Below are 143,291 nucleotides of genomic sequence, written 5' to 3' on the forward strand. Positions count from 1 at the left end.
AGATTTTAAACTTAAAGTAACCAGACAAGGTAGTCATATTTACAGCCTGGTGTTAAATGAGATGTGGATTCAATTCAAATTTCAAATTCATTTGACACCTGACATCATTTAGGTTAAGATAAGATAAGATGTACCTTTATTAATCCCCGTGGGGAAATCCGAGTGTTTATGCAGCAACAGAGAAGAGGAAAAACAGTACAGGTGCACACAGGGATATGAAACACAAAATTAAAATAAAAAAGGAAAAATTCTAAAATTCTAAAAACAAAAAAATATATATACAGATAAGTAACGAAAGTAGTGTTAAAAATGTACACAGTGTGTGTGCAGAAAGAGATTGCAGGTCAAAGTTATTGTGCAAAAGTGCAAGAGTGCAGGCTTTATTTTTTAACTACTGTCAAGTGTCAAGACTATGATCCTTCTACACTACACATCCCAGAGATGAACTGTACATCAAACAGAGAAGAAGAGTTTTACCGTCTGCATATAGATTGATTTCATGTTGTAACACAGAGTGATGATTTATTTGATTTTATGTTAGAATACACCACCTGATCGTATACTTGCAAATTAGATATGCATGCATTTCTTAAGGCTGAATGGTAATACCAAAACAATTATTACTTTGCAATTATCAAAATGATTTGATACTGCTGGTTTGACAGCTATGGCTTCACACTCAAAAACCATGAGTACAGGAAAAGTCTAATCCTCTTTAATATATTGTAGATTTTAAATTATAAGACAAAGCTTATAACATAGACATTCTATGCATTTAGCTTAAACTATAAATAGACAATTTAACGAATGCGCAGTTACATAATCCTATTCAACAAGTAATAGGAGCAAACCTTTTTTTTTCTTCTTATAAACAGTAAGAACATTTATCCTTGGCCATTATGTCATATATGCACAAATCACTTTCTGTTGCTAAGAATCCTTATATACCGTAGCACGCAGAGTGCCATTGTTCGGAATCAGATGCACAGCTTGTCCTTTTTTTTCTCTATTGCACACGAACACTCCTCCTTTTCACTCTCTCGCTACATTTAGCTTCTCTCTCATACATATGCAGTTATAATTGTCTAGCATTTTTGCTCTCCCTTACAAACACTAACTGCATCTGTAACCCCCTGCAGCTGGATCTACACCTCTTTTTTTATCCTCTCTCCCTCCCTAGATCATTCGCTTCATCCCTTATCCGTTTTGTGACCTGCGGGTCTGTCTTTGCTTCTTCATTCAGCCGGACTCACCATTTATTTACTGCAGTCCTGCTCTTGCCTGTGCTTCTGGGTCTGTCGACACACTGGCGTTCTGCGACTTAGACCTTAGTCTGTGCAGGATTTTGGGAAAACCTTAATGTGTAAGAAAAGAAAAGACCTTCCTACTGGGCTATTTCACTGTGCCTACTTTTTCAGCCTCAAAAACGGATGTGTCTGAATTCCACATTAATAATGTAAAGTACTTGTAGTTATAGCTGTGTAGTATAGTTTTGCACATTATATTATTAGGCCTGATTGTTATATCGAACCCTAACATTTTAAACACAAAAGAGGTATATCTACTATATCTTATGGTTTATTGTCTTCTACAGACATTAATATAAGCTTATTCGTCATGCTCACATCATCTGCACTTTACACAAGTTCAACCATACTAGCCTTGTGTTTCGTCAAAACCTGACACTCTATAGAATATTATATTCCGGTACAACAATACTGTATGTTATCAATTCCTGAGAGCAAAAATGTTCCAATCATGTTGAGTTCTTAAGAGGAAAGAGGCCATTAACTGGAGCGATGCACTTCAAATCCATAATGTTTCCAATGGCCCACAGTCTAGGAAATGTTTTTTTCCGAAGAATTAATAGATTTTCCAGAAGATTAATTGTGTTTCCCAGGTGAAATTGCAGTTCAAAAGAGCCTCTTTGCTCCACTTTAGACTTCAAACCCATGTTGCATTAAAAATATCCTCAACATGTTTATAGTATTAATCCTCAAGATTCTTTATTTGATTTAGACAATATCTTGGTTGATAGTTTTTACATGGCACTCTGACAAATCCTTATCTGCTATCTTTTATTGTTGTCCTTTTAATCCAAAATGTCAGCAGGATTCAATTATTAGGCATGTAAACAGCAAGATTATAGACTAACAGGAAGTGCGAGTCAGAAGCGGTAAATACAGGTTTGGTGTATGTACATTTATTTGTACATTGTTAATCGGATACTAAAAGGTTTCATATGTTTAAATAATATGATTTACAGAGAAAAAGGCTGTGACTCTCATGTTGTGTTTGGAGAAGAAAAGTGACAGCATTATTTTGAATACTCCTCTCCTCTTTCCCTCCTCTCCAGGGTCTCCTCTCCTCATCAGGTGAAGCACTGTGAGCCACTGACACTCCCCCCCCCACCTCCCCTCCTCTCCTCCCTCCCTTTTCCCCAAAGACGTCACCCACTACCCCCAAATCCCTAAATCTCTCCTGGCCTCACCTGCCAAACCCCATCCGACAGCTGCCACTGGCCCTCCCCTTACCCCATGGTGGCCCCAAGGCCCGCCCTCTCACTGCTGTTGGCTGTCCTGGCCTGCACGGGGCCTGTGCGCCCCTCGCCCCCCCTACTGCTGCGGCCCCGGGAGAGAGAGAGGGACTCGGGTGGGGTCAACATAGCTGTGGTCCACTCGGGCTCCTCCCTGCTCCCGGAGACGGTGGTGGTGGGAGGCGCGGGGGTCGGCGAGCCGGGGACGGGGCAGGGGCAGGGCCAAGGGCAAGGGCAGGGTCAGGGGCAGGGGCCCGGTTTGGGAAACGGTCCAGGAGGAGGTGGAGGAGGAGGAGGAGGAGGAGGAGGAGGAAGGGGAGTAACGGATACAGCTACGATGGAAGGAGCAGCTGCGATGGCCTCGTTCTCCTCCTCCTTCTCATCATCCCTGTCGCTGGCGGCGCTCGTGGGGGAGACGGTGATGACGCCTTCGGGTCAGGCCAACGTCATCTACCTGGCTGTGAACGAGAGCAGCCCGGGCAGCCTGCTGCTGCAGCTGTGTGAGCTGCTGGCCACCACACCACTGCAGGTATATATCATATCCCACCTTGCACTCAACTTTCCCATGAATTCACGAGTACAAATCAACAAAGTTTTTGACAGAGCGAAAATATGTCAAAAGCATCTCAAAACTGCTGCTACGACATAACACCCCAAAAATGTGTGGAACTTTAAGAAAGGCTAATGAATAGTAAATAATGAACATAAATGGCATAAAATAACATACACAATACATAGCTGCAATTGCGCCAAACTAAATGGTTTGACCACAGATACCAACTTGATTTCTCATCAATATATGTATTGATTTCCGTTGTACCATTTGGTGGAAGCAATCCATTACATTATCTATAGTCAGTGTCGGGAAAGATACTTTCAAAACGTATTCCGTTATAGAATACAGATTAGATGCCCAAAAATGTAATCTGTAACGTATTCCGTTACATTACCCAATCTGAGTAACTTATTCTGAATGAGTTCTCTGAGTGTGTTCTTCTGTTCCAACTGGCTGAATGTGTTAGGCCCAATTCTGCATTCTACAAACATCTAAGCAGTCTAAGCTAACACGATCTAATTTTAGCTAATGTTAGCTAGCATGTCAAACAGTGCTAGTCAGAGTCTTTCAACGGCTCCGGGGCTAGTAAATCTGCCCATAGGATACAGATACTGATACAACTATAAAAAAGCAAGGTGACCGGTAAAACTACAGCAGATGACTAACCCTGGCTAATTAAAAAAAATAACTTACTTAGGCTTCTTCAGGTTGGAGGTGGAGTTATTGGACGCAGAAAGGAGGTTGGTTGCAGGCAAGCAGAGGTTGCACTGCACAGTTATATTTCGTTCTCCCTTCTCTTTCTTTAATGTGAAATGCTGTTTGAATTTCCAAGATAGAAACGCATTCCTGCTCTGGCTCTGTTGTGCTGGCTCGGATTCCATTGTAGGCATCTGATCACACAATTCAAATAGCTCATTTTCATTCGTTTTCATGTTGTGGCTTCTTGGAAATGCTTGAATAAACTCATGAAACAGAAGTACCGTCATTTAATCCATTGATTTCAACAATGTAACTGTATTCTGAATACCATCTATTTAAATTGTAACTGTGGGAATACAGTTACACATAATTTGTATTCTAAATAAGTAACGCTGGTACATGCATTCCGTTACTCCCCAACACTGTCTATAGTACAGTTCTAAATGCCAAAAGTGTTTCAAAACTCAACTCTGATTATTAAATGTTATTGTAAATGTTGCTGTTTAACATCTAAATCCAAGGTATGTACGTTACCTTTGCATGCAGGACAGTCATAGCATTGAGTTGGCATGAGTGACCGATGGACTGAGTCACACTACTTGCCAGACAAACGTTTGAAAGGTGTGTGGACAGGGTTTCAGACCTTTTATAAAAACCTGAAAAGCACTTTCTCTGACTCTAAAGATTAGAGCCTGTCTGAGAAAAGCTTTACTCTGTCAGACCATTCACACGCTGTTGCCATTGGTTGCTTGTTTGTTTTCATTCAACTGTTTTTATTTTTAATTTTTTTTAACAACTGCAATCATTCAGTCATGTTCATTTTCATTGTACAGTTTGTTTATCTCTTCATTCGTTCATTCACAGTATCACAATTGTGGATGGGAGTCAATACCTCGACTCTGAGCTGCAAAGGTAACAAATATTGATGCCATACTATTGATTCATGTAATCATTCATGTATTCATTCATTCATTCTTTCTCTGTGTCTTCATGTCATAACACTGGAAAAGTTTTGTTTTAAACATCCTAGATCAAATATGGTATTAACTCTTTTAAGTCACACTCGTAGTCGTATTTTCCAGATCCTGTCCATAGCCTATTTGCTTATCAAATACTTCCCTGTGCGAATTGAGCTGTCAGCTTCTATTAGCTTTAATTTGCTCCCCTGAATCGCTACATAAAAACAAGAGTAAAGTCATCAAGCCAGCCACAAAATCACTATTGCTCCTCCTCATTACATTAGGGAAAGAGATGGCAATTTCCACAACTTGATGCATTTATCCTCAATTCATTACCACTGCTGACAGTTCTTTCATGAGAGGTAATCAAAGCAAAACCACAGCTACCAGAGCCTCCTTATAAAAGCAGCAGTATTTTTGCAGACGTAATTATGCAACAGCCCCGTCTGTTAGTAAGCCCTGTTGGAGGCGAGGTGGCCTATAATCCAGGAGTTTATCTGTTGTGTTTGTGTTGTGAAGCAGCTTAAGTTGTGCAGGTACAACCGCACTCTTCTCCTGACAGGATGCTAGTCCACTGCAGAGACTTTTCTCAGATTTTATCTCTGTGAACATTGATTGCCAATCAGAGAAGCACAGAAGTCCCATTTTTGTAAAAGCCTCAACAGCTGTAACAATACTTTATTAAACCAGAAAATGTTTCTTCAGCAGTGCACATGTGCTAGCCTTGTAAGAACTTTAAAAAGCAGATATTATGCTCATTTTCAGATTCCTATTTGTATTTAGTGCCTCTAATGTGACATGCTTTAAATATCTCCAATTATACTATATTTTAACAATATATTGGTGATCCATATCTATACAAAACATGTCTGTGAAGTGTGTTGCTCAAAAAACCAAAGAGATCATCTATTGTAGCAGCCATTCCCCTCTATTTCAGCCCTGTTCCTGAAGTGCTGATTCGGTGGATGTCGCTTTAAATTTGAGCTGACCTGAAGCTGGCCACGCCCCTTTGCAGCATCATGCAGCTCCCTCTCCTCTGTGGAACCTCTACCAGGAGAGGATACTCAGCTAAACGCTGTCGTGATTAAACGCCATATTGTGTCCCAAACCACATCCAGCATTATTTCTGAAACACTTCTCAGTGTTTACCACTACAACAGAGACATTATATGTATTATATAAACAACAACTCTAAGTCCCTCCTGCAGACATCCTGCTGAATACACAGACACACAGAGGTGCTGCGGAGGGGATTCAGCTTGCGACTGCATGTTGTGGACGATAGGTTGGGACGTGTCACCTGGGCGGGACGTTGCCAGGAGTTCAATGTAAAGCCAGCCCTCATTTTCGATATGAGGTCATAACCGAAGCAAATCTGGATAAGCTCATTTGTAGCCCCGTTTTTAGAGATGTGGAAGGAAAAGAGAGAGGGTTGTATTTTTTTCTGACACTTTGTGAGTCTCCTTACACACCGACAAAACATATTTATGTACAAAAGACAACAACAAGTGCATTTTGCATAATAGGGGACCTTTAATGTTCAAAAATAGCTTATGTTTCTCATACTATCAGTGCTAAAGAACATTTTTCCACCCCATGTCTGAAAGGAGAGCCCATTCTGCTCTGATTGGTTAGCTGGCCGACTGTTGTGATTGGTCAACTGCCTAGAGATTCTTTAGCCCTTGCAGACCATTTACATGCTCAAAAACCTATATAACTCAGTGCAAGAGAGGGAAAACTGCAAAAAGCATAAAAGGGCCCCTTTAAATGTTTATTAGAGATAGACTTTTTTCTGTGGAAAGTTTATGAACATACACATATTTCAGTGGTGTAAAGTAACTAATAACCTTTACTCAAGTACTGTATGGCCAACCTGCATAATGCATACTTGTAGTTGTACGTATACTTTGATACTTGTACTTTTTAAGTACAATTTTGAATGTCAGACTCATACTTGTAATAGAGTATCTCTACACTGTGGTATTAAAACGTTTTAAGTTAAATTGTGAATTACTTCTTACAATGTTCTGGTATATTTAGCTCTCTTGTTCATCCTTTAATATATTCTCAAACGTTGGTGCATACGAATAAAAGAAACGGTAGCTTAATGAAGTGTGATGAGAAGCTTATGAAATTCCCTCTCAATGAGACTGATGTAATACATTTTGTGTGATGTGCTTTGTCTCACTGTGCAACCTTTACTTGACTTCCAGGGTTTGGTGTTTGAGGAGGAGAGACCGCCACCGCCGAACCGCGCCCCTCTAGCCCCCATGCTGGAGTTTGTCTCCGCCCAGACGGGGGTTCCCGTGGTTGCCGTAGGGGGAGGGGCCAGCCTGGGACGAGAGCAACAGGTAGAAATGGATTTCTTTACGTTGCATCATCAACACTGTTGATTTCTTTTGGACTAATTTTATGACTGTCTGTATAAGATGAAACAAATACTGTATTTAATAATGAGGGAGGTGTTTGAAAAAAATAGCTGTCGAACACCACTGACCTTATGAGGCGGGATTTCTGTGTTTAAAATGAAGGTAACGGACTAGAGGACTTTACTGTATGGTTAAAGGATACATGGTTCCCAGGTGTCTTTCAAAAACAATAGTCAGGTGAGCACTTAACATTTTAACAGTTTTTCTGTAGGCTCATCATTCCTTCTGTTCATTCTGACAATAAAATCATCTCAGATCCAAAATCATTTTGTATGTAAATGATGGAGGACAACATTCACAGTTGTTTAAAAATGTAGTCCAAAGAGCATCTTAGGATAATATAATGCTTCTTTTAAGTGAAATTTCCTCTCTTTGTTCAAATATTTCCACTGTAGCTAAATGGGGAAATACAAAAAGTTAATAACCTTATAAATTATAAAGCTATCCTTTGATTTAAATGGTGCTTAGAGTTTAGTTATGGTTGGTGCCAGCCATTATGGGCCCCCAGTTTATATATGTTATCAGTAAATGACTGTCCAGAAATGTAGTGAGTGAGATGGCAGTCATTCCCTGGAAGGCAACTTTTCTTTTTATGACTAGTTTTTTAATGTGAAACTGGAGATGGATAGGAAAAAGAAGAATAGAGGATTGAGATGGAGCAAACAGGTTGGCCACAGAACTTGATGCCTTTGTTGTATAAACCCTAATCATTCTTCTATTGGATCACCCAACAACTGTTTCCTAATTGACTATTTTCTCACGAGTATTACATTATTGACTTAGCTAGGTAGATTTGAATTATAAGTAATACATCAGTCATGTTTGCATATGTGCATCAGAAAAATGATTTGTCCGGCCGCCTGGGAGCAGTGGAAAAAGATGTTACACATTGACATATTATGACATTTTACAGTAGATATGGTGCACTTGGGAGGAAGCAATTGTCTATTACACATCCAGCAGACATCGAGCCACACTCAAATGTATTTGTAGTTGCATTTTTGGCCACTGGATGTCCAATGTTAACCCTCCTTTCAGTTCAGTTTTGGTCTCACATTATTCCTAAATAGTCTGTTTGTTCCCGAGTTGCTAACTTTGCCTGCATGCTGTTTGGTGCTGGGCCATTATGAGAGCTGAAAATATCCGCATGTTGCTGCTAGAAACTGGTTCTTTGAGATCTGAGGGACTCAAGCAGAAATGACTTAGCAACAATTTTTACATCGTCTGTATCATGACATTTAATCCATTGTCAATAATTAGCATAGTTGTTTTAACACCAGCACTTTTATTAATACAGGCACATTTCCCTTAAGGTTGTGTTGGTAAATGTGCCAATATTAGAGAACAGGCAGAAGATATTCCCTCACCTCTTTACACCATTAGGTTTTCATAACAGCCGGAGCTGGCACAGACTGGCAGACAAGCTCCTTTTATTTAGACGTTACTCTTCATACAATCGTACATTTCAGCTCTGCATGTGACAAATGCTCCTGGCCTGAGAATAATATTGATGTATAACAGTCACTACCTGTAAAACAGGGATGTACCTCAGCGTGTTGGTACCGGAAAGTGGAGCTGAGTTAAGTATCTGTAGTGTCATTCAGGCTGAAGTACATTTTCAGGCTATATTTATTTTCTGAATTATAAACATATCAGGAAATATGCTGCTCTAGCCTCCTCACTAAGCGGTAATGAAGAAGAGGAAATGTAATATTTGTCAGAATTGCTCTAGTTCTGTCACTGCCGCTAAGCCCGTCAGTATCAGAACTGCTTTTCATCACCGAGTTGAGAACATCTGTTAATAATTTGAAATGATCTAGCTTCACACTTTTTGAATTTTGCAGTAGTCCAGATGACTACTGAGAAAATATGTATTAGCATTTGAAATCAATATATGTTTTATTCGTTCCAACACTAGAATTCTTGCTACAAAATTAACCATCCAGTGTATCAAGATGACAACCGTTTGCCCTTGTTTTGAATTATCCTTGCTTGCTTATGATTGCTGCCCATTGTTGCAGACTAATAAATTGGTGTCAGCTCTCCAAATGGCATTAGTGCTAACTCTATCAACCTAACAAAACAGTTTATCATGACAGGTGGGATTCTTTTATAACCGGGCCAATTTGTTTTAAGTGGATCTCTTTGACAGTAACATGCGGTCATTGGTATTTCTACAAAAGAGTAGAGTCAGCTTCGGATTTGATGAGTAACACACTCAGCTTCAGACTGATCTGTCAGCATCTGAAAATATTCATTATCAAAAGCGGCTGTGATTAAGGTCGGAGGTGAGTTTGCTTTGAAGTCGCACGAGGTGCAGAACTACTTTTTCTCTTTGTAGAATCAGTCCTTTTGATTATAATTCTACTCCTCTAAAGGGCTCTATATTTGAAATACTAATGCTAGATGTTAACCCTTAATATTCTAATATATAAGCTCACTGAGCTTTATGATCATGCTTTCAAAGGATAAGCTGCTCATAGACACTCAGATAAGATATAAGAAGAGATAAAGCCTATGGCACCCCAGTCAAACATTCTCCAACCAAACACAATGGTTTGGTTGGAGTGCCATTGATGTCAGATATGTCTAATCTGTGTTTTTCCATATTTGATGAGGTTTGGTCTTTTCGCAGTGTTTTGAAACTGATTGTAAAAGGTCTATCTTTAATTCACAAAAGATATCCTCTTCACTTAATGTTGACGTAGTTACTGTAATCACTTGTTTGACCTGTTGAGTGTTTTGTTTGGAATGTTCACTTTTCCCTGATGAGAAAGGGTTAGAGCGGTAGAGTAAAACATCAAATGGCTTGTTGCAGTGGGTTACCTGACAGCTTGTCTAGCAAAAAAAAAGAAAACAAAATGGATATACAGCATATTTTCTTTTTTCTATCACAAAGACATTTGTTTTCTTGGAAATTTAACTAGTTCATATAAGGGCTACAGCTTAGTTGGAACTATAGAACGTTTCCTTTCAAGTAGCTAATTAAGTGTAATGTGATTAGCCAATTTCTAGCAGATAACACATTTTTTTTGCCAGATTCTATCCAAAATGTTACTTAGCTTGAAAAACTACTTTTCTGTGACCTTGCCTTTGGGCTTTAGCACAACAAATGGGCATATATGCCTCCAGAGTAGCTCTGCATTTGAGAGATGTTTGTTTCACTAAACTCTAATCAGTTCTTAATTACCTTTGGGACGCTGAGTCATGCCTTTTTCCTGATACACACTGAGAATCATTCAACCTTGTGTCAACAGTGCTGCGGAAGCTGTGACTTGGGACAGAATGTCAGTCATCCGTTGTATCTGTTAATGTGTGCTTGTAGTGTATTTTAGCTCCATCTTCCAATGGGATATTCAAATTGTCTTTCAATGATTCAGACTACACTCATGCCACTCACCCAGCACATTACTTGTAGACTCCACTGCACTGCAGAGATGCTTACAGTATACCAGAAATCAGGCTGATTCTAGTTTGGTATTTGACCTACTTCATTGCAGCGTAACATGAGGTTACCCCAGTTGACATCTGAGTTCTCCTTTGATCCTCTACATGTAGATAAAAATACATGCGGGCTGCCTCTTTAATTAATGTATGGGAAGAGCAAAACTAATGATTTGTGAATAACCCTGCTGAAAGCTTAGGTCTAAGTCCAAAGAAAGTGCTTGGATATATCACACTGTCATTCGGGGACCTCTGCTTTATTTCACTGTCCAAGTTCAGATTCATTCTAACTCTCAACCAATATGGATTCTACCTTTGTTCTAGTTTAAGAACAATACAATAAAGAAAAGGATGAAATCAATCCCGTCTTGCAACCAGTGAGCAGCTCATCAATGTTCATTAAATGTGACTGGAAAATGAAAAAGCTATCACTGTTTTTGAAAGCCTTATTCATAAGCAAATGACTCTTTTTTGACAGGCAGGCTGTGTTATTCCCTTGAGTATTCACCTCACAGTGAAACTGAAGTCAGTCAGCCACAAGGCAAAGAAAAGAGACAATCAGGATGAGAAAAGTAAGAACTACCTTAGACTGCCTCTGTCTGAATACACTCTTAACAATTTGGAGACTTGCAGGATGAGTCCAACAGTCCCTGAATTACCTTACTGACAGTGAAGCAGGAAGTGAGCCATTATCAAGGCGCTCTTTTTTTGTTAGCTTGTCTGTCTTTATTAGAGATAAACGTTTAATAAGCCAGTTCTATTCAGAAATCTCATGTCATGAAATAAATGTACAACTTTATGACATTCAAGCAATCGTCAGCTAGTAGTACACATGCTTGCAGGTTAGCTTGTTAGCGGTAGTGCTAACTGTGTTTCTTCAAATAAATGTGTTCATAACTGCAAAGGCTTTCATTATTTTACACATTATTATGCATTTAATACTAAAAAAGACATATTTTTGCAATACCAGCTTGAAGTAAAATCTCAGAGTTGGTTTTATTTCACTGCAGGCTAATCTTTGATGCTAGAGTTTGACTGCAACCTTTGTCCAGTTTTCATTCTAACCTGAAAAAGAAACCATGGTGTAGTACAGCTTGAGAATTATTTTCAGAGTTCCAGTTATTGGTTTTGATTACTTTAAACAAACCAAAGCAACTCCTGAAATATCAAAATGGGTCAAGCTTGCCGGAAATTGGACCAACATACCAGAAAGCTTACTTTTGATATAATATCAGATATTCTTGTGGTTTACTTTTGTTCATAGGTTACAAACTGTAACTTATATCTTATTGCAATATTATTGTGTTCCCTAAAACCAATAATTGTAATTGTTTACGGTATGAAAAGATTGGATACAGGAATTTCCATAATTGCAAGAACACCAGTCATCCAATACAATCCCTATACAGTCACATGTATGTTGCATTGCCTTGCATCATTCCCTTATTGACTTTGATCTGCTCTCTGCACAGTGAGTCTCCTAATATATTAATATAGGTTATAGTATCACACTACACTGCTCTCTGAAGCAGTGATTGTTCTGGGGTGATCACGTTTTTCCAGTTCTTGGAAACGCAGCAGTGTTTTCAAAGTACACAATGCTCAACACCATTCAGATACAAGACATACATTCGTATACTATAATACCTACCTGATTGCCCAAATTTAATCATGGGTTCATATTCTCTCTATCTCTCATTGCGTTCAGGAGAGTGGCTCCATCTATCTCCAGTTCACCTGCTCCACCGCCCTCCAGCTGGAGGTCATATTCGAGGTGCTTGAAGAGTATGACTGGACCTCCTTCTCTGTGGTGACCACCCGTCACCATGGCTATGAGGACTTCCTGGCCATGGTGGAGGGTATGACAGACGGTTCATTCATCGGCTGGGAAAAGAAGAGTGTGGTTATTCTCAATGTGACGGAAGACCCTGGCGGAGCCCGAATTAAAAGACTCCTCAAAGACAACGAAGCCCAGGTGAGTCAAATGTCATTTTCCTCCTAATTTCCTGCTCGACACAAATATGAAAAGGGGTAACCATGTAAGTCATTTTTTCCAAAAGCTGCAATATTCCATTTCAAACCTGAGAAAACCACAATGCCTGTCCCTTATCGTGATAAGCTGTCTACCTTGAAATGACTTCCTCTGTAGCCTGAGGCTAAGTCACATCTGTGAACGTTCCACAAGCATTACAGAAGCAGATGGTGAACGCAGTCAATTTTTAGTTTAAAAATACCTTTTTCTCCATTAGCACTGTTACCTACTGATTTCAGCTGCTAAGTTCACCTTGAAAGTCACTATTTCTTTAATGTTTTTTTTCCATAAAAGAGGATACACAATGTAAAGGTGAAAGTTTCCCAACATTTTAAAAAGTACATTTTGTGGATTTGTGTTTTAAGTAACACACAACAAGAGTGAGATAAAAGCATAAAAGATCTTGTTCAAACGTTATTCCATGCCAATTTATGAATCATTGTTTTTGGAACTTACTATAAGAACAGTACTCGTTTGCATTTCCTGCTGTATGCTCTTACAGAGAAGTAAATGATACAATTTAAATTGGGCTCCCAAAACTCAATGCCAGGTTAATCAACTTTGTCATATCGATATATTTGCAGTGCTGCACTCTCAGCTGAAACATATTAAGTGACTTCTTCAGGCATTCTAGTCGGAAGAGAGGTTCAGAGGAAAGCAATAACAAATCACCATTCAAAATTGGCTTACAGTAAAAGCCTTATTTAGGGGAGGTTGACGGAGGACACAGTATTAATTTACGCTGGCATCCTGGGGGACCACTTACACACACCCACACACACTATTGCACACACCTGGGAGCTTTTTAGTGTAACAGCATAGGCACCGCGGCACATTGTTTACAAACGGATGCATGATGTTGTATTTTTTAAGAATTATAGCCTCTGTCATGCAGTTACACAATGTTTTTCCACACAGTGAAAGCATATTGATGTTTCATTTTTAAAGACATCTCAATAGCTGTATGGCAAAAATATATTTTCCATATGTTTAGTCTGGTTATTTGAAATTAATATTTGATTTATATTTAGCCATAAATGCTTATTATCAGGGGTGTCAAATGCGGCCCAGCCAAGTGTAAAGTGTAATGTAATTGAAAGATTGCCCACACCTGAAACTTGTGCTTTTCTTATATTGTACGTCTTAAATACATATGTAAACAGATATTACTCAGTAGTATTCATGTGTTAATAAGCCAACTTTTCGAATAAATTCAGTCAATTAAAGTTGGAAACTATTTCTAACAAATCTTAGTTGATAAAGAAACCTTTTTGCATAACAATCTTGAAGTATACCCTTCATATTTACCCTCATTATAAAGCATCTGAGGCTTCTGTTTTAAGAAATGAGAGACCAACACTTTTTTTAACAAAATAAATAAAATCCATATTCTTTAAAATATTCAAGTCTGAAGCACAATGTAGCCTACCTACATTTGATTGATTTATCTAAGGTATAACTTAACATATAAGGTGATATATCTCACCTTGAGTGAGGGGTCCAGCCTTCTGCATGTTTTTCTGAATTTGGCCCTTGGTGAAAAAAGTTTAGACATCAATGCTTTATAGCATATTATACACATAGCTTACGTATTCCACCCTTTTGTATCATTCAGCTGTTAACCTTGATTGCTTCATAGATTTAAATATTATTTTAATGAGCCATTTTTGGCTAAGATGAATGACATAATATGCTTGCTATGACATATTAACTCGTACATCGCAGAGGTATTTATTAAAAACAAGATGTTTTCCATCTTATGCAGTTGTGTTACTTGTGGAGGACATGTTCAAAAGGTAACGCAAGACACTAAAGCAACACAACCAAACCACACTCAGGTGTTCCCAGTTGCTCTGATGATCACCTGCAGAGTGCACACAGGTGAATCACATCACACAAGATGACACTGCTAGGACCCTCTTACTTTTTCTTTGGCATGATTGCTGTGAAACACAACAGCTGCAGACAAACAACCTGGTGGAAAAGAAATGAACATTATCAGCAGAATAGACATCATCAGAGGTGATAAGTAGGAAAGCGTTTATGGGTGGTGTGGGATCTTTGTACAAGAGCAATATCTCCTTTCTAGCTCTCTTACAAATCTCACAGAGTATCCTTGTTATTCATTTTCATTCCTTGCTCCGATCATTTTTACTATTGTAAGTGTAAATGACCTTTGTCAAAATGAAGTCCATGAAAGGGAGAAAGGAAGAAAGAAAAGGGGAATGGACCCAAAGAAAAAGGGCCGGATTGAACATGACGTTATGTAAAGGAAGTGATTTGAAATGTTGAATAGGGAGTGAGTGAACGGAATCTGAGCTGGTCTTTAGACGACGAGAGATGTACATTTGGATGTCTTCTTTTCATGAAAAATGTTTAGCTGATGAGGTTATGCAGGTTTTGCCATGAAGGCTGCATTGCATTGCATTTTGGTGGGAAAGTTGCAGTTTGTTATTGTATTGACATGACTTACTGTGACATTTAAAAGAATGAAACCATCACCTGTACTTTAGTGGAAATTAGTTCATCTTGGGATGACGCATAACGCACAGGTTGTGATCATGGTGAAGATCAATTAAAATGAGCATGTTGGCATTGAAATTGTAATTATGCTTGTGTAAAGTTGTGGTTAGCATGCTCAAGTTAGCATTTGCTCCATAACTCATGGCTGTTCAAAATTTCTCTACGAAGCAAGGAGTCCAGACAAAGTGGTGAGGTTATAATAAAGCTGATTTATTTTCAGTTGTGATGAAGATTAACATACTCAATATTGAGGTTTCTGGGTTTAGTGAGCCACAGACTGCAAGCAGGTGAAAGACAGCACTGTCTTTCATTTCCACCCAGAGCCTCGACATGTGACATCACACAATATTTATACTTTGCGAAAGAGAAAAGGGGAAGTCCTTTATGACATATGAAATGTATATTTTTGAGTGTGGTGCGTGTTGGTTTTCTTGTTGGAGGACAGGCAGAGTCCTTGCCTCTTGGATCCACGAGTTCCGGGTCTGCAGCCTATCATCTAATCCTTCTCTACACTTTTATTACCTGACACGTGCAGCACCCAAGTGCCTGCCACCATTGTCTCTTTCTATTCCCCTCTCAGGCCTCTTCTTCCTGATCCCACACTTATGGAGTGTAAAGTTAGTGCTTACGGTGAATAGAATAGCAGAATGCAGTTCCTTTCTTATGTTTCAGCCCACCATAAACCCTGTTATGAAGCTCACTTCTCTTCATCGTTTAAAACCCTCTCTGGCAGCATTTGTACATAAACATATCTTTATGAGCAAGGAATAATAATTCAATAATATCCTTCAAGACTCAGAGGAGCCAATAAGTGTAAACAGACAAATGTAGCTTTTCTTTGCAAATGGATCAGATTGCAGTCCATTTCCCAAAGAGTAGCGCTGACTGCCACCATCAGTTATAGTAACATGGGAAAGGAGAGTTGGTGGCATTTATAAAAGGTGTCCGCTCAAACTCATTTATTTTTGGATACAGTGACAGGATGCAATGACAGTTGTCTCATGAAAAATAGATGAATAAAGCTCCCCTACTTGTCACTTTTCAACAAAAAAAAAATGAAAAAAATTGATGAAAATATGGTTGTGAAAGAACAAACAAAGTAGAAACTCACTCTCGCTCTTGGCTTACGCTCTACATTTACCATCTACTAATTGCCCATGGGAGGTTTGAAAGGAGGTGGCACTCTGGCGAACACCTCCTGACAAATCCTCCAGCTCAGGCTGACTCTCACCCCTAGCAACTGAAAAATTGGCCACAACCACATTTATACTCTGCCACATGTATAATTGCAATTGGATGCAAGAAAAAAAAAAAGGTAGATTGCACTCAGTTGGTTATCTCTGTACAATTGTATATCATTAGCACAATATATGTTTTTAACCGGACAAAGACAAGGCAGATATGGGGTCAAATGATTTGCAACCTATGGTGCAATCACCGTCTACAATCTACAAAGTTTTAAATTAGGTTACCTTTTAACGATGTTGAAGTCAAATTAAATCACAATGCCATAGCTATTTTAATGGCAAGTACTGAAGGACTAAAAATCTTTCCTTAAAATTGATATTTCTGCCTTTTGGATTTAAAGGTTGTTTTAAAGCATGCTGCAGGCTTACAGATTTCATGATTTAAACACATTTATTGTTACCAAAGGTCCAACATGAACAGGAAATGTCAGGTGGTTCTCCAAACTACCTTAAAATGCTGGTGTGCTTGCTGCACTTTAATTAAATGTCCCCCTCTAAAAAGGTTCACATTTTGCTTTGATACTGGGTTGCTTCTGCAATAACAACAGTAAAGAATGGACAGTCATGCACAGGGAACGTTTCTGGAAATTCTCCAAAGACGTGTTTTTTTTAAATGTATCTTTGTCACAGGAATGTTACCATCTGGGTATTGTGTTCTTCAAATGGAGGGTAAACATCCTCCATCTAAATTTGGTATTTTTAACAAACGATATAGGAGCAAATGCCTTTGTAAATAATATCATATTGCATCTGTGTTGGCCTTCCTGCCTTAAGCAGCAGTGTGCTTTGGGAGCAGCATTAGTAAGTATATGGATATGTCTCATTTGCTTCATTTTTTCCTCCTCACTCGATTCTTGGGTGGCCTGGACAGTGATCTGAACAGCTACTGTATCATAAAGTACGTTTTAAAACTTCTATATCTAGTGTCGGAAGAACAGTTTAATAAAGTAGCAAGCCTGAGTTATGACATTTTAGAGCATCGTATGCATAAGTCTGTTATTGGATCCACAAAACCCTTAAATGTGGGCAATCGGACCAAACGGCTGATCGGAGTACATTACATCTGCATCACACCAGCAGTGCCGTTTGGACAGTCAAATATTTTTTCCTAATTACTTTTTTTCTATTGGCTAAGACATTGCCATTATGCTACGATAGATACGTAACTTATATAAATAACACTTTGCCTGTACACACAGTCTAAACAAAATAGTTTGTGTTTCTCTCGGGGAACTCAATTTGTTAGTGTTAAGGGACACCATGTCCAGACTATATTTCAATTTTATTATTAGGACAGTGAAAATCAATCTCTGTGTTATTCGAAACTAGTGTAGAACCTGCCAAACTTCATCTGATTTAAAGCTCTACAAAAGCTACCAAATGGACCCTGAGGTAATTTTTGTCAAATTGTTTAGCGTCATTAACTTTTAGTCCAATAGAATTGAAGATACAGCGCTGTTAAAGTGACAGATGATTTGGCTGTGACACCATCTGTAATGTTGGCGCCGCAGATGGCTCTTTTTCTTTCCATGATTTCTCTTTCTTCACTTGTCTTTTGTTGCTTTGGCATGATGTAAAATGGCTAAAAAGAAGGACTTAAAAATGTATAAGAAAACAGACTGGAGGTTGCATGCTAATTTCTGCATAATCCTCCCATGAAAGCTCTTGGAAGCTCCAAATGTATCTATAGTAGCAATATAGTGCAGTTTAAGTGCTGCATTGTACAAACCCTGTACTGAGTGTCTGCTGAAAACCCTCTTCACACACTCACGTACAGTACACACTCATGATCATTGATTACATTTGCTGCAGCCTTCGCTGTGCTGTGATGTGAATATAATTCAGACATTGAGAACTGTTCCCCGCTGAGACTTTTCTGAGCTCTCTATCTCCCTCAGTAGGTTTCTCTTCTCCCCCCTCTCATCTTATATTAACATGTCAGATGGGCGATATCTGCACACAAACAATCTGTGTTTCATTTACACCTGAGATTTAAATTAGCCTCCGGTGCCCCTGTAGAATTCCTCTGCTGCTCGCGAAACATTAATATGCTTCGCCAACCCTGTTGCAGCTAATGCAAAATTATTAATCTTATGTGTCTTTTAGCATTAATCTCGAAGGCATTGGGGAGGCTGTACTGCTGCGTGGGCCATTTATTTTACTTCAAAGCTTGCTTTTGCAAATTAGCATACCGCAGGCATCAGCTGATGATTCCCAACTCTATGTTGTGACTGGTAAGCGAGGTAGCAGGCGTGTTTGTTTTACCTCTGCATGTCTTATTCATTAAAGGACAACAAATGCATGACAAGTACTGTAAGCAGTGAGTGAGCAAAAGGAACAATATACGTGATGTTTTTTTTCCTCTTGTTTTTTCACACTTTTAAAATAAAGTGTAACTAAAGTGTTGTTGTTTCCTATAGATAGTTTCAGCAATACATTCGAATTATATTGGTGCATTTTTTAGTCCTTACTGCAATAATACTTGTTAAATATAAAATTGGGCTGTTGATACTGTAAAAAACATGTCTAAGTTAATTAAGGAAATTACGCTGTTTTGAAACAATGTTAAGATTAAAAATGTAATTGCTCCATTGGGTTATTAAATATATACTTTCTGAAATGCAACAAAGTGCAAGAAAAAAATCAGCAACCTATTATGGCTATTTTCAGGTACACATTAGTATTTTGTGCCTCTACTTAAATGTTTAGAAAGGTCTTTATTTTCTCATACTGCCTGTGCTGCAGCAGCTCTTTTCACCCCCTGTCTGAAACTCGAGTCCAGTCTGCTCTGATTGTTTAGCTGGCCTGTTGTGATGATAGGTCTTGTGCTTAGAGATGCCCCATCCCTTAGCCTATAACATACAATTTGTTGGATGGCTGGCCAATAGTAGACAAGGCGTTTCGGGCAGGGGGGAGTTTTGTAAGAGAGAAACTCCCTCTGAAGAGAACTCAGGGATTTTAGCATTTGGAAACCATTTACATGCGCACAAATCTATATAACACACTGCAAGTAAGGAAATATCCCCACAAACCTAATATGCCTCCTTTTTTAAATCAAATTTCTCTGATAAAATATTATGTTGTGCCAACATTCACCATTTTTGAAGGAGGCTCCTTTCATTTCAGCCCGGATGCTGATGCGATTAAGTTCTGTCACGATAAAATATGAAGAACCACAGGGCTCTAAATGAAGTGTTTCTTCCAAAATGAGATGTCCAACATTTGAAAAATGGATGCCCGCACTAACAAATTGATTGATGGCATGGAATTTTAACAAATTACGCGTCATCCTGAGGGATGGCAGAAAGCAGTGAACGCGGCTCCCTCTGAGAAGGAGTGCACCTTGACAGAATGGATCCGCTTTATTCCATACATATAGATGACAAACTTGAAATTCAAGAAGTGCCATCGCCATATGTAAAGAGGTCTTATAACCTCACTGCTGAGTGGACGTGATTGACAGGAACTGGAGCTTGAGCTTGGCACTCATGCTGACCTTCATTCCATTTGCTGTCGGCTGAGTGGGAGGGATCGAAACCATCTCGCTGTACTCTGACGCGAGGAACAGCGGTGAATGTGAAGCATGTGACAGGATCCACACACCACCCGCCTGCTGTCACCACAGTGCGTTAGTAAAGCTTTGAGATTTTGCCTAATTTCAGTTTTATGCGCTCTCCAATTGTCTTAGAAATCTGTGGCGCACATTTTCCTCTAGTGCTTCCTCTGAGTAATCATCTGAAGCACCCTCAGAATGAACCACACACACACACACACACACACACACACACACACACACACACACACACACACACACACACACACACACACACACACACACACACACACACACACACACACACATACTACAGTGTACTTCTCACCCTCTTGTAGTTTCACGTTTTTTACTCTCGCTCCCCACATTTCCCCTCTTTACTAATGTATGAGAGGGAAATGCAGGCAGTCCAAAAGGAACCATTTTCAAGTGCAGCTCACTGTGTTAAAAACATAAACAGGAGAAGCATTTTTTTAATAAGTGCACCAAGTGTACTGATGTATAAATGAATATAATCCATAATTGTAAAGGACACAACAAAGGACATTGTGGGACCAAGCAATAGAACAGGAGAACATGACAAATGGTATGGAAATTAACCTTTTGCCTCTTGTTTTTTCTTGTTCTTTGTGGTTCATCCATACTTTTCACCACTTTTTGCCTCTCCTTACCCCTTTCTTTTACACTCCTCTTTCTTCTCTTTATTGTTCTTACTTTCTCCCATTATCCACCTTATTTTTTCATTGTTTCCTTTCTACTAATTACTTCCCACTCTGTCCCTCCCACATTCAATGTGTTAACCCTTTCCCTTTTTCTCTTCTTCCTTCAGGTCCGTCTGCTGTACTGCTCCCTTGAGGAGGCTGAGCAGATTTTCCGGGCAGCCTGGGCGGCGGGTCAGGCGGGGCCCAGTCACATGTGGTTTGCTGTGGGACCGGCCCTGTCTGGTTTGGGCCTGGAGGGACTGCCGAAGGCTTTATTTGCCATCCGACCGCAGGGCTGGAGGGATGAGCCTAGAAGGTAAGAGCAAAGCAGAAGGGCTCTAAGGGTTCACCGGCTGTAAGCTACCACAGGTCCAGAGGACATGATTTAGGATATTTTATTTGTTAACTGTTTCACTTAACATTAATGGACTTTTGGAGCTAGATTCAAAAGAACCTATTATAATCATTTTCAGGTTCATATTTGCATTGTGTCCTTCTACTGTGACATGTTACCATGTTTTATGTAAAAACAAAAAAAAAAGTGCCTTATTTTTTCTCATTCTGCCTGTGCAGCAGCTCCTATTTTCACCCTCTGTCTGAAATCAGAGCGCAGTCTGCTCTGATTGGTTAGCTGGCCAGCTCTGTCGTGATTGATCAACCACATAGAGATGTCCCACCCCTAAGTCCGTCACCTACAATGTGTTGGAGTGCTAGCCAATAAAAGTGCAAGTGTTACATAGTTATGTCTCTTTGTGATGAAGTAAAAACAAAGAAGTCCGATGGAGAAGTTTCAGGCAGTGGGGGAGTTTGTCTCCATCTGGAGAGCAATTTCGGATTCTAGCCTTTGCAGACTATTTACATTCACAAAGACCTACAGTTTTTACAACCCCAAAAAGCACAATAGTATTCTTTAATACCCAACTATGTTAGACTAATGAACATCTGTTCATAGGATCTAAGGGATTTTCATTAAAGCGAGCCTCACACAACATCTGTATTCCTCGTGCAAACTGTAAACTCAAGGCATCCAGTGGTAATCCATGACCTTCTGGAATATCTAAGTAAGTCAACTTTGGAATCCGTATTTTGATGACATTCATGTGTTCCCGTGATCGTGAATGAACCACACGCTCGCTTGCCAAACATCCCCTTACATTAAAGACTCTGTAGTCTCTGTAGCAACAAAATCCCAGCCTGCACAGAACATGTCAAGGGTGTGTTCTGTAGACAAAACACTTTTTTATTCGTGAAAGTGTGTGGTAAAGTAGTTGTTCCTTCAAAACAATAACCTCGCTTTTAAAGTTAATGTCCTTTTCACTTTACACCACCTATTTTCTAAACAATAATTACTGTGTTTATTTTTTATTTGAATGGCATTATGTCAATGTGTCCCTCTGAAACCTGAAACCTTAAACCAAATTAGTGAACCTTTGATCTTTCTCGGATTCAATTTGAAAAATCCAAAGTAAAGTAACCCGATGATTCCAAAACTTGAATGCTGCCCCCTTGATATGGTACAGGTGCGTCTATGTTTCTCACAGCAGTCGGGATCCCTTAATTTTCATGCTTCATAAATTGAACACTACGTTGTGCTGTACTGTTGCTGATCATCTATGCAGTTCAGAAATAGTTTTTTCTCTCGCAGCTGGATTGAGGATTTACTTGTAATAAGTGAGATCTGCAATCGAGAGCCTTAAAGCTTCTGAAAACCAAACCATATTATTTTAAAAATGCATGCGGATCAGTGTGAAAGTAAACTCGATTGTGCACCTCTATGAATTTTCTGAAGCAAAACACAGGGGTATACAGTAACATTTGACGACCACCTGCTCTGTACATGATGTATTCCCCACTGCAGAGATGACTTGATTTAACCCCGGGCATCATTACATTTTCATCTGATGTAATCTAAATAGACTCACAAAGTGAGTCCAGGTGAAAGGTGGAATCCTTTATTGATTTCAACTATTAAATCCGCCTCAGTCATGATGGGAAGCAGAAGGCAGGTTAGAAAGGATTTCTAAACTTTGTAAAGACAGTTCAGTAATGCAAGGCACAGATAACCATTTTCTTTCAGGGGATCAAATCCTTTTGTCGAACTTTATTGCAGAAATCCAATCCAGGTTAATGATTACAAACTGTGAAATAAGTGTGTACACTTAATACACTGAATACACAAACTGCTTCAATTCTTAAACTTGGCTAGTCATGCTATATTTGGAGACATGAAATGCCCATTTCGCTCCAGGATCTGACTCTTTTTGCATCATCCCATGTGGGTATTGCTACATCAGTTTTTGACTACCAGTCATCTTGAATCCATTGCTAAACAGGATTCCTTCCAGCATAGCAATGGACTTTGAATCCATCTGATTTCTGGGATTGTGAAATTGTCATGCCCAAAAGAGAAGCACACCTTCACTATCAGGCTGAACGTCACGGCTCATTGTGGAACACTGATGTTCTGTCCGAATACCAGGAATAGAAAGTTGGAGGGATGTAAGCGACACAGATGAGTCTTTCTGAGGAGAAATGTTATCCTGAAAATTGCAACTCTGTAAATTGTCAAACCCTGCCTTCACAGTACATAATTAAGTGCAGTACAATTTTACTTTTCTTATGTTGGGGTTTATGCCTGATCTACCATTATGAGCACCATGCCAATAATACAAAACAGTTTAGTTTTGAGATGTTTTGCTATTAAAACCCAAATGAGGGTGTTTAATCCTACTCTTCATCTGAATGAGCTTGTCACCACTCTGTCTGACAGCAGTTAGTTGATAGAAGGACGATACAATTCACACACTCATCAGCAAAATTCATGCTCAAACCAGACAATCTGCTCCAATCAACACGCATTTGGTCTTAGATATGAAAGTATCCATTTGACACAGACAGCCAAAAAACAAGCTTTTCATCAGATTTTTTATGTGACGTCATTGCCACTTTTCTGAAAAGTAAAACACAATTCAACTCTTAGCACTAGGCAGCCACATGCGAGGACATGTGCGCTGTTCTTATTGGAGTCTATTGTAATCTATTTACTCGCTCCTGAGCCCAAATATCTTGAAAAACAATACTTGGTTTACTAAATATTTAATGACTTATCAGGTTGATAAGCATCGCCTAACACAACATCACAATGCACAATGGATTATTAAATACAGTCGGGTGCAAATGATACACCAAGTGTGTCGTCCAGATTCCTACAAATAAGAAATATGTCAAATGAATCTGACACATTAATCCCTGCCTCCCCTCCGTGGTATATTACAGTAAGTCTGATCTCTGCTGCAGTGTTTATGACTGCTACTGCTGACAGATCCTCCAGAGAGCCTTTCTAGGCACTAAAGAAATTATGCTTATGATTTGGAACAATAGTTTTTGTGAACACATTAAATAAACGATACGCTTGCTACGATGGGAGCAAGGTCTTACCCCACTGCACCACTTACTACTCTTTCAGGTCACATGTGAAATTAGATTTAACTTTGATAACTGACTCATCCCATCGTAACACAAGAAGTTATGTTTGGACCAGAAAATGTACTGTACCAGCACCATTTTTCATGTGACGGTAGAAACATAATACAACTGTGAACCCCCTGCTTCGTTTCTGAGGACACCATGTCTGTGAATGAATTCCCTTTGAAGAGGACAGAATTTGTGTTACCTCAAATGTATGCACAGCGCACTTTTGAACTCTCTTCCACTGTCCTTCCCCACTTCATGTCCTACCCCACCTGACCGTTTGAAGTGGAAATGCAGTACATTTTGGAAGTATTGCAATGCTTTATAAATTTGGGATCATTACAACTCGGGGTCATTGGACCTTGCTATCATTTGTCCCTGCTGTAATTCTTATAGGGACTTAAGCAGTATTATACATTATACATGTCTATCATAAGATGTAAGACGTGCCTGGTGTTGTTTTTTTCTGCAGCGGTTTTCAAATCAGAGCTGATTTTACAGCCATAGTAAAAGGCAGTGGCTGTTAAATTGTCTCTTTCTGTGTGAAAGCTTTCCTGCAGATCAACGTCTGATCTATTATTAAATTGTGCTGAGACAGACAGCATGAGAGTGTGCCAATAATTATTTATTAGTTTGAGGCAAACTTGAAACATAAATACATTTAGAGAAATTGGGTGTTCAGGGTTGTTGTGAACTCCTGCTTATATTAGTTAATTGGCCCAATATGCTAAATGTATGTTTCACTATCAGTTACTCATTTATAAATCACTATAAACAGATTCCGTAGGGCAGTATTTTGGTATCGGAATCGTCTTGCATTTTTAGTTCGAGTAGCATTGACCACTCGTCTTTGAGACAGTTTTGGCATCTGGAAACACATATTCTGACAATGATTCAGCAAGTTTGATTTAAACTGACTTTTGAAACATTCATTGTCTCTCATCTCTTCTCCATTCTCTGTCTCAAGTTGCTCATTAGACTGTTAACAATGAGCAGCGCATGTAAATAAAATAATTGGAACAGATATCTGCTGGCTACATTGAGACCCTACTAATATTGTCTTTTCCCCCCAGAGGGTTTATTGTCATCAGCCTGAAGCTGCATTAATGATGTGCAGTAAAGCGGCTTTGCACTGATGCTGCCGTTGGATTTCTATGGAGACCAACTTGGCAAAGGTGTCCTCGGCTTTGCACACTGCTCAAAATTCTCTCCGATGCTGTCCTTAAAGTTCAAACTATTTTCACTTTAAGTTTGTTAAACATCTCGTTAAATGCCAAACCAATCAGATGACAGCTGTATATGGCACTGCAAGTGGTGAACAAAGAACAAAAGCTGAATCATGGGATTGTAAATTGATGGGCCTCATTTATCTGCTGTTCAGGAACCAGCTGACTAGTAATTAAAATATAATACAGGTTTAAAAGACAACTTTTATAACTTGAAACTTTTCACTGACTACCCAGCTAGGTGCCAATCACATCAAGATGTGTCACCAGCAGCAGGCTGATTGCGAAATCATTTTTTTCTGTCTTTTCTACGGTACAGTGCACATGGATATGCATGTATCTCTATCAGGCTTAAGAGGTGCATGCAGTACTCTCAACTTTTTAGCACATTGTCAAACTTAAGACAACCAATCAAATAAAACAGGCAGGCTTTTCTACTTTACCGCATTCTTTTCGTGTTAGTACTGGTAAATGTGGTGGTTGCTAGCTAGCTCGTTAGCTGTTGCTAATGCACTTTGCTGTTTTTCCAATAAGCTTTGCAAGCCAAGGGGCATTTGAAGTAGCCTATCATGGCTAGCCTGTTAATTAGCAGGATGTAAATAAAATCAATTTAGAGCTTTTGGAAGGAATGCATTTTTTCCTTTAATGTTATCAATATTGTTCATGTTCTTTAACTACTAGCATGACAGCAACACATGTACAGTATTTCCCTAATGGAACAGTATCTTAGTAACACCAAGCAATCGTGACAGCACACTTATCTTTCTCAGTTCCCTCATGATTTGTTCAAAAGCTAAACAGAGAGAAACCGATATAATGCTGATGAGTCAAGTTTTGAGATGAGAATACAGTTTGGGTTGAACTCTTTAATCATGATTCATTACTTTCGGTGTGATCAAGTGCACATCTCTTACCCCAGGACCTCATTTGTAGAAATGGTCTAATTACACTGTGTCTATATCACTGGACATGTAACTACTTTTCATTTTATTAAAGTCACACCCTTTAAACTGCAGTGTTCTTCTTTTTCCCATCAGCATTAAACTCTAGAGCAGAGGGGTCTACTCATTTTCCCCCATATGTTCAGTACTATAAAGTTTAAGCCTTGTTAAATTTCCAATGTTACTGCCCTCATTCAAGCAGTGATGACTGTCTTCCAGCCAGACTGTCTGTCTGCTTTATTTCCCTGGACCTCAGCACTGTCAAAAAAAGACCTTCGAAAATGTCCCAGTGTTTTTGTCTTACATTGTTCTCTCTCCCATCCTGCAGGCGCATTGCCAAAGGCGTCTCTGTGCTCACCCACGGGGCGATGGCTCTGCGGAGGGACCAGGGGAGCAACAGCCGGGCGCAGTACGCTGGCAACTGCCAGACTGACGGCAACCAGACCCACAGAGTGCCAGACAGAATCAGGTGCGAGGGATAGAGAGGGGAGGACAGAGGGTGACTTTGAATTTCGTTGTCATTCGCACCGGCTCCTGACATACTGCAGAGTGAGAGAGTAAACAGCTGAACAGCACGGAAAAGCAAATAGTGGCAGACAGCTTCAGTGGAGGTTTCACATTCAGAGAGCTGAGTCATTCTGGCCTAGAAACAGCTGTTTTGTTTCTATAGTGATGTTTTACAGGTGGAGTTCCACATGGTGGCTACAAAGGGAAACATAGATTTTTGTGTTTCTGTTCTTGTACCTGCTAATGCAAAGATTAAGGTTAATCCTCGAAATGAAACTGAATTTCACAGCCAACTTGTCAGAAAAGGCTAATTGGATATTGACCCAATGCCTCATACTGTCACGCTCTTGGTACCTTTATAGCGTCATTTATTTGTTTTTAAAGGAAGTTTACGTTTGGCAACACAACACAACAACACTATGGATTATGTTTGAGATAAACTTGATTGATGAATGAATGACTTTCACAAAGCACACGGACACTGAAGAAAATATTTCAGTTGTTAGATCCATTCACATCAATTTCTGCCCCCCCAACACAGATGTTCACACACATAACATTAGTAACTCTGTGCATCTAACAATTACTACATGTGGAACTAGTTGAAAGCCTGTTGCGTTACATAGAGATGCTAAAGGTTGCCTGTATCCGATGTTAAGGGCCACTGACCAAAATGCAGTGTTTGATAGTAACATGAACATGCTGTTTGTTCCTTTACCACATATGCACAACGGCAAAACGATCTTTAATCCTAGTTGCCTGAGAAGCTGTTTCCAAAATTCAGAGGCTGTTTTATTTTAAGGATGCGGTCCATAGCTGTGTGTCCTTCAGAGGCTCAAGCCCAGGCTGAGCCAGCTCCCTGCCTCCAATTTGTTGGGACTTTGTCCTCTGCTCATTTTCCCCAACACATATTTAAAGTCCCTCTGGGTAAAAGGGACTTTAAATATGTGCAGGAAAATGAGCAGAGGAGTGAATACTAACTGAAGACTTGATTGACAGGTTCTGCTTTTCACACAATCCCCTCTTGTGATTGACTGGAGGAGTCAGGTGTTACTCTCTTTTTTTCAACTGCAAAGGGTTACAGGAGCAGACTGTTACCTGCTGCTAGACTGGCTCTGGAGATTTGTATTCATGTTTACTTTTACGGTCAGACTATATAATTCTTGCATGAACATTTCTGCAGGAGAGACGCAGTGTTTACATGTATGCAGTTGCAGGACCACTGGACTCAACAAATAGTGTTAAAAAAGCCCTGGAGCAAGTCACTTGGTCCTTCGCTGCTTCATATGAACATCTAAGAGAGTATGGTAAATATGTACTGGCTGTTAGACCTCGCATTTCATGGTAATTGAAGAGGCGTTCGGAAAACAAAAACCTTGCAAGATAAGTAGGTGTAAAAGCAAAAGCAGGGCATTATGTGGGACTTTAATTTTCATATTTAAAGACGCAACTGAATCAGAAATAGTTTTTCGATTACAGCATAAGAGGTGATCTGGGTTCATATTTCTGACGTTGTTTTAACTTACAATGGTTGCAATGCCTTGCCATGGCCATTGCAACTGTAAATATCACACATTATACAGTTAACAATAATTTCATAATTATTTTAGTCTGTGTGGATTTTCTACAATTAGCAAATACCTTTTCATTATTTTAATGGTTAAAAATGTTTCCATTTTTGTGATGACTTAGATTCATACCTCTAAGAATCTATTTTAATTAATTCAGTTATAAATGCTTTGCTCAAGCTGTTTGGTCAATGCACATCATATGAATGTATTTGAGTCCAAAAATGCTTGCTTGTGCAATTTTTGCAATTATGTTCCAAATTGTTTCAAGTTGAGTCCTAAAGATTGCTTTGCAACACAACAAAAAGTTTTGAGGTTAACCTATTTTCTTCCAGTTAAAGTTCTTTTTGGACAGCACAGTTTAAACAAACACAGGACTTTCACCGAGGGGGTCCTCATTTTTTGTTCTGTGAAAAATCTGTTGAAAAAAGTATTGAAGGTTTTTATCTAAAGATTGACTGGTAGCTCAGATGGTAAAGCAATGTTGCCCTTATTGTGGGCCTAAACAGCAGCTACTCTTTACAACTGGCTTAAACAGGTTAAAAGTAAAGTCATACATTCAGTGTACTAGTTCAGTTATGTCAGTTTTACAGAGATACCTAACCAATGTTTGCTAACAGGTGCGAACATAAGCTAGTAGTCATGTAACAGGCCGTAACAGTCATTCAAAAATGCCATAGCCCGAACTTTGTCCCTGCATTAGTATTTGATTCCTGTGTGTCTCCTTCTGTTGATTATCTGACATCCAGCACTCTGTCTTTTGATGTATTTCCTCCATCACTCTTTTCCGAAGTTTCGTAACAACCCCTGAAATGTCCAAATTGACCAATCAGAGTTAAGTATTCAATTAACCCGGATAATTATTTGTATTAATACACCATTTAATTAAAACTAAGTTGTATATTTACCTTATAAAACCAGATGTTCACGCCTCTTCTCTCCAATGGTATAGATTTAAAAGAAACTTGAAATGAGCTGCCTGAAATAGAGACAGGTAGGCAGTTTAAGGAGGGACAGCCACAACAAAAAGCTCAATTACCCCAGCCAACACAAAAAAACAAACAGATTGGCGATATGACACAATTGATGACAGCCTTCGAGAAATCTCCTCTGCACAGACAACAAGTTGGACTGCAGATGGATGGTTACCACAAGTTGCATGCCTGCACTGTTTAATGAAGTGTCAAGGTTCATTTTAAACTCGGCAAAACATTTTGGGCCCTTCAGAATCTGGCTTTTGAAATCTATCAATCAGTGGCAGGGCTGTCTGTCATGCTGACAGGCGTCGGGACTCGTGGGACTCATCGAGTGGCAGTGATAGACCTCGCTACAGCAGCATGAATGACACCTGTAACACGTGAAGGGGTTTTACTCTCGAGGGAGATGAACAACTTACTAAAAATAGCTATACTCATACTGAAAGGTTGCTGACACAGAAAGAAAACTCAACCTGTTGGTGTTTGAACAATTGTGTAGCCTTGTTCTCATGTAAACAACATCAATTTCTTTATGATTTAGAATTCCCAATTGCAAAAATCTATGTTTAGAGTTTTAAATACCCCTCTTGGCATGTTAACTATAAAAGTCTTATGCATAGATACAATTGATTTCAGTGCATCCTTTACCACAGATATATATTTTTATGTGCTGGATACAGATCAAGGAGTGAAGCTGTAAAGCGAGGTAAGTGCTAGAAGAAGAATAAACGCACCAACAGCTTGTTACACCTTCCCCTGTATTTGGCTGGTGTTAAAATAACAGGAACTGCTTCCTTGATGTGTGGAACACAGCAAGATGTTAGGTTCAATTGCATTTAATTCACCATTATCACCAGAGCAAGACCCTGTAAGTGGCTACTGCTAGATGCTGTGTACCCGAGAGGAGTAAAGATGCAACTTGAAAAGATGTTAGCATTCAAATATTTTTCAACATCAGACTTTAGTGGCAATAGGGCAAGAAGTGGTACAGTGTAAATATGTTCCAATGAAAAGAATGGTTGTGCTTCTGCTCCACTGTATATGATACTCATAGCTCCTCCAATACATTACTTGTGTGTCCTAGTATGAGTGTTGTAGAATAATTTGCATATTTAGCATGTTATTGGGGAATCATTAGTTTGAAACTGATCAACATCAAAAAAGTGACTTGCACAAGTTAGTTTTTATAGTTGTGTTTTGCAGTGACTCTAAATTACAATCCACATACCCTACATAGGATTAAGATAAACACCTTAAGATCTTGTATATAAACTTAGAGTAAGAATTGTACATAATTGTATACCTTTTGTTTGGTTATCCTATTACTGTTGGCATTGAGTTTTGTTCCCAATCCATATTTTCCATCTCTATCGCCAGAGGAAAAATGTCTATATAGGATGGCTTTATGTCTGAGACGATGTGAAGTTAGATACCACGCATTTGACGTCCGCACACTTGCTACTTAAAGGGTCCTACTTCTTCCTGCACTGGAACTGAAAGAAGTATTATGTGGAACAGTACAATTTAGGACTTACTCTTGGAGTGAGAGTAGAGAAGTGCATTTTGCTCCAGGAGTCATTAGAGACGTTAATGTTTTGGCTCGTTTGTGCCGTGACTCTGGAGTACGATTGGAAATCATTGTATCTGCTCTGAATCCAAGCTCGCTGCAGCTACTGTCCTCCAGGAAGAAGAATGAACACACTTTACAGGCAGATCACGTTCAACGCTAAAAGAGATAGACTTGCAGCAGTTCATTCCTTTAAGACAATGTTGGCAAAGCGTTTTGTTCCACATTCAGATTTTAGCCTCGTTCTGATTCTGAGCGCACACAAAAAGCTTCTTATGGTGGGAATAAAACTCCCCACACTATTGATGTTATCACCTATTGTCAAGCTCCTGCTATAAAAAAATGGCTTCCATGCAGCTCTATTGGTTCTCTGAAGAAATGGAGGTTTTGAATAAAAGGTAATGTTCCAATAGTTATGTCTTTCAAAACCATGACTTCATCTTTTATATCGAAAGAAACCTGAAAATGGTGTTGATTAATGGAGCTGCACACTTGCCAACAATACTCCTGTTTGAATGAACAGAACTGAATGAATGGAAAGCACAGTGAATGCATGCTTGGCAAAAGTCTTCTTGATAATTATTCATTAAACTAATGAGATTGGAATATGAGATGATGCTCTACACCACTTGATTTCCACAACATTTGAAACACTATCCATGGGCAGAAAATGCTGACACAATACACGTTTTTTTGGATTCCGAACAATTTCCATTATCCAGACATTTTGCTCTTTGTGTGCTCTTAAACAGCTGAAACAGATGTGTGTTGAACAAAAAAATACATAAAACACCGGCAAAGCTGTATGACTGTATTCACCAAAATGCCCAAAATCCACTGAACAACCAGCTGCTAACACATTCAGACCCTGGCAACACAAATATCAGGATGCACAGACAGAAGAAAAGGAGGGAGCGCGTGTGAGGACTGAGAAGACAGGAAGTGTGTGAGATGTAAGTTTGGCAGGCAGAGCTGGAGGAGAGTTGAGAGGATGGAAAGAGTGAGTGCAAGATGGAGATGACAGGAGACAGGGGCAGAGATAACGATGATGATGATGGCAGTGATTTGGCTGTCTGCTTGGAAATCATTTTGGAGCTTGCAGCCATCAGATTACACACAACAGCAGCAGAGCGCACTGTGAGCCGGTCTATTGAAACAAATGAACGCATGCGTCAAAACTGAAAAGATTTGAGCTCATAATAATGACATTCATGAGGTGCAGCTCACAGTGCAAAATTCATCTAGAAAAGTGACAGATTGCACTCAAGATTATACTCAAAGATGTACTAGATGCAGGCCTGTTCTTTGGCTACTTGTACAACAACCCAACAAAAACAACAATCTTGCATACCTTACATCTTGAAAATGGTCATCGTATATATTTGATAATGATAAGATGCCATTGCTAGAACAAAGCCACCATATTCTAAATAAACAGACGAGACATTTCACCTCTACAGCGGGGTTCATTACTTCTAAATTTAGCAACAAAAGATATTTAAAAAGCCTATTATACCTCGTTATCCTATGTATGTATTGTTATAGTAGGTATACTTAAAGTGTAATTAAATGTAATCGTTATGTTGTGTATCTAAATAAGATCCATCCATCCGTCCACCTACTTACCCACCTTCTATCCATCTATCCATCCATCCATACAACAACAACTCTGAGAGCCCTAACCCAACATCACTCTGCCATCTTGTAATCCTAACATAACATATGTATAGTTTATGTTGGCCATCTGTGTGTTTACCCTACATATAAATGGTTTATCTCCATGGTGTTCACTGTGGCAGTAACATTATGTTTTAGAGTTGGGTTATTGGCTCCCAGGTTGCATAAGTTAACTGCTGGTACTTACTTGTGTAATGACAGCTAACAGCTAACAGTTGTTGGTATGTCTCTTTGAAGACCTTTTAAAAAACACCCAGCCATTGGTAAACCATCATCCATTGTTGAAAGATGACTTTAGTCTTTGCCATGTGTTGCCGAGATGCAGGTGACATGAGGCAACGAGTTAGTCTGCCTCCATCCCAGCTAATTTTTTCATGTCGGCTTGGCTTGTCTGGGCCTTTAAACGTACTAATCAGGTGAATTCAGGTAAAATCCACAGTCTAATTCTGCTCTGAATGACTACACTGATCAGACATGCAGAGTACGGTGGGGACAAGGATTTAAAGAGGACTTAATCCCTTCAGACAACTGAGACATGAAGTGCATTGTAACCTAATAAGTAAAACACACAAGTGAGAAGTGACGGAGAGGATGTCAGGAAAACAGAACAACCACAGGACAACTAAAACATGTTATTTAAAGGATTCAGAAAGAAATGACAAATATTTACTATAGGCCTGTTATTTTTTGTGCAATTACTGTAATTCTCTCTGGATTGAAGCATGAGTTCAAATATAGTAACACAATGTAGGACAGAATATGCAGGCAAGAAGGAAGATAATATTGTTAGCTGTTAATTAAAATACTGCATATTTTTTTCCCTCAGATGATAAAGCTTTATGCAAATTCCTACAAGAAAAAAACTGAGCATAAAGAGATGGTGAGGCGGAAAAAATAGAGGCAGAGGAAGAGGAAGGGACAAATAAGTAGCAGAAATGGGAAACGGGAGAACAGGTATAAGATAAGAGAGGGAAGGGGAGACAGTGGAAAAGCTCAGACAGTCACCTCCCACCCTCAGGGGGACTGACTGCTCATCTGGAGTGGAGGAGTGGAGGAGTGTCGGAGTGTCTCACAGCCTGCTCTCTCTCTCACACACTTTTTTAATAACAACTCCACGGTGAACTTCGAAAGCCAAGCACACTCAGGACAACCAGAAAACCTTTCCTACTTCTCCTTCTGCGCTCTCAAGAGCTTTGGTCACCATGGATCTGTTTTCTTTATTGTTGGTTAAATATCAAAACTCTCTTTTCTCATACTTTCTGATGATTCCACTCCATAGAAGGGTAGCATTTGCCTACAGGGGGTACACACTTTAAGGGTATATAAAAAAAAAGGAGACTATATAGAAAAATAGCATTTTCAGTTGGAGCTACATTAATTATTCATGCAACACTTAACCAACAGCGCTAACAGCCAAAAGGAACATTTATACATTTATCAAGTTTCAACTGGGAAAATATAGGTTGCTTCCCGGTTTGCAAATGTATTACTTAGAACAGATTAAAACACTTCATCATTCAGGGACCTTGAGACCTCAGATTGTATTAAAAGAAAGAAATGAGTTATAAAAACTGATAGTAAATGTCAAATCAACCAGATTGTATTGATAAATGCTTATTTTTAGCCTCTTTTATTATGTAGGATTTTGTTCCAGTTACCCTATAACTGAAGAACTATATGACATGAACGTTGGGACGAATGATAAGGGTCTGTCAGGACTCCACGTCCGGTCATGATATTTTTTATTGTCGGTCTCTTTCCTCCTCTCTCTTCTTTTTACACCTTCCCTCATTGCTCATCAACACGTCGGCTTGTCAGCCTCCCATCTGTCGCATCTCCTGGCCTGGTACTAGCCAGTTTTATCCCTCTCTGTCTCCCTATCTATCTCTGTTTTGCCCACACATACATTTCCTTGATTTGTTTTCATACATTTTTCACCTCTTTCTATATGTCATGCTTTTTACCTTGGAATCAAGTTGAATCTGATATTTAATTTCTTTCTTTCATGTTTTAACTTTGTCCTCTGATGCAATACGTAGATCCATCAGTGCAATAAGAAATGAAGTTTGGGGAAACCTTAATTTCAGACATAAAGGGGACTGAAAGTAGGATCATAGTGGACCTGTGAAAACATCCACCCCATTAGCGTTGACACCTCTAGTTATACTTGTAGTGCTTGTGCCACTAGTAGAACTAGCAGAACAAGTGGCTCTTGTAATACTAGTGAATTGAAGAAAATGTCTTCTTCTCTACTTTATTAGTAAAATGGCATTTTGACTTCACTAGTTGACATATTTGCTTTAGTATTAGTCAACTAGTGAACTAATTAATGCCTAACTGTTGGTCAATAGTGTGCACAAAGTGCTAATTAGGAGGTTGGAAGAGATATGCATTCTTATTGGTTCACCATTTAAAAAAATAAAAACATTTGACTAGGGGGAGTTATTGTTAGAGAGCCAAAAGGAAGTCTTGCACACTTTCCCCCCATTTGTGCAAATAGTGTGATTAGTATCCATAATGGCATTCAGTAGTTAACTAGGAAACATTTTGGATCTAGTCAACAATTTTTGGATCTTACTAGGTAAATAAACTGTTGGTCTCTAGTGAGCTGAATCTATTTTTGTCTACTAACATGGTAGAGTTGTTTGACTTTCAGGGTCACTAGTTCAGTCCAGAGGGCCAGTAGGTGTCTTAAAGTTAACTAGATGGCACTACTAGTGTGGCACCATCACTGGTCGAGCTTATATTGAAACTATTGGGACAAAAGTCCCAGTAGTTGATGAAAAAGATTGACGAGTACAGGCTTTTATTCCATTTGTAAGACAGAATGCCAAACTAGTGTGGTCAAATGTACAACTGGTTCTGACAATGAGCCAATTAGTTGAGGAAACTCCTGTCTGATATCAGGGATGTGGAATCAATATTAAAATGGTTTGCCATATGGGTCTGCAGCTTGTCCCAAAACCACCAAAACACTTATCGTATTAGAGAGCCTGGCTCTTAACCATGCTCTGTGGTTGGGTGCTGTCACAGCAAGAGACTAACAGGGTCTCCATTGTTCGGTCCTTACCTCACTTCAGCATGTTTTCAGGCTGCAGAGTTTCCTGTTCTCCTGAGGCAACTGCTGCTTCTCTGACAATCTGTTGTTGTCTTTCCAGAATCTTGTCGGTATAATTGGTTAATGTTACAAAATGTATGATAACCTGACATGAAAACCTGACGTTTACATTTGATGTAAGGATAGACTGACTACACTGCAGGCAATGATGTATATCTGTCTCTCCCCCACTTCTCACCGGTCCCTTGTGCTGTCTCTTCCAGGCTGTTAACACTGACCTGTTAAGCCTTCCGCTTTAGACATACACAAGTTGTGTCCCCGGGTCTCAAATTAAAATGACATGTCGCGTGTCCTCAACAATCAGGGTCATTTATTGAGGTGGTCAGTTTGTTAAGGCCAGGGATTAGTTTTGGTAGAATTTAATGGATGGATGGTAATAAAAAGAGGGTGTACTTTACTGCCTAATTAAACCAAGGCTTTGGTAATGGTTCTGCCTGGGGTAATGGCACTGGTAATGGTACTGATCCTTTTTTTCCCAGGAAAATGTGACAAGCTTCTAAAATACATGCCGTTTAGTCTTCCTGCGGCGCCTGTTCTTCTGAAAACACCTTTGATAACTAACCATTTTGTTGTAATGGGAATTATTGCTGTATTTTTATGAACTTTCAAGGGTATTTTTTGAGTGAAGTGTTTTTAAATTATACACAAATGATGCCTTTGAGTAACACATAAAAGCACAACATTGTCCTGCCTTGATTTGGTAGAGTTGCCTGATCTTTTACATTGGATCTGAACTTTTCATAAAATATTTCCCCATTGTTAGAAAAATCTAACCTCACTCCTGTCTGAAATCATCATTGTTCTCCATGCCCTCTATAAGGACAGGATTTAAGCATGGCAGCCAAGGATGTGGAACAAAATCCTTCCTTCATGCATAACGGTATTTTAAAGTTCAGCTGAGGCTTATTTAAGGCTTCAGGAGTCCAAGGTAGCTAAATAAAATGGATTTCTCCCAAAGTTGACCATTTGTGTAGTAAAAGTATCTCTCTTAGATTCCCTGGAAAGTATTTCCGAGTTGGTCTACAGTGAATGGATAACATTAAGAGAGAATTTTGAACATAAGAGAGCTCCTCATAAGAAACTCTGGTGTGCAGTTTTTGCGCTGTGAAGAGGACTGCAGATTTTGTTCCACATCTCTTTCATTCTTGGAAATGCTATTTCAAGTCCAATATGAAAAGAAGGAATGAATGTAGCCTTAATTACCTTTTTAATTCTACATACAGTATTGGAAAGTGAATGTCTTACAAAAAACATAGTTCTGCTAAATCTGAACACATCCTTCAATGAGTAGTAGTAGTTTTTTCAGATCTTCTAAACCACCCTTTCATTTAAGGTAAAATTGAAAGTCATAGTGTTCCTGAAATGTTGATTAATAATCGCACAGAATTTTATGTTTTACCAGTAAGTTGATCGGTGCACTGTGATTGCAACAGACAGTTATAGGGCAACTAAAATACGCTTAACCTTTTTCTATTTGATATGTTCGAGTAATGGAATCTGTGGTATTGTTTAAAATCAAGGACTGTCCGACCCCATTTCCACACCTCTAAAATAACCTTGGAGTAAATAAAATGCCATTACTGACACGAATGATGGCCAAAAAGTCCTACATGTATGAAGCTGCACATTCCTGTTGATTGGTGGATTTGTCCAGGGGTTTTCAAAGTCTTAGACCATTAGCCTCCCTTCAGAGGAAGCTTAGTTTTAATCAATAGCTGGATTCCTATGGGATCAGGATTATCTCGTTTGATCCAATGGACCCTCAACAATTGAGCCAAGAAGGCTTATTACTGCTGTTTGACATGACTAGAGATATCTAAAGACGTTAGCATAGAACATTGTTATTTTATTACAATTTATTTTGATAATTTATTTGATATTAGTTTTCAGTTCCATTCATTGAAATTCCTTTGTTTAAAAGCCCCTTGTCGAGGACGCCTCCCAATTTGTAGCCCACAGGTTTATTCAATAAACTGATTGATTTTTTGATTAGTTGATTGATTCATTTTACCATCCATTAGCTGAACCGGTTAACTGGTTATTCGTCTTTCAGTCGCCATTCAGTCAGTGATTCATTCATCAAGCAGTCATCTCCATCAATTTACCTCCATCGCTACCCCGTCCATCTACCCCATTCATATACATAGCTGTCCCCCCCTCCTCCCTTTTATTTCTTCATCTCCCTCATTTTTCACCCAGCCCCTTCACGCTCATTGAATCAATCCCCCTCCCCCCTTCACTTGATCGAGTGAACCTTCCATCAATCTACCTATCTGCTCTGCTCTCCTGCCCATCTTTGTCTCTCATCTCGGCTCCTCCGGGGACTGTGGTCACAAAGGCATCTGATGCACCTTTTTGCATGTAAAATGGATAATTGGATTCAGGTGCATAATGCATGTTGGCAGGCAGGAAGAAAGCTGCAGCATCCCTGGAGAAAGAATTTCTTTACTTTATTCGTCCACGGAGACTCAGCAGCCTTCCAAAGCTGACATTTGATGGATGTATTAGGAAAAGTGAATCACAAAAACTAAAAATATAACCAGTTGAAGTTTAACATAGTTAACTTAACTTTGCCTAGGTTCAGGTTTAGTCATACAACATTAAAACCTGTTTTTAACCTACACTGTACACCTCACTTTTTTTTATCCATTGTAAGTATCTACAAACCGCAGATTTCATAAAGTGGCGTATTACAATTTGTTCCACTATTATGATTTTTCGTCTAACTAACCTAATACAGTTATTTGTTGACATTATACATTTAAATAATGTGTTAACAACTAAAACAAGTGCTAACATAAGCTCTGTCTCTTGCATGTGGCTTTTATCATGGCACGGAAACACCGTTGGCTTTTTTCAGTCATGCTCACTTCACGATATTACCATGACCTCCCGCTGCGTGCAGCCGACTCTGACCTGCCTGCTGAGAAAGGAGAACAAGAAGGCTGCTTCACAGTGAGGAGCCGCGAAAATATCACATTACATGAGACCTTATTTAATCAGCGATGGATGGCGGCGCTCTCTCTAGTAGTCACCTGCTCGCTGCCACTAAAGAGCACAGGTGATCGTGATGTGCAGTCGACTCTGTGCATTTGCCGCCTGCTACATTACCGGTTGACAGTAAACGGCAAGCGGATGTCCTTAGGCTGCGTGACTTCCGCTGCCATCAAAAGCTGTCAACTCACACTCACAGGCTCACACATGCACACACTCCCCCGGTATCCTTGGTGCGACCTGTCCTATCAGTGCTAATGAAGGCAGTCACATCAGCGTGATGAGTGAAGTGCTAATACAAGTGTGTGTGTGTGTGTGTGTGTGTGTGTGTGTGTGTGTGTGTGTGTGTGTGTGTGTGTGTGTGTGTGTGTGTGTGTGTGTGTGTGTGTGTGTGTGTGTGTGCGTGTGTGTTTCAAGAGCTGACTTCTGATTATAAACATGCAAATGGAGCTGTAAATGGAACATTAAATTCCTCTCCTTGCTTTTTTCAAAATTGCTACTCCTCTCCCTTTCCTTGTTCTTTTCCCCCTCACAGTCCTCCTCCTGCCTCTCCATCACTCGTTGTTAGCTCTGTCCGTCCCTCATCTTGTTTTTCTGCTTCCTCTCAAGCTTTCTATTTCCTTGCCTCACGCTCAACACATCTTGCCTTTTACCTTCGTTTTTTAAAATTCCTTCTCACCTCATGGTCCTCCTTCCTTTTTCTCTACTCTTCCCAGTACTTCGCTAACATTTACATGTCATGTTTCTCCCATTGTTCTTCCAACTCCTTCCCCCTTTTCGCTTTCTTGACCTGATGTGTTAAGCCCTTAAATGGGCCTATAAATATTATGAAAAACTGATTTATTGCTATTTTTTTAATTACGCACATATATCACTGGTATTAGAACCCATATTCCACATTAATATACCCCCCTATTAAAGCTCTAATACATTGTAAATACATTTGTATTACACACAAAAATATTCCGTTATAACACCCATGTTACACCTTTATACAACCGGAGGATCCCAAGGATATAGAAACAATTTAAGCGTTAGGCATGATGAGTTTTTTTATTTAACCGTGAAATACATATGTTTACATGTTTAGGGTGCTTTTATATTCTACACTATAGTTTGAACCTTTGTCAATTTACAAATATTGAATTTATTTATTTTTGAATCCAAGTCACTATTCTTTCTTTCTACTCTTTATTTCTGCGCGTCCAAGAATGGATGGCGCCGTATTCAAACATCCTGCCTCTGCTGCCTTGTTGTGGTTCAGTCCCTGACATGTACAGAGCTAATGAAAACACATGTAATGCCAAGCTGCACACATCTCCATGACAACACCGCTGGGACGAGGGAGAGACAGAACGAAAGACAGGGAGAATTGAAAGGGTGATTGATGGACTCGGATACAGAAAAGATGGAAGGCAAGAGAGAAATCACAAGATTCAAAGAGGAGGGAATAGAGTGAAAATAGAAGATGGTGTTCCTGGGAGAAAAAGGGTAGAGTAATCTCAGGAATACGGTGTGTGGAGATAGACTAAAGGGGAGCAATCCAAAGGAGAATTGGTGGTATAACAGAACATTGTGTTTATCTATTGATACGCTGCAGATTTTCATTTTATTTGCTTTGGACTGAGGAATCAAAGCTGTGGCTGGATGAATCATTACTTATTTGTCAGCACTATTCAATTTGTATTTCCCATCTTCTCAAATCCAGAGCTTATTACCAAAGATCGAGGGCAGATACATTTGATTAAAATTCAATTTTTATTTATATATTTTTTTACATTCTTTCTTCTCTTTTTGATTATTTTTCAGTGCCCAATCCTTGTGTGCTCATTAGATACGTCCATGCACGATGGAGAATATTCTCTCCACAAATCTCCTTTCAAAAACACATCCAGACACATATAACATACATATATTGGCCACAATATAAATTAGAACATAAACAACCACCAAGAAGCATTGCTATCCAATATTTAAAACAAAAAAACACATTTGACCACTGATATAGTTTAGTGTAGTCTTCTCAAAGGAACCTTAAATTCACTCATAGGAGTTTACAGAAGCAACTCATCAAAAAGCTTACACTGGCTTTGTCAAAAATGGCCAATAAGGGATTTATTATCAGTGCAGCCAACATGTTTGTTTTAATGTTCTTCGTCTTTGAATTCTCGGCAGAAAATGGGCCGGAAGCTTTTTTGCAGAACAGAAATGATCGGTTAAGTAATATCCACACTAAAAGAGTTCTCCCAATTTCCTCCCTGCTATTGTAGCATGGCCTTCTCACTTTTGTGCTAATGTTAATTCTAATTCTTTGTATGCACTTTCAAAGTCCAAAGGTTCCCACATAGTCGGTCAATAAAGCTGATTCTGATTCTGAACTCAAAAACATCCTGTAACACATCCATTGTGCTGTGAAGCCTAGCACAGCTCTTGGAAAGCCTTGAACGTTTATGGATATTGGAAAATGAATGGGTAGCATTGAAAGCTAGGTTTATTTTCTCATCATGCGTCACAACTCGATGTTCAATATAACCGCTTGGTGTCGTAAGATAAGACTTTGTGATGGAGGTTGGTGGTGACAGAGCAGCAGCTGACAGTCAAATGACTAGACTTTTCTAATAAGGGTGTGAGGTTCATTAATTGACTAGTACATCACTGTGGTTACCAATACATTCTCAAATATGTCTGAACCCAAATTAGCCTGGGTGTCTAGCATTGCAACTGAGCATTTTGTAGAAAACTAGACATTTTATTGAGTACATGACAACATTAAATGCTTCAAGTGGCTTTGGAAATCATGATTCCCAATTAGGTACTTTATTATTTTGGACTGATGTCTTAGTTATTATTTTTGGCCAAGCAATGACTCGACAATAACTAACTTCATGTCAAGACTCTTCAACCTATTTATTGATCACTGCTGTCAACAAACTGTACATCATTTTCACAATCACATACCATTATTTATTTCATCTGTTTTTACTCATTTTTGGGATAAAAGAGACAATCAGGGACATGCTCAAGATGAGCAAAGGTGTACAAATCGAATGTTGAAAGAAAAACAACTAAACTAAATGTGTTTTTTGTGACATTATTATTTTGAGAAAAAGAAAAGAAAACAAGAGAAAACTTCATAAATAGCAAGAAGTTTATAATTGTACAAACTGAAGGAAAGAGATGGACACATTTAAATAAAAGACAGGTGTAAAGTAAACACTGAAAGGAACAAAGTATGAGAAATGTTAATGTTTAAAGATTAGATCAATTAAAACTAATTGGGCACAAACTCTGACAGTTACGTAAACTAAAAGAAGTGTTCTGTTTGTCAAAAACTTAAAAGCACAACAAATATTGCTCTTTCATGCAATCGTCTTAAATCACTGTTTCTCTTTTCCATCTTCAGGGGATTACATTCAGTTTGTATTGCCAAAGAAAGAAGTCGTAAACGTTGAACATATTTTTAAAAAGGCTTGAACTCCAAATTGATCCCAATATGAGACATCACGCCGATCCCCAAAAATTGATAACCCTCCGGGGGTTAAGAAGTGCATTTTCATTACATTTTTGGTCATGTATGCCTGGTAAGAAACATATTTAAAAGTCTCATGACGGATCTTTCAAAGCTATGCTAATATAAAAGAGTCACATGTAGCTCGGTTTAATTACATATAACACATTATTTGCTTCTCTACTCTCCTTCACCGCAGAATCTATGAGTCACACAGGAGTCGTGATGGCCTTTACGGCTCTATCAGTCTACCCCTTCCCTTTGGTGGTCATGGGCACAAGCCTTTCATTAGCGTTGGGGGATTCACCCCTGGCGTATTTTCTCACTAACGTTGTATATGTGTGTGTGTGCATTTGCAATAACATGAGATACAATGGTTCTCCGCAATGTAAGAGCACTCACGGCTCCTCTGGTGACTTCAGTTCTCAAGGATGGTACTCACAGCGGTTGTGTCATCAAAAGTGATGAACTATGAATCACCTCAGTCAATATGAGGAGGCGAGAGGGAGAGAAGCAGGGAGAGCAGAGGGGGAGGGAGGCATGCTGACAAAAAAAAACCATTAAGTTTTTGCTGCAGCAGGCTTTTAGCCATTTTTCTTTTTCATTCATCTATGTATTTACTTAACTCTTAAATGAATCAGTGTGGTTGTAAAAACACACAAGTTAAACTGTCTGTTTCTGCTTCTTCAGAGAGGGAGATAGTGAGTGCAATGCATTGTAATTACTCCCTTTACACCTGCAAGCATCACAAAATGTCACACACAAACTAAACCGAAACAACGTGACCTATTGGATGAAAATGATCTGATTACAACACAAACTTGGATACGGGAAGTTCGCAACACTGGCAGCTGGCTGATGTTGACTTTGTTGAGGGTGCAAGGACTCTGGGCTTCTGCTTACGCACAAGCAATGTTCTTGTGTGGTTTTGTGCATACGTTTTGATGTCAAATGTAGAAGACAAGAAATTGTGGCTGGTTCTGTCCAACCGACAGTCCTTTATCGACATTCAGGTTTAGAAATGGGCTTGGCATTTGACATGAAGGTTGGTCCTACTTGCTATTGATGAACCTGGTATGCACAAATAACTGACATTTTCATAGTTTTTTGTTTTGTTTCCAGATTTTTATTTTATTTTATTGTACACAGTTTTTTTCTACTCGGGTTTCTGCTCACTAACCAGCACATCTTGACACTACCTAGAAATCCACTGCCACGTCATGGTTGCTCAAAACATGTTGAACAGTAGACAGGACATAGAACTGTTTGCTGTGTCCATTTGAAAAGTCCAAAAGAATATGGCAAGTATCGTTCGTCGATTTGGTATTTATTTATTTAGTATTTACGGTGGCATCTCGCTGGAAAGAGAGTGGACACAGCTCAAGAGCACATCGCTGCCCATGTAGCTTTCTGCCGTTCCATTCTGCTATGTTTATTTACCTGCAATTGTTCGTAGATTTTTCTGACCTATTCCTATATTTCTAAACCTGTAGCATCTCTATCTTTCATATGTAACAGTCATTTGCATTTGAACGTTTTCTGGCTTCGGAGATAATGATGGTCTTTATTTTCATACATTCCTTAGATCTTACTTGATGAAATTTAAAATATTAAACATATATGAATGGAAATATATACAGTTCAATGACCTACAGTACTATACAGTACGCGCTGTTCTAAAGGACTGAACTGTTTGCGCCGTCATCTTGTGATTATGTATTTTTTTCGATTTATTTAGTATTTCATAAAATAATAAATGTTATTCAATCATATATAACTGTACCTTAATGTGACATTTACATTCCTTTGAAGTGTATTGACAGTGACTAGTAAGAGAATATAAAGAGGAGCAGGGATGGAGAATAAGTGCTGACAAATCCGACATTTCTTCATATGAAGCATGAAATGGTTCTTGATCATTCAGGCTAACATGCCCTCGCTCTCTCACTCTCTATCACTCTTTTTCTTTTCATTTTGTTCTCTCTAACCCCCCTGTCTCTGTCTCTCACTTTACTTTTGAAGACGTTGTCATGGTTACAAAGAAAGCTTTCCCAGAACAGCCAGGGAAAGTGGTTGCAGAGGCGGCAAGATCTTTTTGAAGAAGAACTTTAAACCATTAGCACGCACTCGATAACAGACAGACATGCATTCACATATATCTTCTCCAGTCGCCCTGAGGGATCCTTTCATCCTTATGTCTGTACTGGACCTTAAAGCTTCTGCATGGACTGATAAATCTATATAAAAGGACTAAAACCAGAGAATTTTTGTTAATTTTAATATAATTCTTTAGAAATCATGAATGGGAATAGAAAACATATTTCTATTTATAATAGTGTTGTACAAACCAGTTGCCTAGGGTAGATTTTCAAAGCTCTTAGAATTCATGAACATTTCAACTTGTGACAAAATGATAGAAATGCTTTCTTTTTACGATGGCCAACACCCAGGTGTAAATGTGCTTCACTTTAAAAAATGATGCAAATGAAGAAACATCTTCACCAACTTCACAACTAATGCAAAGTAGAGGTGAGAAATGAGGTACATTTCCATTGACAGTGACTGTTGTACAATCCCGAAGCGTGAGCAAGCGCTCCAGCCCCAGATGTGTCAATTACTTTTTGGTCTCCTCATCCGTCCGTTCGTCCGTGGTTTTATTTGCAGCGTTTAGTTCATGCAGCACTTTTAGTGAAAGCTGCGCCAAGTTGGTTAAGATGATTCTTTATTTGCATGTGTTTGGGCACATCGTTTTTGAAAGGGCAGCACGTTTGGCCAAATAGAAATGTTTTTGGTCGCTGTAATGCATATGCAACTGTCGGCCAGTGTAGTCTTTCAATGTAAAACATAATTTGATGTTTGCAGCAAGAGATGCAGCCCTTTCCAAACTCTATATATTTAGGAATGAACTCCAAATCTTGTTAAAATAAATCCATCATTCACATGTTAAATATCATTGCAAGAAATTCATTCAGCCAGTAGATCTTTTTGTTTATATTTGTTTCTGTTTATCCTAAAAATGTATGAGACCTAATAGAATCCAAGTCACAGATTTTGCCAACATGCAGCCTCAGTGTTGCTGGCTCTCACCGTTAGGCATCAACATGAGTTTAAATGAATAAATCCAAATACCCAGCTCAATTTGTGAGCAAATTAAACCGGATTTATTCATCTTTTTCATCACCAGAAATCAGCACTCATGACACATACTTTTAGTTGCCAGGCTCAGATGGCATTCTCAGTGATAAATTATAAAAAAAAACACAAAAACAGAGGAAATCTGGCCAATGGCAGACGAGTGAATTTAAGTAACAGACTGATCATCACTGTGAGATTATGCTAGGTGAGAAACTCTGAAGCATGAGACTCACCAACCAACCAGCTGGCCCATGTTAGTGTCCAGCAGGTCATCCCTCTTAAGAGTGAAACAAAAGTTATTTAAATCCTTCTCAAAGAAGTCCCTTGTCGTGACAAACCTTGCTTTATCTCTTCATCTTGACCTGTAATTCACTTCACATTTAGTTTTCCTTCGGTTCTTCTTTTTTTTTTTTGTTTGTCGGCCATATGAAACAGTTGATTATTCCACTGGGAAGCTTTTTGTTCCCCCTTTGGTTTGATACGCACCAGTCACATGTCCCAGTAATGACTTCATTGATTAAATCAGACTCTGTCTCAGCTCTGCTGATGTGCACGTACAATACAGATGGAGAGCAACATCTCCTACTGAGGCAGGTCAACCTCCTAGTTTCATTATTTCAATTTCTATTTCTTCTCCTTTATTACTCATCCCTCCAGCTGCTCTTTGTTCTACCTCATGGGTTTCAGCTAAAATTCAAAGCAGTTATCTGTGACATAAATTAATGCCAGTTGTTGTTAATGACTGCTGTAAATGTATTTGACCTAGCTGATAGCAGCCTTTCAATTTTTCACACATATGCTATACATTGTATCAGGGTTCTTGAAAGTTTTTCATGCCAAGGACCACCAAGCTGAATGAGAAATGGAGCGCCTACTACATACTTAATCGAGTTACATATTGGATAAACTGGAATACAGCATTGTGTACTGTACATTGGACTACTTGTATCTATAATATGGTTGGACGTTAAAATATACCTTTTTATGGCGCTTACAATATTAATTTATTATCATTTCATGAGGATCAGTGCTGCACAGAGGTTTGGCTTGTGTTCGCTAGCTCACTTGAGTGCATTAGGAGCAATGGGTAACATTTAGTGAATAATATATGTGTGTATGAGACATATTGGAAAACAGATATGGGGCACGGACGGCATGTTGAAGACCTATTACTTTTATACAATATTTTGATTTGTCTTGTAGGGTTAGGGTTAGGGTTATATACTGTATGTGAAGACTATAATGAAGTAATTTAAAAATGTTGGCCAAAATACATCACCTCATTATCACTTTCAGTCCATGAGCTGAATGTGTAATGAGCTGCTCCTTTAGTAAATCAGATAGTGGATACATAGCTGCAAAGAGTGGGTTGTGCCACAAAGCAATACAGATGATTTTGTAAAAGTTTCTTAAAATATGTGCTGGTTTTTGCACTCATTATTTAGATGAATATGGTAATATTGTTTGCTGTTCCAGTGATATACCAACCACTGACACTCTCTTACATGTACTATTTGTGTTTTTCCTTTATGTTCAAGAGGCAGCTGTTGGATTCTGCCGGTAGCGAACATGTTTGTCGATCCTCACACACTCTGCCTCTCTTGTTCTCTCCATTGCACACTCTCCCTGTCTGTGCCCGTCTCCCCCTTAACTTAAATTGTTTCTCGTTTCTGTCTCTCTTATTCTGTTGCCAGCTGTCTCTTTCTTCTTTTTCATCTTCTCTTTTGCTCCTAGCACCTTCTACCCTCTCCTGCTGTCTCTTCCCACTTGCTAGGTGCTGTCACCTCTGCTTCGCTGCTCCTCTGCACTGTACTGTACTCACTGCATGAGAAATTTCACATGGTAGGGAATAATGAGGAAGCACAGGTGGAAAGACAGGATGAGGAATAAAGGATAGAGGAGGTGAGAGGAAAAGAAGGGAGGATTATAGTAGCCGCTCCCGGCAGAGGTGATGGAGATACCTCTGACACTCTGAGCCTCAAGGCTGGTGTTTTTCCACTGTTTGCTGAGGTAAAACTAGGTGAAAGAGAAATGCTAGAGTCCTCAGGGACTCCAGATGTCAGTTAACATCAGGTGCTCTAAGGTGCAGCAGCAGATCTTCTCGTACAAAACTCCTTCCAGGGAAACCAAACACTTTCCAGTCACGGAATAGGTGAACATGAATTCAGAGGAATAGACACGAGTACCTTTTTGTTTAAGTGCCTTCGGAGATTGCATGGTTATTTGAGGTTACATCTGTAGCTGACGTGTTGAACGTGCTCCAGCTGGATTTTTATTTCAGCAGCTGCAGGGCAACACGATAATATACATTGATATTCTGACTCTGAGATAATGGCTGTCTCACTGCTTACCTATCAGACACTTGATGGATGATAAAGGAGACTGCTGCAAAGCACCACAGTATGATTATATGGTAGGGTAGCATAAAAATACAACCCGGGAGCAAATCAGGCTCAACTTCCTTGTTGGCTTGAGTGCAAGTTACAATTTCAGTGTCTGGATTCCTGCTGAATAATATTATTTATTATTGTTGGTAATAACAAGCGACAGATGCTATTCAATTTTACCTCAATGAATATTTCCTGAATTTATTGTGCAGTGAATTAGCTGTCTCGGATATACTCCAGGACTACATAAGCATACCATAAGGGAAGCCAATATCTCTCTACCAATTAGTGAACTGCCCATTTGTTTTGGATTCAGAGTTGACCTTAATGTTACCCTTTGGGAAATCAAGCCAAAGTGAATCCACGGTGCAGAAAAGATTGTGACTTTTCCGTCAGCTGCACCTATAGGAGCTGCATCTCATTTCCTTAACAATAGCAGGGATAAGCTCATACCCTTATTAGTATTAGAAAGCAGAATATAATAGCTGGGATATGCATATAAAATCCTGATTTCCAGCTTCTGTAACCTGCTATTTAATTCTGTTTTTCATTATTTCTACTCCCTGCTGCATTTGATGCATAATTCACAGTCAACAAATGAATCCCACAGAAATCCCATAGTGGACCATTAAGGATTATGGGCTGGTAAAATGTGAAATAAAGTAGGCAGCTTCTTTGGTGTGGTTCTATTCACAGTAGGGGTCAAACCTTGGACCTATTTCTTTACGCTTTGTTTCAATTTTGATTGTATTTACTCTCTGAAGCGGCATGTAACTAACCAGTAATGCTTTTTGTTCAAATTTTAATTGAGATTCGGTCCTAGAAAACATTTAGCTTCCTCTCACAAATTAAATTGCCTCTCAGCTGAGAGGTTTTCAGGTTTTTTTTACCCAAGCACTGAGTTCTCGACTTATCCACACATTTAAAACACATTGAGCTGTTTTTTTGGATAAATGGGGCACCTGGTAAATTTAGAATTCATTCAACAATGCATCCCTCTTGTTAGATAACAATATTTCTTGTTTCTGAGTTAAATTTCCGAAGCAGGTTGTGGAAAATTTGCCCAGCTTCGGGTTCACTGTCACTATTACAAAGACCTCTTTACAACACGGATAAGGACACAAGCGATACTTACTTTGCCACCTCCTTTTTTTCCGTCAAAAAAAACCCTACATTTATTTTAAAAATCTTCCACCTCCCATTGCGCTTATCTTTTCAAATAATAATAGCAGGTACTTTCTGTCTTCCTTTGTGGATGAAATGAGATGTAATGGCAGTACTAGTAGTAGGCTAACCAAAGGGTTGCCATTTCAAGTCCTGATTGGAACAACAACAAAAAAGCAGTGAGAACGGGTAGCTGGAGAGGTGCCAATTAACCTTCTGGGCACTGCTGAGGGGTCCTTGAGCGAGGCATTGAACCTCCAACTCCTAACTGTTCCCTGGCAGCCTGTTTGCTCTGACACCTCTTATGAATGTGTTTTTTTTTTATATCTTGGAGATAAAAAAGTGCTTTCTTTTTAATTTTTCTTCTGTTTTCTATACATTCTTTTTTTTTTACCCCTCAAACTATTTGGGCTGTTTCTGCCCTAGTCCCATACAAGACCTCATTGATCTGGTCAATGTTAAGATAGTTCCCAACTTCTATACTTAGCTTCTGTTTTTTTGTCCATGCCTAGACTTTATTAAAAGTCATTCTTAGCATATTGCTAACATGCAGTTAAAATTTAAACATCATACTTTGAACCATCACTTAAAAAAATACAATATGCCCACATCCAAGCTGCCTTTTATCTAAAAACAAATTTGAAAAACATGTTGCCGTTTGACGTTTCAAATGTTTCCAATCTGAATCCTGTCATTCCGCTGAAACAGCTCTTTTCAAAGTCCAGAATGACATAACGATGTTTTCTGATGTGGGTGAATGCTCTGTTTTGTTGCTGCTGTGTCTTAGTGCAGCGACACAATGGCTGTTTTGCACACTTTCCATACGTTTTGTCTGTCTTGAAGTGTGATTGCAGTTGATTAAGAGTTATCTAAGATGCTGAGGGGTTTTCATCCAATGAGGCTGCCTGTGTGTTTGTGGAGTGGTTTTATTAGAAAGCTTTGATGTGCTTTTTTCAAGATGCTTTTAAGGTAGATATTTTATTAAAAACATCAAAGGTAAAGCTCTCTCTTTCTCTCTCACACTATCTCTGTTTCACAACGAGGCTCTTTGCTTTTTGTTTTGTCCTGGTATTCTCAAGTATTGGTCCTCCAATGTTTACTCTCTTTCTGCTTTTCACCCCGTATTACTCTTCTCTGTAAACCTCCTGCTGTGTGTGACACGAGAAAGCAGCAGAAGACGGGGGAAACATTTTGGCAAATTCTGCACTTCATGTCATCTCTCCCACCCTGTGTAACCTCTTCTCGAGTATTTGCCTCCCCCACGGTCTTTACACCTCAACAATGTGATTTCCTCTCATCTCAACAGAAATGTGTTTTAGCGAACAATCCCTGATGTTTGTTCCCCCGCAGTGAAGGTCTCGCCTTTCACTCCATTGCTTTGATTACTTGACTTCTCTTTTCTTATTTGATTCCTTTCTTTCCTTAAAATGTTATATGGTAACACATTGCTTGATGTTTTTTCTTTACTGTACTTTTCAGAAAGTATTTTAAGATATTACGGTTTGATAGATGCTTTTTTCAAAACGTACAATTGCGTACAACTTAAAGTAACAAGAGCGAGTTTTGAAACAAAGACTAAGTTCAAAGGATTATTTTCAACTCCCATTTCATTGATATTCTGAGCATATTAGTCAACATTACATTACATGCAGGTTGTCCTCTACATTGTTGCCCTACATTTTTTAACCATTAATATATTTCTGGTGTTGGACCCAATGATCTCTAACAGTCAAACAATCAGAATTTATCATCTGATTCATCTTCCTACAAGACTTGCACAACATTTAGCTACAACAACAAAAAATGGCAACAGAAAAAAAGAACATTTAAGAAGCCGTAAAAGTTGTGTTGAATCCACTTAACATATATCTGTAATGACACACAGTAGGACTACTTTTATGGGACATGGTGCATTGTTAACCAAACCAATGTTTCCCTTACTTGGACTCCCGTCTCTTATTTCACCTGTTTATTCCTGTTTCCTCTCACAGGTACTTCACCAACATATCCATCGGTGGGCGGGATTATTCCTTTAACAGTGACGGCTACCTGTCCAATCCGCTGCTCGATGTGATCTCCTACACCAATGGGAGGGGCTGGGAAGAGGTTAGTACACAGCTGTGCAAGTTAGCATCAATTATAATAGCACGGCGGCTAGACTGACTAACTGCAATTTCACAGTCCATCAAACATGCTAACTCATCACTGCTCAGTTTCACCTTTCTGCTGTCTCACTGTCCCCCCCCCCCCCTTCTTTTCTTTCCCACATCTCATTAGAGCGCTTCTAACCCCCCTCCCTTCATCCTCTCCCTCTACTCTTTCGTCACGGTTTGTCAGCCTTGTTAGCTAGCGCTAACTCACACTCCAATACCCTCTTCATCAGGGGCCACGTGTAGCAGTTGTACAGTAATAGCACCAGATCTAAGGTCTTCCCTCAGAGGGCGCTTTCAATTCCTCCAGCCTCCCCTCGACCTGAGAAAAACAAGAAACCTTTCTGTTCCATCCCGCTGTGTTCCATTTGCTCCTGACCTTTTATGACTCAATATGTTTATTGTTGAGTGCAAACTCACGTCCCCTTTCATTTAAAGGATGATAACCAAAAAGTAAAAAAAACAAACAAAGAAATTGACCTTTAAAAGAAGGAAATCATGTTGTTCTACCAGGGCAGCATCAGTAAGAGTCCTTCGATTTCAGTGTTTGTAGTTCTTCACCTTCCTGTAAACATTGTCTGAAAGAATGGTTAGCTGGCTGGCTTTTTTGTGATTGGCCAAAAGCTTAGAGATGTACTGCCCCAGACAATGTGTTGTAGCCCTAGCCAACAGAAGTGTGAGTGTTACATAGTGATGTCGTCATGTTTACAGAAGTACAAAGTGAACCTTTTAAACTTTGCAGGCTTTTTAAATGCACGAAACCCTATGCACACACTACAGGAAAGGGAAAATCCCCATAAGCATAATAAGGCCCTTTTAATATCCGTTCTATAAGAGAATGATGACCAAAGGATTCATATAAGAGCGCGTTAAATAGGAGCTGAGGAATACGTAAACTTAATTCATGTCAGAAGTTACTTTAAGCAGGATTTGTGTGCAAACTACACCTGCCTTAGCAGAGTGGATGCTAGAAATATAGATTTATGCTCCTGGTTTTGGAATAAAATAAGCAATGTGTTATGGATACAATGCTCTGTGCCAAAAATCTTTAGAAAGCAAAACTCCAAAGGTTGAGTTTTCAAAGCTCATTACTTTATTTCATTAGCTGCTGTTTCTTAAACTGTGCAATGGTTGAAAACAATCTAAAAGGAAATAGGTAGAAACTACAGACATTGGAGACTTTAACTCATTTTTGATGACAAATGGGTCGGTCCTCATATGCCCTTATATGTTTTATTCCCTCTGATTTGAACTGGCTTATCAATTGTCAATACTTGTGATAACCTACATTGACTTGTCATTGTTGCATAATGTTTCTCTTTCTGGATGCTGTTTGAAAATCTGAATTACTTTTGGCAAATTGCATCCCAAAAGCCTTGGACTGAATATTGGGGGTTTGCAGAATCTTAGAAATTGTGCATATAATGATCTAAAATTGACCCTAATCTTGTTTTGCAGAAGATAACACGACTCAGAGCAAGATTCAGTTCAGTTGAAATATTAAAGTTACTCACAAAACTAGGTTTAAAACCTGAAAAAGGCAGAATTCATGAACAATGAAAGTGCTGTCTGTTATCATTTGATTGCTGAACAAGGGGCATTTATTTTTGGAGAGTGTGTCAGCTATTTTATTCCTGATTTTAGGTCTTCTGTACTGCACTATGTATTTTCTCTGTTTTTCGGTTTTTAAAAACACAGCCTGTATTTCTTTTGACATTACAGAAAAGCTGAATATTGCAATAGTCAAGCTTCAACTCGCACTTATTCCTCTGTGGGAATAGTAGTGCAGTTTTCTGCCCTTTTCTGTTCCAGTTCACCATTACTGTATTCAATTTTCAATGAACAAAAGCTGAGATACTGACACAGGAGACAGGTTACAGTCTTATACTCCATGGGTTGGGAAAAGACAGAGAAAAGAAACTGGCTACAGTTGGTAGAAAAACTGACAGATAAGAGTTTCATTTGCACTTCTGTTCTCCAAAGACGATTCCTGTGCTGTTCTTTTGTATCCGAACCCCTTCACCTAAGATATTACAATATTTTGTGATTTTACCTACATTTTTATCCTTTTTTTGAAATAGCCTGACATGTGGTCCTTCTCTTAGAATGCTCAATAACGAGCACAAAATACATCAACTGTAAAACTACAATAATATATTTTTATATCAACAATTGACGTTATGAATTTCTAATGTTGAAAGGGTTCACTTATTGTACAACATTTTTGGAAAATGATTGCCAGACTCTGCAGTTCCACTTGGCTCTACAGAGTGTTCTCTAACCAACATATCATCAGTGTTTATCAGCCATAAAATGGGTGTTGAAATCAGCAAGAAATCAGAGTTTCAAAACAACATTTGTCCTCTACCAGAGGTCCAAGGAAGTACAAGATGAAGTCATACTAAACATTATTATCGGCATTGTTAAAAGTTAATAATTGGCAGAAGATACCAGCACATGTTTATAGCATATAGCAAACTCCCTTTACTCACCAGCTTCATATTAGGGCACACTGTATTTTGAAAAATAAATGTTACAACCTTTTATAATGTTACTTTCCCTTAGCCATTTCCAGGCAATGACTTGAAGGTCTATGGGAAGTGACTGTTATGTGAGAGCTTAGACCTGAGGGTTAATGGGCAAGCAAAGGACATACATTGCAGATGCAATTCCCTCAGAGACCAACACTTGACCCTGACGGCTCAGGGATTTTTTCTACTTTAATTGTGTGAACATCCCTGTTTCCCAGAAGAATATTTGCTGAGTTAACCTCTCCTGAACTGAATCATAGAGTTTATTTGCCGAGCACAGCAACCTGAGGGCAGCTGAACAAGAGCAGGTTTTATAGACGTGGAACTGTGTTCATCAAGGGTCTCAGGGTCAGAACATTTGGTTTTGCTTTAGAGAAATGAACATATTAAGACGTCTTTAAAATGCCAAGCCCGTTTGGCAATTAACGTATTTCAAATTTAACAACCAAACCCTGCAGCTCAAATTTCAAACCAAATCAATAATTTGCGTGTTTTGTGATCATATTTGATCCTTTTATAGGCATCATTACCAGGGCAAACACTAGCAAAGATGAACATTCTTTAAATATGCTTATGGAGGCAGGAGTAGTGATGTTTGGGCTAAATGTTCCATGCATTATCCATTGAATCTTCCTGTATAACTAAAAAAATAACAGTTTAATCTTCTTGTATATTTCAATAAATAAGGTTAGATCACAGTCTATCTGGAAAAACTTAAGAAAAGATGATTTACATTTTGTCAGATACATTTCCAAATGTCCTTTATAGTATGATAATAATAATAACAATAACAACAATAATAAAATTCGTTTTGATGCTTTCATTCATGTTATGCCATAATATTCATAACATTGTATTGTCTGCATGCTTCAATAGAGATCATATTGAAGTCTTTTGTTTGTTTTTTGTTGTTTTGCTGCCAAGAAAGACTTCAGTCATACATTTCGAGCATCTCATTCTGTGATTTTTCTGTAGTAGGTTGTTATGCGATACAACAAAACAGAAAGTATTTTCTTTTGGTTTGCTCTTAGATACGAAGTTTGCCAAGTGAAGTATACACTGGATCAATGAGAATAAAAGAAAGGACTCAGTACCTGAAATCCTAAACAACACAGAGCTGATTCCCATTATTGTACCATTTCAAGCTGCATTAGGATGTATATGTAGGAAGAGTAATCTTAAAGTGATTTCAATAATTCAGCAGGCAATACTCAAAGGATCAGGCTTTTCCCTGGCATGCACTCCAAACCCATTTTGGTTTGTATCAAACCTGCAGGAAGACTGTTGTACACAAAAAACACAGACATTGTTTGTTAAAAAGCTTCATTCTGTTTGATAATTAACCAGGATTGACTGTAGTGTTGGGTGAGCATGTCTGTAAATTGTATCAACAGCTTTGATTGAGACAATATAAATAAACAAACCTTCTTTTTGTATATAAAAAAAATCATGCAGACCAAGTAGGGTGGCAATAAGACTAGAAAATTAATGGAAAAGTGTCATAATGGTACATTGATCATTGATCACACACAATTAGCAGACATCAGACATTACTTAAGACATACTGTATATTATATAGAGCAGATCAATCTGCAATATAGGCTTGAGAAAATGTATATAAATAAGCTAATTCAATCTATATAATACAACATTACGTATGTATTAAGTATTCTAATTGAAAAAATGATGGTCCTGACATAAGAATAAATCTTAAGCTCAGCCATAGTGACCTTGACATATTTAACTTTCCATGTCTCCTCATATCCATATTTGGTGCAAATTGATATTTAAAAAAATATAAACATTCAACATTCAGTTTAGCAATACCACATTGAACAACTCCCCATTTTTTAAAAACGTTATTTGTTCCAGCTCAGTTGACACTATTATTTGACATGTTTCATAAGTTTCTCATTTCTGCAGCTAGTTAGAATTTATAAGCAATTTCTCTTGCAGGCCAATTTTGTACTCGAGTTGTTTACTACAATTCACAGCTGTTTTGCACTCAGAACGGACTGGCAGAGTGAAAATAGATGCAGAAATCACTTAAAGTAGTAATGAATCCAATGCTGGCGGAGGTGCATGGATGAATGCACGCCCATTGATGCTTCGCTCTCACTGCTTCCAGTCCTTCAGTGATTATTACAACTGAGGACGGGCTGTGTTTTTTATTATTACTGTTCGAAGGATTTCGGAAATGCAATGGCCAATCTTTTCTGCCCCTGAAAATTATATTTTAAAGTAGAGTGCAGTAACTTTTCAGCATTGAGATAAATAACAAGGTCATTGTTATATATTATGTGTCGGTTCTAAAAGAGCCTTGACTCCCTGCGGGCATTTAAAGTCCTACCAAAGTCTATAATGAGAACTGAAAAGCACAGAAGCAGACAGGAAGTCCAGACTGCAAAATATTCAAAAAGAATAATGATTTCCAGAATTTACAATAAGAATGAAACATTATACCTTACTCGATACTGAAGTTTACAAGGTTAAAGATGGCCAAATTGGTAAATTGCCTCAGACCAATCCCCAGTAATATGATTGTGGTGATACATGTAAATTATTCAAATGTTTTTGTTGTCTAAACTCCTCCTACAGCATGTGACCATTTTTGTTATCCTGAACTCATATTATGTCCGTGAAAATATCTACCAAGCAATTAACGCAATAAGTGGCCACCTTGTGCCAGTGCCAGACTTATTTCAGTGAATTGATTATTTTGTCATCCAATGACAGAACAGTTTTTACAATTGCTATTATCATTACCGTCTCTTTGGTCTGTTTATGAAAAGGTTGTTTAGGGACTACGCCAACGGTTTAAGCAACTGAGGTGCTGCTTTGCTGACGTAATTGATGCACGCTTTAGCTTGTCAGATGTATAAAAGTCAGATTTCAAATCGAACACTTTGTTCATTTATTTTGTTACATTATATTCCATCACCTTACAAAAATGACCCCTATAAGACAATAACTTCACTAGCCAAATCTACATCAGCTTATGCGTGTGTATGCCCGCATGTGTATGGTCAAAAACTCTTTAGACTTTCCGGCAGAACTTGAGAACATTGGTTCCTGGATTGCATTTGTTTGGAATGACCATTGGATTTATTAAAGTAAATTTGGGTTGTAATGTGTTAATTAAAGTCAGATTATTTAAAGACTCTACAAAGCATTTTCAGTGGAACAAGAGAAAAAGTATTGATTGTTCGAAATAAATGCATATTAGAGTGTTATAGTGATGCATCCTTTACTATCAAGTCCTCTGAGCAGTGTACCCAAGATTCATGATTGTAATAGATAAGAACAAGGAGACAAACATAATTACCACTTAGTTCGAGTTCTTCAAACCTAAACAGGTGCAATTTGTGTGCAAACGCAATATGACAGCACAGCTTAAAAAAGGCACACAAAAAAAGGGCCAGATTTGCAGTGTTGTGGCTACAAATCCATCCAGTAACATCCTTGGTTAATGCAAACATATTTGTTTACACATGTAGGTCACTGTGACACTGTAAACTGTCTCTTTGGTCTGAATATCAGCTCCTCAGCTTAGTTAACATGAACAAACTTTCATTATGCAACACAACCAAATGACCCATAACTGTGCAGGAAAAGAGGAATAAAAAAGATGCAAAGGACTAAACACTTTAACAGAAAACAGTGATCATCTTCAGAGACGTAAATAGATGGATAGGCTGAGGGATCTCCCATAACACACTTTACCATTTTGTGATCACAGTTGTCAGTTCCCTGTCATGGTTTGATAAGTAATGGTCCCTTGTAGCTTAGTGAAGAGCTAAAGATATAAATCCCAAACAAAAAGAAAAACAAGGCCCCAGAATGAACTTACATTTAGTTAGACATTTATATAACTCCAGTGCCCATTCAGAAAGTGCTTGTGGGTTTAAAGGTAATCTATTTACGCATTTACCGTAGAAACACATGAGTCGAAAGCTACCCTGAATAAAATTAAGGCTCATTGTTATGTGTATGCCCCAGGTTTATGAATGCTTTGGAAGTAGGACAACAATCAGACTTTCACACAGATAGAATCATATTCATATAAAGGACGATGCAGGTTTGAAGCAGAGGTTATACATTGTTAACCACATTGCTCCCAATTATAACCTACAGTAGTGACCATGACAACTTTTCACCTGCAAATCAGCCAATGTGTGCTAATCGGGCTGTGTTCTTATCTGATACTTAGCTAGCCTATTAGGTACAATGATTTAGCCATTCACGGACACAAAACACAAAACTGATCAGATTTGTAATTGATCAAATGACTGAAACAGTCCAGAGAAGCAGTCTGTTCCAGAGCCAAAGTAGTCCAAAGCCCCTAGCATCTGTGTTTGTCTGTTTCCTTCTAATTAGGTTGGCTGGTGGGAAAATGGACACCTGCGTCTGCGTTACCATCCCTGGTCTCGTTACGGCTCGTTCCTGAAGCCTCTAGATGACTCCCAGCACCTCCGAGTGGTTACCCTGGAGGAGAGGCCATTTGTTATTGTGGAGCCGGCTGACCCAGGCACCAGCTCCTGCATCCGAGACTCTGTACCCTGTCGAATGCCTGTCAATACCAGGTAACGAAACACAGCATTTAAATAACACGTTATGCTATCAAGTTAAGAGTGAAATATGTCCTATTGAATAGAAAGCTACAGTATCTTGAGTTGGGGTTAATGCCGTGGTACAATGAGAGGAAGGGAGTGGGGCTAAATGTAGAGTGCCGTTTGTGTGAACCGAAAGTTGAGGTTTTTTGTGTTTGATGCTACGTCAGTGACTCACACATTGTTACATACAAAGCTTTTTTCAACCCAAGTCATTAAGATTTTTAAACCTAACACAGTATTTGAGTTGCCTAAGCTAACCCAAATCATTTCACAGTGCTAATAGAGTGGTTTTGTTCATTTCCACAGGCATGATACATATGGAGCTCAATTAGCTTGCTTGTTGATGAAACGTAGACATTTAACATGAGTGGTTAAGCAGGACAGTACAATGCCCTTGCTTTTCATTGTATCCAAATTCTGCAAAGTTAGGTTCTCAATGGTTGGTCACGTACATTTAAATTAAGTTCATAAGCTAAAAGTATTACAAAAGAAATAACTTAATAATTTGTAAGTATATAGCAGATGGATTATAACACAGGAAGATAACCTCTTATTCAAGTGTGTTATGGTAGTTTTAAAAACGTATTTTGGTTCAGATCTTCTCCATCATTTGTAGTACTAGAACTTAAGGGCATAACATATTTGTTGGGAACTTCTATATTAGCATAGCTGCCCTGGTGCTATAGATAAAGATCAAAAGTCAACACTCTTGACTTTTAATTACAGTTAGGCTGTCCATCAAGATCAAATCAAAATGACCACAACAAATTAACTTAACTTGAGAGTGTACGAGAGCTTTCAAATGATTCATTATTTTAAAAAAACTAAAATAAATGAGAAATAAATAACATTGCAAAGAATGGACTGTGAATCGAGTTACAAAAGAAAGTGGCAGGTCACGATGACCCACAGTTTATTATAGCCATGGGCAGTGAGAAGAAAAGTAACATAGATGACATCTTTCGACTCTTGAGGGTTTCTCCTCTTAAACCCTTATCAGCCTATACACCAGAGAGTAGCAAATAAGTTTCACAATGTGCCTGGGTAGAGAGCAAACTGAAACAAGAACATTCCGGTTCTGATCCCTTGTGTAATTGAAATGTCTCGCCAAGCGTCCATGAACAGGACAGTACATCTTTACCATCTTCAGGTACTGGTGGTGTGCCAAGGGGAATAGGATTAAAACATCAAAAACTAACTTAATTATCCCAGGGAGGAAAGCCAATTTCATCATAACAGTTACAGACATGTTAAAAGTAATATGGTACACCGCCCTAAAGCGTGCAATTAAGAATCCAATATCGTTAAAGCTCTTCATTAAAAAACAGTAATATAAACAGCAAAGTAAGGTTGACTTTCTTTTGATCAATCAAGATCATTAGACTCGTGGAACTACAGATCCCTTCTCTGTCCCTTCCAGCGCATATACGTTTAAAGTATCAGTTATATTCAGACCACTTCATAATCAGTGTTCCTCTTGTTTCTTGTGCATAGAAGGTCATTTGCAGCAAAAGCAAATCAAGGTGATAAGATAGACATAGTGCGAGTGAGCATGTACATGTGTGTGTATGGTGTGTGTTTCTGTGTGTGTGCCCGCTCTTGGCTCCTGGTCTATCCCAGATAAGTGTTCTTCCTGCCAGCACATAGCCTGGCCAATGGTAAGATAACAAGTGCATCCTCCATCAGTCTTATTGACTAGAAAAGAAGTTTGCTCTCTTGTTAATCAACATACTTTGACCCATTCTTTTTTTTCTTAAAACATTTCTTACTCGACTGCTTTTTTTCTTATACCTATTTTCCAATGTTCTTTACGTCTGTAGTATTACATGTAATTTGTAGCGTATTTTTTCTCTGATTTTGCTGCAGAGCAATGGCTTGAATGTGTTATGCCCTTTTTTCTCCTGTCATTACCAAATAAGGTCATTATTTATTTGTTCAGTGCTTTAAATGAAGCATGCTCATGACTTACATGGACACAATCGAGTTATGAAAACTTAACTCCATTTTATTCACAATAAGGGAGTCAAACCATTCAAAGGAATCTAACCTGATTCTATTCTTTATAATAAAAAAAATTATTGCAACTCCATTAAAGGACATTATCATGTCAAGCATTGATTTAGAAATAACACTCCAACTATTGGCTGGTTTGTACTACAGATAATTTACCCAGTTGTTAGTATTACTTATTGTTAGAGCATCTTTCAGTTAATCATTTTGGATGATGTGTTTCTGGTAAACATACATTATGCTGACAGCCCAGCTTCAAACAGTAGACAGAGTTAGCAACTGTCTGGTGAATATGTGAGGGATAATACAAGGGAATATATTAACAATACAATTTAATACATTAAACAACCATGCCATAACTCGTACTGTGTTCCCTTCAGTGTTTTCTTCTGCTGATTACTCTGACGTCCAGCGCTTTCTCTTTTAACCTGTTCCTGTCTCTTGCACTATTTTTCTTTTCATTACTGAAGACAGTTTAGCCATCATTAATCCACATTGTCCTGCTCTCCACAAACATAAAAGTGAATACTCAAAAAGTATTCTATGGGGTTTTTCTGATGGATAAGTGGTTTTCTGATCCATACCTGACATTAAATCGACCAAACTTCTTTCTGGATATCCTCCTTAGCAACGGTCATGTTATCCAGCGTTGTGTTGGCAAGTATTAATAACCTCTGAAATGTTCAAATGTACTAATCAAAATCTCAAATTGGACTAAGCCAAGTAATACGTTGGAACATTAAGTTTCTAGAACGTTCCTACTGAAGGAAAAAGCTCAATGTCAGTGGGTGTTTTTGAGTTGTTTGTCCATTGATTGAATTTTTTTGATATCTGTTATGTTAAGATAAGACTTAATTTGCAGTAATGATATTTGGAAGTGATACGTTCAACGGCTTTGTATTTGTAATACAACAACAAATTGCGCTACTTGTGTTGCTTGGTAACAGAGCAAAGAGGTTGCCATAGCTTCCATGAGTTTCTGGGGGTCCATTGGGAGTTGGCACTTTGTATGGACAGCTGATGGAGGGCACAGCATCCACTTGACTGATGGTTATCTAAATGCACACGGATTTAAGTATATGTTATCTCTTTTTGATGTGTTTAGGGTGAAGGGTTCATTGCATCAAGTCCCACAGGATAGAGGCTTTCAAAGTCCTTTGTAAAAAATGTGTTTAATTTAATACGGCATCCAAGTACAAAAAATGCAGTTTTTTTGCCTTTTGCTAGTGAGCTCTCTGACCTGTCAAGCATTGCCTCTCCAAACACGAAAGCCCAAACTGTCAGAATCAATCCACTCACAGTCTTCCACCAATAATTCATACCTTCCCTCAGTCTCCTGTTCTCCCTCTGTCTCTGAAGTGGCACATTCTCCTTCTTTTTCAATTTCTGCAACAGCCAATCAGCCCATTCAGGTCAAAGCGCCCCTGATAAAATGTCTCTAAGTATTAAAAAAAACAAGTTCCCTATCTCACCTATCTGTCTTTTCTCCAATCATCTCCTCAGCTTGGTGGTGGATGGCACCGGGCCCATGAAGCACTGCTGCAAAGGGTTCTGCATCGACGTCCTCAAGCGACTGGCTAAAATAGTGGGTTTCACCTATGACCTCTACCTGGTGACCAATGGGAGGCATGGGAAGAACATAGATGGGGAGTGGAACGGCATGGTTGGAGAGGTAAACATCTTAAATATACTCATTATCATACAATTTAATAATGAAATATCCAAGTCAAGTTTACATTGCTCCCTATTTTAGGCATGGTTGGCTCTGTAACAAAGATGTCTATGGTAGATTTGATTAATCATACGATTGATGCTACTGTAGCAATGGAGCAGTTTAGCATTGTGCTTTTGTGAATGATTGTAACCATCTCAGCCTTCAAGCAAATTGTCCATGAAATTAGCACCACAAAACAAATAGGAAATGTCACTGCATTATTGCAATTCAATAGCTGTGGCTCCAACTTTGCGCTTAATATTCAGACACAAAACTATGTTCCCATTGTTGTGTGTCTTAGTGCGATATTGTAGCTAATTTTATTTTCAGGACTATAACATTGTGTTTTTCTTACAAGCTTCTCATTTTCTGCAAGAATGCAAATTCTGATTGTTCAAATATAATTGTTAAATCCAGATTATGAATTTGGTGTTGACGGCTGTAAAGGTACGATGACGAGCGAATGGAGTAACCTATAGTAAAGGCAGAAGCATTACAACAGGAGGTGTTTGTTTTGTTTGTTGCCTCGGAAAACACTTACATCACAGAAGCACACACAGTCACCAACTTTCTTATGCTCGACATTTCCTCATCAAAGTAAAAAACATTCTCATCTTAGCATCGAGGATGAGAATGTACATAGTGGTGGTTGTAGGTGGAGGGACAAAGGGTACAGTGCCCCTAAAGTATTAAGCATTAATCCCCCTCTTAAAATGACTGTGGCATAAAATAAGATCAGCAAACTTTGATCGTCTTTTACTCAGAAACACATCTTAATAAAAGTCATCATTAATATTTAGCTGAATATTTGGAGAACATAACAGCCTGTATAAGTATAATTTTGCCATTACAAGCTGATCTAAACTATTTGATAAATAATATATAAAGTGACTATACATTTGGAGCTATAATGCAACTCTTGTTGTGATTACAAAAAGGTGGTTTGATGTGAGGGCTCCCATGAAATTCTTTTCATGCTGCTTCAAATCCTTTAAAACTCGACCCAACGAGAGGGGATTGGACCTGAATTGAAGAAGAGAGAAAATACGGAGGGAGGCTTTTAGAAAGATTAGTGCTGGAGAAACTTGGAGAGAGGCTGTGTGTGCGTGTGTTTGCGTGTATGTGTGTGCAGGTGTGTGTTCACATTTGTGTTGGCATACACTTTGCTGTTTCAACGATGCCAATCCCCCTCTGGTGGCTGGATGAATGAAGTTAGTTTAACATGGTGTTCGACAGGGCATGCAAATTGTCTGTGTGTGTGTGTGTGTGAGTGTGTTTGTCCTACTCGCTATGTGAGGACCAAGTTCAATTGGTGACTAATTCAGTGAGGACATTTCTTTCCAATGCGTTAAAGGGTATACTTTAGACTTATGTTTAGATCATTGTTAGGACAATAGCTCCATCCCATATAACAACAATTGAACACCCCATCATTACCCATGTCTGTACTATAGTATACTACTATATATAAAAGTGGACCATATACTTGAGGTGCTGCTAATACGTATAACCTTGTAATGTATGTAATATTTGATGTTTGGATCATATTTTACTATCAGAATGATTGACAAAGATATAATCTGGTCAAAATGTGAGTGCGAAGATTTGTGTCTGATTATTTGTCCTAACATCAACTAAACACAGAAAATATCAGTATTTGCTAACAGTCCTAATGTCGTTGTTAACGAGCCTTCTGTCTCAGAGAGGCCTCTGAGATGCTGGTGGTCTCTCTCTCCCCCGCTGTTTCTCTCTCTCTATCCGTCCCCAGCTGCCACCAGCCCAGCTTCTGTCAGTAACTCATTAAGTTGCTTAATTATGGCAGCAGATGAAGCATACGTGCACAGGGCCAGCTGACTCTGTGTGAATACTGTTGTATCTCACATGTCACATCCTTGGTTGTTTCCATCTACCTACAGCAGTAATTGTTTTCAGTCCAAACAAGCAACCAACAAGAAGAAGAAGAAGAAGAAGCAAAATCGTAGTTTCTCGCTTGCATTGCTTTCAACACTCAACTGCTACCATGTTTACTTACATTGTATTGTTTTTTAAAAATTTTTATTAACTCCTCTTGGCAATTGTGTAGGTTTTCATAAAGATCCCATAGATACGTCCCTACCCACGTTTTAGGAGGATAGAATTGAAACTTTACAAATCCTCCAGAACAGAACATATTTCAGTTTAGGGGTTTATAAATAAATACAAGTGTATTTATTCAATTACCATAAATAAGTGCCATTTGCACATTTAGAAAATTCCTCCCCTAACAAAAAAAAACACTAAAGGGAGTAAATGCTGCCTAAATTCAATATATTTTGAATTCTCTCATGGTTCCTGATTGTTTTTTCTGTACAGAAATGTCAACATAAATTGATGCAGAACAATAAGAAGAACATTCACCAGAATGCAGCAAAATAAAGTGTTTTATTGTCAAAGGGTTCTAGTACCCACCCCCTTGTTATCTCCAAAAACGTGTAAATATAACCTTGCCTTTTAAATCCTGACAAGTAAAATTCACCCAGGATAATATGTTTGCCTTCATTATACTTTTACTGTGTCCTTGTACCTTCAGTGAAAGCCTATGCTTGGATAATCATTTCCGCAGTTGTTTAAAATGTAATTTAACCAGTTATTCAAAGTCAAAGTCCACTTTATTGTCAAAGTTTCCACGTGTTATACATACAGAAAATTGAAATACCGTTTCTGGCAGTCCCACAGTGCAAATATAAAAGAACATATAACATAAAAAGATAATTGTTGTTACATGAATGCCTTTTAAATCTGTTAGTTATTTCTTACGTTCTTAAAATGTTCTCATGATCAGACCATGAATCCCCCTGGTATATTATTTTTATATTCCCAATACAAAGTCTATGTAGGGAAAAAGCACTCCCGGCATAGGAGTGTCACAGGTGTTATTTTAAGCCTTTTTTTTCCAAAATTGTAAATTACCTACTTTTTCTTAATGGAACAATAATCAGGGATTGATTGATTTTGACAGGCAGAGAAGCAGCAACTCACACGGTTTAAATAGTGTGGCTGATGCATCATGATACCCCGGTAGAAATACTTTAATGTCCCCAAAGGAGAACTATTGATTTCACATGGTAACCTTAAAAAGTTTAACGCTTTGTTACTGCATTTATCAAAAGAAGTTCAATGGCACAATTTATGTTACAACGCTCTCTTTCAGCCCTTTGACCAGCTGTTAGTTTACGTTAATTTCATGATTGCCTTACGATATATAATTTTTATTTATGTGTTGAGAATTTAAACGTGTGTGATTAAGGTAATAAAGTAAGCGTTTAGTTGTGTTTCATATATATTATATAATTTTATTTTCAGAAAATATAAATTGGAAAAACACTCCAGCTTGATGCACCCAATGCTCTGTGATCCATAGCTTGATTGTCAGCAAATGTTAAATGTAAGAGAAAAGATTAGATAATGAAATTGGTCATAAACCATTTTGACATGCTTGTTAGGTTTCTTGAGTACAGTTTCCACCATCCTAACTGTTATTGCCACAATTTCAACAGCACGTAACAGTGACATAGCCTCAATTCAAAGCTCTCATAAAGATTTAATGCATGCATTTAAGAATTATTTCTGCTTTTATTCCACTTATTACAACCAGTTTATTTTATTCAAACCTATCCTTTTAACTATAGGCTACCCAATTTTATTTTGGAAGCTTTGAGTTATTCTTCACATATATCGTTAGGATATCCTTCCATCCTATATTGTAAAGAAATGTATCAGGAACACATTGAGCGAAAGTTTAAAACATGGCTTAAATGTCCACCTGGAGCTTAGATAACCTATTGGTGGTCAAAGCAAGTGAAATATACAGTATAATAATGATGTCATGAAGAGTCACCGCCTAGTTGGTTGTACTTCAATATTACAGACATATCGGAACCAGGGTTTCCGTTAGCTGGTTATTACCGGTTTTTAGTTCTTAAAATGTAAAAAATGAATAAAAACGTAGGCTATCCCTACACATTTGTGTTTTGACAGTTACATTACTGGTGATGCGTCATGACATCATCGTTTACTTCGCTGATTTTCTCCCCAACGCCGCTCACAACTGCGTCGGGTCGAGGATCGTGTTGCAACAACAACAAGAGCGGCATATTCTACCGGCGAAGAACCAGAGCTTCATCAGGCTCTAGCCTTCAGGGGGCGTGGAAAAAAACCTGTTAACATTATAGTTGCTGTTGTAACATCTGTTATTGAAACATGACCGATAAGTTTCTAATTTGTCCGGTAAAATAAATTATTTCCGGACACTTGACCGGCAAGAAAAAATCCTAGCGAAACCCTGATCGGAACTAGCTGTTTTACCTTGGCTCTCAACGAAAACCATCATAGCTGAACCTAGATAAAAAACTACACCTGCCTTATCCCAAATTAAATCAACAGACGATTCCAAAGATAAAAATGTCAACAGTGAAACAGTGAAAATGGCTTTAAGGATTGTGACTTTAACAGCCTGGTGGATAGTCTCAGTGGTTTTTGGCCAGGGACCGCAGAGCCTTTTGTCTTCACAGACTTTGGGGTAAGGCCAAGACTCAGACTAATGAACTTCGGGTCAGTAGCCAGCTACTCTGACCTCCACAGTCCCTCGGCTACAGCCAAGTAACCTCTCTTTCCTGCCAGGTGAAACATGACAGTGCTGTGAATCCCCTCACTTCCTCACCCTCTGACCACCTGAGCCTCATTTACAGCTGTCGGTACAGCTCTGAGGAGGAACATGGCCCATTTCAATGCCGCATGCCAAGACAAAAGAAAACTCACTCCATTTTACTCCCTTTACTACCTCCCTCACTTTTGATATTTATTTTCCAAGGCTGCATGCTTCTATGCACATCAGGCTTTGTAGAATGGGGTATAACTCACAAATGTTACGATGTTTTCCAACAATTTAATAAAAGTACAGCACACAAATATGATGCAGAACAAATGTGATGCAAGACAACTAAAAAACAAATGTAATTGTCCTTTACATGTTTTTTGTAAGGATTAGGGTTAGCCTTTCCCTTTCATGACCCCATGTGTCCTGTCTTCCAGGTGGTGTCCAACAGGGCTGACATGGCCATTGGTTCTCTCACCATTAATGAAGAAAGGTCTGAGGTTGTAGAGTTCTCCGTACCATTTGTGGAGACTGGCATCAGCGTCATGGTTTCTCGGAGCAATGGCACTGTGTCGCCTTCTGCTTTCCTAGGTGAGTTATTGTCTTGATTTAAATTCAGTTGTGTTTTTGATTATCTTTAGAAACTGTTTGTGGGGACTTAATATTGGGATTATTGAGTATTCATTAAATGTGGTGACATTCAAATCTAAGATTTAAAAATGAAATCCAGCAAGAGGTTGACTGTGCTTTTACAGTAGCACATTTAACCATTTAGCTGCTTGTTGAAGTTAAGTTTGATTGAAACCTGACGTGTTTATTCCAAACCCAGATTTTCCACCACCAATTGAAGCTTATTATCAATTCAACAGCTTGATCACTCACAGAAAGGAACTTAGCAGAGGGCCAACAAAAAGCCAATAGCCAAAAACTGATATTTTGCTTGCAGCTTATGAGTTTGTTGAATCATAAACAGTGGATTAGACTCTATCTCTGCGTATGAGTGTGTTTTCTTCAGGCAGATCTATACAAGGATGAAAAACTAAAGTTTATTTGTATTTCTGAGATATGAGATATACACGACATACTGCTGACAACCCAGGTCGATAAAGTCAGAGGAAATATGCCCACAATAAAAAATTGCACAGATACTTTATTTAGTTCTTAGTGCATTCAGGGTGTATTTATTTGAGCTATTTGAGCTTTCTCTTGTTTTTTGTCTGATTTAATAGTTTGTATCTCTTGCTGCTGGCTCTGTCCTATCTTGGTGTTTCTGAATCAAACCAAAAGACAATTTCACAGCTTCGTTTTCATCACTGTTGTGATTTCTTTGTGTCATGCAGGTTTAAGTACACAGTCTAAACTAATACATAATTAAACTATGGACACAGACTCAACTGCAGTTCAAAGTGATGTAGTGACTGTGTAGTATAGAGTGATAATGTTGAAGAAAGTAGTGTATTTTACTGCTGGTGTGGATATATAACTCAAATTGATTGCCTAAAGTGTTAACAGGAACTAACTGTGTTCAGTATCCAACAGGCTTGAACTGTGAAGGTTAAGTTGTTAATGAAGGGATCATTCTTTTTTGGTTCAGACTGAACAGATTTATTAAAAGACAGTAATGAATGTAAACCAAAAGCCGCACTTATCTTTGGTCAAATGCAGGTTTTTCATAACGTGCTTTTTCCGTATCCGTGTATAACAAATAAATCCTGATTAAGTGTCTTTATGGTGTCTGAATAGGTATCAATCAATGACATGCTTTGAAGGAGATTTTGAATATGTCAGTGATTAACCTACATCTCTCAGAATAGATGAGAATAACAACTACACCTCTCCTGGCGAAATTACAGTCCTGCCCACTTTTGGAGGAAAACCTTTGCTTTCATTGAATGGCGGTCAATACAGATTCTGATGTTTTCGGCAATCACATCAAAAAATCAAGATAACCGCTCCGTTTTTAATCTAAAAAAAGCCCAATTATGATGGTCAGACAGGCAAAACTATTTAAAAAATTCATTTGAGATGGGTGAGCTGTATCGACTTATAGTTTAATTTAAATCAATAGGGAAATATGAGGCTCCATCCATCCATCTTCTCCCGCTTATCCATCAGGGTCGTGGAGGTACATGCTCCAGCAGACAGCCCCAAACTTCCTTTTCCTGGCTATATCAACCAGCTCTGACTGGGGGAATCCAAGGCGCTCCCAGGCCAGCGAAGAGATATAATCCCTCCACCTGGTCCTAGGTCTACCCCTCGGTCTCTTCCCAGCTGGACGTGCCTGGAACACCTCCCTAGGGAGGCGCCCAGGTGGCATCCTCACTAGGTGCCCGAACCACCTCAACTGACTCCTTTCAACGTGAAGGAGCAGCTGTTCTACTCCGAGTCCCTCCCAGATGACTGAACTTCTCACCTTATCCCTAAGGGAGATGCCAGCCACCCTGCAGAGAAATCCCATTTCGGCCGCTTGTATCCGCGATCTCGTTCTTTCGGTCATGACCCATCCTTCATGACCATAGGTGAGGGTAGGAACGAAAATGGCCCGGTAGACAGAGAGCTTTGCCTTCTGGCTCAGCTCTCTTTTCGTCACAACAGTGCGGTAAAGCGACTGCAGTACCGCTCCCGTTGCTCCGATTCTCCGGCCCATCTCACGCTCCATTGTTCCCTCACTCGAGAACAAGACCCCGAGATACTTGAACTCCTTCACTTGGGGTAAGGCCTCATCCCCTACCCATCCTAAATCAGTTTCCTGCTGAAAACCATGGCCTCAGATTTGGAGGTGCTGATCCTCATCCCAGCCGCTTCACACTCGGCCATGAACCGATCCAGTGAGTGCTGAAGGTCACAGACCGATGAAACCATTAGGACCACATCATCTGCAAAAAGCAGTGGTGCAATCCTTAGCCCACCGAACTGCAGACCCCCTCCCCCATGACTACGCCTCGAAATCCTGTCCATGAATATCACAAACAGGATTGGTGACACAGCGCAGCCCTGGCAGAGGCCAACCCTTAATGGAAATTGGTCCGACGTGCTACAGAGGACCCGGACACAGCTCTCGCTTTGGGAGTACAGAGATTGGATGGCCCTGAGTAGAGACCCCCTAACCCCATACTCCCGCAGCACCTCCCACAGTATCTCTCTGGGAACCCGGTCATACGCCTTCTCCAAAACTACAAAGCACATGTATACTGGATGAGCGTACTCCCAGGTTCCCTCCAGGATCCTTGCGAGAGTAAAAAGCTGGTCCGTCGTTCCACTACCAGGACGAAAACCGCATTGTTCCTCTTCAATCTGAGGTTCGACAATCGGCCGGACCCTCCTTTCCAGCACCTTAGAGTAAACTTTCCCGGGGAGGCTGAGTAATGTGATATTATGAGGCTCTTCCTGGCAAAATTATGGCCCGCCCACTTTCTGGGGGAAATACTGCATCAGGGCGAAGAGGAAAATAATAGTTTCTTCATAAAAGCTGCTGAGTCATATATTGCACCTCAAACAACAAATAAATCCAGAGTTTCTCTCCTCTACAGAAAAGACGAGAGTGAAAAAAACAATGTAATTCAGAAATCACAGCCTGTATGTAAGCCTGCTGCCTGATACTTGACCGCACAATTTATAGTTTGCCTGTCTGACCATCATAATTGTGATCTTGTAGATAAAAAAAATGCTGTTACCTGAATTTTTTGATGTGATTGCCGAAAAATTCTAAATCTGTGTTGACCACCATTCATATGAAAGCGATTGTTTTCCCCCAAAAGCGGGCTGGACCGTAATTCTTCCAGGAACTGACGTACGTGTTACTCTATCTATCCATTTTGACACTTAACATAAATACACTTTTTAGGACACAAAAACTGATTTATGCCTGAACAATCATTGATCTGGCTTTCAGACAATTGGATAGATTTCTGGTTTGTTGTTAATCTGTCAGCAGTTCGGGTCTTTAAGGTCTGATTTTCCAAAATGGCTGCTGTTAAAAGATTGGTCATAAACTTTATTGAGCTTGTTTTAATGTTGTGGGAACAAGTAACATGTTGTGGCTTACAATCAAATTTTGAGGTAGACTTAGCTTTGTAGAAAAGACACTGCTCTGATTTCAGACAGAGGGTGAAAAGAGGTGCTGCAGCACAGCCAGTATGAGAATAATAAATACCTTTTTGAACATTAAAGCATGTAAACATGTCAAAGTAGAGGCACAAAATACAAATATGAACCTTAAAATATGCTTAATGGGGCCCCTATACATTTTGAAGTGTTAGAATTAGATATTACAATCAATTTTAACATTTAAGCCATTGAATGGGTGAAGTTTTACAACAACTGCCCTGGTAACTTACATAACCCTGTACAGTGAGATGTAATAGATCCTCAGTTATGTAACAGGCCTTTAGTTCAGACACGCTTTTGTCTCCAACTTGAAACATGGCTTTGCTTATTAAAGCACAGCTGACAATCTGGACTTTTTAATATCATATTTTTGTATCCAAATTAGCTCCCAATGGGAAGTTTTTTCATATAACCATTTTTTTGGGTTAAAATATTTGTCCCGGTCAAACTCTGCCGTTTCGAAAATAAGACCTGTTAATTTACAAATGTCTAGGCTAATTCAAGACTTTTCCAAGCATGGAGATATGGATAGATTAAATAAACAGAGGGCTGGATGAATAACATAATATGTGTGACAGAAAGAGAGAAACACTTGTTATGTGCTAATATAAACCAAACACAAAAGAGGGAGGGCGAGGTTGAGTGGCTTCGATAGAGCGAGCGATAAAGCTGCTTTAGATATTTTCAGACGTCTTCGGTTGTTTTAATCTGAGCAGAGGCTGGTTGACATGCTGCTTTGCGGTGTGTGTGTGTGTGTGTGTGTGTGTGTGTGTGTGTGTGTGTGTGTGTGTGTGTGTGTGTGTGTGTGTGTGTGTGTGTGTGTGTGTGTGTGTGTGTGTGTGTGTGTGTGTGTGTGTGTGTGTGTGTGTGTGTGCGTGTATGTGCCTGCGTATATGTGCCTGCATTAAACAGGCCAGATGAGACGACAACCCATTGCAAATTGACTTGTTAGCGCAGAGCACTGTCTCAGGCGGCTACTCTTTAAACCCTCCATCTGTGCTGTGAACCTGCTGGTGTGATTATATACCGCAGTGCACATTCTGCTACAGTACATATAGCATGATCCTCTAAATTTTACATCACTTCAATGTTTTTAAATAATACCTGCAAACAACTCTACAAATCTACAAATACTTACCAGAATTGAAATTGGAGCACTTGCAATAAAAAAACTTAAGAACAATGGTGTAGAAAAACAAGAAAGGAAGGCATCTAATAATTTACCCACATACTATATACATAGTTTACTAAAACCATTATATCATCATCACATTCTGAATCAACATTTTTCTGTAGGTTTTTTAACTCATAACATCTGATGTTAATGTTGTTTTGAAGAAAAAATGTCAAATGATTAAGTGCAGTAACATTAACCATCCTCCCACCAGCATACTGTAGATAATAATATTGAACCAATCTTATGAAGTATTCATCACATTCTCACCTGAATTGAGCATATTTAAAAAAAAATAGACTTATAATTGAACTATTTAAACATTGACTGAAGACAAACATCCACAACAATTGTTGAATCAACATTATAACATTTCATTTCATTTAATATTAACAAACATAAATGATATATGTTATAACTTTTGCTGCTGGTTTAACCATCCTTTTTTCTAAATATGTAGCAGCATGTAATCAGCAGTTCTGGTTCGCTTACTGTATCATAAAGATTTTAAATAGAGGGAAACATCCAGCCCTTTTTTGAAACATTACAAATTATTAACATTTATATTTAATGGTCACATAGTGGTATTGATCTGCTCATCTCATTTCTAAAAAAGGCAAAAAGCACATTTCCCAAAATGTCAATCCATACTTTTTTTTAATATGACCCTAATGTCAAAAATATTGACTTACCAGAACAACCACTCGGAGGCTCCTCATGCAATAAAAGCTGGTTTAAGTTCTGCCTTTTAATAAAAAGTACTTGTTCAAGATTATTTGAAACGAGTCTGCTTCAGGAGTTGAATTATATTCTCCCCCTTCATAGACCTGACCTTTTCCTCCCACTCCTTTAGAGATCTATTTCATACTTACAGTGCTGCTGCAGTAGTACATCTATCCATCTGTCAGAGGAGATTTAAGAGACAATCTGAAACACGTCATGGTTGGACAAAAGAGTAAGACTCCCAAGGCCGTTTTATCATAAGACCGCCATGACACGGGGCAGACAGTGACTATAGTGCAGCTATGCATGATTGTCTTCTATTTGTGTGTTTCTGTATAATTGTGTAGTAGGTGGTAAGAAATGGAAACACAAACAGGTAATGTAAGCAACGCCAAACTTAATGTGAAGCAGCAACTGCAGAACATTAAAAAGGAGAACAACAGGAAAGACTTGAGTTACACAATCAGGAAAGGTAATAAAAAAAGGGAGCAAGGCAGTTTTCATAAATGGCTATACATTCTTATAAATAGATCAGTCACATTAGTTGTTAAAGCAGTTTTGAAGTGTTACCATCTAGATGTTCCTTTTAATCTGAATATGTTCTTTGAATTGGTTAAGTAGTACAACAGCCCTGAAAACTCACATAACCCTGTAAGTTAGAGTAGTTGTAGGAACATTTTGGAAGTTGGGTGGTTCAATTCCCAGATCCTTACCCTAAAATGACAATGTGTTCTTGGGCTAGATACTTTATCCTAAGAAGCTCCCTATGGCATGATAAATGGTGTAAGTGTCAATGTTAGTTTACCGTAGCAGGTCACCCTTGTATGGCATTCTCTGCCTCTCTATGAATGTGTATGAATGGGTGAATGCTGACTTGTATGTATAAATGTGCTTTGAGGGGTGTTGTAAAGACTGGAAAGGTGCTATGTAAATGCTGTCCACTTACCATTTGGCATCGCAAAACCATGAAGTTAATGATAAAAATAAAAAAAACAAGAAAAGTGTAAAAATGGCCATGGTCCATATAAGGGGACCAAGGTGGCATTGTAAATTACTGCTGCAGGTTGCACTGGCTTACAAGGAATTCTTCTTAAGAGATGACTTACTGACCCACAAAATTACAAATGTTACAAATGAGTGCAAGTACGTTTTCAATACTCATACTTAGAAGCATTTAAAGCCTTTATGACACATTGCTTATTCCTTAATGTTGTACTACAATACTTCCATTTTATTATCACATTTTCACAAGACATTGCGGCCTTATTTATTTTTTAGTAAAATGTAAACACATTTAATTTTGGTGGAATTAAACTTCTAAATTTGAAATACTGAAACAATTATGTTCTGAATGAATTAGTCGTTTCCTCTTAATCATTGAAACAATGATTTAATATAATTGTTAAATTGAAACATTAAACATCTACATTTCTTAAATGAGCTTAAACAATTATAGCTTAATCAATCCTTCAACACCTGAATACACTCAGTGAATAAGAAAATGAGACAGACGGAGAGACACAGAGACCCAGACAGACCCCAGAGCTGTAGAGCGAGGCGTGACACAAATCCTAAGCCTCCATGATAACAAACACTTAAACTGTCAGGGGACCCAGTAAAGAGATATGTGAAAATGGAACAAGTGAGGAGAAATAAAGGTAGAGCGCGCAATTCTCAGATAAAAGCCTTTACAAAACAAACAGTGCACCAAAACTCTCTGACTTCAACTCTCTGGCCTATTAGATGAGTCAGAACACAGTGTTAATTCCTCTTTGAATTGTCATGCTAGAGATTGAATTACCTCCACCACTGAGTTTATGTTTTGGGTTTGGGTTTGTTTGTTTAACTGTCAGGAAGACAGTCATATACTTGTTTGTTTTAATTCACCTGTTATTGCAAGATAGTGCATTTTTTTTCTTTTGGTTTGTTTATTCTATTCAAATCCATGTTAGTGGCTCCAAAAAGAGGTAATAATAGTAATATGAGCAAAGTACACTAGGCTAGTAGTTTTTAATATACAAGTCTGATTGTATAGAAGTCTATAAGAGATTCACCTACTTCTCACTTGATTTATTATGTCAGTGTACATTTTCTTGAAGAGTTTATGGCATCAAAAGCTAGTTTAAATATATTGGAATATGGCTTGATGATCACTTTGTTAATTATGGTCCCATGTAAGAAAATCAAGCAGGGTTTGTTGCTACCATGTAGATTAAATGTTTCTTAAGCGTGTATTTGTCTTATAACTTAAACCCTTTCAATTGCGTTTTCATTTAATGGAAGTGCAGTCTAACATTTTGGTTGCCTAAAAAATGTCCCTTTCTGTATTGCGTTGTACTGAGCTCTATAATTTATTCCTTTTGTTGTTAATTGTGGTTGTCAAAAACCATGAAGTAGGCGGCAAAACACAAGGCTTCAAAAGTATGGTACACAAACCAATGAGTGATGTCACAATGACTATGTCCATTTCTATATTCAGTCTATCATCACTATTCCCTCTTTGGCTGCTATAGTGATCTATGGTCCCTACACACTACAGGGCTGGTCAGAGGTTGACTCGTATATAAAGAACATTTAAAGCCTTCAGACTACTCAAGAGTCTTCACAGAGCCTTAATATATAAAATACATTTCAAAATGTCACACAGATAACACAAGAAAGATTTGGTCTCCTGATATGGTGTACTGTGGTTATCAAGTTTTGACAAAGTGACTGCAGTGACTTTGTATGCTTTCCTCCCTGACAAGTTTCTGCCGTTTTCACCCAATTTCATGTTCATAGCAATCCGACTGCCTAACATCATATGCCAAAGATCTTCCACTAATAAGACACTTCCATTGTCTTGTCATTTAAGAGTCTTTTGTAGGAAGAAAATGTGCTGTACTTTGTTAGAAATACCATAAAAATTGCTTTTATGGCAATATTTGTTAGGAAGGAGCGAGTGATTCACTTTCAGTGTGAGGCGGTTGAAGCGAATGTAACCTCTTTCTTTATTACACACACGTTTAAACCAAAATCATCAAGTATCTACATTTCTGCGGTTTCATCAACACCTCATGGAAGCGCTACAATCAAACTGAACTACTAATTTACATACTCCTATGCATTTGTCCTCCAGGTGTAAATGATATCAACTAATATATGCACATGGTATTTGCATAATAACTCCACCACCTGCCTACTATGGCTGCAATAAAACAGAAAGCATAGGGAGGCTATGAATGGGAAGAGTGGCTGTCATATGTTCCACATGGAAATTAGAATATTAATGGGATCCATTTTCAAAGTCTTAATTGAGACAACCTCACTCTAATTACCTGGCATGATGATATTATTATGTATATGTTAATGTAGCTAGTGACATGTCATACATTACTGTGTCCTTGTCCTGTGCTACTCTGGTTCTCACTACAGAGAGAACCTTCACAGTGTAGTTATTCCTCCCTTTAAAAGGACTTCAACACGAGCCGACTTCTCCGTGTTAATGCTACTCCCAGCATCCCGAGTACGAAGGTCAACAGTCCGCATCCGTGGACCTGCTGGGACAGGTTAGCAAGCGAAATGAATAAGTAATGCTGTCACTTCACACAGCAAATCGCAGCTTAAATGCCCCCTAGGAAGGGCACGTAAACCTCATTACCCCAACCTTAACCCTATGTGCCCCAGTGGATCTGCTTCCTGGAACCAGTGAAGACTGTGGTGGTGGGTGTGAATTTAAAATAGGGCCTCATTGACATAGAGCATATGTCTCCTTTTGACAATCCTTGGTTAAATATGGGTATACAAATTAAATAGATCTACTGTCCTAAATGAATTAATATAGCTGCAGGGACTCAATGAGAGATTGCATGAATGCCGAATAAAACAAGTCTGACAGCGCTTTGAAAACAACACGCATCTGCTTTACACTCCTCGCCGTCAGAGTAAAAGACAATAAATCAAACTGATCCTCTAGTGTTTGCACTGCACCATGTAATTATTTACACACTTCCACTGAAAAGCCAATATTACATTTCACCACAGGGATATACAGTATGCAAGGGAATTAAATCTAACTGACAGTAATTTTACTCAGATGCGAAATATAAACAGACTCCACCTGTCGAACAAAATCAACATGAGCAGACAAATATGCATGAGGACTAGAGAGGATGTTGCAATGTGATGTCACTAGTCGTGACCCCACATAACACCAAGGGGTAGAGTTTGGGGGGGAAGGGGAAGGTTAAAGCCTTCAAAATCATTTATTTTTTAAAGTTATTTTTGGGCCAATTCAAGCCTTAATTTGAAAGATAGAATTGAAAGCGGGAGGAAGAAGAAATGATGCGTTAAGTGATTGCAGGCCTGATTCGAACCTCAGTATACGACCCCTTGACATAATTTACACATCTGTAGTTTCCTTTCTGCATCTTGAAAGGTTGTGCACAATCTAAAATAAACCCTTTCAATTTAGTCAATGAATAAGTAAAATAATATCAAGTTAATAATTTGACCATGTTTGTATTGCTGTAAAAATTACCTAACAAAAAGGAGTTTTTTCAAAACTTATTTTTCCTTTTCTGGTTGAATTTGTGCTGTTTAGTAAACTTGGCTGTGATATTTGGTGAGAAAAATGTTTGTTAAGACAAAATAAAACAGTCATCTATTTTAAATCACTTTTATGTCACTTTCCTTGGGCAGTACTTTGAGAAAGAGCTTGAAAGAACACCTCATTTTTACACAGATGCACATAAATCACAAGAGAAATATTTAAATTGAAAGCCACATACAAAATACATGATACAGTTAGTAAAAATGACAGCAAATTAGGACTTCAGGACTTATACTACAACATAGAGTAGTTCTTCTGATGTCTAAACTCCATGAGCATAACATAAACTGCATTTCCTCAGACAATTACCAGATTTCATATGCACTGCCACACTGCAGTTTTCTTTCCTTTTGGCAATCAAACTATTTGCTGCCCACTGTATTTATTAATCAATGTATAAAGTGCACCGTTCCAAACTGACAGTTTGCTTAATCAGTCAATCGTTTGTATATGTCAGAAGGATTGAGAGAGTTGATGTTGTAACATTTGGAAATTAAAATAATCCAATCCATTCAACATCATCAACTTTTTTTGAAAATGGAAATCATTATTGGAATTCAAGCTGCCAGTCACCTAGCAGTTGAGTTGACCTCAACGAGAATCAAAAAAGCGTTATTTTTTTCAATTTAAAGCCCCCACTGTGTTTTTTTTTATTATTATTGATCGTGGATGGTTTTGGATGTCTAGGATGTCACAGTACTTTTGTATGGTTGGGAGAGGCGTTCAGGTTTACAAAAACACACAGCCGATGAAAGTTTCCATATAAATGCTATTTTCTTTTCTTTGTTTAAATAAATGCAACATATTTTTTTGAAGCATCGTTTTATGTTGTATCATTTTAATTTCGCAGCTTATTCGATTAACCCCCAGTGAGAACAACGTCTCTTTATGTAGATGATTCCATGATTTCTGGAGCTAAATCTGATAAAAATAAATAAATGGAGAACATAAAACCAGCATGAAATGTCGTACCTGTTTCTGCACCTGGGATATCGTATATTGCAGCGAGCATATAAAAGCTGCAGCATCTCCGCCCTCATGGCACTCAGTTTGAAAGCCCAGCATTAAGAGCATATTAACCCTGTCTGGCAGTAAGTTTAATTGATAAATCCCGAGCCTCTCCACCTGCTCCCACAATGTACTCCTCTCTGCAGGGGAGCGTCGGCTAAAAGCCTCACATGTAAACAATACTCTTCGGTATGTGGTGCGCAGTCTCGCGCTTGATGGAACACTGCGAGACGAAGGTGTTGATGAGTCGACCCGGCTGCTCAGCCTGTCTCTGCGGTGCGCTTTGGTTAGCGTTACAGCTGCAGGTGCTGTTGTCGGTGTTGGCAGGAAATCCTTCACTAATTTGGCAAATCTCACAAGTGTCTGCTGGTTTCCTCAGCACCAATTTCTTCAGAAAGACAGGACAAATGAGACATGTCAATCAATCACTCCACTAATCAATCAACCAACCAACCAATTAATCAATCTATTTTTGTATATATACTCCAATAACAAAAATCAAACAATGTGTTCAGCATACAGCACCCTCTGGTCTAAGACATTCGCAGTGGACAACAAAAAACAGTACAGATAATCTGGGAGAAAATGGAAGAAAAAACCTTTGGAAGAGCAACACAGGAGTATCTTGTTTAGGACTAAAGACAGGGGACAATCTTCAGCTTTTATTTGTTTGAATGCAGTTAACAGCTCAAAGTGTTTCTATCTTCAACTCTCCTTCACAGTCACATAGCCTTTGTTTATACTCCCATTTATGCATGGAATGTAACTTTTCACTAACCTGCTACAGACCTTTGATTTGTTTGGCTTCAGAAAAACTACAGTGCAATCTGTGGTTTGATTATACCGAACAAATAATGAACACTCTGATCCTCCTATCTTATTTAAGTAACAGGTTGGTGCAGCTGTCAACAAAACTTCAGATTTTCAAGACACAACTCCACAGTCTATAAACAACAAAGTAGTACTTTGCAGGTAACAAAGAAACTGTGTGTGTGTGTGTGTGTGTGTGTGTGTGTGTGTGTGTGTGTGTGTGTGTGTGTGTGTGTGTGTGTGTGTGTGTGTGTGTGTGTGTGTGTGTGTGTGTGTGTGTCTTTCAGAGCCCTACAGCCCAGCGGTGTGGGTGATGATGTTTGTGATGTGCCTGTCGGTGGTCGCTGTCACCGTCTTCATCTTTGAGTTCTTCAGCCCCGTGGGATACAACCGCAGCCTGCAGAGCGCTAAAAGTAAGAGACAGAGTCACTCCAGTGCCGGCATGCCAATCAACCCACTGCCACTGCTCATTTCACTACATTATTACCAACTTGTCACTTCGTCAGTTATGTAAGCGGTGGGGGGGGGCTGATTTGAGAAGGGTGTTTGCTCAAATTATGCAAAGCGCCCCGCGTTTTTTCACTGCACATGAGTCTAAACAATCACTCCACACCCACAATCGGGCTTATTTATATTTAATGAAACAAACACTGACAGTGCAGTGATGGTTGACTTTGACATTTTAACAGTACTTGTCAGTTCATCATTTATTCCAAAATGTTTACTGGCTTCCCCTCTGTGCTGACATCTTCATTTGTATGCATCATTTGGAAATGTTTTTCATCACTTTCTAATAAATTGACACAAGTGGAATTATAAAGATTTGGAGTCACACATAGCTAGCTAAGTGTTCATCACTTCTTGTGAGTGGTAGCTTCTCCTTTGTTAACATATGTCTGCTTCTTCATTCCTAAACACACTGCTTTTACCACACTTCAGAAAAAGTGGTTATGCTTCTTCAATGAATTCATAAATAAAAATGAACAACATTCGACCATATTTAACCACAATATAAATTAACTTTATTTCAGTAATTATTTGGCAAGTCTATTAATGTTATGCAGAAATATGAACCTTTTTTAAATAGTCATTATAATACCTTAATTCTTTCATTTTTATCACAGGTAACATGTAGGTCTTCATGCTCCACACACGATGCAGGTATTACTAAACAATTGACATGAATTAGATAAAACACATTCATATTTTCTTCAAACATATAAGGATGGCGAAGCTTAATCTGATAACCAGAGAGTATAGTTTGTTTTTGTGTTAAATAACTTTAGGGATCACTTTACCAAATCATCCATGTTTTAGGAAATCCATGTTGGACATCTTTCTCTAGGATACTCCAATTCAATGTAGAGTTAGGTTAAGGATTAGGGTTAAGACAGTTTTTTATTGTGACCCCTAGATCATATTCATGTTGGTAGTTAGCAAAAAAATAAAACAAACTTTAGGCTAACCAAGTTACTGTGAGTGAGAATGTTTTTTCTTTAGCTTTCAAAGTCTTTATGACCAGTTTGCAAACAAAACCTGCCATTTGCTTCAATACATTCTTCCCTACCTTCATTTCCAACCATCTTTTTATTGACAGATTCACTTTCACTGCAAAAAAGGTGACAACTCTGTAGATACTTCCAATTCTCATTATTCCCTCCATCTATATCGCACCATTCCCTTGATGCCTTCAGACTGTGTTGACTCTTTTTCCAGCCAGAAATATATCAGCACCTTTCATCTTGAAAGATCAATTGGATCTTCTCCCTGCTCTACCTTGTCTCTCATCTATTTTCCCTTCTGAGGTTTCACTGATTATTGATTTTTAACACAGAGGTCTTTCCTCAGCCCTCTGTTAAGCTCCCCTGTTTAGAAATTCAACATCAGACGATCTTAAATCACTTTTGGGCAGTATGTACCTGCTATCACTATTAAACTATATGGCTTAAAGCATTTAGGCATTATGTAGCCCATTGTTTTTCATGGTTTAAGCTTGGCATTAGTTATATTGCAAGGCATAAACAAATATTCCAGCGCAAAATGGGCTCCATCTGAGTGTAACAGCGAGTGTTTGAACCTTGTGTCAACATAACAAAGCCCCAGTGCAAAAATCCAGTTCCGTAAATAAATAGCTTTCAGGCTTTGTTGTGAGCCCGGACATCAACCCCATTCAACGCCTGTGGGAACAATCGGAACGCCAACTGGCAAATCACTAATCAAGTTCCAAAGAAAAGCTTTGATCCAGAAAATGTACACATTAGTGCCAATGACTTTAGGAATGTTTACCAAACAGTAAGAAGTTACAAATTGTGTGCCATTTGGTGCGGTTGTGAATTATTAATGTTAAGAGACTTTTATTTTGAAATAGTGGATTTTGTATTGGGTTGAATGCTGTTTATGCTACGTTTTGGTTTTCTGCCATCACTCCCGTGCAGTAGCCGGAACAGAAGTCCTTGACAATGAACTTCTTGATTTAGTCTATTATTATTCTGATCATACAGTCATTTGTTTATACACCACAACACTATACTGTTAATCCCACCTGAGCTCTTCAAGTAAATACTTTTTAATCCATTTGATGACTCTGTGCTCTCTGACCGGAATCCTGTAGTGGTCAATTATCCACAACCCCAGTTAGAAGTGTTCAATACCCAACAAGTGCATTGTATTTGTCTTATTATTGAGCTTTTGCACTGCAATAGACGTGTTTTTCTAGATTCAGATGGGATGCTATATGGCCTCATGTAATCTCTCAGCACCTGTATGAAGCGTACAAAGACTTTCATTTTCCTAATACTGGATTTCTCTCCCTCTCTCAGAGTCAGGTGGATCTAAGTTCACCATAGGGAAGTCCGTGTGGCTGCTATGGGCGCTGGTCTTCAACAACTCTGTGCCTGTGGAGAATCCCAGAGGAACCACCAGCAAGATCATGGTGACCACTCCACCCGACTCACTCACTGACAAAATATCTGATTAAGAGATTAATCTGATCATTTGGAAGGAAAAACCTTGTATTTTAAGATTTCACACATCTCATGTATTAACAACTTTTAAATGAGTGTATTTCTTCCGTTTTATAAAAACCTCCCTCACTTTTAAATAAAATGAATATATTACTCTGTTTTATGTACCTGTACAGTGTAGATTAAATCATCCACCTTCCAATCAATGGTGATAGGTAAGAAACTGATCACCACAATACACAATAAGCAACATAAACTGTCCCTTAGACTTAGCTTACTAAATTAAGTATGTAACTATTTTAGGGGTTGATTTGATGAAATCTATTGGGAAAACTGTAACACCTTTTTGATTTATTTTTATGTTGACTTTAATCAATTCAGGTTTTCTTGCCCTTTTCACAACTCTAATTTGCATTATTATCAAGATGAATCTGAAACCTATGAGTAATATGAGGCTTTGCAATCAGTTCGGAAGTGTTTATTCACTCGTTTCCCTGCTGGTGGTCTTTTTAATACCTGCTGTTACACTCTGTCCCCATGACATAAAAAGGAAATCAGTTGAAGGCTTGCCCTCTCTGCCACTGAGCATAGAGCCACGGGAGGAGAAAAAGTCATTGTGTCTTTTTTCCTTTTCACTCTCTGCACGAGTGCTTTTCACAAAAAACCCAATCATCTCAAAAGCTCATTATGATCTCAATAGGGTTTTTATAAAAGGGGTCAGGGGGATTATTTTTGTACTTTTCTCAGGAAATGTACTTTTTAGTTAACCTTTTGTTTTTTTGCTTTAAGGCACCTAGCTGTAGATCAATCACTTGCAGGGCTTTTATCCAACTAGAGTAGTTTTCTACTGAAATATAAAGAAGAGAGGAAATACAAATCTGATCCATTTTCAAATCAGACAACCATACCTAACCACAAGCAGAGAACAAAGGAGACGATACATTTGTCTAATAAACGCTCATTCCCTGAATTACTTCCACTATTTTGTGACATTTTCTACCTTCATAGGCCTGATCAAGGTCATAAGTGTGTATCCCATTATGCGCTCTATAGATATTTGACAACCACGCGATATACAGTAGGTGTCATACATTAAAGGTTAATAAGTTTTAGATCTGCCCAAGGGGTCATTAAACTCCCCAGGGAGCCATTGTAAGTGAGGAGTTCGTCCTCCAACTCTTCTCTTAGGACAAATCCTCCAGCTGAGCGTCATTGGATAAAAACGTAATCCCCATTCATTAAGATTACTTTTTTTTAAACATGATTCACATGCCGGCGCTGAGAGTATACAATCTTCAGCTCATTCATTAAGAAAATTATGCAAATTCACTTTTGACATAAACACACAGTGCTGTAGAAACAAAGTACATCAGTAACTGCAAATGCGAATTTAGGGCAAAATGTTATCCAAATCTTTGACTTTCTTTCTGGCTGAATGTCAATAGTGCAGCATTATACAGCATTGAAAACAGCACGTCGGCAAGCTCAAAGTCTTTACATCAAGGCCTTAAAAAACCTTTCAGATGATTTTTTATTTGCATTATTATTATTATTTGGTTAAACCTATTATGGAGTAGGGTTAGATTTAGGGTTTGATGGCTTATAATAAAGAAACATCAATTGAAATAATATTAACATGTAAAACTCGTGTTCTCAAAGAACAGGTGTCTGGTGCTATTATAAGCGTTATCAGCAATACAACAAATGCGGATGCATGTCTGTCTTCCCATTTGTTTGTATGTGGATGGTGCTTTTAGGTTGCAGTTTAAAGAGAATCAACTTTTTGACACTTCGACAATACGAGCCTGGACTCATTTTCATACATAAATACAAAAATGTGTAAAACATGAATAAAACACAGAGTATACAATATAGTGCAAATGGGCAGGTAGCGGAGAATAAATTGTATAAATAATAAAAGAGAGCACATAATATGAAACAGAATCTGTTCCCTGATGCAGTCCATCTGTTTTCAATGTCTGTATGGCATAGGGAATAAAGTACTTCTTGCTTTTGTGATTGATTTGGTCCCGAAGGCCAGACAGAAGCAGCTCCAACTCTTGGAAAAAAAGTGGATGTGAAGTTTCTGCAGTTATTTGTTTAGCTTTCCTGTGAACATCGTTGTCGAATGTATGTGTTTTTTTTTTCTGTAACTTGCCAATTACTTTTGCTGTAATGCTAACTCCCTTGGAGAAATAGTTGTTTGCTCTTTTCACTCATTTCCTCGAATGCTTTTACAAGGTATTACATAAGAAAATAACAAATTCCGAAGTTGCAGTGACGTCTTTTATGTGTCATGCTGACCAACTCGACTCTACCCTCCAGGCTTGATAGAGCATCAGCTGTGGGTCTAGTGATGAAATGCCAAGAAGTGCAAAAACAGTGTCACCGATATCTAACAATACTTCCACACCTGTCACACTCAGCCCGTATTGATCTCATTACACTGCACCCCTCCTTCAGGTGCTGGTGTGGGCCTTCTTCGCTGTCATATTCCTGGCCTCCTACACTGCCAACCTGGCTGCCTTCATGATCCAGGAGGAGTACATCGACACAGTGTCCGGGCTGTCGGATAAGAAGGTGTGTTCTGGAAAGAAATGGTTGGATGGACTGGGTGATTGATGGATGAGTGTTTAAACAGATGGATGGCCAGATGGATTGATAAAAAAACAAGAGATTGAGCTTAGACATGACTCACAATGACGTGTCATTCAACTAATGTTCATTTTGAGAAGTACACAGTAGCAGATGAGAGAACACAAACTAGATCATCCTATGGAGCGAGTTTTCTTCCTTAAAATAGCTTAAGTTAAAAAAGGAGTGACATTTCTTTAGAATTGTTCCCTCTCTGTTGCCTCTTACCTTTTCTCAGTGCAATTTCCCTGTATATGTAACCTTATTTTTCAGACTGCCCTCACAGCACTTATAGCTGACAGGCCTTTCTTTCAAAGTGAAAATTTTGAATCTCAGAAGCAGTTCATCTTGCAGCATGCAGCGATCCGCCTCCCTCCACCTCTTTACTTACTCTTCAAATTCCTTCTATCGCTTTAATCTTCGCCCACCTCTTTTCTTCTCCTGCAGTTCCAGCAGCCGACGGAGCAGTACCCTCCACTGCGTTTCGGAACAGTGCCAAACGGGAGCACGGAGGAGAACATCCGCTCCAACTATCCCAACATGCACCAGTATATGATCCGCAACAACCAGAAGGGGGTCGAGGAGGCCATTGAAAACCTCAAGACCGGGTAAGGAAAGGACAAGAGATAGATAGGTGTCATTCGCAATGGGGACATGTCCTTACCATTTTTTTAAATGGCCGATTTTGTCATTATTCATTTTTCAAAAGATCATTTATAAAAATAATTCTCTAAAAAAAAGTGTTGATGAGACATTTTAACACATCAAAAATGGTTTTAGAAATGTGTATTTGTGCAATTACAAAACTTAAAAAGCAATAAAAAAAACACAGTAAATGAACATGAAATCTCACAACCTAAACCCCCCTGCTTGCTCGTTATAAAAGGATCAACAATCATGCATGCACTGATCACTAATCACTGATCACTAACAATTTCTTTACAAAGTTACTTGTTTTTTTCCCCTACTTGGTCATTATTTACTATGACCTCCTTTCGACCTCCCATTACATTGCCTAAAAGTGTAAATGTTGAAGACCTTTAAAACATCTTCTGACCCCGATGTGTCCCTACCACTTCCTCAACAATTAGTGAAAAGTTGCAACGTGAAAAGTGATACAAAAGAAAGCAAACATGGGGGTAAAATTAGCTTTCTCAAAAAGAAGAAACCAAAATGAGTTTTCATGACAGAATATTTACACTGCATTTTGAAAAAAAGTTGTGTCTGTTGCTTTACATATAAAGATTGGTGACAAAGTAAGACAGGTCTGAAAGTAAGGCAGCAAAATGAGTGCCTTCAATGGGGGTCATTTTTCTGACAGAGCCGAGGTCCACTCGTTGCCTGAGAGAGAATGGTCACTGCAAATCGATAGGAAGTTTCGCTGAGGAATCACTTTATCCTGTCATCATCAAACATGTCTTTCTTGATGGGTGGAAATTCTTCTAGGAGGATTGCTCACTTATCTGCTGAGCATGGAGAGTCATTGAAGAGTTTGAAGAGGATGTATAAAGGTGTGAATTGTAAGCTTTGGCCTTTAAAGTCACCAAACCTCAACTCAGCAGAACACACATACAGTATGGGAGATTGTTTTGCCACCATCAAAAAACACCCAATCATACATTTTTTTTTAAGAATAGTGTTTTTTCTTCAGTGGAGTTCCACCCACAGACTTGGAGGATCAAAGTCAAGGAGCACTGAAGCTGTTCTGCAGACTCGTAGTGGACTAACACCTTGCTGAAAGACTTTTTGAAACCTGTCTATAGTCCAAAACACAAAGGCAGAAGGGATTTGAGATTTAAATTACTCCCCGAGGAGAAAAAAAATAGACTTTACTGGATTGCCCTGCATGTATCTCTTGGAGTTGATGAGGTTTGAAACATTTGTAGAATTGGAACAAATTCACTTATAACAGTAGTCTGGAAAAAACACTTCAAAAGACAGATTTGGATCAGCCATTAGACAAAATTGAGTGTACAGCAGTCTCGAGTGCAACAAAGTGAAAGACAATACTTTTGCAATCAGGAACAGCAGAATAAGGATACAGGAGGTAAGAGTTTGGTCACTGAGTGTAAGCAATCAGGCTGTATCCAAGTCTAAGTCAGCCACTGTCTACATTCCTACTGCCCTTATTTTAAACATATACATCCCTTTCTCTTTTGCTTTTTATTTTAACGTGAGGCCAAGCCACCATCCTCGCCTTGTTCCTATTCCCTCTTTGTCTTTTCAACCTGTTAGCGCATTGATCTTCCTCGCCTCAGGAGCGCCGGCTAACTGTTGTAACGAAGAACTTTTAAATAATACATGCTAACAGCAGCCGCAGTGCAGGGGGGAAATCCCGCAATGTCAGCACTTGCTGCTACTCAGACACTGCTTGTCTTTAACAAGGGTGTGGGCGGGGGGGGTTGATTATCTGCCTGCAGGGCCACAAAGTATACAAGGCACTTGCCATAAAATATACAATTGCTCATAGTGTTTAAGATGGCAGGGAGAGAGGAGGGGGATTGATGCAGATAAAGGGGTTCAATTGTTTAATGCAACAAGCAAACACGCTTTTGCACAAGCAGCGACCGCGGCCCTTATCAGATTTGACGTAGCGTGTTATTAAAACTCCAATGATGCATTCCTTTTTGTCATTCTTAGTCATTCGCCTTGTTCATCATACATCAGTTTCTAGCTCTGTCTATCGCTGCCTCTGCACCACCTCACTCATTATCCGCTGTTTATCTCCGTTTTGTCATTTTGCTTTCTTCCCGCCGCTCTGAAATTATTTACGAATGAAACATTAGTCACCACCATCAAAGCAAAGCGGCTTGAAGATTCCTGTTTGATTCGATGCAGAGGCACCAAACATCACCTCTCCATCTCTGTCTCGCCTTCCTCTACTAACTCCCTCTTTCTCACCCTTTCTGTTTCTCTGGTCTTTTCCTCCTCCTTCATTAACTGCTTGCTCCTAGCTCATCAAATCGTTCTTCTTTTCACTTGCTTCCCTCCTCCCTTCCATTTCCTCTCACCCACCTCATCCTTTCCTGCAACATCAACCCTCCGCTTTGCCTCTGTTCAATCTCACATCCTTCACCACAGTCACTTCTCCTCCTCCTCTCTTTTCGGGGAAGTCTTAGTGCAGCTTCCCAAGAGTGAATATAAATGATAGTGAAGTAGAAGAGCAGGTAAAGTTATACATCCATCATCAGATCCTGTGATCTACATCATCAGTCTGAGCTGAACTGTTACATCCAATCCATTAAATGATGATAAAGTATTTTAGCTCACTTGTGGCCTACAACCACTGCTCCCTAATCAGTCTTCCCTGCTTCAAATTCAGCGGGGGGATTTCAGCAGAGGCTATGTTTTTTTGGATTGAGTTTCATCTCTTTCTTACTTTTCAATAGCTATTTAAAACATTTTCGGGAGCTAAAAGTCAAGTACTCAGATTGTTTTATTTTGACTGACCAATGATCAAATCCCAACAATAGTAAATATACGGTGACATGTCACATTGATGGACACAATTTAAGCAATGACTGTCGGATTAGTAAAATACCACTATAATGACAGATGGTTGATTTAAGCAGCTAAGAGGGACATGCTCCAATAGTTTCTAAGCAATGTTAGGAGTAGGAGATAAAGGTGAAATTCTAAGGGTGTATCCAACTTAAGCAAAGGAATAGCATGTTGGTAAGAAAAACAACAACTGTAAATTAGAGCTGGATGATATTATCATTAATAACGGATTTGTAACACTAATATACATTGCGGTAAAATATTAATGAGTAGAGCAATTTCTATTTCTAGATGTTGGATATAACTAAGGTTTAAGTGCATAAGGCATAACTGTAAAACACAATGCAATACAACTAACTAATATTTGCGCTTTCGTATGCAATTTGTTATACCTTGGTAATACATATATTTTGAAACGTATAAATGTGTTTTTCTCTTCTAATAACTGATAGTATTTTACATTTTCCATAAGAAACAACAGAAAGTGTCATAAGTGCGGTGCAACTAAAAGACCATGAAGGAGACTTTCTTTCTGCTGAAACAAATTGACTCCTTACGTGCCTCATCCCCTCCCCTGCTGCTGCATCGTACTCTGGTCTATTGAGGCTGCTGCAGGAGTAGAGTTGACATCTCTGCCTGCAGTGTGATGAATAACTCTGCACGTATGTGGACTGTTAGTGCAAAATAGTGTCGATAAAGCAGCTCCTCTGACTTCAGTATATGTTTCCTTTTCAGACGGTCATTGTCTCTGCGTAGGTTTATCCATCACCTCTGTCATATATTTCACTAGTTGCACCTCACCTGCTCCAGGTCAGGGATTTCCATGTCTCTGTTGTAATTTTCCTCCCTTCTCCCTTGCTTGCAGGAAGCTGGATGCGTTCATTTATGACGCTGCTGTGCTGAACTACATGGCCAGAAAGGATGAGGGCTGCAAGGTATAGATCTCTGTCACATTTCACAGCTCTGCACACTGACACACTCACACATAGTGGCAGCTATTGTTGATGTCCCTTTTGCCCTGCAGCTATTATTATGTGCTACTGCGCTACTAGATCTGCTCTTCTTAAGGGGGGAACTGTTGCCACAGACGCTAACCAGCGTGCCTAAAGAGCTCTTCTACAGGCGCTACATCTGCATTAAATAAATCAAACACACCCAATGCATTTACATTATTCCCTCGATGCCTATAGCTATTTAATATTGTCATTTTCGGACTGTGTTGTTGTTGACTTATTTATGAGTCTGCATTTGATGCCACTCCCTTGGCAAGAATGAAATCCTGCCCTGTGATCATTTGTAATAAGATCTGCGGGAAGCCTGAGCTCCAAGCATCATCACAAAACAGCCACTGCTGCAGTAATAATTAAAACTGATGTGGATCTACATTAATTCCTCCACTGAAACAATACCCAATGCACAAGCTCTGGGATTTTTGGGGATATTAGAGCTGAGCCAACTGTTTTGCATTAAATGAACTGCAGGAATGAAGCTAGTTTTTGTTTGTTCCATGCCATCTGTCGCTTTGAATCAGTCTGGATGAATATATGTGCTTTGGTTTGTATGTGGGGATGTAAATGTGTTTATGATTTATTCTACAAGGTGATGACTATCGGCTCGGGGAAGGTGTTTGCCACCACAGGCTATGGCATCGCCCTGCACAAGAACTCCCGCTGGAAACGACCGCTAGACCTGGCCCTCCTGCAGTTGGTTGGAGACGGTAAGACAGAATGGAGAGGGTTAGTGCCACAATTCTCTGGAAATACACAATACAACAAATACAAACAAGTACATGTTAGTGAAGTCCCATGTCGGGCATTTTTATCTTGTAGTCGATCGCAATTATATTATCCATTTGATGAAATACTTTTTTCTGACAAAAAAAAAAATTCAGTTAGACACAGAATTCTGTATAGAAATATGATTCTGATTACATCTCATTATTCGTGTTCTTTCAAATAACATATTTAGATTGGAATATATCACCACCTCCCATAACATATAGATGCAAATGTCTCCATGAAGTACATTTTATAATTTGCCCAAAATCTGAAAGGTCCAACCCGCCACATGCAACCAAGAAATGCATGCAAATGCAAATTGCAGAAACTTATTGAAGTATAAACAGAATCATTTGTACGTCCAGTGTATTCTGCCTTTTAAGGCAGAAGTCTGGGTGGACAATCAAAGGATTTCAACACAAGTGACCGTCCTGTACGTTGACTTTTTTTAACTACACACAATATTTCATGTGGGTTATTTTTGGAAGGTGAGTATTTTTGTTATGTAATCCTTTCATAATGGGGAAACATTTAGTTTTTTTCACTTTGTTGGCTGTGCTGATTTATCACAAATCTACGTTGACCCAGCTAGCTGGAAGAAGAGATGGAGGTGATGTCAAGATACATTTGAAATAAAAATATAAGTTTGTCATTTGATCTTCAACTGCTGGCTAAAGTTGCCTGCCCTTGTTTTAGTACTGAAAGAACTTACTGTTGTAAGAATTAAGGGGGAAAAAAACAACACAAGCAAGAAAAGAGAACCTTTAAAATGTTTTCAAAATCAATGTTGGCAAGGTCTTTGGTATATTTTATAAGTGAGGGATAATACAGCTTAAGTTCAAAGTGAGGTGGGAGTCAAACATGAGGAAGAGGACAAAAGTTATGAAGGGGGAGAGATGGAAAGCAATACAGGAAGGTTAAGGGGAAGGAAGAGTAGAGAAAATAAAAGAGGTGTGTTAAAGCTGTCATAATTCTAACACTTGCTTTCTCTATGTGCATTCCAATACCTATACTACAGTACAGCATGTCAGAAAATATTTAGCATGACCCTATAAAGAATATGTTAAAGCAGTGTGCAAATACCAGTAAGCATTTTTTCAGTATGACAGTAAACAGGCTTTTCTGGCCCACAATATTTGCGAGGTCCCAGAACGGTCAAATTAGCAGGCACTTCCTTTCCGCATTGGTTCCTCGTTGAAAAAACAATGCAACAAAGACAGAAATAAATGTTGTTCTATTAAAGCATTTCTGAAGGTCTTATGTGGCTTGCGTAGCTTACTTCTAAAACCAAAGTTATGTTTTGATTTCCCTTTGACTGAAAAGCTTTCCACCATTTATGCCAGCAGCAATTATTGAATAGATCAGGAGCAAGAGATTAATCACTTTCACAAAGTGACCTTTACAGGTCCCAGTAATTTGGTTTGCAGTTAAAAAGAACCCCCAATAATAACATAATCCCTCTTACATTTGCTTATAATGGCAGAAAGGCCTTTTAGCTTCTGCTGGCGTCAGTGCTCAGTAAGGATAGAAACACTGATACAAAAAGAACATATCAACATTGATCTCTACTCAAATGCATCACAAATCTACTTTATTTAACATAACCTATAAATGAAAAGAGGCAAAAATAATTAAAAAGAAAGTGTAAATAGAGGAGTATGTTTAAGTGCACTCTACACTACACTACAATATAGACAAGGTTAAGTGCTTATGCTGTTTTTTTGATACTTATATTCTGTTAATACCTTTTCAGTTTTGGATCTTAGTCAGAAAAACAAAGAAACCAACAAAACAAAAACATTGTACATTGAAATTTACATCCGTCTGATATTACTGTTAAAACCCCAGCACAATACTGTTACATCAAAAAAAGGAACATTGAATGGAAAAAGTGTAGGAATTGAAGGAAACGGGAGGAAACTTAAATGAAGCTGTCTTTAAAGGGGTCCTGTTATGCTAATTTCCAGGTGTTCAGGTTTTGTCTCATACTGCCTCTGCTGCAGCACCTCTTTTGACCCACTGTCTAAATCCAGAACCCAGCCTGCTCTGATTGGTTAGCCGTCTGGCTCTCTTGTGTCAATCGCTCAGAGATGTCCCACCCCTTAGCCTATCACGTACGATGTGTTGGACCGCTAGCTAATAGAAGCAGCGAGTGTTGCGTAGTAATGTCACTATGTTGCGAAAGTAAAGGAAGGAATACTATCAAGACGTTTCCAGCCGGGGGGGAGAGTGTGGGAGAGAAAACTCCCTTTGGAGGAAACTTTGGGATTTTAGCTTTTGCAGACCATTTACATAAACAGTCCTTTAAGTCACATTACAGAAAAAGGCAAAACCCCCAAAAAGCACAATAGCTCCTTTTTAACACTGAAAAGAAAAAACTGTAAGGGAACCTGTGCAATAAATGGAAATCAGGACATTCTCCTAAGAGTCACAATCTCCAGTTTCCTTGTGAAAAGTTGAAGAAATATAGTTGTGTTGCAAACTTCAGGCAGCTAAGGGCAAATTGTGGAAATTGAATAGAACATATCAATAATCTGGGCAGCACTGGAGGACCAACTGTAAATTGCCTATTACCGTATGTTTTTGGCTAATTGTGTTTGGACTGATTGTGCCCTCCAAATTGTTCAGCCAGAAAATTCAATAGTGAGCCACAGGAATCTCATAACCAACCCCAGAGACATCACATGCATCTATCCAAAGCAAATGCACTATGGCCCTCAACAGGTTCTGTAATTGTTCTGCATAATACCTCTCTCTGTTAAAGCGTTGTTGTTTCTTTTTCTAGCAAATGAATGGTCAGTCGCCAAATTGAGTTCTCTGGGGAGCTATTGAGAATAACAGTGGAAAATGACTCAGTGCAGGCAGTGACAGCGGCTCCTAGGGGCCTAGAGGCTGCCTGCACGTGGATACTGAAAATGTTGAGACTAACTGATAAAATGACTTAGGGGTGGGGGTCTTAAAAATAATCATCAGTCTGCTTAATAGGGTGACACCACAATCAAAGAATTGTTTGATGGATAGTTATTTTTTAAAGTATTAAAGTTGTGAAATCATGCTTATTTCCAAGTGCATAGGGTTATGGTTGGCCAACAAACCTCAGAACATCAACATGCATTCCAGTCCCAGCTGTGAGCACAACTATTTTAGTTATCAGTCAAGGTCTCTTTCCTTTGAGCTTCTAACCCCCACTTTAGCTACAACATTAAGAAAGGGTCTAGAGTAGATGCACGGCAGTATTTTCTTTTCATAAGTAAACCTTTTGAAGATGAAGATGCTCTGTGTGTCAAGTTCCACTTGTCTACACAGACTTCCAAGAAATAAACCATCTTCAAAGCAATGCTGAAAAGGATCGAGGAATATGTAGTGTTTCACCTGCTGATGTGGCAGCTAATCTCAAATCCCACAGCAGCGAATATCCTAAATTCGCCTCCTCTCCACTTCTCCTTTGTGTCACTTATATTGATTTGTGCTGACTGAGCAAAGCCAATAATAACACCTCTCACAATAAAGAAAGATAAAAAGAAAAAGTGAATGTGAACAGCTTTTGGCACTGTGGATAGAACATACTCTAGCAGCATAGTTCACCCTCGGGAAATTTCTTTTTTCTTCTCATCTTTTCTGTTCAGATGGCTTTGAGTCAGCAGGGACCCTGATGTTGATTTTAATTTCATAGACTGAAAAAAAAATTGAGCTGCACACATTTGTCTGAACCTGCAATTTTGTTTTCATGTTTCATTTAGTTCCACAGTCAAACAAAACACAGAGATCATCGAGGATCAGCATCTGAAAACAAACAAATGAAATGGCAGAGATGTTCATTGAACAGTGTCCTGACATTGGTGTCATTTTTCTTTTGTGTTATACTCTTACACAGAATCTTTTGAACATTTTCGAACACAACAGAGACTTTTAAAACATTAACCTCCACTGACTCATTTGATATAAATGTTCCTTTCAATAAAAATGATTTGTGTTCAGGCTATCTATGTTAAGTCACCGTCATCAATTTAAATCCCCTTCACAGTTTTTCAGTTGGGAGAGGACAGGGTAGAATAAAAAACGTGTTGGTTGTTAAAGTTTAAAATCTTCTGGCTATTTGACAAAATATCCTTGCACTTGCTCAATGATACCCTCCATAACTCCAAGTGCCTTGCAGAAGTACCCTGAATAGATTAATATTTTTTAGAGATCCATGTCCCTCGTGATTATTTGAATGTACACAACACTTCTCCCATCTCGTCCTCCCTTTTTTATTTGTATCCTCTCTCAAGTGGCTATCGAATGATTATTTATGCTTTCACAGGTCCGCTGACAAAAAAAGCACTTTCAGTTTTCACAAAACAATTTATTTTAGAGAAAGAGTGCGATGACACAGCGCTAGGAACCACTGCATCTTGTACAATTTACTTCTGCCACTCACAAAAATGCTGTTGAAATAACTTCAAATGATTTGATGTGTTTTTCTGTCTAGTCCAATATTTCTCTCGCCACATACTTCCCTTTTGCCTTATTTACAGTTCATATGCGGAATATTGCTGCTCCTCAGAGTGTCTCTGAGGATAAAATGCAATCCAATCTAAATATGTCTGGCACACAAATTAAATGAAAGGTGGAATTGAAGATCTTGGAAATGTGACATTGTGCAAAACCAAAGTAATGTCTATGTTTTACAAGCTAGCTTAATTTTTCATCAACAGAAAATGTTTTCCTTTTAATAAAAGGTAAATCATTCCTTATATTTGTAGATTGTGTGTCTTACTTCAAATTACATATTTATAAGGACATTAAAATAAAAGGGATCACAGCCTTCTTGCAATTAAGGCTCAAGTTGTCCATCATAATGTCAATTCTGCCAATAACATAGTCTGTTTCAAGGCTGGTTTGAGTTGCATGATCAGTGTTCAGTCTTTGTTTTGTCATCTATTATTTTCACATGCCAGGATCTTTTGTGAGTGTTATTACTAGAAAGTAAGTGTTACATTTATTTCTCAGTTTGTTATTTTGAGTTATTGTTTTGCCCCTTAACTCCTACTGTAAACTGCCATTTTGTTTCTTTGTGTTGGAGTAATTTGACTTTCTTTTTGAAGACTAGTTTAATTTTGAGCGTTTTATTTGGGATGTGTTGTTGTTAACCGTATTTGGCAATAAATGATTCAGTAGTTGAACATTCTCCTACAACATATTCTTTTTCTGGTTTAATATTACTTTGGTTATGAAATTGGGTTGTAACAAAAGCAAAATGCCTTCAAAGTATCGGTAGATCATTCTTTGGTAAAGTAATTGTTATGACTTTGGATGCCTTTAGTCATTTGAAATGTCTTAGTCTCTTGTCATGATCCTTGTTTTGTGTCTTTTTCCTGTTTTATTTTGAAATGTTTTCCCTCTGTGGTGTCATGTGTAGCTTTACTTCCTGTCTTTCTGTTTTCCTTGTGTCTGATTGTTTCATTGTTGTCACCTGTTGCCCTGTGTTTCTTCCTCCCCTCCCCAGCTGTGGCTTGTGTTGTGATTAGTGTCTTTGTATTTAGTCCTGCATTCCCTTGAGTTTTTTGTCAGTTCGTTGTCGTCTTATGTGTCAAGTCAGGTGTTTTTCATGTCCTGGATTTACCAAACTTTGTATTTCTGTTAAACAGCTTTTTGGAATAAAGCTCGCCTTTTGTTTGTAACCATACCTGCTTCCCTTTGTTGCTGCGCTTGGGTCCTATTTCCCCCACCCTTGACATTTCTGTTGGTTAAAGAGCATCAGATTTAAGTTTTGTGGTGATTTTATGCCCAACTGTTTACACTGGCCTCCATAGTCAGGGGTTTATTCACTTCACTATGTTCCAGTGTAGACTGTTTAAAATAAGTTGTTGGATAATCTCAAAAATGCATTGCGTTGTTGTTGAGTGCATTAACTAGGGACATCTTGAATTGCATCACCATACGTTGATGTTCACTATTGTTCTTATTCCCAGTTCTGACCCATACCAACTCCTCAAAAGATATAATCCAAATCTGTCCTCAGACTGATGAATCAAGACCACTGACTTCTCTTTACGTCTGTTTGTGTAACGTGCATCACCTTATCTGTTTTGCACTGGAAGGAGCCATTTGAAATGCTTTTTTTTGCATCTGGTTGGAAAGTCTCCCGATTGCCTCCTTGTGGAGCTGGTCCAGGTTAGGCTGTATATATATAACCTCTCCCCCTCATAATACCCTTTCCCTTGAAACTATTTCTGCACAGATTAGATAACAGAGTTGTTATTTATATTGCCACGGAGAGGACAGAAGATTGGGGTGCCTTAAATCCTTACCCTGGACCAATGTAAATCTATTAAAGGGGAGACAGGAACTATCTCTAGGTTAGTGTAGAACTTAATGAAACTGAATTGAATTGTTCCAAGATCAATGCTAAGCTGTCAAAAATCAGCAGAATGAAACATGAATTTCATTATAAGTCCTGGCTTTTCCACCCTCAGTGTTTTCACGTCTGCCGTTTTCATTTGTGCAGAACAATTTCCCCTCTTTGCTTCGTGGCATTTTCCTCCTCGGAGCAGGTGAGAGAGGGTACAGCTGAGATTCTGCCTGTCTGTCAGTTCTTTGTGGAGAAGATTTCTCCCAAAGAGCAGCTTTATGCCCCGCCGGCTGCCATGATTAACGTATTTACAGGGAGATAAAGGGCGAAGGCGGAGAGCCGGACTGGGAAAAAAAAAAATCAGACGAGCACTCATTGAAACTCGATGAATCAGATAATGGGAGTAAGCTGCACACAGAATGAACATGCGTATTAAGCGTCCATTGTCAGGATCTGTGAGGGGAGCGAGGCAGGGTCTATGGAGTTGATCCTGGTTTAATTCAGCTGTCAAGGAACGTTTGAATTCCCACACATGACTGTTGGGGAAGTGAAATGTGGCACAGAGTGTTTAATGTTGAGTGAGATTTGTGTTTTCTGTGAGCGGATTTGACGTTTCAGTCAACATGGCCGAGTCGTGGCGGTTTAATCCATCTGGCGGGGCTTTACGGAGGGTTTTCCAGGCGTTGTTAATTAACCCAGAGGTCGATAAATATTGCAACTGTGAGCGATCAGTAATTAGAACTTCCTTTGACTATGACATCTTCATAGAGTGTACAGTCACCGAGGCTGTGCACCAAAAGTGTGCAAGACAGTGTGTGTGCTAGTTGTAAAAATCCTCTGTGACCGGGTGGGTGCACGGCTCTGTACATTTGATCCTGCTTCTCCTTCCTACTGCTTCATTCTTTTTGATTAATGCTTTGATGGCCGGCACTGAGAGTCCCATTAAGCTGAAGTTCAATGGTTTGTGTGTGTGTGTGTGTGTGTGTGTGTGTGTGTGTGTGTGTGTGTGTGTGTGTGTGTGTGTGTGTGTGTGTGTGTGTGTGTGTGTGTGTGTGTGTGTGTGTGTGTGTGTGTGTGTGTGTGTGTGTGTGAGAGAGATTCTTTGAGCAGGAAGTATAATGTTTGTGTGCGTGCCTGCCTTTCATCTCCCATGCGTTGTCGCGACGCTCTGCCCTCAGTGTGCCCGCCTCAGATGCCAGGCCATTTCACAACCTGCTTCAAAGAGCTTCTCACATTTCCAGTCGCTGCCTGTAATTTCTCATTCGGATCTCAAGACCTCCACTGCAAATTGCCTCTAATTCTTTCTCTTGCCACCATTTCTACTATTTCTCAGCCTCTCTTCGGCGTTCTCAGTTTTCTTTTACCATTGAATCTTTCTGTAATATCTGCAACATACCATGACAGATGCATCTTCCTGGGTAATTGATTATTTGTATTAACTAATGCCTTGCACTTTCCTTTTACTCTTTGTACAGTATGCATGTTTACCTGTAAGCATAGGCACAACATTCCCCGTTCTTGGTTTACAGTAACTCCAATCAGTTTAAAGTTCCTCTCTCTTTAACTTAATACGGACGAAGTTTCACTCTCCCCTCTCATTTCTCTCCCACCTTCTGAATTTCATCATCTGTCCCTCTTTTTGCATTCTCCTTCTTCTCATCTTCAGCTTTCCATTTCTAGCCTCCTTTTCTCCCCCAGGGATCAAACACCTTGCTCTCATAACAAAGGGGGAAAGTAATCCCTTTTTAAAATGTTTCTCTTTTATTCTCTCCTCTAGTGCTGTCCTGTTTTAACTCCATATCCTCCCATTGTGTTTTTTCTCTCTGAATTACTCATCTCTTGCTCACAAATTGCTCCCTCTTTACTGTGACACTAAAGAGCTGTTTAGTCTCCTCTTTTTTTTCTTTTTTCTTTCAGCTGCACATATTTTTACCTCTTGTTCTACCTTAATCTTTTCTTTTTCAGATGAGATTGATATGTTGGAGCGTCTCTGGCTGTCGGGTATCTGCCACAATGATAAGATCGAGGTATGATATCCAATACATTTACTCTGCTTTGTCCATCAACATGTCACAGAGTCAGCCTCTGATCAAAGATTAACCATATGTAGTCCAACCTTAGTTAATTTAATTGTATTGAGTGTTCAGGGATTTTTAGTGTTGTTAGTGCTGACAGATGAACCAGACTTTATCATTATCATTCCCCTATGTAATTTGAACAAAAAAACAGTTTTAAAGGTATCGTTCCTAAGTATAGTATATACCCAAGGGCAATGCAATACTAAAATTACTGATAACATGGTCAACTGTACTTTGTCCAGTCTTATGGCTTCTTGTTGGAAAAATTTCCAACACAATTTGGAAAATCTCACGAAAGAAAACTTCTATTTTGTATTTATTTTTTATTCTCTGCAGAACATTTACGCTTTATTTTCATGTAATCAAAAGTAACCTTTCTTTTTTTCCAGTTTTGGAATTATTATTTTGTAGTTATAGTATATATATATATATATATATATATAGTTTTGTAGTTTCGGTTGCATTTCCAGTTATTTTGTGAACTACAAATCACAATAAAAAATGAATAAGTGAATGCCAGCTGGCTGCAGATGAGAACCAAAATGAATGAACGTTACTGTCTGGAAGGTTTTTGCCTGATATGAACCAGATATGTTATGGTGACTGACATGTTTTGCTCCTTCCATCAATGATCTGAATAAAATATCACAGATGGATGCTCTGAAACACAAAGACATTCTCACCTTTTTATAACATTTCCAATTCCGTTTCTCATCTTTCCGTCTTCGGTACTCCTCTCCAGGTCATGAGCAGTAAGCTGGACATAGACAACATGGCCGGGGTCTTCTACATGCTGCTGGTGGCCATGGGCCTAAGCCTCCTGGTATTTGCCTGGGAGCACTTGGTGTATTGGAAACTACGGCACTGTGTGAAGCATTCCGGCGGGATGGACTTCCTCCTGGCACTCAGCAGGGTGAGAAACAAATGCAAAGGCCCCCTTAAACCTCAACAATACTTCACATCTTGGTTGATTGGCTTGCAAATGAAAAACACTTCAAAGTTTAAAACATGTATTTCTTTTGATGATCTCAGCAACCTCAAGAGGCCTTATGCATGTACATTATAATACAACACAATATAATCTGCTAACAAAAACCACATCAACAATATTGGTCCAGGAGTGACACTATCATATGCTATACATTTTATTATCGTTGTGTTAAACAAAAAAAAATGGATTCATCCAGCCACTGTTTTTTGAAAAACCAAAACCAATCGTGAAGTATTCATGATTATAGAATTGGGTATCATCTGCATAACAAGTTAAATTGCTACCAAATGTAAGCTTATAATAATAAGCTTTATTTATAAAGCACTTTTCATGCATCAGGTGCTGCCCAAAGTGCTTTAACAAGGCACACATCACAATTTAAAACAGCAAAAAACAAACAAAACACACAATATAACAGTTTAAGACTTTAAGAGAAACATAACTAGAAGGTATAATAATAAAAAAACAAACACAATGAAATGGTGATTCCTCTCAGTAAAATAAATCAAAATCAATTAATAGGATAAAATATAAATACTTATTGAATAAATTAATGAAATAATACAAATAAAATAATAATAATAAACCATAAGAATATTGAAAATCAAATGATTTAAAAAACAACTTTAAAGGGAGTTGTACTAATACAATTATACAATAGATAATACAAGTCAAAACCTTTCAAATAGATTAAACAATATAAAAATAACCAAATATCAAAGCAATAAAACACTATTTCAAAGTAGGGTGTCGCTAATGAAAAGCTAATAAAAAAAATGTCAGCATAGGCAGTCAGAAAATAATGAACCCAAGTAAAGAACCTACACATTTCTCTCCTGGGTAAAACCAAGATGGCTTGGTTTGTTTGGTGGGAAATATTTTTCGAAAAACTAGCAAAACACCCAAACACTATTCCTAACAAATACGTAAATAAATATATGAGTACTACTCTCTGAAGCCTAGGTGTGTGTGTAGCCTTTTGTCATTGGAGTGGGTCATATATTGCAGGATTTCACATTGGAACATACATCACTTTAAAGATGCATACATTTAAGAGCAGCTATTTATGTTGGGATGTATCTATCCTCAAGACGATTAAGGAATACCTGGCACAAAGTGTAACAAGATAAAAGTATGATTTATCTCCACCAGATTTAAACAATTCAGAAGTCCTGCTAGGTGTTGAACTTAGAACTAACTGAACTCCAAGACGAGAGCAGTTTTACTGTTTTACTTCTACCAACCGCAAGAGTAGCTCATCTCACTGATTTGCAAATTCTCAACCTGAAAAGTTGAAGTCGCCAATGAAATTCCTACAGATTCATAATTCAGTGCTTGGGAAGCATCGGTAAGTGATTTATGCAGGTGCAGGGTTTTATTCTAGATCAGCAGGTGTAGTAGCTTCTAGGATATCCTGTTCCCTGCATAGGATATTAGCCTTGAAGTCGACTTCATTAAGGAAATTAAATATATAGATGAAGCAAGCTTAATGAACAGTTTCCAGATACAATCAGGAAATCGATTGCAAAAAAGGAGGTACCACTTAATACTGGTAGTTTTTTGTTGCACTCAGCATGACACAAGGAAGTAGAGCCAAGAAGAGTAACATCAATGTGGTTTATATTCGGCGTGGGTGATCACTTTAGCTGTTGCACAGCCATTTTCTTCAAAAGCCAATACAGCTTCTGTTAGTTCAGCCCTGTGTCCGGGAAATATAAAGTACAGGTCCCTGCTACACTTTAAAATTTTGACATTATTTTTTTATTTGTTTATTGTTTTATGTCTCTATGGACTTAACATTTTCATTGCCGTTTCTTCACTGTAGCTACTGTGCATATCCCAATAAAGCCTTGAATCTTAAATCTGGAAAATGATTGAGGATTCTAGGGGCCCTATGATGCTTTTGGGGACTTTCCCTTTTCTGTAGTGTGTTTTATAGGATTGTGTGCATGTAAATGGTATGTAAATATCAAAGCTCCCTCCAGATGGGATTTCTCCCCCACTGCCTGAAATGCCTTGATTGTTATCTTTTTTTTTTTTTTACTTCCTTAACATAATGATATCTCTATGTAAAACTTTTGCTCCTATAAGCTAGTGTTCTAACACATTGTATTAAGGTGGCAGGACATCTATAAGCGGTCGACCAATCACAACAGAGCTGAGCAGCTAACCAATCAGAGCCTTCTGGTCAAAAGAGGTGCTACAGTATGACGCAGCATGAGAAAAATAAAGCACTTGTTGAACATTAAAGCATGGAGACATGTCACAGTAGCAGCACAAAATACAAATGTGTAACTGAACATGAAAGAACAGCTAGGTATTGAGATAAGATGGGATGGGTTAACTAGAAATATGAGAACAAGTTGAAATGTCCTGATATGGGAGGGAAAACTTGAGTAAAAGTGGGAAGGGAGGGGAAGAAAACTTGGAGATTAAAAGAGAATAAAGCCAGCCAAGGAAACAGCTGTTGGTTTGAATGGCTGAGGTAGCGAACAGTAGCAGGTGCTGAGGAGATGCCAGAAGGAATGACAGGGAAAGAGAGGAGGAGGGAGGACAGATGTGTGGTGGTGGGGACTGTTGAAGTGGAAAACAGGCTGCATGGAAAAATCGCCCTATATTCTTGCTGGTTGTGGGGGGATACACTTATGTTAGAATGATACCAAAAAATGTAGATTCATTACCCCCTCTTGCCTTTAAAAGCAGAGAAAGATGCTTATTTATATAGAGCCGAAGTGTGTCTTATTTGCACTATAAAGAGCAGGAAGAGGAAGTAATTGTGGAATTCAAATTGTGCTTCACGGTATCTCAGATAGATCGATATTTGATTTGTATAAAAACATGGACATGAACATATACTTAAAACCAGAAAGCCTGAATTCCACCAGATTCAGTCAGACATGGGTCCTATTGAAGACCAATAGGTCTTGTGCATTTACTGATGTATTTCTAAGTGCCATTTATCAATAACACTGCAGTGTTTTATTGATAGACGGATGTGGGTTAAAATCCACTATGTCCCCTATAGTCTCGATTTTCCCTGATGGGCTTCCTTATAGACCCTTTGGAGTGCAATGTTTCCTCATTCATTCAGAGCAGACTGGCATATTTTCTCGCATGAGCTAACTGTTATCTGTAGCATTTCTCATTCTAAGAAATAAAACAGAAATTCAATGCAAAGGGCAATCCCAATAGCTTCTTTTTCCCAAGCAATATGCTGTGCTTGCTTTAATGACTCTGCAGCTGGCCTCTGTCGCCTGCTTTAACCCAATCAGTGACTCACCGAAGTTTCAATTTCACAGTGCGCTGCGCCCCGTGCTCTGGGTACTGCGATATCACTTCTGCTGCTGGGATTGCTGATTCATGTGTCCGGAAGGGCCATTGTTACAGTCTCTCCATCAAATCTGTGTCCCGGCGGGGAACAGAGATTTACACGAGGCCCCACATATTTTGTCATTAAGATGTTACAGATATCGATAGATATTATGAATCATCTTATCGTATAAGGAATAAAAGAGTCTTTGTGATTTACATGGCTCTCTATAGGACTGCTAATTGAGTCTCATCTATCTAAAGTGAGGTGTAAATATTCAAAGGCGAGGGAGAAAGAGCATGTGGGCACAGTAGAGGTAGCGTTGCTCATCTGACACGATTGTATATAAGGTTGATCCTGCTTGGGGTTTAAATTCATGAGATATCATGAGGAGCGGGGATAATTTACACTCTGTCTCTTTCATTTTATGTTTTATTCATATTAAACATTGTTCAATGTTCCTATTGAGATGAAACAGGATAGACTGGTTCTCACCACTCATTTTTAGAGCAGTTTATTAAGATCAGGTATGATCTTATTTAAATTAAAGTGCCTACAAATAAAAGCCCACGTAAGACACGTAAAACTTAGATGCACTTTCAATGTCCTCCTCAGCCAAATACAGTAATTACATGTTTCAATGTTATGAATAAGTGTCTAAAATCTTAATAAAATAATTCTCTGTTGGCAGATTAGAATGTGTTATTGCCAAAAACATGTTTAAAGAACTGGATTAGATTTTAAGATTATTGAATTACACAAACTCAAGAGAAAAAAAAATAGTTCCGTTTTTTGTTTCCCCTTACTCATTAGCCTTATGTAACAGGAGAAAATTATACTTTAGTTAAGTAAAAAAACAAAAACAATTTAATCTTAACTGACGCAGTTGGAAAATATATCATGTTTTAAGTTAAGTAAGCAACCTGGCGGCAACACAATTTTCTGCCCAATTGTTTTGAGTCCGGTCAAGAACCCGTTACAACTCCTTGACAAACCTCTCTCTACAATTATTTTTCACAATATTTGAGGTAAATAAACTTTTACCTGCTGAGTGATGTTCTGTTTGCTAAAACATTAGTTTGGATTGATAGTTGGACAAATGAAAAAGCTGGTTAAACTAAGTCCAAAGTTTCTACAAATTCATAGGTATTTAATGTCCAGCACTCCCTGTATGCCTTTAGAGGAGAAGTGGAGACACAGACAACCAAAAGTAGAGGGAAACTACCTTGAGAGATTTCCCAGCATGCTGTAAGACAGAATAAAGATTATTTCTTATTTTTAAACTGCTGTTTGCTTTTGTGAAATATGTTTTGCAGACAGTTATGCTATGAACTCAATAAATGTAAAATAAATTAAGGTGGAGTGAAATAAACAAAAAATAGCTCAGTAGTTGTAGCCCTGACAACTTAAACCTGTCTGGATGTGGAAACGTCACTGATTTCAAGGGATCCTAGGTGAAGTTATTATCGCAATTGAATAAATATTCTTTATCTGGAGGCTCTATCAATGCATGTTTTTAACCAGACATCACATCTTTATATATTATTACTCCGAATATTGACATTATCCTCTGTTTCACAGCTGCTGACTATTGATTACCTAAATTGCCATACATGTTTTTACAAGCAGTAACACACACACACACACACACACACACACACACACACACACACACACACACACACACACACACACACACACACACACACACACACACACACACACACACACACACACACACACACACACACACACACACACACAGATCTTCCTTATCATTCTTGGCAGACAGCTGGTGTAATTAAGATCTCTCTTTCATCTCTCCACCCAGGGGATGTACAGTTGTTGCCAGTTTGAGGATGAGACCGCACCAGGAGGTGGCTCTTTGCCCCAATACCACACCATGACCACCATGTCTACTGCAGCCCAACAACACCTTGTAACAGCCACAATAAATAACACGACTGCCATTGCCATGGTGCAGCAGCAACAGCAACAGAAACACCTCCAGCAGCAGGGGCCGACTTATACGACCATGCTCCCCGGATCGCCGCAAACTACAGGACATTCAGCAATGGCGATGGGACCCTCAAACAGCCCCTTGCTGGAAGGCCCCATGCCCTGCTCCACCTTCTTGCCTCGCCATGACCGCAGACTTGCGGTGGTTGATCGTTGGAACAGGCCAAAGCCAGAGAAAGTCCTGAGTGTTAGCAGTGGTGGAGGAGTGGGAATTGGGGGAATAGCAGGAGGGATCACTGAACTTCAGGCGCCGCAGTTTCAGGCGAACCTTGGACAGCACTGGAACCCATTAGGCGGAGTTACAGGGGGAGCTGGGGGAGTAGGGGGAGGAGTTGGCACAGGGCTGGATGAATATAAGCGCTACTATGGTCCTATAGATCCAGAGGGGCTAGGAGCTAACTCTGACAAACAGGCAGGGGGACCCCAGCAGACTCCTAAAGCTAATCCTCGAGGCCCCAAAGCCTCAGGGATGCCAAGGATGCCTTCTAAAGGCCCTCAACAAGGACCAGGGCACTTAATCCCCCAGCCACCTCCACTGATCCCATCTTCCCCCCGAAGACCTCCTTTCTGGCGACGAGGAAGCCTAGCACAGGCAAGGAGAAAAAGCTTTGGTGGGCCCCTGTATGAGAATATACTCCCTCTGGGGAGACGAGGAGGTGGTAGGTATGGTGCAAGTGATGGAAGTGGAAGGAGAGGGCGACGTCCTCCACCTCCTCCTCTGCCTGTTCCTCTGTCCTCCCCAACACACACTCCTACCACTCCCTCCTCCCCATGCCGTTTCTACTCCTCCTGCTCCAGTGCCTCGTCTTCCTCCTCTTCCGCTACATCATCCTCATCCTCTTCTTCATCATCTGTCTCACTGTCTCGGTCGAATTCCCCCTCGTCATGCTCCAGTGACAGCTCCTACAACTCCTCATTGAGTTTTCGTTATCGTGCAGGCGACAGGGATCTTACGGTGGATGACGATTATGACTCAGATCTGCTAACAGAGGAGTCCAGCCTTCTTCTTGGTACACGGAGGAAGATTCGTTCTCGTCGCATGTCATCACGCTCGCTGCCATGCAGCCCTCCACCTCCACCAATCCCGCCCCGCAAACCACGCACTCAGAAAGATTGCGGCAGAGAGAGCAGGGAGAGAACAGGCAGCCAACTGGCTCAATTACAGGAGTGGTGGGCATCATGGGGAGATAGAGAGCGTGTGAGGTCAGGAACAACAAGCCGGGGAGAAGGAGGAATGGGTAGAGAGGAAAAGAGACACCACAAAGAGAGAGAGCGTGAGAGAAAGAGGAGGAAGAAAGGCAGGAAAAAGAAGAAGAGGGAGGACAGGGAAAGAGAACGGGAGCGCAAACGGCGCAAAGCAAAGAAAAGGAAGAAAGAGGACAAGACAAGGAAGAGAGAGCGGAAGAGGTCAGAGCAGGAGGGGGGAGATCCTGAAAAAAGAGAGGAACTCAAATCAGGGACACCAGATTACCCATCATACCCACCGTTGAGGCGAGAATCCTTTCGTAAAAAAAGTGAAAGCTCTATCAGAAGCTATGGATGGAACATCCCAGGTGAAGAGGAGAGGAAGGAAAGAGAAGAAAAAGAGAGGAATGATGAGGAAGACAGCAGAGGGAAAGAAAGACCAAACAGGAGAAGAAACAGCAAGCACTATCAAAGCTCAAGCAGTAAACCTTCGACATCTGTCAAATTCTGGGGAGGGGTCAACCCATCTTCTGACACTGTTCCATCTGCCTTTCTACCCTTGTTGCCTGTCTCCTCTAAAAGGAGGAAGAGTAAAAGTTCAGACAGGGATGTTGTAGGAATTGAAGGAGAGAGGAGGCCATTGCTGGGACAGGGCGGAAGAGGTGAGATGATTTCCAAGGAGGGGTTATCTTTCCACAAGTGGGAGTCTGGAGTAGAGGGTGAAGAAGAAGATTCTGAGCTGGAGAGGAGGAAAGCTGAACGTGGAAAGAGACGAGGAGGAGGAGGAAGGACAATGTCCGATGAAGAGCGAGAACGTGATAAGGTTGTAGGGATATATTCTGATGATGATGGTTCTTCAGGAGAGTTTGGGAAGTTTGAGAGGTACTGGGAGGATCATGAAGGCAGAGCTGTAGGAGGTATTGGTGGGGGAGGTTGGTTTTTCAGCACCTACCCTTCCAGGGAAAAAGCCAGCAGCATCACCAGTAGAGATGACCTGTTCTTGGAGAGAGGAGAGAGGTGGGGGACGGCAGAAAGTGGATGGGGGTCTGGTGGAGGTGGTGGAGGAGAAGGAGTAGATAGAGGATGGGGATCTGGATCACACTGGCCCCCGACTCCTCTCACCCCACCACCACCCCGGCGATACTGGTCGGTCGACAAACTCCACCTTCAGAATGAGAAGAAGAGTAAACGGAAGTCGAAGGACAAGGGGAGAGGACGTGCAGGTTGTTCCTCCTGTCATTCCCCCCAACACCATCCGCACTCCCATTCCTCCAAATGGGCCCGGGTAACCTCGCGAAGTGAGGAAGAGCTGTACCGCCAGAGTTTTGGTGCTCCACTGAAGCCTAAACATGACTCCTCAGCTTCCACCAAACTAGATCGCTCACAGAATCCATCCAAATCTGGCAGCCAGTCAAACCTCAATATCCAGCAGAGGACACAAAGAGCAGATAGGGATCGAGATCGAGGACGACAATCATCCCCACCTCCGAACCTCATACCAAACTTGCCACCACCACTCCCTGCCCTTCCAGCTCCTCCGTCTTCATCTCACCCTATCCACGCTCCTCTCCCTACCTCTTCTTCTTCTGTATCCTCTCCTTCTGTGGTCTCCTCAACCCCGGGGGCCCCCCAGCCCTCTTCCATGGCTTCGGCAAGTGCTAAACTACAGTATCAGAGGTTGCGCTCTGTTCCCCAGCCCCAGAGATTCCCTCAGTCTCCTCACTTACCCCTCAAAGCCAAGAGCCTTTGCTCGCGAAGGGGCTCAGCCCAGTTCTCCAGCGTGGAGAGCGAGGTGTGAATATAAAAAGTCATAAGAGCCCTGCAAAGGCTAAGGCCAAGCAGGTGATCTGGATCTGAATCTGCCCGGCAGCAAACATGGCTGCACAGCCAAGTCAGTACAGTATAGGCACTGTGCCCTTTCCTAAAGCTCTGCACAAACAAACAAACCAGAAAGCCAAACAAATCCTATGCGGTAGTCAAAGGAAAACAGGAGCGATCTTGTACTTACTCTTGTTTCCTGTCATTCCTCTCAGTATGTGAAAGACTACAACCACAGTGACAACTTGCATCATGAACTGGATTATTCACCAATTACACTAAAAAGCAAATCTGACTTTAAAAGTGGTACAACTGAAGGAGACTCCTTTGCTATATACAGTGAAGGTCTTTGGATGTTGAAGCAGAGTAGTTTGTATTCAGAGGATTCTTAATGCTTACTGAGGGCTCAGGAACTTTGTAGTACTGTATGCCTGCTGCTCTCGGAAGCCTTTAACACAGAACAGTCTATTTACATGTTTCCCTTAAACAAGTCGCTTTCACTACTTTTCTTTTTCCTTAAGAAACTGTTTACACCCCGCAGAACTGTGACACCCTCTGAGGCACCTTTTGTTGTGTTTGATCAATAACTTCTAGTTTTGAGGGAGAGGAGGGTGATAGCCACCTTGTCTTCTCTGGGTTATTCACCTTTTCCTGTTCTTTTCTCTTCAGTTGTACCATATCTTGTTCACCTTTATTCTATTCTGCCCCCCTTATTTTCTCTCCTTTACCTCCCTTCCCTTACCACCTTTTTCAAGACTGTCTTTTTGTCTCTCCTCTACTGTCCTCCCCTCTTGGCTCCTCTTGTTGATGTGATGATTCTGTGTGTCTGTGCTTTTCTGTGTTTGTATTCTTGACAACAGGGTAAGTCAACTGTGACTGATATTCTACTGGCTTAATGAAAGCTGAGTGCCAAACTTAAGTAGAACTCGGCATCAATCTGTACAATGTTAGCTGTTTCCTTTTATCTCGCAGTTTTTCATCATCTTCCTAATCCGCACACATGCAAATACACTCAAAGGTGCACATAAAGGTGTACACAAACACTAGCATACATGAACATGCAAGGACAAGTCCAAGTCAATTAATATTTTCTCTTTCTAGAGCAATACATAATACATAATTCACCTTCTGTTCACAATTTTATACTTTGAAACTTTTACTTCTGTGTTGTAGTTGTTGTTGTTGTTATTGATTGTTTTCTATATATTAAGACATGTATTAAGTCTCATACAATGTAAGCACTGTGCCATTCTACTCAAGCTGCACATGAAACATTATCTCAACTACCTAACTATGACAATGGAGGCAGTGTCTTTTCCCCTCCCTGTATTTGATTGAATGTAAAGTCAGCCACTATCACGTGTGCCGCAACAACAATTAAAACACTTAGAGATGGAAATGTCAGCATTTCTATTGTTTAGCGTGGGGGACAAACTGAAAAGATTGGAAAAGAGTTTACTTTAGTTCATTGTTGATGTAGCCTGACGTAAGCAACGGTATGCTAACCTTATAAGTATACAGTTGCTTATGAAGGATTAAATGTGCAATGGGTTACAGTTTGCATTATCTGTTTTTTTTTTGTTTTTTTCTCCTGCAAGTATTCCAATTAGTGCCAAGAGTAGAATACATAAATCATTTGCCAATGAAAAATTATCTACCAAGATTTGAGTAGGAAAGTGTCTACACAGCGTTGGTGGACAAGGTGAAAGATTGTTGCAGGGAAATAAATACTTATAGCCTTATGCTTGTTGTTCCTGTCATATGTTTTGTGTAAAGTATGAAGGTTTGTACTTTGATCAACATATATGTGGTTAGCCTCATGCTATGAAGACAGTGTGATTGGAAAATGGAGCGTTTTGATTGGTGCCATATCAGATGTAGTGCAAATGCCGTTTTGATGTCAAAGAGACTGTGCCTATGTTGAATGGTAGCTAGGAGGTCAGATGGTTTTGAAGAGGTGTGACTGATGGTGTATGAAAGACACAGTATCACCTCCTGTGCATTTTTCATCATTAATCTTATCTTGTAAATGTGTCACTAAGAGCTATAGCTTTTTAATCCATGACCGAGCTGACACCAGCAGTTACACTCAGATGTAAAGATCTTAGCTATAGTAGCTACTAATATCCATTAACATTAAAATTGCATCAGGACACTGGACATCAGTGGAGTTGTTTTAATGGAGAAGCCCGAACTGCTGGCACAACACTGTGTGTGTTTTTTTCAGTCGGTCATAATATCTGAGCCATCTATCCATTACCAGTTTGGTCAGCTCTTGTTTGCCTGGAACTGCCTCTGAGCCATAATTTACTTCAGCTGAAGAAACAAAATGAGAACTTAAGTTTTTGACATAAACTTGTTTGTTTAGAGTGTGTTTGCCTTTAAAAAAAAAAAAAAAATCTATATATATATTTCTCATATATATATTTGTGGCAGTTGGTAGTGTTAGAGAAAATTGTTGTTTAGCATATTCATATTTTGGGATATAGTTTGTCATTCCAAGCCCATTGAAATAATATTATAAATATCATGCGTTAAAAACACACATGCTGTCAGTTTTACTAACAACAGGGAAATTATTATCAATTTAGTTTCTATAACAAAGTTTGACTGTATTAAGCCAAGATGGAGGCAGTTCAGTGCTTTGCTTATTCAAGCTTAATAACAGCTTACACAAATTTCAATGAAAGCAAGAAGTGTTCAGTAGCGTGAGTAAGTGTGACATGTTCAGTGCATTCACACCGCAAGCAACTCAAGTCTGTTGTCTCAAGTACAAACAATCTCTGCAATCTAAAATCAAGTTCAAAACTCTCTGGAACGTCTTGCTTTTTCTTTCGCTGAAACACTACAGCAACAGTCAATAAGCATTTTTGGTACGCCCAACATACGAAGCTAATGAAGCAGTATATGGTTGGTGGAAGTCCCTCGTCTGGGATATAAAATGTAAACACATTTGCATACCACTACATTACTGTCTTGCCAATCCCAGCGCCTAAATGCTACTCCGAGAGTATTTGACCAAAAATGCGTTAGGATTCATAATAATGCGTTATTATAGTTATGTGCAGAGCATCAGCTGCTAGCGGTGTGAACACAAAGCTTGGTTGTTTCGTCAGAGAAACGAGCCACCTTTCTGTCATTCTCTCCCCTTGCTTCTTTTTGTCTCATGTCTATCCATTGTATTGTTGCGTGTGAGCAATTGTAAAGCTGTTCTGTTTTAAAAAAAAGAAGAGCATATGTGGATATATTTGTTTCATAAAAAAAAAAGTATATCTAAATATATATGGTAGTATATTTCAAAGCGCTAAGAGCTATGTTATATAAGTTTGTCTACTAAATTTTCGGTATTATCTCAATCAATATGTCTTTTTTGTCTGTTTGTCTGTCTCTCCTTGTCTCAAACCTCTTGCGCAGCTCCCTACCCCCCAGCGAAAACAGAGACCAGTATGTAACTGTGTTTTTGCTCTTTTAAGACCAACCATTCGCCTCCATTGGCTATCTACTGTAGCTAACACTGAGATTTCAACAAAGTGACAACGTGGAGGGCTGCACGAGTGTCTTATGACCGTGTCACTGTAGCAGCGGTGGCGTTTGTTTGTCTACCTAGAGGGGCCTTTATTTTGGTTTGGGCTATGGATTAACTACTAATTAAACCTTTTATGGATACAGCAGCTTTTACCACAATCCTCACTTATGTAAGGGTCACTTTCTCAACCCTGTTTTGGGTTTACATTGGACCCTAGAGTTTTTACTGCAGAGTAGAGTAAGGTGACCTCTCTGAAACACAATGTAGCGAGCAGCACAGGCTTTTTATTTGCATCTCTTAGTAGCTGTATTACTATACAAAAACGTGCACAGCTACCCCTGCCGACCAACTTATACAGTATACATAAGGACTTTGATATACGTAAATAGTGTGTTGTATCTGCCAAGCTGCTGTGCTGTAAACAAAAGATAAAAAAAAAAATACACAACAGACACACTCTTTCTTTCTTAATTTTACAAAACTGGTAAAAGTTAATATGGGTAGGGCTAAATCTGCTTGCTAGTGTGGTTTCCACTAAGGCCAAAAATGGCCTCACCAGGGCTTTCTTTTGATAATCACATCTTCAAACCTTTCGCCACTTTTATTCTTGAATGAACAACAATGATCCTGCACACGTCATTGAGTGGAATATGGAAACACTGCCTGAGATAAGAGATCCATCCTCCTGGCCAACTTTAGCTTGCTTATGATACACTGATGTAAGTCAGTATGGTCAAAGATGAATCACTCTTCAACAATTACATATGAAGCGCTTGCTGGCTCTGAGCCCTGGTAAGACCAGTTTTAGCCTGCATTGGAAACACATTCACAGTTTCTGCCTGTTACACCTCTGAACAATGTCTCAAGGCCTTGTATTAATACTGCTGTATCAACTGTACAAGATGATGGCTAGTTGTGCAACACTTTATTGTCATAATCTCTCACATACACATGAAACACAGACCCTAAACCATGCATACACTGTCAGATTTACATGAGCACACTAACATACAAACACACAATCACACACACACACACACACACACACACACACACACACACACACACACACACACACACACACACACACAGGTAAGGGTGGTAGTGCTGCTGCCCCTCCGCTTCAGCCACCTCTGCCACCTGTTGGGACAATTTTGACAATAGTGTGCTGCACTGCAAGCAGGAAAGAAATAAAAAAGATGATTTTAATAAAGAACTCAAACAAATGCCTGACATTTATTTTGTTTGTGTTGATGGGTCTGCAAATATTAACATACTTGTGATACTATTATTTTAAGACTTCAAGAGTATTGCTCATGTTCATAACCTGGGGCATTTAAAAAAAACGAGACCTATTTCCCAGTGGAAGAAAGAGGGTTTAGTGGTTGACCACCAAAGGACCAAGACACAGAGACAGAATATTGTGCATGATGCGAGGATGCGTGTATAGTTTTTCCAACCCAGATTTAACCATAGCCACCTTACGCTCAGATGTAAGTCTGTGGGACTGCGTCATGGATGGATAAAGAGAATGTCTACTGTAACTTGGGACTAAAAAGATATGGGCCAATTCATCAATTAAGTGTTTATCAGACAACAAATAATTATTGTACAGACTCACATCGCAGTCAGGGCAAGAGTTAAACATTCTGCAAAATATTACAGTGGTTTTGGGCAAACAGAATATTTAATTTAACCTGACTGTGTTGGAAAGTTCACTCCGAGTAAGGAATGAGTCCTTACCCCTAGAGAATCTGAGCAGCGGGGGCGGTAATTGCAATCGCTTTACTGCACCGTTGTGAGGAAAAGAGAGCTGAGCCAGAAGGCAAAGCTCTCAGTCTACTGGTCCATCTTCATTCCTACCCTCACCTTTGATCATGAAGGATGGATCATGACCGAAAGAACGAGATCGCCGATACAAGCGGCCAAAATGGGTTTTCTCCAGAGGGTGACTGGCATCTCCCTAAGGGATAAGGAGATAAGTTCAGCCCCCCTGGGAGGGACTCAAGAGTAGAAATGCTGCTCCGTCGCGTTGAGAGGAGCCAGTTGAGGTGGTTCAGGCACCTCGTAAGGATGCCACCTGGGCGCCTTTTCCAGGCATATCCAGCTGGGGGGAGACCAGGGGCAGACCCAGGACCAGGTTCAGAGATTAAATGCTCTACTCTGGCCTGGGAGCGCCTTGGAATCCCCCAGTTAGAGCTGGTTGGTGTGGCCAGGGAAAGGGAAATATGGGTCCCTCTGTAGTGTTCTCACTCAGAGTGTAACAACTCTGATTCAACACCCAACACCAAGTTAAACCGTGTCCAATGAAAACATGAGTCGTATTGGAGTTGACCTTTTACTCTGAAGTCTTCATGACATTTGGTGAAAACTGCAAACAAGCAACAGATATTACATTTTAAACAACCCAAAATATGAATTACTAACATTTAAAACATGTTCTGTGTACGTACGGCGTTGCCTGTACAATATTTCTTAGTGGATGGCTTCGGATGGCTTCAGAACACACCTAGCGTGTCTGCCTCACTCTCAGTCCACACAAGCAGGGAACATAAACAGGAAGTCGCGAGTACACAGGCGACCTTATCAGGAAGTGAATTCATGAGTAACTCAACTATCAAAATAAAATAATCTTAATAACCTTTTTACTGTCATTATTAACTACAATGGATATAAATGAATTATTACACATTACAGATACAAGGTATAAATGCCTTAGAGGCAACACACCCTCTACTGGAACAGCTACCTCCGCAACCCGAGTTGGATAAGCGATAGAAGATGGATGGATTGTGTTGGAAAGTTAAAAAATTACTGAAATACAGGACTAATTTACAAAACGGGGGGAAAAAAAGCTATTAGGCTACAGATTGTTTGCCAGTTAAATCTCCTTAAATGCTTGGTGAATTTATATCAAAAGATGATTTAACATTTAGTCAGCTTTGCATAACTGTTTATTATCAGTTACAGCACTACTTTCATCAAGCTACTTTAAATCATATTTTAGTTAGAAGCGCTAGTGCTGCGTCAATTCTCTCTTAATTCGGAAATGTGCGTGGTCAAATCGAGACTGGGTTGGAAAAAGGATTGACGCTGCCAGGACAGGAGGGATATACAGTATAATCATAATTATTGAATATTTTCACTTTCAGATGTATAATCCTGTTAAAGGGCAACATCATTTAGTCCGTAATTGACTCAAAGAAGGAATACTAAACTTATCTAAAACAAGATGCAAAGAACAGTATAAAGCTTAAAGGTAACATTTTGCATAAAAAAGGCCAATACATTTCTGTCTTTAAGAGCCAAGATGAAGAAGCAATGATAACGATTGTGACAGAGACATGAGGTGGAGAGAAGAGAAGAGCACATTGATACAGAAAAAATAAAGAAAGGTTGGAAGTAGGAAGTATTGGGAGACAGTGCTCAGTTTTCTTGCTGTCTGCAGGGCAAGATAGAGCTGGTTGTCATTTCTGCCAACAAAAGGCCACCACTGAGTGCTGGCAGTATTAGGAACGCTGCAGATATGGATAAACCTCACACACACATTTGTTCCCTCTCTCTCTTATTTATTCTTCTTCAGTCCATTACACACAGTCACACACACACCCTCTCACACAGCAGGAATTACCTTCTAATACTTTCTCTCCCTGCCATTTTACAGTTCTAATTACACATCGGGTTCAGGAGTTCAAACATGTTGACTCGTAATGAGCTTTTACAACAAAGCACACACTATAAAAGGCAACTGTACTTCCGCTGTCACGCGTTCTTTGATTAATGTCCCGCTTAAATGTCTCTCCTGTGGTGTATACCTGTGTAAATGTATCTGCATAAAGCCCGAACCACTCACTATATTCTTATGTGAAGGGTAGTAAAATGTCAGGTTCACAGTTCATCGGGATGGGGCTTTTTCCCCTGAAGCACTCAGTGTCACATTTACGAGGCGCCTTGAACCGGTGTTTAACTGCATAATGGTCTTTCCTAAGGCTCTTACAGTAAACGACACTATGTGATAATGCATTCACTGCTGACCTAAGGGGATGTTTAGTAGCAAAAATGCATGTAACCCTCAACATCTCAAATGTTGTCAAAAGAAACTCTAAGCAAAGTGATTGAAAAGCTGAGGCAGATCTATCCCATCCCCTTAGAGTCACTTTTATTGAAGATCTAGATTACAAAATATTGTAAAACTTAAAACGGCTTCACTAAATACATTTCTATTTTGATCCAAACCAATTTCAAGTCACAATATGCAATACATTTGTAACGTAAATCACTTTTACTTTACCTTAAACAATTCCCTAACACACATAGATACAGAATACTGAATGTTGCACTGAAACCTAGATGTGTTTTATGTTTTGTTTTATTCCGTAGAATTCACATATTGACAATAACTTGGCTGGGGGATTGTAGTTCATGCTAGCCACCTTATAGAATCGGAGGATTACATTAGTCACATACATGCACACAGCAGAGCACACACAGTGAAATTAGTCCTCTGCATTTAACCCATCCTAGTACTAGGAGCAATGGGCAGCCATCGTGCAGCGCCCGGGGAGCAATGGGGAGGGGGGATTGGAGGTGTCCGGTGCCTTGCTCAAGGGCACCACAGCAGGGCCTAGGAGGTGAACTGGGACCTCTCCAAGTAGCAGTCCACTTTCCATATTTCAAGTCTGTTCGGGGACTTGAACCGGCAACCCTACGATTCCCAGTCCAAGTCCCTACTTACTGAGCCACTGCTGGACAGCAACTAGATCAGTGGTTCTCAACTCGTCAAGCCTCGGAACTCAGTTTTTCCTTTGTAAATAAATCATGACCCAAACTTTATATACATTAGTCAAACGGTTACTGCATGCGCAGCATTAGACATTTTAGCCTTCAAAAAGTTTGACCTTTTTCTGTGATTTTTCTTTTTTCTCAGCTTTTTTTTTTTTTCCAGGTTTTTTTCCAGGTTTCAAAGCCTTGTTGAAAGTCTAAATTCAGAAGCGCGTAGGTAGTCACAGCAGCAAATGAATGCTTGTGACTTTTGCAATACAGATATTAACTTTCTTTACAGCCCTTTTCTTGAGGCTGAATGTAATCCTGAAATGTGCTACATACAGTACAAACACAAATGTGATATTCCATTGACCTTGCTCTCAGGCACCATGATTACTCCAACTATGAGACAGGGTTTTTTCCCATCAGCCATCAGTGCCAGAAGCCTCCGTTATCATGGAGTAAGTTAAACTGAAGGATGATCACTGGTACAGCAGAAGCCCTTGGCCTCACACACACATGGACACAGACACTAACTTGATGTATGAAATACCTCTGAAGGCATCATACATTAGCAAGCGAGAATGTATCTGATTTATGGAGGAAGCTCCAGGTCCCTATTGATTTACTGCTGTGTGGAGTTCAGGTTCAGTTATCTGAGGACACATGACCGTGCACATATGGCTGACCTCAACCTTTAACACTAGCCCCTTAATAAGAAGGATTATATTATTGAGATGGATGATTTTCTAGGTTACGTTGGTAGAGGTTTAATAATAAAGGCTAAATGATCTTTCGCAGCAACTAAGATAAGTACTCTTGGGTATATGCGCTTTTTGGCATGTCCCTGTTTCAGCTGTCAGGATATTGAAAGCAACATGTATTACATAAAAATCCCATGATCTCTCGCTTCTCCCTCTTACTTGTATATTGTTTAGTTAAAACTGTGTCCTTGCTTTTCTAAAGTTTGATCCCACTTTGTATAATTTTACAATTCTTTGTGTGTTTGTGTTCACAATACTTGCCTGTTCATGGACATTTTAATAAAAAAGTTTACTAGAAAACATATTCCAATCGGCTACAGTCTGTCCAAGAATGGTTGATTTTGTATGCAGCAGTTTCAGCTAGGGGAGGTGTCCAAGCAGCAATATTGCCACATTCCACTTGTTTTCTGTCTTAAATCTAAACCCACACCTATTTTCTTCCTTAAAGACAAGGCAACAAATAGAACACTTCCGGAGTTTCTTCCTTTCACCAAACTATGAGAAGCTTAATTGACCTGTAATAAATCTCTCAAAACCAAATTGCTGGCTCTACACTGCTTTTCCTTGCTGACCCTCTGAAGGCTGAGAATTTTGGGAAGCAGACCAATAAAAGATCTGCAAAGCTACCAAAAACAGCAACCAGCCCAAAGAAGATGGTCAATATATTCACCTAATCACCCAACCCTAACTGGAACAAATGGCCACAATAAGAAATATGATCAAGCTGCTGTATGTTTACTCTCACATTGGAGAAAATCTGTTGTAAATGCAAGGGCTAGATGAATGCACTGTGAATGTGTCTTAAATGGTTTTAAGTGTCTCTTTAATCATGCTAACAACATCATTATTATAATAATGATTAATTAGTGTTCAAACACCACACGTAGCACCTTTGAAAATCCGTTTTTATCCCGTCTCCTCCCCTTCTGCTGCGTCTCCCTTGGATGTCCCCAAAGGCCTTAATAAACGGCTATCTTCTCTTAATAGGTGCAATCACATTAACAGCACACTCTTTGATTTGCTGTTTGATGGAAACAGCATATGTTACATTACTGACACTGCGTCACCAGCTGTTTGGAAATGAAGTCACCTCATTTGGTGTTTCCATTTTCATTAATAATCTTTATTTGTGTTTTGCATGTCCTCACAACATTTCAAACCGATGGACTTTCAAGCTTTATTATTTCACTCTGTGTATTGCCTCATTGAAGAACTGGAATAGTGTTGTTTTTGTATAGGCTACACTGGGCTGCATTATGTTGAAAGGTTAATATTTTGCCTCTTTCAACACCTTTAAGTTTCTTGTTTGCTTTTCCATCCCAAATGTCTTCTTTTGTAACACTCACCGCACTTATCATTGTCGATCCGTTGGAGGAAGCTAGGTTTTTTTTAGTGAAAAAGCACTGAAAACCCATTGTACACTTCCTGTTCAGCACAAAACAGCGTGAAGTAAAAGTTAGCAAGTAGATGTTTAACATAGTGGAGCATTTAGCAGCTGTAAAACCACATCTTGCCCTCACAGGAGAAGATGCTGGTGGTGGAGAGCAAAAATAAAGCTAAAAAACAATGGATTATTGCAATTGGATTCACACCAAATTTTTTGTGAACTTAAAAATGTAACTAATGTTGCCAAACATGTCCTAGGTTTTGCATTTGCAGTTCAGTGCTAAGCTATTTTTCAGAAAATGCAAATGGTTTAATTAAAGTGAGTGTTTCCTTAACAGAATAGACTTTCACAATTGTTCCTCTATCATTGATCATATAGCTACAAAAGTGTCAAAGTGCACAGCAACTCCATTCAGGCCTCCCTCCAAAGTCACTCCCCCAAACAAATTAAATGGCAGCCTATCGCCTTCATTGGTAACCGTATAAAACTCATTTCTCATTGACGTTTAAGAAAACACCTAACATCAGTATAATGTAGCATTAGAGTGTAAAATCCAACATTCAAATATTGTAAGCACTCACCGCTGCATTCTTAGCAAATAAGCAAGTAGGCGGGGCCAATCATTGCATATGGACAAATACAACATTAGTATGGGGTTATTACAGGCCAGCATCAGACATATAACAGGATTTGATTTCTATTTTTGGGGAAATTTGATTCATTAATAGCTGTCAGGATGAAAAGAGATTTTCAACAATGTCTACCACAGCTCATTTGAAGCAACTCAAACTAACAATGTCTGCTTCTAGCCCTCTGACAGACCTTCTTTCATTTGACTCTTAGACATCTATGATCTGCTCATATCACATGCTGATGTTCATGTTGTTGCCTTTGCTTTCAACATATCCACACACACACACACACACACACACACACAAACACACGCACACACACACACACACACACACTGAAAGACACTACTGTGTATGCTCTTGCCCTGCAGTTTATGTTTTCAATAATTATATAGCACTTCACACACATGTGTTTTTCAAGTTTGGGGCTTTTAAGACTGTCAACATGCACAGGTTCTGATGCAACAACGTTATAGTCTTGGCACTTTTTGTATGAGTATGTGTGTGAATGTCCACTGTCTCTCTCTGAATATGTTTCTCCTTTTTGTAACCGTGTTTGTGTTTGCACGCCCATGACTGCCACACACACACACACACACACACACACACTCCCGGCTGTGTGCCTGGCATATGAGGCTTGGTGTGATGGGAGGAGAAAAGAAGAGATCGCGCCCGTATCCAGGGGCGACACAGGTAACAGGCGGATAAGCGGTGATGACTCAGAGGACCCTCTCTAAGCCTCGAGACATGCTGGCTGATAGCTTTTTGACACATTGCATCAGACACATGATAAAGAGGTTTATTTGTCAAATTTGCATAAAATCCCAGGAGGAAACCGGTACCACAGGGTACACACACACACACACACACACACACACACACACACACACACACACACACACACACACCAGAAGCTGATTTCACTGATTAGTGTGCCTGTCTGGTCGATGGTGCGTTAATCAGTGAAATCACCTGGCGGTCTGATTGGTTGGAGTTTAAACCTGCAGATCTTTAGCACTCCATGACACATGATTGCTCCCTGTAAACACTCTTGTGATTAAACTGTTTTATAGATTCAAAGCAATACTCACTCAAACCAGAATCCCTTGCCTGCTTAACAGCTACCCAGTAAGCATTAATTTGCTCATACTTTGGTTTGAGGACAAGTAAATATTGAGGTTAAAGCACGCACAGATTTAACTCATACAAAATAGGCCAACACTTAACTAATAACTAAAGCAGATGCAAGTAACAGCAGTAATGTTACAGTTGAGCCAGGATGACTTTCTATTTACAGTTAATTTATACATACAATGATGCTCTGTCATCAAAAGCAAAACAAGTTCATTGATATAGCATTTTAGTGTGATGCCTGAAGACATATATTTGTATACTCTATGACGAAGCATTACAATTCAATTTCAATGAGGGGAGGAAAGGGAATGAAGTAAAGGTAATTGTTTATTATAACAGAATGATGTGTGATAATAACGCCTTGACAGAAAGTCTTTAGCGCTTAGACTCTACTGGGAGATCTGTAATAAAGGGGCGTTTGCACTGAGTAGCAGCAAGAGAAATTCCCTGTGGAGTCCACACAAGGGTGGTGGGGGTGGCTGATGAAATTAAGAAGCAGATGAATCTGCCGGGAGACAATAGGTGCTAGAGAAGCCGTCTAACAGCAGCGTAAACACAATAAAGGCAGAGATGAACATTGAGATGGCATCATTCACCTTTTGTTAACGCAGTCTTATTTCACGGCATAGTAGAATACTCGATTCTTATTGGTCAATTTGGACATTTCAGAGGTTGCTAATACTTGATAACACACCACTGCTAGGCAAAATAATGAGCATTGCTAAGGAAGATCAAGGGAGAGAAGAAAGAAGGTTAAAAGACAGAGCGTTACGTATAGAAAACGACAGAAGAAGGATGGCAGGAAGTAAACACTAACCAGTTCATGGTCTGGGCTGCTCTGGCATTGTTTAAGGACTGGTTAGTGTAAAAGATAGTGTGAAGACAATACTTGTTATTAGATGAAGACATTAATGACCTACACATTATCCGATACTTCAAGTACTACCATACCTATGGAACATGAGTATCTGCAGGAAGCGGTCCTCAAAATATTCCTTTATTTCCCCAGGCTTCTTTCCTCCTTAACAATTTCTTCTTTGATGCAGAAGACAGTAGGGGCTTTCTCAGATGAAAAATGTATTTTTATTGTTCTGTTCTAGCTTGTTAGTTTAACTTTCATTGGAACAGAAACTAAGGGAACCTGATCAGCGCTTTATCTTTCTCAAGACAGAACATAAAACTGGATCACATTACAGCCACGTCTCAAAGTCAGATTGTTCCTCAACTTAACCGTATTTTAACAACAGTCCAAAAAGTCTGTACTCACAGATCCATCCAGTAATATGATATTTGCACTTGTGTTTCGCAAATGCATTAAGTGGTGTTAAATGATTTAATGAATCCCTTTTCCTAATAAAAATGACACAATTAAATTACAATAATAGAAAAAAACAAATGGAAGGTAAAACTATTTGATAAAAATATTTTTTTTAAATAAAATGAAATAGAATACATTGAATGCAAGACACAAGATGAAAAAACACTGGAAAATAATTCATTGCAGCATTCACATACATCAATAATAGCAGCATCAAAGCATCTCCATGCTCTTCTACTCTTTTCTTTTCTACATCGTTGGTCGAGCTTTACATTTTTTAGGCAAAAACAACAAACAGCCCCGAAGTCAACAATCACTTACTGTTTTGATGATACTTAAATAGGTGTGTTTTAGTAAAATTGGAATGTTTTCAATAGACTGTAAACCTCCTTGTGGGTCTGAGTCACATTTCACAATTGAACTGTTTTATTTTCTCTATAACTGAAGTTATGGTCAAGCATGACATCAACATGTAAATTAATACACTCTGAAACAGGTACAGAGATTCTTATAAAATAAATTATTTTTTGACTCACTAAGTGGGTTATTTATCTTTTTACTTGTAAGTCATATGTTTAATAAAACACAGTAAAAAAACGTGTATTGTTGGACAAAGCCTATTTCTTAATAGTTGCAATGTCATTACCCTCAAAAACAAGTGCTGTTTGCCAAGATAAAGAGATAAATCCTAAACATGCTTATAAATGTTTTTGTTTGAATTAATTATTTAATTAGATCTGGAGAAATCATGTTGTATCAGGAAAACACAACTGGCCCTTTAAGGCAATGATCTGAATATCTGGGGATTTACCATTGAGAAAAATAATAATTTAGACGAAACCATGAACATCTTTTTGGCTGTTCCACTACAATCTCTGGAAATAACAAATAACTTGACAAAGTCGATTATTAATTTGTAATTTTTGGCTTTTTCCTAATTGTTTCCCTTGATGTAACAATCCCGCTGCATGGTGATAGCATTTTGATTCTTCCATGAAATGATTCACACCGCATTTCAGCAGATAGTGTCACTCCGATCTTAAGGGCCATTTCATACTCTACGCAAGCTACGTGGACGCAGTTGTAAACGCAAGGTTCACACGCGTATTTTTAGTACATACAGAACGCGCGTCAGTTGCTGCGCTGTGCCTTGTCAGACGCGATACACCGCTCATCCAACAGGGGGTAGCAGAGTCTCCGGTGACTTCTCTGTCTGGTAGAAAAACATGAAAATGGCTACAGAAGAGGAGTGCCTCATTTTGCTTCTCCTGAATCGCCGGCAGCTTGATGTACTCAGCTACCCCGCACCACTTTTTGCACGCTCCTCGTTGTCAGCCATGATTGCTATAGTACTTCTTCTGTTAATACCGATTTAGTACAGTACAGTACAGTAATTCTCATCAGCGCCCCTATCGGAAACACGTGAAAAGGCAGTCGCGCTTGCGTCGCGTTACAAAAATCTGGACTGCACATTTTGCTATGCAAGTACGCGTCAAACTCTCCTCGCGTAGCTCGATGCGTTCGCGTCTGCGTAGCTTGCGTTGACTATGAAAGGGCCCTAATGTGTTTTCAAAGACTTCTTTGCTTTCCTCATTTTAACTTTTCTAAACAAGAAAACTTATTGAAACACTCATGTGGCGTGTTTGTCGCTGAGGGGCTATTGTAATTTAGAAGACATCTTTTTAATGAGCAGGCACTTGTTTCCCGAAGTAAATATTTCTGAATTATGTGGGCAGGGGCTGCTCGGTAGCGCCACAGCATTAACTGTGTTATTTCATTTAATTATTTAATTAGCAGTTCTGCTAATAAAAATGCGACAAATAAAGTGTGCTTTTGCCAGTAGATTGCCTATCAAGCAGGTGAAAAGAAAAGCATTAACATCGGACTCTGATATATATAAAAAACAACTGTAACAAGCCTTTAAAAAGTCACTCAAAGTTTTGACTTTGGTACCAAAATCCCAAACCTCTCGCTGTCACAGGGTTGACAAATGCAGACTGAGGTGATAGCCTATGACCACATTTTATCTTCGGAGGATACAAGTGGGATCAAATTGACAAATGAGACACATTGTATGTGTGTAAAAGCTCAACAGAAATCCTTTTTCGGTCCCTCCACTGCGTCCTACTTTCTGGGAAATTGATGTTTGTGCCGATATGTTGTTTGCTGTCCTGACAGTTAAGGAAAAGAAGGGGGGGGGGACATTTCCTTTCTACACGGCTTCAAAGATTTGACCTTGCTGTTGTCATGCACAGCAGTTAACAAAACTTGAGAGCAGGAGCAGTATTGTGGTAAATACGCTGAAATAATTCCCCAACTAAAAAGTGAAAAGGTGGCGCTACAGTTTTTCAGCACAGCATGATGCTTTTTAAGTAAAAAACAATATGTTTTAATGTAATAATCCACCATGTTGTTGTTGAACCAGACATTTCATTTTTTAGAATAAGTGTCCTTGTCATCACAATAATAAAAAAGCTGGAAAGTGTTTCATTGAAAAAAAACGAGTTCAAAATTCTGAAGGCCACATTTTTAAAGATACGGTGACTTATTCCCTGCATTGATTTAATCTTAGCAGAATTTAAAGGGTCACTTTTGGGGGGTTTTACCTTTCCTGTAGTTTTATATAGGTTTTTGTGTTTGGAATTGACTGCAATGGCTAAAATCTCACGTGGAGGGTGTCTCTACCAAAAAAGTTATATTTGGTGATATATTCAAAGCTCAGGGGCCTCTTATAGATCCTTTTTAATTAGAAACATAACTCACAACTGTCTCTTCCAGTTTTCATTCCTGTCGTAACAAAATCCTCTACAGTTCCACAGCTGTTCATACTGAAGCAGCTGCATACTGAATATCAAATTAGTAAAAAATAGAATAAGTTACATTTTCATTGAGTGGTCATTTATTTTACATCAGCACGTTATTGAGATATGAGTCGGACACATTTTCACCTTAGACATTGGGTATTCAAATCTACCCCTCAGTTGGCCATTAAACCTTCTCTGACACAAGTATTCCTTTAAGCAACATCTGCCGTGTAGGCAAAAATGAACTTGTTTATCGAGTTTGTGTGAATCTTCATAAGTACAGAAAAGGAATTCATTTGGCCAAGTCAATTTGCCATGATTTCAGAAAAGATACAAGGCAGGAAAGAAATGAACTATTAACCCGACATCTTTACTGCATGTAAAATCATCTGCAGTAGCTTGTTATCTCAATACTGAGACACACATTATGCTAGTCGAGCAACACAGAGTTCTCATTATTTGAAATGTTCCTATTTACCAACTGTTTTGCCCTCCGTTGGCCTCATTTTCTCTGAGTTTCATTCCTTTTCGAACACATCAAATTGCCATTTATTTTTCTCAAAATATATGAAATGCATGTTTTCTCTGGTTTTCATCTGTTGCCTATAGTGAAGTTACTGCGATCCGAGCCTACCCACCGCTGTGTGTTGCCTCTGAATCTATTCAGATTTGTCTGCCTGCAGAGCAAAACATTATGTTCAGTATGTACTAATGTGTGGTCTTCATGTCATTATTAAAGCTGATTTTCAGTCACATGTGCCAGTTTTCAAGGACCGTTCTCAATGTTAGCTATGAGCGGAATGCTTGGGGGGATACCAAGCCAACAGCAAGTGCACTGGGGGTCGAAGTTAATTTTGGTATTGGCCAAACGATGGTACTTGTCAATTGTGTGGGCACAAAGCCTTTTTCCAAATGACTTACAATGAGAGCTGCAGGAACAAGTTACATTACAATTTAACATAACATTGTACCACTTCTGATTCCCCTTGTCTCTGTTTGGGAGGTTTTAGCTAAGATGCCTAAAATAAGATCTGTGGTTACAATCTTAAAATACTTTCACACTTTTGTGTCATAAGTAACAAAATGAAACTAGTCAACAAGAGTCCGACTTCAGCTTAGCGCTTGTAATGTGCAGCCATGCGACTTATGTTACGTTCACTTTTTACTTCTGGCAACTACATTTATGCTACAAAACTCATAAAGTGGTGTGTGAGGATTATTCGGGACCAGATGTGATGCTGAGTGGATTGTAGATGGGGTTTATGGAAAAATCCTAGGGGAACCAATAGATTTGGGAGATTGCTAATAGAGAGAGTGTTTTTAGCATTTCAAGATTGGCACCTAGGCGACTGGGGGCACCATAGTCAGTATCTTTAGGGACTAGGTTAAATTGGTGCCTCCCTACTTAAGTTAACCTTCTGATTTAGATTTACAGAGAGTATTGCTTTTTCGATATTAAAATAGTAAGGTTCTAGTTGTCTTGTTGGGCCTTTTATATCACCGAAGCCCAAATTAGAATTAGAATTCAGGGACAACTGAGTGACATTTACAGTTGCTTCCTCTTTTCTCTAAAGTTGAATTTGTAGAAACAAATGTTGATCTCTGTCCACAGAAATCTACCTCAAGAGCAGCTCTTCTCCAGAAGCTAGGAGAGGACATGACTGTAATTGTTTTGTTTTCTGTGATCACGAGAGTGTTGTGGTCACAGCAGTCTGCTGTGTTTTTCCTCCTCCTGGGTTTGCCACTCCCCCTGTCTGTCTCACTTCACACCTGGCCGTCATCTGCAATCATGCTCACCTGGTCGTCATCTCCAATCAACTCCCCTTCATAAACCCTGGGATTCCCTGCTGTCGGTGCCAGATCGTACTTCGCTCTACAGTGGTAATGATACGTGCCTGGCTCCAGTTTACCTTGTTACCTTGTTACCTCGCTACCGAACTCTCGTCTCTTGTTGCCTTTGACCACAACCTAACTCTGTTTCCCTCTGCCTGCAGTTATCCGGATCACGCAATCCAGCTCGCCTGCCTCACCCTCCCCCCGGCTTCCGCGTCCTCTACCTGCTCCTCCACCTCATTCAATAAACCCTCTTGCATCAATTCAACACCGTCTCTTGTCTGCTCTTGGGTTCAGAATCGTTATCACAACAGAACGATCTGGCCAAGATGGACCCAGCGGACATTGACAGCATCCGCGGAGCTCTCGCCGCCCAAGGCACTCAGGTTGCTGAGCACAGCCAAGCCCTCCGGGAAGCTATGGAAGCCTTTAAGAATCTCGCTACCCGAGTCACTCAGATGGGTGCGCAATTGGACTTACTAGCCCCCCTTACCACAGCGCCTCCACCATCAGCTTCACCTCCGCCGGCCCCCACTCTCCCGACACACCTGCCACGAGCTCGTGAGCCTCTCATTCCTGCGCCTGAGCGCTACGCTGGGGACATGGGTATGTGCAGAGCCTTTTTGATCCAGTGTTCACTAGTTTTCAGTCAGCAGCCCCTCACCTATCCCACTGAAAAGGCTAAGATCGCCTACATTATGGGGTCACTTAAGGGTAACGCATTAGAGTGGGCTTCAGCATTATGGGACAGTGATTCCCCAGTCAACGATAATTTTGAGCTTTTTGTAGCCGAAATGAGGAAGGTTTTTGATCATCCAGTAGAGGGAGGGGACGCCGCCAAGCGGCTTATTTCCCTTCGTCAGAGCTCCCGCAGTGTAGCTGAGTTCTCCGTCGAGTTCCGGACCCATGCAGCCAGGTCGGGCTGGAACGACAGGTCACTATGTGGGCTTTTTCTTTCCGCTCTCAGCGAGTCAATTAAGGATGAGCTGGCTACTAGGGAGGAGTCTAACACTCTCGATGAACTGATCTCCCTTTCCATCCGGCTGGATAATCGGCTACGCGAGCGGCGTAGGGAGAGGACAGGCAGTTCCGTACCCCCGGCACTCGCTGCTTCCTATTCTCCTCACTTCCCGAGAGCTGCTCTCTCTGCCCCCGTGACACATGCAGTCACTGAAGAGGAGCCCATGCAGCTGGGGCGCACCCGTCTTACCCAAGCGGAGCGGCTTCATCGGATCAAGACCGGAGTGTGTCTGTACTGTGCGCTGCCCGGGCATCTCATCTCCACCTGTCCGTCACGACCAAAAGACAGGGCTCGGCAGTGAGACTCGGGGCCCTGCTGAGCCACGCCCCCTCCGTCCCCGTTCCTCACTATGCACGCTCACTGCTGGATGCCACTCTGCTGTCCCTCGGTCATCCCTTTCCGGTATCGGTCCTTGTGGATTCGGGAGCGGATGAGAACTTCATCGACGCCGGCTTCGCGTCTCAGGTTGGCATTCAGTTGGAACAATTACCCTCTCCATTAAACGCTAATGCCTTAGATGGCCGCCACCTGGCCCTTATTACTCACTGTACTAAGCCCCTGGAGTTAATTGTTTCTGGTAATCACCACGAGATGCTTCAGTTTCACGTCATCCTGTCTCCCCTTATTCCCCTGGTTCTGGGCCACCCCTGGCTCAAGCGGCACAATCCCCAATTTGACTGGTCTTCTGGCAAGGTGGTGAGTTGGAGCACTTTTTGTCACTCCACCTGCTTACAGTCTGCCCTGTTTCCAACAGAGGGAGGTGTCCCCTTGCCCCAGGAAACCCTCGACCTCTCCTTGGTCCCCCCCATCTATCATGACCTGGGAGAGGTGTTTAGTAAGTGTCGTGCACTCACCCTGCCTCCCCATCGCCCCTATGACTGTGCCATTGATCTCCTCCCCGGCGCCCCTTTGCCCAGTAGTCGCCTGTATAACTTGTCCCGTCCTGAGAGGGAGGCCATGGAGAAGTATATTAAGGATTCTCTTTCGGCTGGCCTCATGAGACCCTCCTCTTCTCCTGTTGGTGCAGGATTTTTTTTTGTTGCCAAGAAGGACAAGTCTCTTCGTCCATGTATTGATTTCAGGGGACTCAATAACATTACAGTCAAAAACAAGTATGCCTTGCCCCTCATCAGTTCCGCATTTGAGCCGCTGCAGGGTGCTACAGTCTTCTCTAAGTTGGATCTACGCAATGCCTACCACCTGGTGCGTATCCGGGAGGGCGATGAGTGGAAGACTGCTTTTAACACCCCCCTCGGCCACTTTGAGTACCTGGTCATGCCCTTCGGCCTCACTAACGCCCCTGCCGTGTTCCAGAACCTGGTAAACGATGTCCTCCGGGATTTTCTCAACCGCTCAGTTTTTGTCTATTTAGACGACATCCTTATTTTTTCTCGCAACCAGGAGGAACACTTCCAGCATGTCAGGCAAGTTCTTCAGCGGCTGTTGGAGAACAAATTATATGTGAAGGCCGAGAAGTGTGAGTTCAGTGTCACCTCTGTATCCTTCCTTGGGTTCATCATTGAGAGCGGGCAAGTGAGGACCTGTCCCGAGAAGGTCAGTGCAGTGACAGACTGGCCCATTCCCGATTCCCGCAAGAAACTGCAGCGGTTCCTGGGATTTGCCAATTTCTACCGGAGGTTCATCCGTGATTACAGCAGGGTTGCAGCACCTCTCACCCGTCTCACCTCGCCTGCCCGCCCATTTGCCTGGACGCCTGAGGCGGAGACTGCCTTCTCTGGTCTTAAGAGACTTTTCTCGTCTGCCCCCATTCTTATCCAACCTGACCCCTCCAGGCAGTTCATCGTGGAGGTCGATGCGTCTGACACGGGGGTGGGGGCGGTCCTGTCCCAGCGCTCAGCTTCTGATGAGAAGATTCACCCCTGCGCCTTTTTCTCTCGCCGGCTGGTACCTGCTGAACGTAACTATGATGTTGGTAACCGAGAGCTGCTGGCTGTGAAACTGGCATTGGAGGAATGGCGGCACTGGCTTGAGGGGGCAGAACAGCCGTTCGTGGTTTGGACCGACCACAAGAATTTGTCATACATCCAGACAGCTAAGCGCTTGAATTCCCGCCAAGCCCGGTGGTCCCTGTTTTTTGGGCGGTTTAATTTCTCCCTCACCTACCGTCCCGGATCCCGTAACGTCAAACCTGACGCCCTCTCTCGTCAGTTTAACACTATGAACACACCGGCCTCCCCTGACACTATCCTCTCTCCTTCCTGCCTCAAGGTTGCTGCTGTCACCTGGGAGATAGAGTCCCTCATCCGGAAGGCCCAAGTCACCGAACCAGATCCGGGCAACGGCCCTCCTAACCGTTTCTTTGTCCCCAGTTCGGTTCGCTCTCAAGTTCTGGTGTGGGGCCACACATCGCGCTTTGCCTGTCACCCTGGCGTGGGCCGCACCCTGTCCCTCCTGAAGAGGTACTTTTGGTGGCCAGCGATGGACGCTGACACCCGGGCATTCGTGCTGGCCTGCACGGTGTGTGCTCGGGCCAAGTCCTCCCATCAACCTCCTGCTGGTCTGTTACGCCCTCTTCCTGTTCCTGGTCGGCCCTGGTCCCACATTGGCCTTGATTTTGTGACTGGTCTTCCTCCCTCTAAGGGCCACACTGTAATACTCACCGTTGTGGACAGATTTTCGAAGGCGGTTCACTTCATTGCGCTTCCTAAGCTCCCCACTGCCACAGAGACTGCCCAGCTGCTTGTGCAGCATGTCGTTCGCCTCCACGGGATTCCCGCTGACCTCGTCTCCGACCGTGGTCCCCAGTTCGTTTCCCAAGTGTGGAAGGCCTTCTGCCGAGCGCTGGGGGCCTCTGTCAGCCTGTCATCAGGGTACCAGCCGCAGACTAATGGGCAGGCTGAGAGAGCCAATCAGGACCTCGGAACCGCGCTGCGTTGTGTGGCTGCGCGCAACCCCTCGGCTTGGAGCGACCATCTCTCTTGGATCGAGTATGCCCACAATTCCATGTCCTGTGCTGCCACCGGCATGTCCCCGTTCGAATGCTCCCTGGGATACCAGCCACCCTTGTTTCCTGCTCAGGAGGATTACATCTCCGTCCCCTCGGTCCAGCACCATCTCCGCCGTTGTCGCAGGACGTGGAGGGACGCACGCACCGCTCTGCTGCGCTCTGCAGAGCAGAACCGGCGCATTGCTGATCGCCACCGGGCTCCCGCTCCTGCCTATCGGGTGGGTCAACAGGTGTGGTTGTCCTCTAGGGATCTCCCCTTACAAACTGGCTCCAAGAAGTTAACCCCTCGTTTTGTTGGCCCTTTCCCTATTATTTCCGTCATCAATCCCTCAGCGGTCACACTCAAGCTGCCTCCAGCCATGCACGTCCACCCCACCTTCCATGTCTCTCGTTTAAAGCCAGTCTCCACCAGTCCCCTCTCCCCCCCGGACGTTCCCCCCCCACCTCCCCGTTTGACTGACAACCACCCAGATTACACCGTCCGGCAGTTGCTGGACATTCGTCGTCGGGGCAGGGGGTATCAGTACCTCGTGGATTGGGAGGGTTATGGGCCAGAGGAAAGGAGCTGGGTTTCGCGGGGCCTCATCCTCGACCCCTCCCTCATCCGGGATTTTCATCTGGCTCACCCAGAGAGGCCTAGGCCGCCTGGAGGCGTCCATTGAGGGGAGGGTACTGTTGTGGTCACAGCAGTCTGCTGTGTTTTTCCTCCTCCTGGGTTTGCCACTCCCCCTGTCTGTCTCACTTCACACCTGGCCGTCATCTGCAATCATGCTCACCTGGTCGTCATCTCCAATCAACTCCCCTTCATAAACCCTGGGATTCCCTGCTGTCGGTGCCAGATCGTACTTCGCTCTACAGTGGTAATGATACGTGCCTGGCTCCAGTTTACCTTGTTACCTTGTTACCTCGCTACCGAACTCTCGTCTCTTGTTGCCTTTGACCACAACCTAACTCTGTTTCCCTCTGCCTGCAGTTATCCGGATCACGCAATCCAGCTCGCCTGCCTCACCCTCCCACCGGCTTCCGCGTCCTCTACCTGCTCCTCCACCTCATTCAATAAACCCTCTTGCATCAATTCAACACCGTCTCTTGTCTGCTCTTGGGTTCAGAATCGTTATCACAACAGAGAGTCGATTTTTATTGTGACCAAGAGAACATGTTTGAGATCACAATCATTCTGAAGTCTCAAGCAACGAAACATGTTTTTCTTTCCAATAACAGAACAAAACTTTATCCGTTTAGCTCTGATATCTGTCTAGCTTTGATTCTCTTTTGTATAACTAAAATGTCAAGCTGCTCACTGTTTGTAACACAATTTTCCCAACACTATTTAGCAAACCATTGTAAAATATGATTGTCAGTTTTATCACATACTCTCTGCGAAAATACAGATTCCTGCAACCGTGACTCAACATGCCAATGACAATGTGTTCCACTAAAATAGCTTGCACTTTTTTCTCTGAGAGTATGAATACCATTATGTGAATTATTCCTGGTAAATATATATTCATGTGTAAAGTATGGTTCCATACTGGGGAATAACACAATGAAAACATGCTGTTCTTTGCTTCTATCACTGTTAGAAATAGTGAAGTGGAAATCAGGCCAAGTGAGAGAAATAGAGAGAGTTAGTGAGATAAAAAAATCAAAGGAGAAAAGAGAGAAATAGCTCTAAAGAGCCAGAGATTGACCCAGAGAGTTAGAGGGAAGGGAGAGAAGATATTTCATAGGCTTAGGCAAAGTAGCATGTGGAGGGAAAGAAAGCGGGTCGACAGATAGCAAAAGAAAGAGTCTGATAAATTAGGTATTTTTCTCAAACTCCTCTTCACCTCATGTCAACATTGCTATAATTGGTCATCATCTTTGCCATGTTTCTCATCACAATTTTTTTGGCAGTATTTTTTAGCCTAGCATTGTAATTTTAATTTTAATGAAATATCAGTTTTGTCTTGCCAGTATAAACTGCTGGTGGTTTGACTCCCTGATTAAGGCTTGGTGCCGCAAAACACATCATAATTAATTTTGAAAATCCCATTACAAAAAATGCAATTGTTTGAAAAGAGAGTGCTTTGTACCTTTTTTGTGATATTTGGAAAGAAAAACTTTTCAACGACAAAAGGAAATAAACCTGGAAACTCCAAAAAATGTCCAAAACCATCCATCCATCAGGGTCGCGGAGGTAACAGTTCCAGCAGAGAGCCCCAAACTTTCCTTTCCCTGGCCACATCAACCAGCTCTGACTGGGGGATTCCAAGGCGCTCCCAGGCCAGCGAAGAGATATAATCCCTCCACCTGGTCCTAGGTCTACCCCTCGGTTTCTTCCCAGCTGGACGTGCCTGGAACACGTCCCTAGGGAGGCGCCCAGGTGGCATCCTCACTAGGTGCCCGAACCACCTCAACTGGCTCCTTTCAACACGAAGGAGCAGCGGTTCTACTGCGAGTCCCTCCCGGATGACTGAACTTCTCACCTTATCCCTAAGGGAGATGCCAGCCACCCTGCGGAGAAATCCCATTTCGGTCGCTTGTATCCGCGATCTCGTTCTTTCGGTCATGACCCATCCTTCATGACCATAGGTCACGTTCCATTGTTCCCTCACTCGAGAACAAGACCCCGAGATACTTGAACTCCTTCACTTGGGGTAAAGCTTCATTCCCTACCTGGAGTGGACAGTCCATCGGTTTCCTGCTGAGAACCATGGCCTCAGATTTGGAGGTGCTGATCCTCATCCCAGCCGCTTCACACTCGGCCGCGAACCAATCCAGTTAGTGCTGAAGGTCACAGACCGATGAAGCCATTAGGACCACATCATCTGCAAAAAGCAGTGGTGCAATCCTTAGCCCACCGAACTGCAGACCCTCTCCCCCACGACTACGCCTAGAAATCCTGTCCATGAATATCACAAACAGGATTGGTGACAAAGCGCAGCCCTGGTGGAGGCCAACCCTCACCGGAAATCGGTCCAACGTGCTTCCGAGGACCCGGACACAGCTCTCGCTTTGAGAGTACAGAGATTGGATGGCCCTGAGTAGCAGCACCTCCCACAGTATCTCCCTAGGAACCCGGTCATACGCCTTCTCCAAATCCACAAAGCACATGTAGACCAGATGAGCGTACTCCCAGGCCCCCTCCAGGATCCTTGCGAGAGTGAAAATCTGGTCCGTTGTTCCACGACCAGGACGAAAACCGCATTGTTCCTATTCAATCTAAGGTTCGACAATCGGCCGGACCCTCCTTTCCAGCACTTTAGAGTAAACTTTCCCGGGGAGGCTGAGTAATGTGATGCCTCTGTAATTGGCACACACCCTCTGATCCCCCTTTTTAAAAAGAGGAACCACCACCCCAGTCTGCCACTCCTTCGGTACTGTTTCCGACTTCCACGCAATGTTGATGAGACTTGTCAACCATGACAGTCCCTCAACACCCAGAGCCTTCAGCATTTCTTGGCGGATCTCATCCAGCCCAGAGGCTTTGCCACTGTGAAGCTGTTTAACTACCTCAGTGACTTCCCCCGTGAGATTGGAATTGATCCCCCTTCATACTCCAGCTCCGCCTCTAACATAGAGGGCAGAGTTGTCGGATTCAGGAGTTCCTCAAAGTTTTCCTTCCACCGCCCTAACACACTATCAGTTGAGGTCAACAGCGTCCCATCCTTATTGTACACAGCTTGGATGGTTCCCTGCTTCCCCCTCCTGAGGTGTCGGACGGTTTTCCAGAACAACTTTGGTGCCGACCGAAAGTCCTTCTCCATGGCTTCTCCGAACTTCTCCCACACCGGCTGCTTTGCCTCTGCCACGGCTGAGGCTGCTGCCCTTCAGGCCCGTCGATACCTTGCAACTTCGTCAGGAGTACCCAGGGATAACATATCCCGGAAGGCCTCCTTCTTCAGTCGGACGGCTTCCCTGACCACCGGTGTCCACCAGGAAGTTCGAGGGTTACCGCCCCTTGAGGCACCTAAGACCTTGAGACCATAGCTCCCTGCCGCAGCTTCGGCAATGGAGGCTTTGAACACTGCCCACTCTGGTTCAATGTCCCCAGCCTCCACAGGGATGCCTGAAAAGCTCCGCTGGAGGTGTGAGTTGAAGGCCTCCTGGACTTGGGACTCCTCCAGACGTTCCCAGTTCACCTGCACTACACATTTGGGCTTACCAGGTCTGTCCAGAGGCTTCCCCCGCCACTCGACCCGACTCACCACCAGATGGTGATCAGTTGACAACTCCGCCCCTCTCTTCACCCGAGTGTCCAAAACATGCGGCCTCAGGTCCGATGATACGATAACAAAATCTATCATGGCCTAGGGTGCTCTGGTACCACGTACACTTATGAGCATCCTTATGTTCGAACATGGTGTTTGTTATGGCCAATCCATGACTAGATTAGATTCAGATTCAACTTTATTGTCATTGCACAGAGTACAAGTACTAGGACAACGAAATGCGGTCTCTGCATTTGACCCATCCTAGTGTTAGGAGCAGTGGGCTGCCATTATGTACGGCGCCCGGGGACTAGCACAGAAGACCAGTAACAAACCACCACTCCGGTTCAGATCAGGGGGGCCGTTCCTCCCAATCACTCCCCTCTAAGTGTCTCCATCATTGCCCACATGTGCGTTGAAGTCTCCCAGCAAGACTAAGGAGTCCCCTTCAGGAGCCCCATACAGGACTTTCAGGGTCTCCAAGAAGGCCGAATACTCTGAACTGCTGTTTGGTGCATAAGCACACACAACAGTCAGAGTTTTCCCCCCAATGACCCGCAGGCGTAGGGAGGCGACCTTCTCGTCCACTGGGGTAAACTCCAACAAAGCGGCACTCAACCGGGGGCTTGTGAGTATCCCCACACCCGCTCGGCGCCTCACACCTTGGGCAACTCCGGAGAAGAATAGAGTCCAACCCCTATCCAGAAGTAAGGTTCCAGAGCCGACGCTGTGCGTAGAGGTGAGCCCCACCAGATCCAACTGGTAAAGCTCCACCTCCCGCACAAGCTCCGGCTCCTTCCCCCCAGAGAGGTGACATTCCACGTCCCCAAAGCCAGCTTCTGTCGCCTGAGTCTGGTCCGTCGAGACCCTCTGCTTTCACTGCCACCCTTCTGGCAGTGCACCCGACCCCATCGTTGTTTCCCGTAGGTGGTGGGCCAGCGGGACGGAGAAGCGGAGGTGTTGCCCACGTTGCTTTTTCGGACTGTGCCCGGCCGGGCACCGTGGCAAGCCCGGCCACCAGACACTCGCTGACGAGTCCTCCTTCTGAGCTTGGCTCCAGAAGGGGATCCCGGGCTTCCTCCGGGCCGGGTATCCTCACTTCCAAGTTTGTTTGTCATGAGGTCTTTTTGAACCAATCTTAGTTTGGCCCCTTACCTGAGACCAATTTGCCATGGGAGACCCTACCAGGAACACAAGGTTCCAGACAGCACAGCCCCCAGGTTCATCGGGGCACACAAACCTCTCCACCACGATAAGGTGCTGGTTCTCGGAAAGGATGTCCAAAACCTTGATATTATATTATTGAGTTCCTTAAATCTGAGGGGTCAGAAATGGGAAGATAGTTATGATTTAATAGATTGAATTGGGCCCTAATATTCTTAAGGGGGTTGTCGTTTTGTTGTAATGCGTTCAATAGGTGTTTTTGCATGTAAATGGTCTGCAATGGTTTAAATTCCATATTCTGAAATGCTACCATTGGACACAAGGGACACTTTAAACCTGAAACCTTAAAAATAGGCCCCTTACAAGCATTGCTTTTCTCTTTCTTCAAACGTTTCTCTTATTCCCTAGTTGTTGCTTTATCTTCAGGGTCACAAGCTGAAAAGATAAGTATACACCAATTTTAAAAGCACTTATTTTGAGGCGTAACAGTAAGCAAATGCACCGAAAAATCTTCTTCTGCCACCCGTTTATTTAAGAGAATTGTGCACACACAAAGTGTTTTGTTGATCACTGTGTTGCCATGCTTCACACACATGCAGCTATTCAGCCTGATATCATGTCCTCAATAACCCCTATGTCCAATACCTTAACAAAGCACTGCATTTAATGGATGCACATTAAAAACAATAATAAAGACTGGTTTAGAAAAGTTCGACTATGAACAGTTTTCAACAAAGAGGTAAGATCTGAAGAGATGAGACATTTATGGGTCAGGGAGTTCTCTGGGTCTAGATAAGAAGATGAGTCGAGCAAGAGAAACTGGATTAGATGAAAGAAGAAATGAAAGGGTGGGTGAAAAGATAAATATTCGCTGAAAGGGAGATAGATGAGGAGATGCTCTTCTTCAGGCTCACTGGATTTTCTGTCTTTCTTCCCCTATTAGTCTCTATGGTAACTCTCTCAACCTGGACCTGATCTGAACATTAAACAGCATCGCAGACATTATCAAACATCTCCAACCAAGGGATTTCTGAAAGCAACATTTAGGACAATAACCTGAATTTCAGAATGGTACTATAGTATATGCAACAGGCAGTTAGGATAATTTATCAAAATAGTGTTCAAATCAACAATGACACAAATTACCAAGTGGTCAAAAAGACAAACTACAATAGTGTTGTATAAAAAGTAACATTTGTTTTAATCGCATTGGCCAAATTAAGCAAATTATCTTTTAACATAGGCCTAATGGTGGCCAAATATAAACATAAGAAATATAAAAGCGGTGACATTCAAACATTCAAAAACACCATTAAAACAACAATGAAAAACAAACATGAAAACCATGCTAAATCAAATAAATACAGACATGGATACAGTAAATACAAATACATACACGTAATGGTTAAGATGACAAAAACAATTATACAAATAAATACAGAAATAAGGCTTTCAAGAACGCCTCTCACTTTATTCGCTTTTTTCTCTTTCTTTTCAATTTTTTTAATGTTTATGTTTTTCAGCAGGACACAGTAGCACTGCAAAGTTCAGTCATTTATGAAAAATAACACTTCATGCTTTTTCAGCAATTTGGTCCATTTTTTTTCTTTTTTCAAGCACAAAATGAAATGGCCATGAAAGCATCTTGAGGAAAAAAAGAAGGGAAACAGCTTTTCTGACACACAGTCTTTGATGCTTCAGCACTGCAGAGCTCCTCTGAGGAACCAGCAATCAGGGCAAGACTTCACTCACCAAGTGACAGTGGAGCAGAGACATATTGGTTATAGGACATCAAAACACAACACACAGTGAGCCATGGCTCTCATGTTGAGGCAACATGCTGATAAGCAGAGGGGATCATAAACACTGAACAGGGGAGGGGTATGGTCCAATAAAAAGTGTTGTCATTTTGCAAAACATGAGTTTCATTTGAGATGCCTTGAGGGGCAGAGATGTCAATAATCAAATAACATATTTCCTTAGGCTGTTTTGTGTGTTTAAAGGCATTTCAGAAATGATAATGTTAAAATGTATGCGATAGGGGATGAGAAAACTTTATGAATACTGAAAAGTAAATAATTGTCAGTGAATTCCCGCTGTTTGTATTAAAAACACCAATTTGGTTTTCTAAAATGTTTAATTTCTCCAAATTGGACATTCCTTATATTCCAGTCATGGCATTTTGATTTGAGTTTCCTGCTTCACAACATAATAAGAGGCAAACTGTAGTGTATATGTTAATATTTATGCTGTATGTTGAATAGCTGTTGACCCCCTATTAACAAATGTTTTTTTTTCTGGATGAATGAACATCTGGTATTGTATGCTTTGGAAAACCAAGCATTATTAAACAACTCGTATGGTTAAAAAAAACCACAAAAAAACAGTGAACTTGTGTTCCTTCATGCGTTGGTCCAGTAAATTGTTATATCGCCCACTTGACAGATTTACATTAAATGTGCGTGACCCAAAGGAAGTGGCTGACCCCTCCTGATAAGGGAGATTTTTGGTTAGCTAATAGGGTTAAGGCAGTGTAATAAAACAAAGTGAATCTGGTGTGTTCATTATTGGTATCAGCTCAAATCAAATCCGCAGGCTCTTGAGGAATTGGTTATAAATTGAATAAAAAGATGGATCTATTCATCTACTGTCATTTGTTTGATCAGCATTAAGACGGAGAAGTATTCCGACAATCGAAGTTAGTCATTGATATGTTCTTCAACTTCAAACTTAGCACTGTGTAGTTAGATTCCTGTCATTGTCTTTGGATACAATTTCTGTACAGAAAAGTCAATTTACCCTTTTATGGGGTTGTATCTTTTGTTTAATAACTTACAGTATGTTACGTGGTTAAGACGCTTTTGGTGTTTGACCCAATGAAAAAGGAATGAAAGTGGTTGAAAACCAGGAAAAATTATGTAATACTACATTTCTATGTATCAAAAGACCCTTAAATTATCTAGTGAGCCCTTGAGAGTTTTAATAAGCTGAGATGCAGACATTAAATGGTTAGGTTTATTAGGAGGCTGTAGATATGTTTCCCTTAATTAATTTGATCCCTGACGTCCCTCTTAAGTTTTCCCCTAAGACAGGGCCTACAGTTTGAATTGCTTTTTTTTTAACGTTACAACAATCTCACTGCTCAAAAGGTGGTATCCTGGGGTTACAAGTTAATTAACAGGATAAGAGCAAGACCAAAAGCCTACAGACCTGCTAGTGGCTCTTAGAAGTTCCACATTTGTACAGGTTGCTTTAGGAAAAATGCTAACCGTAGCATGCTAATCGTAACATGCTAACCGTAGCATGCTGATGCACTCTCTTAGTTGAGTGTGTCCGTTTGCTAACATTTGCTAATTTGCACCAAACACAAAGTGCAGGTTATAGGAATTTAATTAGTTTACCTTGTATTTAGTCATAAACAAAATAATTGGAGGAATTACAAGTTTTGACCTGGTGCTGCCACTTGCTTAAGGAGACTCAAGCGGGATTCATCATTTAGGGGCTGTTAATGTCTGTTCAAATGGCATATTTAATGAGCTTTTAGTCCAAGTCTAAACAGGAGTTCTCCATGTGAAAATGTGCAAATCAAAAGCCATTAATACTTAAGACAGTTACATAGACAATTTTCTATGTAGTAATTTGTTTTGAGTTAGTTTAATTATTTATACATAGATATTCTTCCAGAAGATTTCTCAACGTTGTAGCCTGTTAATCTGCAAACAGCTAAAAACTCAAACAAGTTTCATTTTTCATGATGGATCTTGCTTTTAATTGCTATTGTAACATTCTTCAAATAGCGGGTCGCTTATTTTTTAAGATAATTTTGTCAGTTTTCCTGTGTTTTCAGAGTGTTTCCTTCCTTTACTCTGTGTCGGTTCCTGTGAAGGCGATTATTCCTTTCATTGGAGAACCTGTTATATCATTAAACAAGAAAATGCCCTGCAGAGTAAATGAATGCGGGACCCAACTCTCCAGCTCTTCTCCTTGGCATTCAGTGAGACTTACTTCTCAAGACAACCTGACAGAGCTTTTAATTGGAATCTTTCATTATCAAAAATATGCTATATTACATTGCACATTGTTTTAGTCTCTATGCTCCTAGGTAAATGCATTCAGAGCAAAATTAGATATTTGTTTTGGCTACCCTCACCTGAATTAATTACTGAATAAAAACACATAACTCCAAATCCCTGATAATCACCTTATCATACTATTGTTGGGAATTCCTAAGGTCTCAAAATAAATAAGAACAAAAATTAATTTTCACATTTTTAATTTGCACCCAGACACACTTGAATGCAACCAAACATGTTCTGTAATTGGCTTTGGTTTAAAGTGATGAAGCTTACCTGGGGTTAAAATAATTACAATACTGTGGAAATCCCTGGGGAAACAAAATAACAGAATGAATATGCAATGGATGAATATATTTACTTTTTACTTTTATTTTACAATATTAGATTTTCACAATCATATGCCGAAAAAGTGATTCAAAGAATAAAGTGATATAGTTAATAATAAATGAGTTGTGTTGTCCTTAATACTTCCACTTACCAACCAAATTAAAGCAGTCATCCAATCAAAATATATTACGAAGAAATGCCTTGACACCAGTTTATTTTTCTTCTAACAGATAATAAACCATTCAAGGCAGTTTAAAAGCACCCACTGACTTCTTTATATTGATCAATAAACCCATCAAGCTTCTACAGATATAATATTATGGTCATTGTGAGATATGGTGCAATAAAGACCTTATTGACCTTAACTTGGCAGGCAACAAAATAATCCCCCCACTGACCAGAGGAGGGCACTCTGGTTGGAGTGCCCTCCTCTGGTCTGAAAACTGAAAACAAAAAATGTGACATCCCCATAATTTGCCACACATACACACATGAAGACAAACACTATATGCTCAAAAACCTCCCTTATGACATCCCCCTTACACAGTCTGACATTAGCATAATTGAAATCCTCCCGTCATACACTTCTACATTCATGCTCACGTGAATAATAGCCTTCCATGTGTCATACCTAACTTCATCATACACATCGACATCCCACAGGTGTGATTGCAAACCTTACATTGCACTGAGCTCCTTCCGACCCTCGACCCCCCATCCGTTGCTGTGGAAGCCATGAGCTGATTTATCATTGATTGAAGTATCACGTAGCTAATGGGGTGCTGTGACCTGAGATGTAGGGCAAATGTACCATGAATGAAGCAGCTACAGTTGTTAGAAAATAGAACAGAGTCTAGTACAAACCTCATAGAAAGCACCAGGCCTTAAGTACATCCAGTAATATGGGCATGGGTTTCAGAACTGTTTATTTCACCAGTCTGTTAAACCAACTTAGTAGGGATCTTGCATATGGGACTTTCTGTTTATTCTCAGAGTAGCATCTTACGATCACCAATCTTTTAGAGAGAGGGCTCCAAGGCCGTTTGCCTGCATGAGACAGGAAAGTGAAAGGAGAGGCAGCTTAGATCACTAGAACTAAACTAAAGGGCCATTTATGAAATTCTATATTATCTACATGTCTTGTCAACTCAAAGATGAAAACATGGAGAATACTTGTACAGAGAGGAGTTGCGGTAGGGCTAGCTAATGGTGAAACAAATGCTGTGTACATCTCTGTGGCCAACTTTATTTTCATGTGTCATTATTGTATATTTTTCTGGATTTCTTATTTTTGATTTGTATTGATCAGGTGTACAGTGTATCATGCTGACAGGAATAATCTTCGTCCCTCAATTATAAATGAGATCATCACCTCATCTATAATCTAATTTCACAGCTGAGGGCAGTAGATAAAATATATATGTATATAATGTCTATATGCTCTTAGATACAGGGTGCACTTCAGTGTTCCATCCACCAGAGAGTGCCAGAGGCAGTGATTTTTCCCTGTCACAGTGTGAGGGGTGGGAACGCTTTCTTGCACTGCCTGGCTGAGTGACTTACTAGCTTCTTCAGCCTGACCTAATAAATCACATTACCGGGGCCAGCAGTGTAATTACTAGCCAGCTGTCATGCCTCTTTTTTGTCTCTGGACTGGAGTGTGAGGACTGGAATGTGAGAACTGGACTGGACTGCAGCAGAGCCTGCAGAGTGGAATGGACAGAAATCCAATAGAGCGGTCTGAACTGGACTCAGATGAGTTACAGTGAATGAAATTGGAAAATCCATGATCCAGATCAGCACTAACAAAGCTCCTTAACCCTAAATGACAACTCCACTTTGCTGCAAGAGTCTTGGATTTAGAAATATTTGTTTAAGCCAGCAGATGCAGCTTTATATTTTTTTCAGAGTGGTTTGTGATTTTATAATTTCCCCTAGTTCTCTCCTTCTCGTCTGTTGCACTGTTATAGTTATTTTTGCTGCATTCTGAGATCTATCCATTGACATTGATGGGTACAATGCTACCATAAATCCTGTAAAAGTAATAATAATAATAATAATAATAATAATAATAATAATAATAATAATAATAATAATAATAATAATAATAATAATAATAATAATAATAATAATAATAATAATAATTGAAATAAACCCTTTTTTTTGGCTAATGGCCCCTCTACTCTAACTGAATTTTGAATTATCTGTCTGATCTTCCATCTTTACTATGGCCTACAACTGTCAGTAGGAACAGACTGGTTTTAATTTCCTGTTACATTCAGACATGTCAGTTAAATATGCTGATGATGCTTATTTCCACAATGTAAGAAGAATATGTTTTACAATAGGAACTGAACCATGATGTTGCCCAGTTTACAGAGCAGACCAGAATGAGTTGCCTTAAATATCCTGTGAGCTACAGCATTTACCTAATAAGATCTAATCTTTCTGACCCTCATATTTTTTTATGGACTACAGAACAGTGTTGTAGAAACAGAAATCTACAAATAGATTCATGTATTAGTACTGTGGAATGCTTGTCAAGTCTCTAGTACAATTCAGACACATAAAGAATAATTGAATGTATAACGCACTTCACCGTTTGCAGGAAAGGGTTGCAGATGCTTCCATTTACAGAGATAACTTCTAATCACGTGTGTCTGCTTTTGTAAACTCTTATTATGAGGAACATTTTATAAACAGTTGATATTTCTAATATTGCACAGTTCAGAGAACAGAGTCAAACTGAAATCAAGACTCTCGGGCTCTTGAAGTGAGGCGGACAATAACCTTCCTTTAATCTGATCTCATGGTGTGGCAATAAAGTCAGTGCTGGCTGCCTAATATTGGCTTCTGCAGGAGGGCAAGATAGATAGATGTGGGTGTGTGTGTTGTTGTGCGTGTATTTGTGTAGGTGAAGCTTTGGCTGATGACAGTCAGCGGGAGATCCAGTACCCCCTCCTGAGCCTGACTCCATCAGTGAGAGAAGAGGAGACGAGCAGCATCGAGGATGACGGAGGGGGGTGAAAATGTGATTTTGTGACCGTGTACGTGCGCGTGAGTGAAATAGACAGAGAAGATAGAATATAATGTTCTGTATGTCACTCTTGATTCCTAAACCAGCAAAGAATGTATGTGAAAATTGGAATATAACATGTACAAGGGTAAAAAAAAAGTATCAAGTTGTGTGTCTGAGAAACTTTTGGAATAAGTTATTTTAGATATACAATGACTTATGTGCCCTCCACACGTACACATATCGTCTGATTCAAAATACAATATATGAACCTGATAATGACCGTAATAGTGCCCCTTTAAAAAAAAAACCTTGGATCAAGTACTTAAGTGGTTTTTTGGCCTTCATCTTCATTAGTTATGATAACATTGCATTCGTTAAGATCATTGCAGCGATTTGACCACACATTGCTACAAAGTTCGGTGCGAGAAAGAAACAAAAGCAGTAAGATTGGAAACCATAAATTTGTATCTGGAGGTAAAACGAAAAGAGAAATGCGATAGGTCAAAGTTAAACCAGACATTGAAAAACAGTGCATTTCCCATTTCCATTTTGACTGATGCTGTCATTTTCCTCCCAGGACAGTCTTGAAGAAGAGAATGAAAAAAAAACTGATAGGGTAAATAATTGCAAAATTGGAGATAAAAATGTTTCTCGTAAAAAAAGTCCAATTTGAGTGAGAACAGTTTCAAAGCGCCACATTAGAAATAAATAAATTCACAATGGGTTGGGATAAAGGTAGGCTTTGTTATTGTATTTTGGGAAAACAG

General features: G+C 39.9%; 1 protein-coding gene across 1 annotated transcript; it reads left to right on the plus strand.

The window, feature by feature from the left end:
* Window positions 1–2,837: 2,837 nt before the first annotated feature.
* On the plus strand, window positions 2,838–107,574 carry grin2da (glutamate receptor, ionotropic, N-methyl D-aspartate 2D, a). The gene is made up of 18 exons (XM_063899714.1): window positions 2,838–3,065; window positions 6,964–7,101; window positions 12,332–12,598; window positions 20,808–20,995; window positions 26,646–26,786; window positions 50,911–51,025; window positions 57,978–58,183; window positions 61,727–61,895; window positions 67,008–67,161; window positions 79,271–79,396; window positions 81,803–81,915; window positions 84,410–84,526; window positions 85,028–85,188; window positions 88,947–89,016; window positions 89,681–89,798; window positions 98,159–98,220; window positions 99,014–99,184; window positions 104,404–107,574. Exons 1-18 carry the CDS (start codon window positions 2,874–2,876, stop codon window positions 107,572–107,574), a joined length of 5,679 nt encoding a protein of 1,892 aa, XP_063755784.1. The 5' UTR covers window positions 2,838–2,873.
* Window positions 107,575–143,291: the final 35,717 nt, after the last annotated feature.

Source organism: Eleginops maclovinus, chromosome 13, assembly GCF_036324505.1.
Source record: "Eleginops maclovinus isolate JMC-PN-2008 ecotype Puerto Natales chromosome 13, JC_Emac_rtc_rv5, whole genome shotgun sequence".
NCBI classification, from domain to species: domain Eukaryota; kingdom Metazoa; phylum Chordata; class Actinopteri; order Perciformes; family Eleginopidae; genus Eleginops; species Eleginops maclovinus.

Bases quoted from the DNA above. Each gene is read 5' to 3' on its own strand.
- grin2da (XM_063899714.1), top strand. From the start codon at position 2,874: ATGGAAGGAGCAGCTGCGATGGCCTCGTTCTCCTCCTCCTTCTCATCA. The intron at 12,599-20,807 runs GTGAGTCAAATG...TTCTTCCTTCAG, and splicing joins TCAAAGACAACGAAGCCCAG to GTCCGTCTGCTGTACTGCTC. The intron at 99,185-104,403 runs GTGAGAAACAAA...CTCTCCACCCAG, and splicing joins TCCTCCTGGCACTCAGCAGG to GGGATGTACAGTTGTTGCCA.